The sequence below is a fragment of the Tetrao urogallus genome (assembly GCF_951394365.1).
Source record: "Tetrao urogallus genome assembly, chromosome: 6".
Taxonomy (NCBI): domain Eukaryota; kingdom Metazoa; phylum Chordata; class Aves; order Galliformes; family Phasianidae; genus Tetrao; species Tetrao urogallus.
This window is the reverse complement of record NC_136819.1, coordinates 38890329-39034507: the sequence shown is the minus strand read 5'-3', so window position 1 is coordinate 39034507 and position 144179 is coordinate 38890329. Positions and strand designations below refer to the sequence as shown.

The following is a 144179-nucleotide window of genomic DNA, read 5'->3' as shown; positions in this document are numbered from 1 at the left end:
CCCACTCTTTGAGCCTGTCTAGATCTATCTAAATGGCATTACATCCCTCGGCCGTGTTGACCTCACCATACAGTTTGATGTCCTCTGCAAACTTCAGGGTGCACTTGATCCCACTGACAATTTAGTTGTTGAAGATATTAAAGAATGTTTGTCCCAGTACTGACCCCTGAGGGATACTTGTCACTGATTTACATCTGGACATGGAGCCATTGACCACCACTCTCTGGGTACAATCTCACAACCTGTTCCTTATCTGTCAAACAGTCCACACACACACACACACACACACACACACACACACCCCAAAAAAAAAATCCCTATCTTTCTAATTTGGAGAGGTGAATGTTGGGCAGGACAATGTCAAAGGCCTTACTGAAGTCCAGACCGATGTTAACACTGGCTCTTACCTTGTCCATTAAGCACCACTGTAGGAGGTCACTTTGTTGGTCAGGCAAGGCCTGCCTTTAATGAAGCCGCGCTTGTATGTATCTCTTAACTATCCAGATTTCTTGACTTCAGTACAATTGCTTGCTTTCAGCTACCTTAAGCTAAAGTTTGCTATGCTTTTATGTGAGTTTTTAATTTCATCCAACTAGCATCTTACCTAACTTGTCTGCCACTCAGATGAAATTTTAATATGAATTTCAGAGGATGATTACTTTTTGGTAATCTGTGATTAAAATAGCAGAAGTCTACAAAGGAATTTTTCCATAATCAGTGTATCAGAATGAATGAATGAAACAAATTTCAGTTGAAGAGGCGCTAGAACAGCTGAAATCTGATAAGTCTGGCTGACCTCTTTATGACTTTGATGAGAACGTCAGAAACCAATTTTGCTTTTGCAATGATGTTTTGTAACAGGAAAAAAATCAACCATGCTCTACGATTGTTAGCAACTAGAATGTTCATGCTTCTAAGATGTTAAATGACTATAAAATTAATAACTGTTTGTTTGCTTTACCTTTGCTTAATATAAGCGTAAGTCAGTTAGGCAATGGTTTCTCTGCAGAATCACATTGACCTGAGCAATAGAGAACCATGAGTTTGAAAGATCTGTTTCATGTTCTTTGTGTGGTATCTTTTCACTCTCACATGGAAGTGAAAACCTGTAGGAAAAGTACAAGATTCAAAGAAAGAATTCTGGGAACTTATCACTTAAGAGACCTGAGAAATGGATGACTAGAAGCTGCAAAATAAAGCCTGGGATTGTAAGACGGCCAGTGAAATCTCAGTACATTATGAATTAGAACAGTATGACTGTGTGTTTTCTTTTCAGGAAATTATGGTCTCGATTGAGCAAGTAAGGCTTCTCAGACTTTTTGGAGTTACCCTGCACAACTGTCTCTCTACATGTCTGCCTCTCTCCATGGGAGTATTCCTAGAACTCTAGGCTCTGAAATCCCACTTTCCCATGAGATATCCTTGAGTTATTTTATTAAAAACATGCAAAACTTCTTCCTGTAAAGAAAACCTTGAGCTGATAGAATGTAAAAGCTCAGAAAATGTAAAAGCCAGATAAGAAAACACGTATGCATGCATTTACATACATATATATTTAGGAGACAATAATACTACATGATATTTTAAGATAGTTTGGTGATTATGTTGCAACCTGACTTAATTTTGTAACCTTACATTTTACAAATCTGTTGATTTCAGTGAAGGTTCAAATGGAAGACAGCAAATACCATTTTATTGCAGAAACGGAGGCAAGCTGGACTGTTCCTTTTTTGAAATTTTTACTGAATAGTCTTTGAATTCATTTTTGCCTAAAAGGAAGAATATAGTATAAGAGTTTGATTTTACTATTTATGGCTTTTTTTTTTCCCCCCCATATTCCTCCACTTAAGTTTGTTTAAATTAGTAGTAGGCAAATAGCTAGAGGTTTATATATTGCCTGGAAGTACTGAATAGGCAAAATCATATGATAATTTTACTCTCTGACTATTAAAAAGGCAGGGAGGTATAAGAGACAAATCACATAGAATTGATATTTCTCTCTTTCTGGGGAGAGGAAAAAAAAAAAAAGAAGAAAGAAAAAAGCCACTGTGGTTTAATTCTAATATTACCTGTGTTGAATTTATAGCAGGTAAAAGTCAGTGGAGTTACTTCACCATGTACAGTAGCATAAGGTTAGGAAGGAGTCCTGTGTGTTAAAACACTGTGTGTAAGTAAATACACACTTCTGGGTACACTGTATCTCTTTGTCTGTGCATATTCAAGTGCATATATTTCACAGCTCCTGTCTGCATCATTCACTTCCAAAACCAGCATGCATTCATTTTCATAACTTTTTCTTCTACTACAATATTAATGGGACTATCAATGGGAAAGGACAAGAGAAGCATTTTTAATGTTTATCTGACAGTTGCAAATTTCACTTGAGGTTGTTTACTGGGATCTGATTGTTGGCAAAGAGGAGTAGGGAAGGCAGCAAGATGAATGGGATCATGGGAAGAAGAGATGTATTTGTAGGCCCTCTTAGTAACATCTAAGAGTAATAAAAAGTCCTGTCTTATTCCTCCTTTACTAAGGCTTAAGTTTTAAACAGTAAAAAATGAGAGATTGTTTTAATTAACTTCTGTCTAATCCAGGCAGCCTGTTTAAACTGAAACATTTTGCATTTAGGTAGATGAAAATTAGGTGAAGGTCTTTGTGTGTATATGTTCACTAGTTCCTTAATGGGAAAAGATGGTTGGATGTGAGGGAGAGTTTGCAGACTTGCAGATGAACCTGTAATGTGATGTCAACTGCTTTTGACCTTCAGTTCTGGGACTATATGGAGGGGAACTTATTTGTTATGGGAAGAGTTGAAGCTTTTCCCAGTTTTGCTTTGCAGTTTTACAGCCCCTGAGTTTTATAGATCTGGATGTTGTGCCTCCAAGTTTTTCATCACTGCAAACATTTTTCTTTCAACAAGAAAAAAAAAAGAAGAAGAAAGCAACAACCAATGGTCTTGAAGTTCTGCTTCTTTGTCCTTTTAGTTTGTGCTTTAAAATGTTTATCTTTAGGTCTCATTTTTTTCAACCAGAAATGCAGAAAGACTAACTGTTCTTTTTGATGTTTCAGTGAGCGTTTTTTCATAACTGCACAGTGTTACCAGCCGGTCTTTAAGAACAGAATCAAATATTGATAAACTGTAGACTACACAGTGTTGTGTTCAATCTCACCTTGTCTATCACAGGTGGCTGCAGAAATAGAAATGTTTCAAAACTAGGTAGCTAGCTGAGCTATTTGGGAAAATGGGCTGTTCTAACTGAGGAAACAGTTGTAGAAGAGTATGTGACTGTGAGGAGTAGGTTTAATTTTCCATGCAAAATGAAATCCAAAGTAATTGCTATGTAGATTTGAATTGCTAGATACTTACAGTTTTTGAATTCTTCTCTCCCTGTTTTTCTCAATAGGCCTGAGTCTTTTGGTGAATTAAATCTTCATTGATGAATCTTGCCAGGCACAGCTGAGAAGCCTTGATGATGACTTAAACCACTCCTATGAAGCACCGTGGCAGTTCTTTTCTTTTCAAGTGAAAAATAGTAATTTTCCACAGGAAGCAGGTATGTTCCACAGCATTTTAATTATGTAAATGTAACTGATTTGGGGGAAGATGGGAAGAACTTCCAGTTTTCAGTATGTAAAAAAATAATCGTCACGAGAAATGAATTCTTACTGTGTTTTGAAATACCAGAGTAAGGGAACACTAAATCTGGGAAGTGTCATTCATAAAACCCTTGGAACAGAAATCAGGCTGCAAAATGGTGTTCTTAGTTGTAATGGGTGGTTTCTAACATTTGCTACCTAGAGAGAGGCAAAGATATCAGCAGAGACTGAACCTGGTGATTCCACTCACTGTTTATTAATTACCAGCACTCATTTCTATTCAGTGTCAAGTTTGGGTTAATTACAGTAAGGTTGCTTTCAATTGTTAGGTTACTTTCTTTGTTAATTACTGTTGGGTATTCCCTGTTGTCACTGCCCTCAGCCCTGTTTATTTCCTGCAAAATCCAAATTCACACTGAGACTAAGGAAGTGTGGATCTATATTTTATTAAAAAGTCAGTGTAGCAGCCTTGTTGCACACACTTCTATTGTCTAAGGCTTTCTCTGCATTTTTAACCAGAAGAATGTAGGTTGAGAGCATCCCCGTCCACATGTCCCTGCTATGCTACTTCACACAACAGGCAGTGCAGTCTTAGCATACCTCCACGTGCAACTCTTCTCCTACAGAACCTCTGCTGGCTGTCTTCAGAGCAGGAATCTCTGCATACAAGTCCTGTGTTTTCATTTAATACTATTTGGGTAGTATCATCTCATTTACTGACCAACTGACTGATGGAGCCAAAACCTACAGATTGGCCATTGGACCCCAGTTTTTCAAAGTGTGACAGCCTTAGCAAGCTACCATCATAAAAGTAGCATCAGCAAGCCCTTTATGTCTTGTAAGCAACTTGTCTACCTTCTTACTTCTAGATCATTGCATCTATCTAAACTGAATCCTCTTAGATGGATTTAATGTGTCCTTTTGTCATTAATATGGCCATGCTGCACATAAGACAGCCTCGTATATTGGGCTAACCATTAAATTTAAAGCCCAGAACTTACGTGTTTAAAAACACCTGCCAGGGAAATAAAATGATCAGTATTTAGAAAAAGCAAGCATCCTGTATCACAGTTGTGAGACACGAAAGGAAGGAACTATAAGGGAAGATTCACTACACTCCTATTTTCAGAAATTCTAAATAAATGTAAATTATTGTCACCAGTGAGTTAAGTTGGCAATATTCAGATGTATTCCTCTGATTTGCATGGTTGGGAAAGGAAGAAATTTTGGAGCATAGTAAAGTTTTTCCAGAAACCACAAGCTTCTTTTCCCTGTCTGCTTGGAGAAAATGTAAATGTGTTTCCTGGTGATTGTCCAGATGATAGCCTCGTCGGCATTCCACCAAACGGCCACCTGTCTGCCTGTAATAAATGATGGCTATAAAGTGAAGTGATTGCAGCTGTGATACAGCCAGAGGCATTTGTTTATATTCTTATAATATGTATCAGATTGAATAGAAATTATCACTTACAATTGACAAATGGAGAGTGGAGATAGTTGGTGGGTATGAGAAAGCTCAGCCAGAGCTGGGCCAGCTGCAAACTTTCTTTGGTGAGGGCTGCAGAATGCAGGTGTTGAGCCAGCCAGTGATTAATGGTGTGGCTGGATGCTCACTTGTGTTAATGATCCACATGTCTTTGGATCGCAGCACATGGTCTAGAAAGTTGCTTCTCAGAAAGGAGCCCAGAGAGTAGAATCTGCAATTTTGAGGTTGGCATGTGTAAGTAAGTAAATGGTGGCCAGATTAGAGAAGTATTCCTGAGTATTTCATCAGGAGGAAAGTATTGTTCTGTAGTGTTATCCCTCAGTGTCTAAGTAGTGTACAAAACCAGGACTGCTGAATCTAATCAGAGCATCCCTGACTAGATGCATTATATGTTGTAACAATATACTGTTAATTAAGCAAGGGAAATGTCTGTTCCTTAGACCTCTTTCTGACCATAAGAGTGGCTTATATTACTAGTTTCCTGAATTACTGTGAACGGCTTTTATTTGTCTCTGTGTAGACACAGAACTTTCTTTTCTACACTGAGAATCTGACTATGTCCAAGTAAAAAAAACTTCGGAACTGATCACTGGAAAGATCTGTACACTGCAGATTTGTAAACAAGCTAAATGTTTTAGGTTACCAACAGCATTTATCCCTTTGCTAAGTCTTGAGAGAGAAACTGGAGCTGAAGAAAACTCTCGGACCAAAGATGGAAAAGTAAGACAAGCAATACCATCACTACTCTTGACATAAATTTGAAAGTAGACTGAAAAATCTCTAGAAGCTATGCAGCTGGTAGATGTGGTAATCTAAGTGCCCTGCACAAACTATTTGTCTTTTTAAAAAGTCTACGTGTGAAAAACTGTATCTGTGGGTATCTGTAGTGACATGCCAATTCTTTTTTGTTGTCTGAAGCTAGTTGGAAGTGGAGACACTGAAAGAAATCTAGTAGGAGTGACTAAGGAAGCAAAGTGCAAGCAGCAGGAGTGTTGTAGTTCATATCAGTTCCATCTGTTGAGCGTGTGTCCCATTTTGGTATGAAACAATAAAGGTAGTATCAAAGTCCGCAGATGTTTTGGAGAAGAAAAAATACGGGATATGCAGCAAGCTATAGCATAGAGTTAAACATGCTCTTACCCAATTTTTCCTTTCTGAAAATGTTCCACCAAGAGTGTTTTGTGTCTATAGAATACAGAGTTGATTTGTCTATAGAATATAGAGTTGTCTATAGAATACAGAGCTGATTTGAATGGAAGTTCAAAATGGGCAAGGCCTAACACATACCTTCTGCCAGAAGTGAGAATAGATTCTGTTGTTAGCTGCCTTTTTGCTCATCTTTCTGTTTTCTGAAGTGCTGGCTAGTACCTGGAGAGGCAAGCTATCCTCTAATTTTTTGCAGTCTTGCCCTAAATATGTCTTTTCAGCTTGGTAGAAAACATATGTCCCAAATCTTTGAGAATTTGAACTCCTGCTGATTGGTAAGTTCAGGGAGTGCTGCCACTCAATCCTGTGCAAGGACTTTCAACTTGGAAAGAAGTGTTCTCTTAATTACCTGCTCAGAAACTGAGTTACTATGAGGAAGAGAGTTAAACATGAGTTGGATAATTGAAAACACTAAAAAAAAATAAAACGTCAATTTTATCAATTTCTTCTAATTCATTAGCCCCAGTGGTGGCTGTTATGTTTGGTTTCCTTGTCAGCAGAAGAAGCCATTGGATGAACTCATTTTTCTTGTGCTGCTAACATCTAAAAAGCAAATGATGCTTTGTCTGACTTCCATGGGATGACAAACTGTTCTGTCTGCAGATCCACTGGCTTTGGCTTACTTTCTTGTCTTACATTTCATTCCACATCATGCATTTGTGCAGTGAGAAAGCTTCTTGCCAGAGATCTGGCTTAGAACATGCTATTCTGCTCACTGATGCCTGGTCTTGCTAGGACAGACAGTTCCTTACAAAAGTTCATAAATCATAAATGCACGATGTGATCAGTACAGCTCTCCTGTATTGAAATTTCAACAAACAGCTTGCCCAAGCAAGTAGGAGGTTGAGCTGGGTGCATATATGCACTGCAAGTCCTGCTGTGTCTATCGGTACATTGCTTTCAGGTGTTTTGTGACCAGATGCTGGCACTCTAAATCTCTAGAACAGTAGTTTAGATGTGTTTCTGTTTGTGAAGCATTGTTCAACAGTAGGAAATGATTTTTATCCCTTTGTTCAGAATGATGTGTTTGCTTTAGCTTTAATGTCACAGCAGTGGTTTGTATTCCTGGTTCTGCTACTGAGAACTCAATATTGGTCTCGGTTACAGTTTTCAATGGGGCAGTGATGCCTTCTGAAACTATTCCAAAATCTTCAGGCATGTAAACAATGATTTGTGAGGAAAAAAACCTACTAGTCTTAATGAGAAAAGAGTAACTCAAAAATCCCTGTCCTGGTTTCTTATTAGTTTTGCATTTCAGAAAGTTGAATTGTCCATGTAAAGCTTATGAATGCAGAGCTTTGACACTTATTTTTAATCTGAAAGTGCTCTCTGTAAGAAAAAGCTGTTTATTACTGTAGCTTTACCATAACTTCTTTATCTATTACATTCACCAGTTCTTGTCCTCATTTAATCTAAAGGAGCATAGGACCAAGTTCTGAGGGGGGATGTATGGCAGGCTGCATTTATCTGTTAATGTCTGGTACTGGGAAGAGAGGAGGTACTTGTAACTTTGCTTAGTGCCTAAATGCCACTTTATGTGGTATCATAAATAAAGTCTAGTTGGCAGGTCCTGATGCCTATAAAAACAAACAAACAAACAAACACCCCCAAAAACACGTAACAAAATGGGAAACCTTTCCTGTTCTTCAGTGAGTCACCTCCTGATGGAACATAAGTGCTCTGAAGCTCACTGCTGTTGCATTTTTCTGACTGGTATTTAATTAATTACATAGTTTCTGCAGTTTCAGTATAGCCATGCTTACTTGCTAAACTCAGTAGCATCTTGTATGTTCTTACTTTGTTCTCTTGTAATTGAAATTGAAAGTATCTAATGTCATGTTCATTTATGATCACTTATTTTCATTCATTTGAGCTAAAGGAGCATTTAATATGAAGTAGAAATAGATAACAGGCAGTGAGAGCATATCTCAACAGTATAGGGTGCTAAATTTATTAAACACTGTGAACTCAAATTAGTAAAGTTTCAGAAGATACTAAAGACCATGAGCTATATTGGTTATGTGGCTGAACCATGGATATTTTTATATGTGCAAAGGATTTCCTTTCCACAGAATCACAGAATTGCAGGAGCTGGAAGGGACCTCGAGATCATCAAATCCAACCCCCCCGCCAAAGCAGGTTCCCTACAATAGGTCACATGGGTAGGCAATCCAAACATGTAATTTCATATGTTCAGAGAAGGCATCTCCACAACCACTCTGAGCAACCTATTGCAGTGCTCCTTCACCCTTAGCATAAAGACATTCTTCCGCATGTTTGTACAGAAGCTCCTACGTTCAAATTTTAGCCCATTACTCGAGAAGAGCCCTCATCCATTTGCCTCTTCCCTTCCTCCCTTTAGATATTTATAGACATTGATCAGATCCGCTTTGTCTATTTTTTTTCCCCAGGCTGAACAGACCCAGGTTACTAAGCTTTTTCTAGTACTGGAAATGCTCCAGGCCTTTATTAATAATCTTAGTGGCCCTCCACTGAACTCCTTCTAGGAGATCCCTGTCTTTTTTGTACTGGGGAGCCCAGAACTGGACGCAGTAGTCTAAATGTGGCTATGTAGTTATTCCTGCCCAAAGTACAAGGACTGGCTGCACCCCTAAACCTCTGCAAAAAGAGTGCATTGGTTTGGGGGAAGGTGTTTTTAATTTTCATTTAGTTCTCACTGCTCTGGTCTGCTAGTAATAGGGAATAAACTATAGTAGCCCCTCTACACACAGTCTGTTGTGCCCTTTATGGTAACTGGCAAATGAGCTCCGTGTTGTTACTGTATCTTCTCTTCTTTTGAGAAGAAGGAGGAAGGGAGTGCAGTGACGGAGGCCGGAGGAGCTGAGCATGGTTCCTCTGCATGCTTCCTGGAGGAAAGTGTCTCACCTCTGCTTTTGATTGGTGAAACTTGCAGTTCTTATCCTCTTTTTTGTCACGACAGAATCCATTGGATCTATAGCAGTCTGAAGCAACTGTAAAAATTTGAACAAAAATCTGTGTAGTGTGGTGTCCTGTTAGATAATAGCTCTATTGCACGCTTCTGGGAAGAACATCAGAACATCAGTGTTTGGTTCTTGAAATGTGTGCGGAAGTGTACCAAAATACCTATCGACAGCACTTCTCCTTCTTTCCCCAAAGACCCTGCGTAGATGTGATGGCAGTTCCCTCCAGAGTATATCAGTGCTGCCACTGCTCTGGATTGCTGGATAGGTATGAGAGATGTAACTTCTCTGGATGTGTCCTATGACAGTACAACTCAACATACCTGTGCATAGTCATGCTCTGGAGCTGACTAGTGACAGTGATAATTACTTTCCCTGTAGGTTTCTGCTAAGGAACCACTATGTGCTTTATATGGGTCAGTGAATTAAGTGTCCAATGTGACATCAGTTTCTTTCATTATACTAGTTCTAAGAGGATGAAGGAAACTAAGCATTGTGATGGGAAGTGAAAACAACTAGTTGGAGCTACATACAGACCAATCAGCTTTGTCCACTAAGCAGAAGTGAAATTTGCTAAGAGATTGATAGATTTTGGATCCTGACTTGCAACTGCCAGCTCACACCATTAGGCAGTGCTTGCTTTTCTCTTTGCCTCTTTCCTCTTCACTTTAGTTCTTTCTTATGCCATCTGAACCAATTCCAAGAAGAGAGAGATAAGAACACAGTAACTTGGGGTAAGAATCTTTCCTCTGCACTCTCACTCCCCACTCCCATTCCTGTCCATACAAGATTGATAATGAAACCAATACCTTTCACCAGCGTAATTTTCATATTTAATGAGCGTGACTCAAAAACTATTACATTAATTAGTCAAATCCCACAAATCGTTAATGGTGCACGCGGTAATTAATATTGTATTCAATTAAAAGCTGACCTGTTTCAGGTGCCTTCCCCTGGTTTGGGGGGCTCTTTGAAGATAGCGTATGTTTCAGTGCCTGAGGCCAAGACTTTTATTTTGTTCCAGTGGTGGGCAAGGAGATATTCTTTTCTGTTTTGTTTTTGGTTGTTTTTTTTTCCCACCATGAACATATGCTGGTTTCTCCCCCCGCCTCCATCTCCAAACGTGCTGCTATCACTATACAGACAACCTGCTTGCTGTGATTTATGGGCTAGTGCAGTGCGGGGCTCACAGACTGGAAAATTTCCAGTTTACACAAGAATTCACTGAAAAATGATCTTGGTTAATTTATTTCTTTCATTAACAAGTTCGAACTGTGAGATACTCTGAAACCCACTACCCTCCCCTTCACAAACCCTGAGAAGCTCAAAAGGCCCTTGTTCAGCTTCCAGAGGGCCCCAATTCACTCCTTTATTAGCTGCGGGCAAAAAGTGTATGACTGAAACTTATTTCTGAAGTTTCTTTATACAATTTGTTTCTTTGTTTGTTTGTTACTTACGTGAAGGGGAAGGATGGAGGCCCTAGATCCTAATGTTAGTATTTCTGGCCTGTTTTAGTGGTCTTGTTGCTTTATCCTGCTGAAGCCTGTGGTTTTGCTGCTCACTGGGTCTGCGAGAGCAGGGTGCAGTCCTTGAACTAAGCCTTGTTTTAGATGCTCCCTCCTATTCAGCTGTGGTTCACTGGCTGCTTAAGATCCACAGAGCGTATCCAGTTCTTTCCTGTTCTGTTTCCTCCTGTTCAGTGGAAGGTGATGAGTTGCATGTAGGTCTGGTCCTGACGCTCCTGTGCGCTGCTGATTCGGGCACCACTGGGTACAGTGACCTTGCTACTGGGAGTTGTTACCTCTCATCCAGAGCTATTAACAACTCAGTTTTGCATTTCCTTTCCTTCCAACAGTTATGTCTGTTTTCAAGTGCTCCACAATGTGTCTGTTCCATGCTGCATGGGTTGGAATATGCTTCAGAGACCTTGTTGTAACTCCCTCCTGTTTTCCTATGTTCTGCCATGCAAGGAACCAATACTGAATATAGCCTGAAATCTTCTCACTAATGTTGGAAAAAGAGAAGTTATTATCACTCCTTTGTCTCACAACAATTATCGTTAGATGCTTGTTAAAACAGTAATCATGGTGAAATCATCCTGTGTGCTTCTGAGCAGTATTGTATCTGCTGATACAATTGTATCTGCTGAATATTGTATCTGAAAATCAAAGGATTTTCCACCATAATGTTGACTCTTTAAACTACTCTCTGTGATTCTGTATCCATAATGTACTATTTTCCCCTACTGATAGATATGTATACATATATATATATATGTTACATATATACATATATATATGTTACATATATATATATACACACATATATACATATATATATATATATATATATACATATATATATGTAACAGGAGGAAAAATATGCTCATGTCCTGAAAATATGCTAATGCTACAAAGAGTTTTTGAATAAGAAACACAAGAATTTTAACTGAGATTTTTTTTCCTGAGCTAGGTCATTTTTTTAAGGAAATAAGAAAGGCTTTGAAGCCAAATAGCATAGATACTTTCTAAATACCTGTTATTCACCTGTAAATCAATAGAATGTTCTGAGGAGAAGTTTTATTTGGTGACATTAAAAGCTTTTATGGCAAATCCAGTAACAGTATCCACATATTGATGCCTATTCGTTACTCCAGCTAAAATGTTCCTCTATTTATGTAGTATTTAACAAATTTATGATGTGTTTAAGTGGACCTCAAAAAAAAAATAAAAATCTTTCTAGTGAATGTTTGGCTCCTGTATAGTGACAGTGAGCCTCCTGATGGTGGGATTGCTTCTTGCAGTTGCCATGTGTGGTGCTCTTGCAAGCATTTTGAGGAATCTCTACACTACGCTACTCTGCACTACAAGTTAAAAACTAGTTAGTGTGGGTAATGCAGCCATGCAGTGCTTGTCTCTTGTTTTTTTTTTTTTGTTTTGTTCTGTTTTGTTTTCAGTAAAACAATTGTTTGTTTTCAGGAAAACAATTTGTTCAACAATTTTCAGGAACTGTTACTGTATTAAATATCTAGAAATTGCCAACTGAATGAAGTTATCCCTCTGCGTATTTTTCTATTGGAAGGGTAGGTATCAAGTTGCTAGAATGGAGATCACTGTGCAAATGAAGGAGTGACTAGAAGTGCTGATATTAAATCTTGTTTTAAGCTTCTGAGCCCCTACTCCTCTGTTTTCACTGGGAGTCTGAAAACTTTAATGAGACCCAGCAGGAGTCAGTGGGCTGGGCATGTTCTGCCTTCCTGGCTGCGCACTGCAGGTCACTGCTGTGGCTGGCACTGCACGGCAGTGAGCACCCTGTGCCTGGGTGAGTGCTGACAAACGTGATCTCCCACAGGAGCATGGTGAGCATCCCGTGATCCTGAGGTAGCAAGGGTCAGGCAAAATTTACTTGCACGTTATTCTTTCTTATTCCTGCCATTGCTCTTAACTATGCAAACTGAGAGTAGACTGTTCAAAAAGACAAGGGAGAAACTGACTCTAGGTCTTTTGTAGAAAGCTGCTTGAACTCACTGATTGGTTTAAAATAGTATAGGCCATATTCTTGTGCAATTTTTTTTTATTTTTATTTTTTTTGCAAGTACCTTGACAAGCATATTGCTATATACAAGCACAGTCCTCTGAGAAGTTGTAGAAATAAATGCTGTGCATATTCAAGCAAGAGGGAAAGAAAGAGCATACCTGCTAACTCCTGACTACCTCTTTAACGTAACATGGGCAGTTCTTAGACAGCTAGTTGGGTTGCTAGTTGTGCCCTCTGTTCTTTTAAGAGCAGTTTGGAGTTTGCTGGCAAAACAAGTGAGCACTTCCCACATGTTTACATTATGTAATGCTATGATAATCTTAGTCATATAGACTAAAATGATTTGTGTTGACAAGGTAAGCAGATTTTGACTTGAACTGATGACTTACCTTGCTTCTTTCCATTACTGTCCTGAACCATGTGGTTAAGAAAACCAAGTGGATTTCCTGTTATTTTCAGGAGCTGGAGTTGTCCCCAGAGAAACTGGTGATGTTCACTAAGAAAAGTCAGAGCAGAGCAAAGTAGAGTGCAAACTGAGACTGAGTTCCTTTCTTTTCTCCAGGGACTAAAGTTAATCGGGTTGCATGTGGAATCCTCTTGGTGCATAGCTATGCAGTCACTGAGTATCTGGCAGTTGTTTTTCTCCCATCATTAGGAAATTTATTGTGCTTAAGTAAAGAAAAGTCTGATTTGCTGGGGGAATATACATGAAAATGTGCAAACTTCTTAATAGGAAAACCAGAACAATTCTCTAACTCTTGGCTACTGTAGTTAAGTAGTCTCAATCTAAATTATTTAGGTGAACTCAAATTCTTTTGATTGTGTTATGTTGAGTATGCAAGACAAGGCAGCTAAACCATGAGAAGAAACCTTGGCATGATTATTGCTTGATAAACTTTGGATGAAAGAAGAGAAAGGGTCCTTTATATTTGAACTTCTTATCCTTCTAAGGTAGAAAGAAATAAAAGTATAAGTTGGGAAATGTATCTTATGCCTCTGATTCATAGGACAGTTCCACTCCTTTAACATAATGTGCAAATGACAACAAATTCAAGTGAAAGCAATTGACTATCTCCTGAGAGTACAAAAATACGTGATTCAGCTCTTCGGCCTGGAAAAATCATACTTCTAGGTCAGAAGTCATTAGAGTAGTACATCTCTCTCTATATATTTTTTCTTTCTCTTTAGTTTGTCAAAATACTGCCTGTTGAGAATGTGATTTTGCTGAGGAACTCATTTGGAGGCTAGATGAAAACAATCTGGATACATATACATTTTATTGTTTAGAATCTTTATCAATTAGTAAACCACAAGGGAACGAGGTTGATATGTCTATAAAAAGGAGAAGGAATGAAAAACATCACCCTGGGATATGGTACATTCTGCAGCAATTATCCGTTTCACCTGTTCGCAAATACAACGCTATTCTTAGCACTCTATCACAGGTTCCTTCCAGAGGCTCCAACCACATACAACTAATATACAGTTCTTAGTTTTCAGACCTCATCCTTTGGAAAGGCAGCTGCATTTTAAAAATGGTTCAGATTTGAATTTTTCAATTCTAGCTTTTTCCTTAACTCAATTTGCTTTGATGTTCCTTTTCATATGAATTTTTCTTTTAAATAGATCCTGTATCTTGTTCTTACATCTGTTGAATTCTAGCCAGCATGATACTGCTAATTTGTGCCCTTTTCAGACAAGTCTTTCAGAAACCTGTGTTTCCTCAATGCTTCTAGGGAAGATGGCTTCTTCCCTGGCATGATAATATCATGCTGAGTACATTGTTGATCTTCTGGGGGAATTTCTTTGGCATAATCAGTGCTGTAAACCTGCCTCTAATGAGTCTATACTGACAGACACAAATACAGGTATGGCTGCTGAAATCTGGTCCTTCACAACTACAAGGAGACTGACTGAGATCATAATGTTCCTGTTACTAGTTAACTATTTCCATCAGAGCAACACTACACTTGAAGAACTTAAGGCAACAGGTTGCTAGTACTATCTTTCTGTGCAGGCTCCAGCCATTTGTTCCCTGGCCGCTTATAAAGCACAGTTCATTTTATCTGAGTCTTCTTCATTGTTTCTGTGTGTTATAGCCCTTTGCCTGTTGTCTACTAAATCTTCTAGTCTTGAGCCCAGAGATCTTTCATTCACATTTATTTTTCTTTCCAAAGGCTAAATGAGTATCTCCTTGGCTAATGTCCAATTTGTAGCTGCCCAGAAGCCTCTTGATTTGAGAGGCAATAGAGTACTTGTTTTATTTCATTTCTAGTGTATCTTACTTCTAATCTTGTGTACAGGGACATTGTCTTGACTTTAAATCAAGTCGCCAGCAGTCCAAGTTCTGGCCTGATGGAAGATGCCTGAATTCACTCTACCTGTGAACGTTCATGTACGCCATCGTAACATTTACATCTAAAGTTATCTTTCCATTTTTCTTCCAGTTGAAGCTCCTTTCCTATCATTCTGTTGCACTTCTATTATACCCTGGAGCAGCTTCTGTTATTTCATTATGTACTTCTCTGGGACAGAAGCACAATTCCTCTTCTGCTTGGTATTAAAGTCACCTGTTTGGGACTGAGCCACAGTTGTCAAGAAGAGACTGGTAGCTGTGGTCCAAAGCACATGTGGTTCTGTGTGTTCAAACAAACATTTTTCTTGTTTACAAAGAAGGTCCATAAAGCTTTTTCTTAAATACAGCCAGGACAAATGAAAAATGGGATTTTCTGTCCTGATAAGACAGCTAATGTCAAACCAGATCAAATCTCTCATCTTCCTCCTGAAGCTCTCTCAGTTTGCTTCATGATTACTTTCAGCTTCTGCTGCATATGTCTCCACCAATTCATGCTGTTACTGTTGTGTTTCATTCCTCTAGGAGACCAAAACAAGAAACTCAGATTTGAAAGATTGTTTGTTACCCATTGTCTTGGATGGAACATCTAGAGGTGACAAATGCGGCAGCGTCTAGGACTAGACTTGTAAACAGATGTTTCAGCAGCCTCAAGCACAGTATGATGTTTAACTATCTTTAACTATCTAAGAACTGTTTTGATACCATAAAGATGACAATTTTCGTGTGACCCCCATTTAATCCATAACAGTTGCATTAAAGAGCCAAACACTTCGCTTTCTGAATGTGAATATCTTTCAGAAAGCAGAAAACACCTGTTCTTTTCCATTCACATGGAGTTACTATTCATGCATAAGGCAGGCAGTTGTGAACTCTGAGTATGTGTCTCTGTGTATATATGTGTGTGTGTGTGTGTGTGTGTGTGTGTCTCCATTCCTAGTACAGGAAGAAAATCCAACAATATTTCACCCAAATGAGAAATGTTATTCTGCAGATTAAAGCCATGCAGGGCCTGGTTTTGTCTTTATTTATGCCTTTCTATTTCCTTCTCTGCTGACATGGGTGCACATGCCGGGAAGCACTGAAGGACATAATTGGCGTTGTGAAAAATTATTGGGAAGCCAGAACGTTCCCTTGCAGTGATCCCCCCCTTCTCTTTCCCATCTGTCACCATCTAATGTGACAAAGTTTTTATCGGGCATTGAGGCAGAGGAGATTAAAAGTAAATACTGCAATCAGGAAGCAGCTGGGGGGAAAATGTAACACATTTCACACTAAGCTGAACAGCTCATCAACTTAGCCTTGTATATCTACGGCGGATGAGAGGGAGGGAGGGAGGGCTGCAGGGGGATGGTGTAGCGCAACATGCTTCTCCGCACTGGGAGGCTGAAGAGGATCATGTGTTTTCTTATACAGATAGGATTCATGCTTTCTGACGCTTGCTTTGGGGAAAAAAAAAAAAAGAAACAAAAAAACAAAAAACCAATCAGGAGCACAGTAGTTTTCCACTTGGTCTTGTAACAAACTCATGTAAAATACTGTTTCCTCATGCCCTGATTTACATTTTTTAGTTCTCCCTTTATGCTTTAGTGTTTCTCCTACGTAGTGCCATACCTGCATGTAGCTCTGGCTCCTGTTGCACAATCTTTGGGAAACGTTTGTTGGCTAAATGGAAGCCATTGTGTACAGACAGATACAATGATGTTGTAGGCTTGTGAAGCTGAATACTGCAATCTTTGGATCACACTGTGCTAACCATTGTTATATTTTGTGTAAACTGATCTGCTTGGAAAGACCAGAAAACTTGAAAATTTTATTTTATTCAAGCCATGTTGCTTTATTTTATTTTTGTGCATAAAAGTTAAGGTATTTGAGCACTACCTGTTACTACTCTTCTAAAGCTTTTAAAAGTCAGTGCTTTCATTTGCAAAATGTTGGCTGTATCTTCTTATCTTTTGACAACAGTCATATGATGTGAGCTCAGTGCTGGTGATCAAAGTGTAGGCTGATGCTTGTGGGTGGCTGTCAGAATACTCTCTTTATCCTTGGGATAGATAAAGCTATGCAAGTTGATATAGGCTTCCTTGGTATCCCTGCCTTTCTGAGTGTGACTTCTACAGAAGGAATGGATTCTCCTAGACTGGGAAGGATCTCAGTCTCTAGCATTTGTTTAATCTTTGACTCTTCTGCTGAGTGCCAGTAAAAGTTCAATATATGTTAGTTATGCTGGCATTTCAATGTGAAATAAGAGGCTATTTTGCCAGGAAATGGACTCTGACCCTGTTGCCTTAACTATGTAATTTGATAGGATTTCCTTAATTTAGAATTACTTCATGGCTTTCTTATTACTTGTTCCTCAATGTTGATGAGGTGTCCTGTGGTTGTTAGCAAGTTGTCAAAGAATAAAAAATTAAAAAATCTTTTCAACTACTTGCTGAATAATAAGATCAGACGATGTCTCTTTGCATGAAATTAACTTATTTTTCTGCTCCTGTTTTCAAGGGTGCCCTCAGTAGGCCTATGTAGTTTGCCTCATGTTGCTCATTGGTACCCTACTCTGGTTGTGTCACTCTGGGGTCATCCAGTTAGAAGAGCTTAGTCCGATTGTATAATCCATGGCTAAGATTGTGTTCTGTCTTAAGGCAGTAACTATGGAATGATTCTTTGGCTTCTCTAAAGTTTCCAAATAGCAGATTGTAAGAATTTCTTGCTATTTTATCAGTGCACCTGTTTGTTTTCTATATTTCTGTATTTCCTTATAGAAAGTTGGCTTTGATCTCATCATTCTTTGTTGATTACTAAATCCACCAAACAGGACAATTATGGAAGTCCATGCTTTCTAAACATTTGATTGGTAGAGAGAGTGGAATCTTTAACTTCTGGTGTTAACTCAAATAAATAAATCCTGCCATTGGACTGCCAGCAATGCATGTTTTGACTGTATTGAAGTATTGATGCTCTTGGCTAAGGAACTGTTTCCGTTGTATGGAAGGAGTGAGATAAGGATTTAAAATATGATGAGGAGTCATTACTATACTTTTCCTGATATCCCTGCATTATCAAAAATAGGCACGTTATTGAGATTCGTTTTTCAGTAGCTCATATGAGCTACTTTTTAGTGTTTGACAGCTAAATTCTGATGATGTTCTCTGCAAAAAGCGAGTACCTGCCCTCATTATGGTGATACTTATTTGCTGTCCTGCTGATAAAGTTCCATGCTTTACCTCAGGTCTGTGGGCCTTGATCTGGTCCTCTGTGTCACTGTTTCTCCAAATGTGAAGGCCATTTTTATCTTACAGGCTAGAACTAGGAGTGTCACCCTTATTCTCACTGCACTCCTAGTTACATCAAAACCAGAAGGAGGACCGTGAGCCATGATGTCATGCAGAACATAAGACACGAGAGGAATTAAGTGAGGAAGGAGGTTGGGTAAAGGCCCAGATGGGCAGAGGAGTGTGCAGGAGAGGATTGATTGGGCTGGGACTTGAAAACCTTCAGAGATTAAGATTCCACAGTTTCTCTGGATAACACGTTCCATTGTTGAGTTATGGTGAAAATGTTTTTCCGCGTATTCAGTTAGAACTTTCCTTCTTGCAGGAGATGGCCATGGTATGTCATCCTTCTCACTCAAACTGAACAGAGAAGTCAAGTGGGTAATGTTTCTCAAAACATCAGTGTAGAGCATCATGCTATGGTTAAATATCTGGTTGTTATTATTACCATTCTTTTAAGTCTAGTTGAAGCCCATGCAGCCTATCTTGGTGGCTTCTAGTACTTAACTTATTGCAGCTTTCTCCTTAATAGTGTGTGGGGTTGTTGTTTGATTCTTTGTTGGTTGGTTTGTTTGTTTTTCAAACAAGAAGGAACTGCCTTTTAAACAGCTACTGCCTCAGGGTGCAATCACATGCAGGTAGGCACAGACCTTGGAGATGACCTCTGCAAGGAATGTTTTGCTGCAGGAAGCCCTGCTAGTAGCACAGAAAGTTGTGCTTTCAAAGGACTAGGCAGATGGTTTGCTGCTAAATATTCTGCTTTTTGGGTAAGACATAAAACTGAGGTTCTGAACGCTTGCATATTTTTGTAAGTGCTTCCTGACTCTCTCCTAGGTGTATTATAAAGAGTGCTTGTGCTTTGTTTGGGCAATACCAAGTACCATGATGAAGTGCAAGTAACTCAATGGGATTTATACGAGCTTATGAAGCGGAGAATAAACCCCATAGTTTGCACAGTAAATCAATTTGTAAAGCGCTTTGGGATCTTTCTGGATGAAAGGCGCTATATAAATGTAAGCCATGACCATTCATCATTATTGAATATGAAATAGAGATATACACTCTATCAAGCTAGCAGCAATAGGCTTGGGCTCATGATTGCTCACAGGGCCCAATCAATCATCAGATCACGACATAATGCAGCTAGAATAAAAAAAAAAAAAGGAAAACTTACAGCAAATCATTCCAAGCAATGCAATTAATGGGCATCCAGTATAAATACTGATCTCAGTCAGGGAGCCTGGGCTTTTCCTGAGCAGTAGAGTTGATTCCAGAGCCATACAGTGTGAAAGAGAGAATTACCAATCCAGTATTAGCAGGGGAAAGTTTCTCACCAGCAGTATGCTGTACAGACATTCACTGGAGTTAGACTAAAAAGACTTTCTGACTATGGTTTTCAGAATTGCTTTACCTTCCTTTCCTTCCCTGCCCTTCCATTTGGGAAGTGACATAGAAAAATGTTGGTTTTTTTTTGTAGAAAATGTTAGACTCTGTTCTACATCAGGTCACAGAGATGCTGTACACTTTTACTAAGCTGTAGCCCAGGCATTTAGCCTTGATTGTTATCTGTAGCATCTATGGTTTCTGCAATACAGTGTGCACCAAAAACAGTGTTCATAGGAAGTGAGAATTGGGACCAGGCTGCCTTGCATGCCAGTGTATAATCTAATTTATGTTGCTTATCCTTGGAGAGACTGACTGCCATAATGTGCTTATTTTATGCCAATTAGGATGAATGAAATGTAGGCTGCTCTAGTACTTGGCTTGAAGAGCCATGCAAATTGAGAGCTTTCTGCACTCAGGCAAGAGCTCTTTCTGTCCATATGATTGCCTAATGAGAGAGGGCAGTACCTGGTCTGAACTTCCTCTCCTTCCTACTTCAACTGTGCTGATGTGACTGTCTCTCAAATGCTGTAGTGCTACAGGATATGATATTCTACTCTCATTTTCTGTTTTTATCACAGCAAGATTGAAAATTAATAAAATTTAAAGGAGGGGAGTAAACACTGGAATAAGAAAGCAGGGAAGTGGATCAACAATCTCATTACATAAGACCTGTTTTATCACAGGTCAGTTTAGGAAAAATAGGTAACCCCCTTCTACTCTTCTGTGTGATGACCATGTGACAGTCTGCACATTACACACAGTCTATAATGCCTGTGTTGCTGCCTGCAGTTATCTTAATCCCCAGCACAGAGGCATAGCTTGACATGTTACGACGATATGACACGGTAGGATGAGAGATAACTGTCTCAACTTGTGCCATGGGTGGTTCAGGTTGAGTATTAGGAAAAATTTCTTCTCCAAGAGTGGTCAGGTATTGAACCAGGCTGCCTAGGGAAGTGGTGGAGTCACTGTTCCTGGAGGTGTTCAAGAAACATGTAGGTGTGCCACGGAAAGACGTGGTTTAGTGGCCATAGTGATGGTGGGTTGACAGTTGAAGTAGATGATCCTAGAGGTCTGTTCCATCCTTAATTATTCTCTTATTCCATGTTCTGGAATCACTAGGTAGAGCAGGTCCAGTCTCAGGTACCTTTCTGTGCCAGAGGTGCTGCTATAGCGATTCAATTGAGAGATGAAGGATTCTGAGTGATGAACCCACAGTTCTTACAGAACCTTTGCACAAGACCTGCTGGCAGTTATCAGTGCAGCTGTTTTAACTCGTACTTTGCTGTAGCTTTATAATGATGTGTGTACAAATAGCAACTGGAACTCTGCTACTGCTTGGCCTTGTTGTCAAAGTGGGATAAAGAAATCAATGATATGAAAGATCAGAGATATGAAAGATCAGAGAAGTTACTGAAATTAGCTGCAGTCTTGCTCTATAGAGTGTGTTGCTTGGGAAGGAGCTTGGGTTGTAAAGAAATTGCCATGGTAGCAAGAAGTAACGAGAAAGTGGATCTCTAGCTCACTTGCTCTCAGGGATTCATATCCCAAGCACTTGGAAATGGGAAGGTTGTTTCTGTTTCTTCCATTTTACTCCATTTGGGTGCAGATCTTGGTCTCCCCACTTCTGAGGTTAATAGAGTGCAGGCTAACAGAAAACTCTTGCAAACACTGAATTGTGTCATGATCATTGAATGAGCCGCATATACTGAGCAAGTCATTCACATTTCCCGTCAAAGTTAATTAATTGGAAATTACTCAGTATAGTTCATATCTCAGTACCTCTCTGAGAACCCATAATGCATACAACTTCTGATGCTAGAGACTATAAATATAGTAAAAGTATGTTTTCTCTGAATTTTTCCTAGATTTTCTTCAGAGTGAGTATTTCTTGCAAGGCATGATTTCAGCCACAGCTTGATCTTTTGTATTTGAAAGAGGTTCACTTTATAATAACCCTTTGTCATAGAATCAAAGAATCATTTAAGTTGGAAGGGATATTTAAAGGTCATGTAGACCAACTGCCCTGCAAAGAGCAGGGATGTCTGTAGCTAGAGCCTCATCCAGCCTGATCTGACACTTATATCAGACAGTGTATTTTCAAGCTCTTTTCTAGGTTGCCATACCACAAACCTTTAGCATGTACCTCAAATCCATGCACATGCACATCTACATAGATCTGTGAACTATTATTTCCGACTTTGAAGTTCTTACCTTTGCAACATAACATTGCAACTGTATTGTTTCTTCTAGCAGCAATTGATATCCTTTCAGTCAGGCTTTTAATAGCTTCTTGATTCATTAATTAGTTAATGTAGCTAATTTTGTAGCTTTTTGATTAATTGGTTAATCAAGTAATGTTTTTTTGCAGTACTAATACATGTAAAGTGTGGTCTAAGTACTAAGCAATAGTATATTATTGTTTTTGTTTTAATGCTATCCCAATTCACCAGATCCTATCAAACAGTTTATTCAGGCTGAATATGTTAGCATTAGACCTGCTGTGGAGTTCTTCTGGCTTGCATGAATGGATGTTATTTATATATAAGTTAAGGACAAACAAAATGGATACCTAGACTAGGTTGCCAAGTGAATTTCTATGGTTGGTAGATGTTTCTTCAGCTCAGAATATACCTGGAAAGCTGTATGCTGGTGGCAGTGCAGCATCACTGTCTGACTGGCTATTAAATATGGCAGCAGTAGTATAGCTTAGTGGACAGAGTTTCTACCAACTTCATATTTTCCCACTCAGTACAGTTCCGATGATATCACTGAGTTTGCATTATAAAATTTTGTGAATGTGTTCACATTCTTCACAAAATCACATCTCACTAGAAGTCACAGGGAAGGAAGGTGGTAAAGATACTTGCTAACTCTGAAGTCAAGGAAAAGAAGAGTCTTAGGCCAGGCAGATTACTAGAAGCTGGAATAGACAGTCTAGTCTATTTATAGGTTAATGATTAAAAAGGGAAGAATTACTGTAGCAGTGGATTCCATAGTATTAAAAGAATGTGAACTAACACCCAGGACAAAGGCAGGAAGTAAGAGGAGATGACCCAAGCTGTGCTGTGTTTTATAGTATAATCCAGAGAGGTGTTTTGGGTCACTATGATCAGATCTCTGGATGCATTAGGCCAGTGCCCCAAGGACACCCATTCTTTCTGCTCTCCTAATCCTCTTTCAGTATGTACTCTAGGCCATTGCCAGAGATAATATTCTAACATTGATTGTAGCCTTGTCTGACGTAGCTATAGCATTGGTCAAAATGGATCTTGTTTTAGGAGGCTATAGTGCTTCCAGTAGAGGAGAGAATGTAGCATACTTTCAGAGTGAGAACAGTTGTTCTGCGTTTCTCTGGGATAAAGTTTATTTTCTTCACACTAGCTGATATGGCTTTAGCGTGAAAATAGTGTTGATAACATACCTGTGTTTTAGTTGTTGCAGAGCAGTGCTTACACTAAGTTAAGGTCTTTTCTGCCTCTTGCACTGCCCTGCCAGGAAGGAGATTGGGATCGCATAAGCTGGGAGGGAACATGGCCACGACAGCTGACCTAAACTGGCCAAAGAATAGCATTCCATACCATATGGCATCACATTGAGCAACAAAACTAAGGTTGACTGGCTGGGCATTGGTTGGCTGATGGTGAGCAATTGCATTGTGTGTCTTTTTATTATTATTAACATTATAATCATCTTTCTAATTAAACTGCCCTTTCCTCAATGGACAAGTTCTTACCCTTTTACTGTTTTCAGTTCTTTCCCCACCCCACCTTAGGGGGTAGTAAGCAAAAAGCCTTGTGGTGCTGAGCTGCCTGCTGAGTAGTTTAAAATAAAATTAAGTGGAACAGGTATTTTATTTAAAGCCTAACAGCTGTAAAATCTCATCAAAACCACTGACAGGAAATGTACTGTGAGTTAAAAAGTAAATAGTGCCAGAAATCAAATGAGTCAGTATAAAATCTGATGACACTGGGGAGGAGTGTATAAACCAGGAGGATGGTTAGATTCAGGACAAAGATTTTACATTTGTTCCTGGGGCACTGCTAGCAGATGTTCAGGGCATGCTGGTGGAGGAGCTTAGTTTGGTGAAACCATAATGTGTTCCTTAATCAGTTTTCTCCTCAGTGCTCCCTTTTGTAGTCCGCTCTCCTGAGACCTGTACTGTTTTCTGCTGTGGCACGTTGTATTTCTGTAACAATAAAGTTATTGGTCATAACTCAAGACCTTTTCCGTTTATGGCATAACTTTCCCAACATCAATAACAGAGATGGCTTAATGCCCACTTAGGCATATTCCTTGCACACGCCCCGAATGATGCCTGAAACAAAGTTGCACACAATTGCACTAGTAGACTGTGTGGATTTCTCCAGGATCCCGTCCACCCCTGGACTTTCGGAACTTAATTCCATGACACCCTCTTGTCCTTTTCCAGAAGACTGTAAGGAGTGTTGGTGGGGACTATTCTTGGTGTACTAGGAACTTTCAGTTTGGTTGTGTGCAGGAGAGGTAGATATACCCCCCATCCCTTGCCTTCTGCTGTGTCCCTCTGAGATTTTTTTTCTTTTGCCAGTATGTCCAATGGAAAATCATAATTATAGACAGGAAAATCACAATTATAGACATGAACACCAGGACTACATGAATATCTCAGAACATTCTACTTTAACCCATCTTCCCTGGACTCTTCATGGTTGTGAATGATTTTGAATTTGTTTTTGTTTCACTTATCAAATTCATCTGACTTCTTTTAAAAGATTTTTTTTTCCTGTCATGTCACATTTGGGCAGAATTAGGGTTTATACATACAGTAACATTTAGCACAGCTGAACAAATTACTCTGTGTCTACTGAGCTGTGCTAACAGAGTTGTGTGCACAACTAGCCTGCAAGAGGCATGGGGTAATTCCATTTAATGCTGTCTTCTCCTAGGTTAAGTCAAATGACCTTGCATTTATCACATGCCAGGAGCATGCATATGTTCAATTACCAAGCTAAGATTATATGCCATGACTTCTTAAGCCTCAGTAACTTAATCCTCTATCTGAGCCCTTAAGGCTGTTTGTAGACCTTGAATAGGTGTCTTCCCTAGGTATATTTATTAAGCCAGACTGCAATGATAATCAGAGCAGCATATCGTGCTCTCTGGAAAGCTGTGAAGAGCTTGCAGCTCTCATTCCCTTGCTAGAAAACTGCTTTGGAAACCTGAGACTATGTTTTCCCATTTATTGGAAAAGGGGAAACATAACCCCCATTTTCAAGAAGGGAAAGAAAGAAGATCCAGGGAACTACAGGCTAGTCAGTCTCACCTCTGTGCTTGGCACAATCATGGAGCAGATCCTCCCGAAGGCCCTACCAAAGCACACAGAAAATATAGATGAGGTGATTGGTGGTAACCAATGTGGCTTCACCAAGGGTGAGTCATGCCTGATAAAATGGGTGGCCTTTCATGATGGATTTACTGTGTTAGTGGAAAAAGGAAGAGCGACTGATGTCATCTACCTGGACTTGTGCAGAGCATTTGACACTGTTTTGCATGACATCCTGGTCACTAAACTGGAGAAAAATAGATTTGATGGATGGATCACTTGCTGAGTCAGGAATTGGCTAAATGGTCATTCAGAGAGTTACAATCAATAGCTCAGTGTCCTAGAGGAGACCAATGACAAGTGGCACTCCTAAGGGATCAGTGCTGGGGCTGGTATTATTTAACATCTTTGTAGGCCATGTGAACAGTGGAATTGAGTGCAACCTCAGCAAGTTTGCAGATGATATCAAGCTAAGTGATGCTGTTGACACGCTGGAGGGAAGAGAGGACATCCAGGGGGACCTGAACAGGCTTGAGAGGTGGGCCCATGCCAACCTCATGAAGTTCAACAAGGCCAAGTGCAAGGTCCTGCTCCTGGGTCAGGGCAATCCCAAGCATGGATACAGGTTGGGCAGGGAATGGCTTGAGAGCAGCCTTGAGGAGAAAGATTTGAGGGTATTGATGGATGGAAGACTCAATATGAGCCAGCAGTGTGTGCTTACAGCCCAGAAGGCCAACTGTATCCTGGATTGCATCGCAAGAAGTGTTACCAGCAAGTCAAGGGAGGTGATTCTGCCCCTTTACTCTTGTGAGACTCCACCTGGATGGAGTCTCCACGCATTGTGTCCAGTTCTGGGGACCCCAACACAAGAAGGACATGAAGATGTTGGAGCAGGTCTAGAGGAGGGCCACAAAGATTATCAGAGGTCAGGAGTACCTCCAGTCCCCTATGAGGACAGAATGAGAGAGGCTCTTCAGCCTGGAGCAGGGAAGGCTCCTGGGGGACCTTATAGTGGCCTTCCAGTAACTGAAGAGGCCTACAGAAAAGCTGGGGAGGGACTTTTTAAGGGTACATAACAACAGGACAAGGGAAAATGGTTTTAAACTGGAAGAGGGTAGATTTAGACTAGGTATTAGGAAGAAATTCTTTGCTGTGAGGGTGGTGAGACACTGGAATGGGTTGCTCAGCAAGGTTGTGAATGCCCCCTCCCTGGAAGCATTCAAGGCCAGTCTGGATGGGACTTTGAGCAACCAGGTCTAGAAGAAGATGTCCCTGCCTATAGCAGGTGGGTAAGGACTACATGATCTTAAATGTCCCTTCCAACCCAAACCATTCTATGATTCTGTGTGAGAAGAGTCATTGCCCAAAAGAGGATGTAATTCCCTTTTGAGAGCATGAACTGTCTCCTTATGCATAACCTTCTGAGTAGCCTCTGCTAGTGCAACAGTCTCAATTTCAGGGTGAACAGAGCTTTTGACTTAGGTCTGTCTGATTGCTGTAATAATCACACAGGTCACTTTTAAACAGTTTACTTGCAAATGCATCCTGCTTTCCTTAGATACTTAAAATGTCACAGATTTTTAATTACCAGGAAAATTTTAAAATAGAGTTGTATGTGGTGGGTTTTTTTTTCCAAGGCTATAAAGCCTCCTACTGAAACTACATTTTTGAAGGATTCGTTCAGTCATTCAAAATAATTATTGTTATTTGTTTTCCCACTGATGCTGAACTTTGAAACTGTATTTAACACAAAGGTGATAATCACAACTTTGGATTTTAACAAAACGCTCAGAGAAGGAGGTGTATACTGAGATAGTTTGCATCAATTTGACTAACTTTTAAGTTGTTTTTATGTATGTATACAAGACATCAGATATTATAAGGTGAATTGTAGATCTAGTCCAAAAAAGTGGACAAACATCCAAGAGTACTAAGTTTTCTTACATTCCAACTGACCGCTAAGTAATCATCAGTGGTAGTGCAGAATTGCTTGATCTTTGCTTTCAGATGCTCACTGAGACCAGAGAACTGTGAGGATGTAGTCCATCCAGGTAGGACATGAAACAAGTCCTTTCAGATGACTGCTTACCAGCAGGTGGCACAGTTTAAGGAGGTGCTGTGTTTCATGTCTTTCTTGCTAATCCTATGGAAGCTAGGAATGAAAGGAAGAACAAACGAAAAAGAGACTAGGACTGTAAATAGGCTTCATGCATGAGCTATGCAGATTCCTGGCTGAACCACACTGTAAATGATAAAATAACTTATTCTCATGTTAACACCTCTACAACTTGCTAAGCAGAATCTGTAAGAATCTCTGATCTTGCTAGCTGCTTCTTTTTAGTGCTTCTGTAGTGCTACACACAACAACTGTAATCATCCTCATTAAGGAAATATCTGTATGGAGACTGCAGGTCCCCCCGTGTAATGGGGAGGTCCTGTCAAATAGAGGTCCTTTGACTAGAGGGATTTATTGTCTCTGGGAATAGGACCACTGTATGGAAGAGGAAGATGTCAGAGTTTACTCCACTTGTGTGAATTAAGAGCATATTTTGAGCTCCCAGCAAATCACTCTCAAGCAAAGTTTGGGTGACCTCAGTCTGTATTGTGGAAATCTCTTCCATCTCCTGCTTAATACTAGAGATGGCTCTGGCTTATCTGGTTCCCTTTGTGGAGACAGAAGAACCTGTGCAGTGTGTGTGCATGTATGTGTGTGTCTGGCTGCCTGTCATTACAGCACTAATGGAAATACTGCACGGATCACAACTCTCAATTAGCTCCTTGGGAGATTGCTGTGACAGCCCGTTACTGAACAGCAAGGCCTGAAGGAATGAATTAATTTGTAGTACACTGCAGTTAGAGTCACAGTGTTAGCAATGGAATGAGACAGCAATAGACCTTTATTAGGCTTAGGCTGTGTGATGCAAGAGATTGCTACCTGGGGGACATTTTTCTTTTTTCTCTACCAGAACCCCCCAGGGTTAGGAAGAATCTTGGACCACGAGTGAATGAGTTTAGAGCTCTTAGTTTGGTTGGTGGAGTCTCTGTCTGCCTGAGGCTATTTGGCAGACAGTGGTGGGATTTCATTCAACACAGACAAGGGCATGCTGCTATCCTGGCTTGGAGCCAGGCCAGAGCCAGTAAGTAAGTGGTATTCAGGAAAAGTAAAGCTATCTTTCTGTCTGTCTCTAAACAACATCTCTCTTCCTTATTTCCTGAGATAAGTGTGTATCGCAGAGAGTATCCAAGAGCAGCTATGCCAAAGGATGCTAGTATCCTGTCTTTGCAGAGCTACAGTTGCACACATGCTGAGAGGAGCTGCTTAGTGAGGCCCAAGCATGCAGAAGGTTATAAGAAGTAAATAAGCAAAGTGTTATAGGAAAATCAGAGATCTTCACAGACAGCCTGAAGTTTCCAGAGCTTCTGCCTGCAAATAGCACTGTACCCTTAAGTACCATACCAGGGCCCACCAATACAACTTCAGGTTCTCACCCTTTTTCTGCTCTGATGTTCAAAGATCTAACATCCGTAAAGCTGAATACAAAGGAAAGTCTTTTACTTTCTCAAATGTACAATCACATTTTATTAAAACTTGTTTTTAACATATTTTTTGAGGCAGATTCTTAGTGTGCAGAATGGATTTATCTGAGTGGGACGCCAGCCCTTCTCTTCCTTTGAGGAAGGTCAGCCACCTAGTGAGATGCAAAATAAAGCCATGGAGTTTTTGGGCATGCTGCTTACTTCAGCTGATATAGATTTGCCCTCCAGAACTGTGTGACATGCAGAGTTGAGAAGGAGTAAGACGAAAGCAGATAAATTTTCTCAGAGCAATCTTTGCAGGAGATAGGAAACAAGAAAGGAAAGTTTTCTATAGAGTTTTAGTGAAATCTTTTTCTGGTAGGCTGAGGAAGATGTTAAGGATCACTTAGGAACAAATGCAAACCCTGAGAGGCACATGCCCTCTGTTTATTTACTAAAATGGTCACTGGGAGCAGCATCAGCAGAGCCTTTTTCTGCTATTCTTTTTATGCATGAGAGAGATTTTTTATTTTCAAGAAAATCTTGAGAGTCATTGATTCCACATTCCCTGCATTGTGAACCAACAAATGGGGCAGAGTACATTACCTACCTCAAAAGTAAGCAGGAAATCAAACCCCTCAGCACTGGTGTCTTCATAACTTGCAAATGTTTGCAAAAAGGGTTTGCAACTGCAGTAGTGCTCCTGCTTTGGTGTGCTCCTGCATTGGATGATACTTCATATCGGAGTGCAAACAAAACCCGTTGTCCTAACAGTTATTTTTCGCACTCTCTGCCTCTTGATCTTCATGTCTGCTCCTTGTCAGAACTGCCTTTTTATCTCCCAGAATTGCACATTCTGACCAGCAAGTGGTGCTCCCCCCTTCCTTCCTACCACTTCATTCTTTGTGCAGAACTAAATGCTTTCATTCATTGCCGTTGCTTTCAGGTATGTCTCACCCAGACAGTGCGTCATACTTTGAATTAGTGTACTGATACAATAATGGCATTTCTAATGATGTATTCTTAATGATAAAACTTCCTGACATAGTCTAGTTATCTGTACTGAAGATTTTATGTACTGCTACGAAAGTCCATTAATAGATCTCTCTCATGCAAACCCAGAAGAGATGAGCACCAACTGTTTTTTCATGCATTATGTTGAATGTGCAGAGGTGAACATTCATATTGCTGACATGGCTATAAAGAGACTAGAAATCTTTGGAAAAGGAGGCTTTGGGATACAGCATTTATTGGATCCACACATCCCAGTATTATATTTTTACAAATAAAAGAAATACATTTATTTGCAGGGGTATTGAATTTGCCTGGGATATGGGATGAGACTTCGCCACTGGCGCCTAACAGCCAGATTCTTTTCAGTAACATACATCCAATATGAGGTCACCATTTGGATTTTTATACTCTTGATTGTTAATGTGATGTCATTTGTTTGGTTTTGCCTGGATATGAAATGCTGGTATTCTAGCTCAGTATGAGCATTGAATTTGTTCTTCCAGGTGAAAACGATGACACTGGGACCAAGGCAGATGTAGATCATTTCTTCTGTCTTGTTCTTAAGTAATGGGATAGTTTTTGGAGACAAAGTGGCAAAGAACTACCCAAATAATTTTATTACAGAGAAAGATTAAAATATAGAAGAAGAACAAGGGGAAGAAATGAACCAAAAAAGAGAGGTAAAGAAAATAGGAATATAGAAAGAGAGGAAAATTGATAAATAAAAAAAAGGGAAGTGACTAAAGCAAGAGAAGAGAGAGGGAGATTCTCCTGATTAGAATTCATGAACTCCGTTCTTACATTAAGTCTATATATGACACCTGGCCTTTAATGTGAAGCTGCCTACGAGCATTAAAAATTAAAAGCAGAAGGTAGGATCCATCCATCTCAGGCAGCGCTGCTCCCCTCCTATCTGAGCTCTGCACAAAGCTATTACACATTGATAAATTATTTTGGGTAATAGCTGAGATATTACATTGTTTCTGAGTGAAGGTAAAATCTCTCCATGACATGAGCATTTATCAGGAGCGCATTTCATCCTATTTATTATGGCCGAGACGAGATCGCAGGCTGCGGGCAGAGCTGGCACGTCGTGCTGATCCCCTCCCCCATCGCCTCCCTTCCCTCTGTCACTTAGATGATGGGATATTGATGGAACTCATGACAAGTTAATTATTAACTAAAGATATGCAGTTCACCTTTGCCAGGGGAGGGGGCATAGAATAGAGCAACGATAGTTCTTAAAAAAATAAATGTATCCATTGTATCTTAGGATTCTTCTTTCCACCTTCGTCTCCCTTCTACCTGTGGTTTTCTACAGTGTCTCAGACTAATCAGATAGGTTATTTGAATTCTGGTATGGTTTAGAAGGCCCACTGAAATGGAAGAACCTCTAAGAACTTTAGATCTTGTTCAAAAAAGTTTCCACTGAAGTTCTTCTCCATTGGCGTGGCATTGAAGATAAATGGGGAGAAATTTTCACTGTCTACAGAGCAATAAAGATTTCTCTAACAATTGAGAGAACTAGAAAGCAGAGATAAGGAATTTTGATTCTGTCCAAAAAATAAATGCTTTTTTTCATTGTAAAGTAAAGATATCCTGACAAGCTCTCAATATATCAGCTGTTCCTTTCCACGGAGTATGGAATAGCACAGTATGTGTCACTGGAGTCTAGCTGGCTTTCAGGACAGAGACTAAAAGGGTGTAGCAACAAAGGTAGCGCTTGCTTGCTCGTCTGAGCTCCTAGAGTAAAGAGGAAGTGTTTGCCAGCACATAAGGGACTGTTATATTTACATCCTGATAGTCTTGGTCACCGAGGGAGATAGGTACTAAATGTGGACCTTTGGGTTAGATTATCAGATGCACTGAGGTATTTTAAATGATAGTTGCTCAGTTGATTTGCCATGGATCAAGTAGTCCTTTAGTCTGCACTATATACCTTACAGTAACGCACCCGGCTGCTACTACCTCTTGACCAGGCACTGTAAGTTATTGTCCCAGATGAAATGGTGTTACATTCATGATGCAGAGAAAATAGCTGATAGTCACACTAGGAAGTTTCCCGCTGACAGTCTCAGCAGGAAGGCTGAAGTGCAAAAGACCCTCAGACATGAATCCTGCAGTCTTTTTGACTTGGATGGAGCTAAGACAATAAGGCAGTTAGATGCCAGAGGTAACTAGTGCACCATTTTATGCTAGGCTACTGCTGATTTGTCCATAAGTACTCTTAGCATTGTGGTAGTCAGGTGGTTCTAGAAGAATGGGACAGAGACTGTAAGACACAATGACAATGGGCATTTAGAAAATAATTACAAGTGAGAATATTATAGTCTAACAAAGGAATCATTCCCTCCACATGGCCTATAGCAAGCTGTCGTGTAAAAATGTGTGTGCTCGTTTTTCAAAACCCAAGCTGCTCAGGATGCAAGTGTGAAACTCCATGTGTGCCCAATTTCATGCAGATTGGATTTGAGCTATACGGCTGATTTAGGTCCTATCTACCTTACTTCTGTGAAAAAAATGTACAAGTTTATTGCACTAGGGTTGTAGCCCATTACTTTTGAAATTTTCCATAAAATGAAGCTTCTGTGTTTATCTTTCCTGCGTTTTCAAGTGCCATATCTTAAATGCCAAATCTGTCAAATGGGATCCAAGAGTAAATACAATGGGCCTTTTCTGGCATTTGAAGAAAAATAAAGTTTTTTTTCCTAGTTGTCCTCATATGGGTTGTTGTAAAGGATCTAAAGTTGATGTCTGGTGTTTCTGCAACGAACTGACCTCCCAGAGAAACTTTTAATATGCCATCTTTATGCTTTTCAACTTGAAGTATTCCAAAGCTTGTGAAAGCTGCTGGATAGATAGCTCTCATTCTTTGATATAAAACAGAAGCTACTGTGCATCAGTACCTAGCAAAGCAGGGAAAAATAAGAGTACTGTTCTTTGAAATCTCTGTCCTCTTGGACTAATGTCCTGTGCTGTTTCAGGAACAGACATTTTGTTTCACTTTTTTTTTTCTTCTTTAATTATGTGATCCCACAATTCCACTTCTAAGGTAATGCCGAGAAATCCCCTTTGTAATTATTATTATTATTTATTTATTTAAATAGCTTTGAGAAATCTTTCTCTAAAAATATAGATTTCTACTTCTTTGCCTCAAAGTTGAAGTGCAATTGAAAAACAAAGCAAAACAAAACCAAAAACAAAACAAAACAAAACAAAACATAAAAGGTTTGGATTCTCAGGTGTAACTCTTGCTGTCTGAGATTGTACCAGGTGCTCCTGCATCAGAATTGCTGGGTATAAAAGCAAAACTTTCATAGTCTTTGTTTGCTTCGTGCGTTTTGGTTTTCTAAAATCTCTGAAAATCTAGCTGCTTGCTATTAAAGGCATGAGGAGAAATGGGACTGGGGTTCCATGTACGGATAAAGTGAGCATTGTCTGAAACATGGTGGGTAGATTAGCTGTGTGAACTCCAAGTAAGAAACTGTCCATCATTGCAGTAAGGCTAATCTCCCTGTCCTTGTCCGTTCGTAGTGATCAGTTTGCCCTTTACTTAATATAATAAAATATATAATAAAAATGTATTAACAACTTTGAACCACCCTTATCCCCTTTCCAAAACCCCTTGGGATCCCTTCAAGGTTAGAGGATGTGCAGTATATGCACCTCAAAGAAATTGTATGTTCATTATCTTTACCCTTTTATGGTACAACTTGTCCTTGCCGGTTGCATCCCTTGCAGCTTCTTTTTACTCCAGGTCTTGGTCTGCAGCCTCTGCCTGCACAATGTAGCTGTGTAGACATCACTGATGAAATACTAATGGTAGCAATACCTGGCAGTCCCGCTTGTCTTCCAAAGATATCTTTCTGGTGAGTTTTGTGAGAATCAGATCAGGCTATGTATTTGTAAGTGTGTGTTCAGGAGGCCTGGACTCTTAGACTGACTTCTTCAAGGCAGAACCTCCATCATTGTTTCCAAGCAACCTGCCCACCTGCTAGTTTGGATAGCGGCAATGTTCATAGGTGTTTTTTTCTGATTTTTGATTTTACCTTGACTTTTCTCCTAAACACCTTATAACTCAATCTGCAATTACTTATTCAAAGAACACATCTCACAGTAACATAGATAATAGCGTGATTTTAGCCCTATTGGGTTGTTCATGTAAACTGTCAGTTCTATAGCAGTTTAAATAAGAGCTGTGGAGATGGAACTGCTCTCCTTGAATGTGGAGATCATTATGTTTAAAGAATTAGCATTGAAAGGTCATAAGGAAGAAGGTTTGTACTAAGAGACAGTCATATGAATATGTTTTGCTGAGATGCATTTTCTTATTTGGAAATGTACTTATCTATAATACTTATCTTTTCTGGCACAAAGATGATGATATGTTATGCTACCTGCTGGCTATCTAAATATAAGACATCCCCTAGCTAAGTTAACACTAGCTCTACTAGAATTAGCTCACTTTTGAATGTGTTCAGTGTGTTTTATCTGAAGTGCACTTAAATGTATTCAAGTTGGCAGAGCAGGATGTGTCCCAGGGTAGGCAGTGGAAACAGATCCAGGTAGACAACACTTGTCAGAAAACGGCTCCTTCAGAAGACCTAGAATTGAATGTGCTGTTTAACCAATGTTATGGACTGTCATGCGTGATAGTGTGTGCACTGAGCATAAAGACACGGGGCAGGCAGTGCTGCCCCATATGGCAAGTCATATGCTGTAGTGATGTGTCAGAGCTGATGTCCTTTGCAAGTCTGATACTTTGTCTTTTGCTGTGACTGACACAAAATGCATTGGGAAGGTGAAAGGACTTCAGGCAAGGGACAGTTAAGGAATGGTTGGCTGGATTGTGGTGCCTCGTCTGCTGAGCCTGCACATGTATAAATGGGCGTCTTATGTAGGGGCTGAGTTGTGGACAGGCACACCATCATAGGTTTAGATACCTCTGTCTGTGCATCAGCTTGATCTTTTTCAATTGAGACAAGTTCCTGGCATTAATAACAGTAGAGGTGAAAATTGCACCTGATAGCTATTTGTGTGTAGTAAAATTACTTTGTCATTTACAAATTTCAGTGAATAACCTCTTGTTCTTTTTATGACCTAGTTCTAGAGTAAAGGCAATAATAAGCTAGCTCCTGACTTGTCCGTTATTGTATGCTATAGTTGAGTATTCTCAGCATTATACTCTTCATGTCTTTCCTACAGGAAAAGGTAGCAGAACCCTTGTAGATCTCTCTCCTCTGGTACCCTTTCTACTTTGTCTTTTGTCTTCCATAAACTGACTGGCAGAAGCACTTCCTCCTTCAAAATCTCTTCTTGTAATCCACTTCAGTATGTTAATGCTTTTAGGAAAATAACTGATTCTGGTGTCAATAAGAAACTTGATATTTATTACTATTTGTTTGTCTTACCATTAATTCTTGAAAGTATTTTAGTTTAAGTCATCCAGTCGTTCTTAATGGGCTCTGTATGCCAACTTCTTTCTGCCACTTGTTTAAGTCTTACCTGTTGTGTCTCACCTAAGAGAGTAGGAGTGGTTTGAAAGGTACCATGAAATAAATTATTCCCAGTAATTGCCTGTGTGCCAGATCCACTACTGCTTTCCAAAGGTGTGCTAAGTACACACATACTGAAAGCCATGGCATACCACTGTGGATGATGCGTATTCATGCAAGCATCCGACACATACGCACACATGCATCATAGCATAATTTGAGGACCATGTTCCATATGCTCCCAGGTCAACCTTGAGGAAGAGTTTAGGCTGCTGAGAGAAACACACTGCAACTTAAAGAGTTAACCCTACAGTAATTGGAAGGCAGGGGGGAACAGTGTAATGGAAGGGTGAAGAGTTTCCATAAACCCATTGCTTCAGCTCAGAAAACCTGCTAAGGGGCAGTGGTCAGAGAGAAACAGAAGGAGAGAGAGAGATATCAAGTGTAGTAATCAGAATGAAAAATGGAGCTCCAGTTACTTTAAACAAGAGCTAATTTATCACGAGAACGAGTGGATAAGTAGCTGAGTTTCAGGCGTTCAGTAAGTTCCCTGTTCTGCTCCAAAAATTATTCCACCCCTGTCTCCATGCTCCCATAAATCATCCCCTTCTTCACTTCTGCTCCGATTACCAATTACTCCTGCCTACGACACGCTTTTCCCTGCCCGACACAATCTGATGGGGCCCTGCCTTTTAATTTTACAAATGCTTTTTCCTTCTTGCTTCTCAGCTCCCTGTTCCTACTCCTCCCCTTGCCAGTTTCTTTCTGTATCTTTGTTTTCCCTTTCCTTCCTCATCTTTTTTTTTTTTTTTCTTTTTAATTTGAAGAAATGGAGGGCAGTAATGTTTTCTGGCACCTCCCTCTGTGAGGTTGACAGAATTGAAGGAGAGGAACAGAAATTAATTATTTTCCCCAATCTGAACCCTCTTTGAATCTGTGGGTCTTCTCCCTAAGTACATGACAAATTCTGGATTCAGTACAGCTGTATCAAAGGTGAAAGACTTGTTCTTGAAAGGATGAGTTGCTCTTTGTTGAGTTTGAAAGGAAATATATTTTTCTTTTTTTCCCTTTTTCTTTACATAGAGCTTTTTATGGACTAGAGATATTATGTGAGCTGCACAGCTGTAGGCAGGAGAACTTTAATTTCCATTGCAGTGTGTTATTTTTCTGCATATACTTCACCAATGTTAATATTTACATTACAGCAGTTCCCAGCTAGGTGTCTGCAGATACGGAGGCACTGACCTGGGCCCCAAATGTGATAATTTAAACCAGGTCTACACAAGAAATTTTTGTTAACTTCAGTGATTCCATACATGAAATCATCTTAAACCAAACTTGTACTAATAAGCAAATGTCAGTTTCAGGAGAATGAGTTGAATTTATTGTTATATCTTTTTAACACAAAAAAAACCCTCTGATATTTCTTATGTATGGCAGCGCAAGTCTGGTGTGCTATTTTAGATGCTGGATGGGTCTGTACGTGCATTGCATACCTAAAAGTCCTAGAAACAAATTTCAAACATCAAAGAACTGGTATGCAATAAAGCATTATTTTGCTCAAATATATTGTTTCACAACATAAATTATTGCTTACTGCATGTTTGTACCAGCTATATTTGGAGTATTTGAAGCCAACATATGTCATATTTATCAGTTTGGCATGGAGGCAACAGATTTGTTTGATTCAGGAAGGTCATTTTTGGAGGCTTCATTAACTGATGTTCAAGTAGCTTATGATTCATGAGAACTAACTTATATAAAACTTAAAAAAACTTATAAAGCCCTAAGTTGGAAGTCACCACAAGCAAAGAGAAATGCTAAAGCATTTAACCTGATATGCACAGACCTGTTATTTTCATCGTTGAGGTATTCTACCAAATTGCCATGAAGCTTACTGAATCCACAAAGTCAAAATTCCCTTGCTCTGCTGAGAACAGGACAGGTGAAGTGACAGCTCTGTGTGGTGTGCTGCAGAGAAAACGTCTGTCCAGGACTGATTTTTGTGCAGGATAATAGATGGAGTAGATGGATTATCAAGTGATAAATCACACAGAGAAATTGGCTGTTGCCAGAACCCATGAGTGAGAAGATAGCTGGCATGCTCTGCAGTAGGTATAGCCATCTCCGTCTAAGAGGCAGTAGCCATTATGTATTCACAGAAATACAAAACTAGTTGATTTTACAATGCAGCTTCTTGAAATAAGGTGTTTGCAGCAAAACATGATTGGGAAAGGTAACACGTAAATTCATGTGTATCTTTCTGGGGGAAAGAGCAGGGGAAATCTTCTTTGTTCTTATTTTTCCTCTTTGGTCTTATTTTCTCGCTTTATTCTCATTCTTTAGAACCCTTAGTGGTAATTTCTGACCAGGAAGAATCACAAGCATCTTTCAGTAAGGACGTAGTTAGAGAAGCTAACTGAACATGGCACAGCCATTCCACGTGGTTCATATGCACTCCCTCTGCCCTACCAGGTAAAGAATGGTTGCTGGCATTAACTGTGTAACTCTGTAATCAGTAATGTTGCTCCACATCACCCTGATGACCAATGATACTGTGAGCCCATTTTTGCAGGAGTATAGTACATGAACACGTAAGCATTGTCCCATCAAAGTTTTGTATATAATCTCCAAAAGTAACTTGAGACTTCTTTAGTACTTGTAACTGGACGCTGCTTTTTAATAATGCAAAGCATTTGACTGAACCTTATCAAAGTTGTCCATTACCCATGGGATTAGCCCCTGAATTGTTTCATGTCTAACATGGTAACTGAGATTCACCCTCTTAGGGTTAGCATCTAATACACCACTGGGGTGGTGGTCACCTTTAGGTAAAGATTCTTGACTCCTGAGCTGTATGTTTTGAACATAATTTTAAAACTGTGGTTGGATGGTAGATTAATCTTCCAGCTCCCTCCTCCTGAGGACCTGGTATATATTGAACACTGAAATGACAGATCCACAACTTTGCTCTGCTGTCTCATTTCTTGAAAATCCCTATGTGAGTGATGTAATGTTCAGAGTTTTCCCTAGAAATCCCTTCACAGCAGTTTTAATATAGAGAAAGAAGCAGTGACCTCAGATTGCCTTGAATCTTTTTTGAAAGTTATGTTTTAGATGTTCTGACAGTTCCACTGTTTCATGGCAGTGTACATTTTGACAAAGAAAGGACTTTAAAGGAATTTTTTCATCACTTTCAGGACTTGACTGCCAAAAATTACCTTTTCCACAGAGTAGCTTATGTTTTTCTGGGCGAACACCAGTGTGGTATCATAGAAAAAAGTAAACATGCATGCTCCAAGAAGAAGCAGGCAATTATGTTGAGTAGCCTGAAAGCTGCGTAGTCAGGTAAGGATACACAGTAGAGAGACTTATGGGCTTGCCAGCCTTGCCTCCCATCCCATCTCACCCTCTTTTAAATCTGTTAGTTAGTTGCCCATAGGCTACATGCCCAGGGCTCAACACATACAAAATGAGAAGCAAGATCTCTCTGTGTTCTCTGTACTACCTCCTAGTCTTCTGTGTGATGCTATCCATCCATCTTCTCTCCACTTTAAAATAATACTGACTCTGATAGCTTGGAGCAAGAGCAAATTGAAGAGCTTCAATGGTAGAAAACCATTGTATTTGGAGCGGAATGATTTTTTTGACACCCATACTGAATGTGGCAAAGGGATATACCTGAGGTTTTTGTTGCAGAGCAAATGTGGAAGGAGCAATTGCTGTCAACCCTTTTCTTTGCTGCCTGTTCTCAGTACTGTCACCTTGCTTGAGAAGGCATTTTTTCAGGAGTCAGGAGAGAAGACTTGTCCCTTCTGTCCCAGTTGAGTGATACCATAACAGGGCAAAGAACTGCCTGTTCATTCCATAGGTGGACCTTGCTTGGACAACTGGATGTTTGCAGTACAATCACTGTGAGAAAGGATCCTTATCCTATCAAGAGGTCTCTGGGCTGCACTAATGTTACCTGTCACATCCAGTGTGTCTTGAAAACAAATATCTGTGAGGAAGGTTATCACAGAGCTATTTAACCCATCCCCTTATGTGTCCATTGCATCAAGATACCAATTAGGCCATGCTGCTTGCTTGTGTAAACCTCACTTAAAAAAGAAAGGAGCTGACAGGATTTAGGTGCTCTGGGAAAGAAGGAAATGGCTGCATTTCAGAATGGCTGCCTGCAGAATTCCCTGGTGCCAATTTTAGATGTGTTGTTTTTCCCTGACACTAACATTAGTGAAAAGGAAACGGACTTAATTTTTGAAGAGTCTAAAGCATTGAGCACTCATCTGTTGTATTTAGTCTCTATTTGCCAATTACTAATTCGCTGACATTTAGTTTGCCAAATAGTGCTGCATGCTTTATCTGAGGTAAATTTATTCAAAGGAACACATTTGACTCCCCACTGAAGAGAAAATGGAGTTTATGTATGTTACAAGTATGTGACATGCATGGTCCCTTCATGCATGCAGCAAAACATCTGATTACAAACAGCTTAGACAGGAAAGCAAGGTACAGAGAGATATATGAATTTTGGAGGTAATAGTTTCTATTTTATTAATTTTTTTTCACTTAGCATTCACTGGAAGTTTGCTCTCATTTCTTACTTCTGTGACATGACATAGGTTTAACACCAACCTTTCTAGAGTCTTAGAGTAACAGCGTTCAGCTCTGCTCTGAGAAGTGTTCAGTCAACTTTTTATTAGTAGGAAGGGCTAGGATGTCTCAGATCATGGAAGGGGGAAAGAAGGAAAATACATTTTTAAAGACTATCTTTGAAAATGTTAGAACCTTCTTGCTACCAGTTATATTAAGTTAGCCTTACTGACTCTGAAATTTAAAAAAAAAAGAAGCATGTGATCTTCTACTTTAGTTCCATTGAGGTAGCAGAACCACAAAGAAGGATACGGGATGCTGTTCCTCCACTGACAACCAAATGGGTTTTTTAAGCTGACTTCTTGGAACACACAGGGAGGCAAGAGAATAGTTGTGTTGTGCCTGTAGCATTAGTTGGGGCTAGACAGGATTTAAACAGCAGAGCCTTTCTTAGTAACAGGGTACAAGAAATTAGAACACGGCATAATTTTCTGGAGCCTGGGTGAGTTTGTATTCATAACAGGTGATGGCAGCCTTCTAAAATCTGAGCGCGCTAGAGCTGGAGTCATTAGGCTTTGAGTACTCATAGTTTCCCAGAAAGTTTTAGCAATCATTTCATGTATGGAAGCACAATAGAAACAGATAAGCGTTTACATTGCAGTTTGTACATATACACATACAGGCTTCAATGGCCAAATGTTTTCAACAGAAACAATTCATTTTGTTTATCAGAGCCCAGCTGCACTGACCTTAAGGGGTCCATCTCTTCTGCAGGAAAAGACTCCAGGGTTCATCAGAATAGGCTTTCAGCTTCAGCTTGGAAATTATCTTGAGCCTGTGTAGCTTCCAGGGGAAGTTACTGGTGTTTCCAGGTGCTCAGTACCACTCTGAACTGGAGCTTAGATTTTGGACTAGCCTGGCTCTATTTATGTGCTTATTAATGAGGATATCCTGGGAGGGGTTTCTTCATTTTTCATATGGATGCATCTGGGTTTTTAAAATAAGATGCATCGTATAAATTAACTCATAAATCTTTATTGTGGTCACTTCAAATGCACTCTGTGATTCACAGTACAAAAATGCGATGCTTTGGTTTACCTAGACGCTGCCTAATTCAGCTTGTTTTCTTGAGTCTTTCCTGCTGTGCTAGGGCATTTCTCAGGTCACCTACCAAGGTACATTTATGTTGTTACTAAATACCTCCATCCTTAAGTGATGGAAATCTATCTTCTTTAATTCCAGGCACTGGTATCACTGGAGAAATGCTTTTTCATAGTAGTTCAAAAATGGAAGAGGTGAAATTGAAAAAGAGGGAGGAGTACAGAGAGCCTGGTTATGCTGCTAAGACTCCATATAATGAGTAAGAAATTATAAAACTGTAATAAGGAGACTACTACCATTATCGCCATTTCTCCCCCAGAGAAGGGGACAGAATTACCTGTGTGCCATAAACCATTAGCAGGCAGTAGGGATTTTTCTCTAGCTTGTACATTAGTTTTTTTTCCTAAAGAAAAAGGATCTGTACAGGAAATGGGATAAAAAGCCATGTGGTAGTTAGCTTTGAAAACTGGATAGAGTTTGTTTATCTTCAACTCAGAAAAACATTTAATAAGGTGTGTTATGGTGATCAGTGGGAAGAATCACGAGGGTGACTGAAGTGGGGACAGCAGCAGGCAGTACTGAAAGAAGGCTTTTCCAGGTCTGATTTGTCTTAACCATTAATGACATTGGCCAAATGATCAGTATGGTGCTGCTGGAAAAACTGAAGCTGGGACAAATTTTAGCTGTTGAGACGCTTCCACTGGACAGAGGAACTACTGTGCAATTGCCCAAGAGCATGTTACAACTACTCTTGAAATGGCACACACAAATCCAGTCACCAGAATCCCAAAAGGACAGGCAGGATCTGGAACAGAGCACTGAAAGGTACTAAGGTGACCAGTGATATGGGAAGTCTTTTTTACAAGATTTAAGAGCTTGGTAGTTCAGTCAGGCAAAATGAGGGAAGAGGGTCTATGATATCTGTTTATAAATACATCAAGCCATGAAACCCTCAAGAGAGAGAACAGCTATTTAAGTTTAAGGATAATGTTGGCACAAGAACAAATGGGTATAAGCTATCTGAGAATAAATTAATCTGGAAATTAAATGAAGGTTTCTAAGCATCAGAGAAGTGAGATTCTGGAACATCCTTCTGAGTGAAAATAAATAGGATGAGGTTTAAGATGGAACATGGTCTTTCATGAAAGAGCTCCTGTGCTAGTAGCAGGAAGAAATGGGACTGTATGACCAAGAACTCTCTTTCAATCTGTGCATCCGCCCTGCCCTCACCCTAGGCCAAACCCCTTCTCTTTTTCAATACTCTGAGCTCCACCTGCTCCTGCTCTGAAAGCATCATGGACCCCTTATCAGAATTCTGCATTGCAATAGATTGTTTTTAATCCTTCCCATATCTCCCTTATTTTTTTCCTTGCCAAGCTTGCTGGGCTGTAATGTTTCTCTTCATGTAATCCATCACAGACACAATGTCGCTTGTGCAAATTAAAATGCACCTCAGAATAATAAAAAAGGGCCTTTTTTTTTCCTTCCTTCCCAGCAGCAGTTCCTCAAAACAAACCATTTGTCTCTGGGCAGGAATTCAAGAATGTTAACCCTGTATGTGCTCCTGTAGGGTACACAGCACCTCCTGTAGGAACAACACTTGCTAGAGACGTGCAGTGCTGCAGGCTGCCTTGCGTTGGGGGCCTTGCATATAGCTGGAATTGTAACCCAGTTCTTTGCTCATTGGCATATTGATGATAAGGTTCAGTGCAATAAGATAAAGATCCTCAGTGTCTGAACAAAGAGACACAACCCATGAAAGCTACATAAACTGTGGTGCTCCACAGAACTCAGACAAATGGTCTAAGCTGAGCATTGTATGTTGGGATCTTTAGAAGGAGTCATTGAGAACCAACTGAGTGATAGAAAGGTCACTAGGCTATGCCACACTGCTGCATGCTTCTGGAGGCTGTCATTGGCCTGGGTGGGCACTGCTAACTTGTGACTTAGAAACAAAGTTACAATAGCTCCTTTCCCAATGAATTCCATCCCAGCTGAGGCAGTGCATGTAAAAGGTTAAATGAAGGGCAGGATTTTATTTCTTGCTTCTTTCATTTGGAGGGACGGTGTGAACTTTTCCTCAGTGGCATATAAATTCTATGAAGTTAAATATGCATTTTGAAAACTCATTTCATATGACGAGAAAGGTCCAAGACTGGACTAAGAGGTAGGCAGGTGCTAGAGGATCTCAATGTTTGGCCATAGAGAGGTCCCAGTGGGTTACCTCTTCCTCCAGCATGAACAGTATCTAATTCTCCAAGTCCTTTCTTGCATCCCCTTCTCCAGTTCAGGTGTTTGCTAAGCTTATCAGTGTGAGCTAATGTCAGCATTAGGGCAGTGAGACTTTGATGGCTTTCCAAATCAGGCATGAGGCTTGAATCACCCACTTTGACTTGAGGAGGAAGCATGTCCATGGGTGGAGGCAAGAACAGGCTATGCAGGATGTATAGAAGTCAACTAGCGCGTGAAGAAAGAGAGGGCCAAATCAATCAAGAATTTCAAAACTTCAGGTTTCTGGCAGAGGAGGTTTCTTCAGTCTTCTTAATGCCTATTTGGAATAACTAGTCAGGCGTGGCTAGAAAAATAATTATGTAACCAACAGTATGGAAATACAGAGGTGTGCTGAAGAGACTCTTCTGTTTGGATGTCCCCAGTTTTGCCCTCACTAATTCAAGGGACTTCAGCTGTTGTACCATGCTGTAAAAGTTGGGTAGGTGAGTGGAAGTCACTCTTTAGAGCGTGAATTCTACTGCTGTAATTTGCTTTGTGTTAGCAGCAAGGCTGCTCTATTCTTGATTTCCTTTGGAGCCCCCAGACAAATGGCATAGAACCCTGGGAGACTGTTCCTTTTCAATTTACTTTTTTTCCTGTTCGTCCTGCTGTGAGTCTTGCTGTTTCCAAGCTTCACCCTTATCATCTGAAAAGAATAATTCTGAGTTGGATCTCTGCACATCATTCTTGGTGCCAAAGAAATAGTGCTGCCTTTTTTTCAGTGTCACTGTCTTCCTTTATCTTTTTCTCATAATGCAAATCTTCTCATAATTCAAAGACCCACCAATTTGCTGGCAAACTTTCTGTTTCCAGCAGATGTAAGAAGATTCCTTGAAGTTTCATTTCCAAACAAAACAAGGCAAGTGATCACACTACATTTCTGTGAGTGTCTATCGTTTTTCACTCATTTCCCATATTGTGGGTTAATCTGTTTTTGCATCTGCTATTTCAAATGACTTAACTGAAAGAGATTCAGAATTCTTAAATATACGAGGTCCCAGTAAGTTCCTTGGACAGACTTTTCAGTATGTGTGCTAGGTTCAATTTCTTCATCCCTTTTTAAAGAAACAGTAGATAGTCCTTTAGAAGGGGTGCATGAGTGTCTTATTTGCGGGAAAACTCTCACTGAAGTTCACATATTTTTATATGGAGCACAGTAAATTCAGCACACAGCAGTCAGTTGGAAGGTAGGATTCATTCACTGTACTGCTCACGAAGCTACTTGTAACAAGTTCAGTGAATGACTTCTGGATTCTATGGCCATGCTTACTTCTACCAGGACTGTTAATTGTATGTTCCTTTCTATTGCATTCTCCCAGACTGAAGTTGCAGTTTTTGTTGCATTTTGTCACATGATATATCTGGTTCCTATCTGTCTCCAAAGGATTTCTCCTCAGAATAGTCACACTTCTTCCATTTGCTGATGTTCTTGAGCATAAGGTGTCATCAGCAAAGCAGTTCATATTGCTTAAGTTTCTGTGTCTCTGGACACTTGTGAAAGGAAAGCAGCCAGCAGTCCTCAGAGCCACCAGCTGAAGATAAGGCCAAGCTAGTATTGCAGGGCCTTCTTGCTTTTCCTGAGGCCTAACAGAATTGTCTTCAATTAGATGAGGCAGATGTCTAGTTCATGGGCAGTCTAGTGGCATGTAGACGGGTTGATGAAAGTCTTAGCTCATCTTGATCAAGACCATCTGCAAAACAAGAAGGTTGTAAACAGTACAGAGATTGGAGACTCATGAAAGCCTCTGAATCCTTGCTGTATTTGGCTCTGGAAGGTCACTCTCCTTACAGTGTCTCAGTTTTCCCACTTGCAGTCTAAGAACAGTGACAGCTACCTGCATCTCTTGCCATTAGTGGAGGAAGACGAGATGTGGATGTCAGGGAAAGAACTGCTAAGTATTTTACTGTTCTGTTAAAGGAAAGTGAGTTTAGCAGGAGTGACTCTCCAGCACCACCTAATACTGGGAGAAATGATCTATCAGACTGCTAGTGCTTGAAAGTCCAACTTGCCTACATGTGTGTAGTCCCTAAGTATGATTTTTTTTCTGTTTGACTCTGTGTGAGAATAGGGCAGAGGAGTTGGTCTGTTGACTCAGAGCAGTAGTAACCTGATAGTTGTGTGCTTCCCTGGAAAACAGCCATAACCCCTGTGCCCACTTCTTGTTATGTCCTGGCTTCATTGCTCTGACAGCATGAAAGATGTTTGGTTTTGTTCCTAAAGCTGCTGTCATTTATCATCCTCTTGTAAAGCCAGAATCCACTGCTCACCTGCCCTCCATCTGTCCCAGGTTTTCTGCTCCCCTCATTTTCCAGAATTTTTGTATTCCAGAAATAAACCACTGAGTATTAGGGAAGCATTAACATCCTTTCTGCTCCATGAAAATATTGCTGTGACCAATGGTGATGGTCTTACCAGTTTTTAGCCCTTGGAGGCTATGGAGGAGCAGCTCCAGTCACAGAATAGAGCTCTGATAGTAAGAAATAGACCTGAATAGTAAGAAACAAACCTGAAATAGTTGATAATTCCACAGAGATGGTATCTGGTCATGAATTGGGAAACTTATGTAGTTGGTGCCGGCAGAAGATTTTCAGCATTCAAATGCTAGAGAAGGAGATTCTATCATTCTATGATTCTATGAGAGGGATACAGTGTGCAAACTCCCCATTCGTCAGGCAGTATAAGTCTCTTAAAACTGCCTGGGCTGTAGCGTGCCTGGATGTATGCAAGAACTGTGGAATATGTGGGAATAGAACATGACTGAAAGATTATCCAGCCTTATTCTGTATTGTATCTATGACCCAAAATGATCCACAAGCAGCTCTCTAAGTTCAGATCAGTGGTATATCAGTTTTTATGGACAAGCTGAAATAACTTAGAGACAAGCAGAAACTTCTGTTGGGACTGGAGATGATGGGATAAGGAAAATAAACTTAGCATTCATTCACCTTGTCTGCTCTAGCAATGATTTCAGATAGTAACAACCTGAAGCCAGCAAAAATTGTAGTTTGGAGCTGGATGTATGCAGCATACTAACTGCCATTTGTGGCACAAACATGAACTGTGCCTAAGGGATTTTTCTTCTGCCCTGCTTCAGCAGTAATGATGAGTCTCATCTCTTGAAGCCTGGAAACATGGCACTGTGTTTCTAGAAATATTGTGTAGGCCTTGTATGGGATTCCTTGGAGAGACAGCTTGTAATGTTAAGACTGCTTACAAAAGGGCCAGCTTTGGTCTTGCTAAGTTCAGAAGGATTTTGATAGGTACTGGACTCCATACAGAAGCCTGTTTTGGCATGATATCTTACAGTAAGCAGAACGATCTCACTCCACAGGCAAGAATTTTCCTATGCATCTGTTGGAGCTGTCAGCATTTGACTCTTACTGTCCTTATTTATAGAGCAATATCGGTGTTCTGAGCACTTCACAGATACATAAAAGAGAAGATTTCCTCTCTCCAAGGAGCTGACAGTAACTCAGATGTACAGGAGTCATGGGACAATAATTCAGGTTCTGACGAGGGCAGAAGTCTTTGCAATGTGTGAAGAGGGAAGCTTGTTAGCAACCATTTGGTGCAGGAAGCAGGTGTGGGTAATGGGGCCAAGGCAACGATGAGAGGAGCTAAGAGAAAGTGACAAGGTAGCAGGTTAAGGGTTGAGGAAGAGAAGGGATGTGTAGGCAGTAAGGCTGCTCTCAGTGGGCTCAAAAGCAGTTTAGCTTGCAGTGCCCAATTCTTTTTCTGCTCCCTATAGTGAGAAAATAGAGAACATCTGCACCCTCCCTACTTCACCTACTTCTCTGTCTGCTTACAAAGGGAGGGAATGATGCTAATGACTATCATTAGCAGTACTTACAGTTCATTTGTCAGGAAGCACCAAGGGCTGCATTTGCCAGAGAAATTCCTTGTAGCTGGATCTATTTGCTCAGGTCAAGGCCTTGCTTTCAGCGTTTGGAAATCCTCAGCTTCTGAAGATCGGGCAGCTTAGCACTGGGCCTTGCTGTCGTGTGCCTTGCAGAGCTGGCGCAGGAGCTGTGCGGTCTTTTTACCTTGATGGCTCTCAGGGCCTGTTTGTAAATGTGTCTGTCTTCTCCTCCAAGCAAATCCTTGCAATATTTCTTTTCATAACTCCAGTTTCCATAGTCTGGGTGCAGAATTCAGTTTATAGGTGGATCTAAGCTTAGCAACAGGTCTGCTTTTCTTACATACCTTTTATGTGTCCATGTGCCCTCTGTGAAGGGAGCTAGAGACTGCAAGTCAGCAGTGTCTCCTGTACAAGTCAGCGTAAGTTGTCTGTGCTGACTGTTGACCTCCCTCTTTTTTTTTTTTTTTTTTCTTTTTTTTTTTTTCTGGTCTGTGGCCATAGGCAGTGATCGCAAGAGAGAAAGACATCACTGTCCCCCCCTTCCTCACCTTTCACTTTGTGCCTTGGTCAGACTAAGCACTCCTGCTGCCTTTTATTAATCTTCTCCTGGGACAGTGTTATCAGCAGCCCATCAGCGTTCAACATGCCCTCAGTCACTGGCGTTAACTCGATTAGGGTAGCGACGAATGACTTACAGAGAAGCTCTTCTTCACAGGCAGTATTTGCATACAGTGATTGATGCTGATGCGTTCTCTAAACACATCCACATTTTGCATTTTAAACAAAGCAATTGCTGTGGAACCGTCTCCTGTCACTCAGTGGGATTTCCAGTGCCAACATAGGGCATACCTTCTATTTCATGAAATGGCCTTACTCTTGCCCCAAGGGGAGTTTCAGATGGGATGAAGGGAAGGTCACTGACTCCACCTTACGTTGAGAGGGGAAGAAATGAAAGCCTCTTGTATGTCTTGGCTTGTGAAGTTGCTTGTGGACAGTTTGGTGCTTTGTGGCAGTGTTGCAGTCAATGGGCTTTCCATCAGGAAGGTCAGGTTTACACCCAGGCTAGCACTTGGGCAGTACTGCATAGATGTAGGTGTATATATACACATAAATACACCTTCCTTGACCAATTGTCAAAAGAAGCAAAGATGCCACTTTCTTCCAATTTCTCCTGAGGATTTTACTGATAGACACATCCAAATGAACTTTTGAATTGGCATGGTGTCCTGAGCCATGTCTACTGAGGAGTGGGTGAGCTGAACTTATGCTTGAAGGAAAGGCAAAAGGAACAAAGTGACTCTATCTGTGGTGAATAGGGTTGGTATGTAACAAGGGAATGCAGCTTGCTTTGCGAAGATCACTGGTTGTTTTTTTTTTTATTTTTATTTTAAATGCGGTTTCCTCCCTTTCAAAGCAAAAGGGAATTTGCCAAGAAAGTAACATATTTTGAACAGCTGCAAAGACTTACCTGGGATTTAGGCTGCAGAGTTCCTTGAGGCCTGCACTCACTCTTCCTATTTGTCTGTGGAGGGCAGGGATGACTGTGGAGGAAGGATGATAAAAGCCACTTATACTGCTCATACAGAGGTCTCAAAAAGAGCATCTCACAGAGGCTGCCAGTGCTCTTTGGTCTGCAGGTGCTCCTGGTTTGCCCCTGGTTAGGGCTCATCACTTTCAACAAAACTCATAGAGATCTGCTGGTGCTCCAGTGAGATCTGGAATTGCTTAGAGGAAATACTTATTTCACTCATTCTGTCATTAATTTCTCATCTTGTGCTTATCTCAGAGGTCTTGCAAAGAGCTGCTCGTTGCCCATTTTGAGTCTGAAAACTTCCTAGTTTTACAAAGCTAGGCACTTCATTTGTGGGCACAGACTGCCTGCTCCATAGAATGTGGGAGCTCTATGGAGAAGATAGCCTTTCATCTCATGCCACACCATATTAGTTTTACGAATGTGACAAGTTCAGCTTTGCACAAATAATATATTGCCCACGTCTTGCTCTATTTGGTATTGTATTCAGATGGTCTGAGTGCTCAGTGATGTGGCCTAGGAGAAATGACTGCAAATTTCTTTGTTGTTTGAGTGACAGCTTGCTTCCAGAGGTAATTAGAGCTGTTTGGTGCTTTGGTGCTCCCATCCCCTTGCGGATTTGTAAGGCATTAGGTGTGTGGCAACTCAGAGGGAAGCATAGAGATGCTCCAGTTCCTGGGTCATAAACGCCACAAAATTTATAAATCCTAATATCCACTTGGACTTGAGACTGCAGTGGAAAAGAAGCACTGTAATGACCTTTCAAGGGGTCTTTTAATTTTCAGAAATCCAAATAGGAAAATTTAGACCTAAGGAGTCTGAGTAAAAGTGAGTTGTATTGCCATTATGTGGATGCATGGGAGTTAATAACTACTCAGAAAAATTCTGGAGCTCTGATTTTTTAGCTGGAAAAGAAAACAAAGTCATGATAGTTATGAAAGTTGTTAAGTTAGAATGTTAAACAAAATTCATTCTAGGAACAGAAAGAGCAGCACAGTCAGTCATCTTGAGGGCAAAGGTGAGGAACAAAGTGATTTGAGTGTTTTCCATGGTTAGTGGTTGCTTCTCTCCTTGTTGGCCAGGACCTTGTTGGCCTCCTGTTCGTGTACCGTGCTCTCACTGATGCAAAGCATGTCTGTCATGGTTTCCTGCCAGCCAGATAACGAAGTGATAAAGCCAGCTACGCCAACTAGTTAGGTAGCAAGCTGTGTCATGTTTTCTCTTCTCTCTCCTATTTCTCTCACTTTTTTCTCCTTGGAAGCTCAAAATATGTGTGAGCACGAAGGCAGCAGCCTTCCTAGTCATGAGAAGTCTCCCAGCAGAAACAAGCACGTACCTATGGTGTGGACTGGCAAGGAAATAATGTTATGGCCAGGCCTGTCCCTTCTCATTGAGAGGTGCTACAAACTACAATGGGACTACAAAGAGAGAAGACTAACAAGGAAGAAATGATTTTTCAGAGCACAGAGTTCCTGGGACACTGCTGAATGCTCTTTTTGTGTTATAATTCAGACCTTTCCTCTCCTTGTCATTTCAGAGGTATGGTGTGTTTCTGACTTGCTGGGTAGCCACCTACCTGATGGATGCTCGTGAAAGAGCTTATCTCACTTCTCAGTTGTGGCAGAGATGTCAGCAGGACATTTTCCTGAATTGTGGCCTTCCAGTACTTAATGGGAGCATATAGACAGGAGGGAGAATGACTGTTTACGAGGGTGGATAGTGATAGGGGTGACAAGGGGGAATGGTCTTAAACTGAGACAGGAGAGGTTTAGGTTAGATATTAGGAAGAAGTTTTTCACACGGAGGGTGATGATGCACTGGAACAAGTTCCCAAGGAGGTTGTGGATGCCCCATCCCTGGAGGCATTCAAGGCCAGGCTGGATGTGGCTCTGTGCAGTAGTTGGTGAGCCTGCACATAGCAGGGGGGTTGAAGCTAGATGATCATTGTGGTCCTTTTCAACCCAGGCCATTCCATGATTCTATGACACCATCTCTGCTCACCTTATGCATTACTGTCCCAGCCCATGCTAGCCCTTCTCTCTTCATATATCACCAATGAAGTGCAACTACCTGTAGACACAGCAGCCCAGTTTCTGTTGCAGTTTGGTTTTGACTCACTTCATCTTTGAGAGGAGCAGTGTTTATGTGTTGGGCGAACAATTTCTGCTGTGGAGAGTGGAGGGCCAGGCTCAGTGAAAAGGGCATTTAGTGCTGTGGCCCATGTGAGGATAAAAGCCACCAGCAGAGCAGAAAACCTTGCACCAAAGAGGTGACAGCACTTGTGCTCAGATGGTATTTCACTGGCAGCTTGTGGTAATTTATTTATTCCTTGCATTTGGATAAGTAACACATGCAGCAGTCAGGCTACGCAGGTATCCTGTGCTATCTTAATGTATAAGAATATCAGGAAAACTGATAGAATAAACTTAGGAGCACACTCCAGGTCACACAGCAATGACAAACTCCAGAATGCATCATTAACACCACTTTTTGTGGGCATGATCTGTGAGAAAAGCAAGACAAGACATAAAAGGATTCTCAAATCCTAGTCCAAGCTGATTCAAGTTGAGTATCTTAATATTTTGAGAAGTCCCAGGCAACACTGCTCTGATGTTTCAGCCACTTTTCAGGATAAACCTTTTTGTAAGCAGCATGCCTTGGGGAATAAGAGATGCTTTGTGTGCAGAGCAGCCATGGATGGGAAGGAAGGCCCCAGCCTGAGGAGCTGGCACAGCCATGGGTGCAGGAATGAGAGCTGTGCTGGGCAGTGGGCTGATCCAGCCTCAGCCACTCAGTGTGCACTCAGATAGGAAGCTTCCACTCCTCTCCAGCAGCTTTACCCTGCTTGCAGCACAGGCTTTGCAGCTTAGCAGAGACCTGCAGAAAAGAGGTCACATCTGCCTTTCCATTACTTAAATATTATATAAGATTTTCTTTGTTAAAATAATCACCTGATAATTTCTGTAAAACTGAAACATCTTATTTGCCTACCTGCTGAGATTTTCTTTATCCCCTGCTCTTTGTTATAGCTGACAAGTACATGGGACACCAAGTAGTCCAAGCACTTTATTTTTTGTTTGAAAAGGCTGAGTGGTCTCTTTGCTTAAAAAAAAAAAAAAAAAAGTTGAGGAACACAGTTGGGAAGTCCTGGTTCTGTCCTTTCCTTTTGACTGCTCATTTTAAACATATTCAGAAGGTGTTTGTGATTTATTTGTAAAATGCTTTCGCTTTCTGTGATCACTGAATGTGAACACAGTGGTGTTTCTGTAATTGCTGTAACTCAATTCAGGTTAATAACTACTTTGCCAAATGAACACAGCATCATAGGAGCACTGCCTTTTTAGTCTAGCACTGACAACACACATTAGCAGGTGGTGCCCCGCTGCATGGCTCTGCTACCTTATGCAGGCAGGATTTGGAGGCCCTCTTGGACTGAGCAGTGGAGCCCTAGGGAAGCAGGGTATTTCACTGACCAGGAAGATTTGACACAGTCTCTCCCATTAACTGCGCCTGTTACAGAAGTTGCTGTGATCCTGTCTGACTGGGCTGTGTCTGAGGCCTGTACTTTTTTCCTACCTGCACAGGAAGCTTGAGAAGGACAGGAAAGAATGAGCCCTGTCTCAAGTGTCAGTATCACTGTTGTTTTGCAGATGCCCTTCTCTAACCATCCTCTAGAGACAGGGTGTCACTTCTGATAAATTGTATTCTTCTCAAGACTGGAATGCTAGCACGTTTTAGCAGAGCCTTACCAATGGGTCCTGTTAAGCTGGGTGACCCCCCCCTCCAGATGGAAGTGGTCCAGAACAGCTTGGTGCGGTCAGCTGGCACAGGAAGCTGAATAGACACTGACATCCTTCCCGCTCACTTGAGCAGTGTGTCAGGAAGAGGGCAGAAGGAGAGAGGCTGTCTGAGGAGTGAACAAACCAAACCATACCAAACATGAGCAGTAAGTGCTCAATCATGAGCAGCCAGAAAGTTGTGCTGGAAAGAATAAATACACGGAAGCAGCAGTAACAGTGCAAGATTTTCTGCAGCCACAAGTGCTCAAAGCTGAGGATAGCACTCAGAAAAGAGGATGCCTATGCTAATACAGTCCCCGTGAGCATCATTCCCTTAAGATGCTGCTGAAAGGTTATGGTTGGATGAAAAAAGCAGCGGGGGAAATAAGTGATAATCCCAGGCTTGGTTACAGGGGTTCATTAGATACAGCACTGTCTGGTGAAATTGTACTTCTTTCTTAATCCTTTCCAAAGGATTTGTTGACTTATAGTAACATTAACCACTGGCAAAAAGGTATATACAAGGGTTTGGTTCAAAAGTGTGTGAATTTAATAATGTAAATGGTAATGGAAAATTACTTGCACAAATGACTGCTTTCAATGTTGCAACAGAAAAGAATTTACAATACTAGAAATGTAATTATTGAAGGTGATTAAAATTTTGGCTTCAGTTAGATTATATTCCTTCCAAATCCAACACTCTTCACTCCAGAGAGATTCTTCATAACTTACATATTGCACTTGACTTAATTGGCATATGGAGTAAAAACATGATTTATCTGCTTTGTTCTAACCCATCTATTAAATGAAGCCTTGTTTTGTGTTTGACTCTTGCAGGTTTAGGTAAAGTGCTTTTAGTTTGCTCTGTCATGGCTTTTCCTTATCTGATCACTGTTCTGCTTTTTATTATTCAATGATTGCAGTTATGCGGGGGCCATGTCATAAAGCATATTGAAAGTGTAATGCCACTTGAAATCCGAGAACAAAATGTATGGTTATTTCATTCACCAAAGTAATTCACTCGATGCTGAGCCTCTTGATGGCACACTCGGTGTGTTCGTTTCAGAAAAGCAGTAGTCAGGTATTTGTGAACTTACTAATAAAGCTGGGATTTCTAAACAGAAATCAAGTTTTATAGTGCAATAGGAAGGAATGAATTTTTAAAAGATCTATTATTTGATGCATCAAGGAATGCACTAAAGATCTTCTCTTTTAAAATCCATTTCTCCTGTGACGAAAGGATTAGATCAGATAAAGGCTGAGGTGTCTTCATTTGAGATGGAGGAAAAAAGGCCACACCCACCTTGTTGTGGTTAGGAAAGTAGGGTTTGCATAGGCTGATCTTGTGTGTGAGATGTTTTGAAAGTAAATGTGAACTTCAGCAGGGCTGTGAATGAAAATATAGCTAAGAGATGTGGTGAGTGAATGTTTGTGTGTGGATAGATACAAGAAGAGAGCTTTGTATGTCTCTCAGATGGGGACAGTGTTTGTACTTTAAAGCATCTCACCCAAGGCAGAAGTTTGCCTTTCTCAATATCCCATTTTTCTAATTTAATTCGTGCAGTGTGTACTCAGTGAAGGGGGAAGGCTGGCAGCTGTCCTTCATCCCTGAAAAGAAATGACAGTGGGTGAAACTGGGAGAGATTTAGATGAGTGTGAATGGTAGGGAAAAGTGAGTATGGGACTGTTCCTTGTGCTTTCTAATGCAAGCTGTAAGGGCATGAAATAAGAATAGCTGATGGCATGTCCACAGCAGGCAAAGAAGCTGTTTCTTTTAGCAGTGATCCACAGAACTCTTCGCTGCTGCAGAGGCTGAATGCTTTTATCACCTCGAAAAGTGGGTGGACAAATCCATGTAAGAAAAGCCAGCAGGGGTGGTTAAACGCAGAGACTTCATCTCTATCTTCAGGAGCTTTTGTAAATGGCCAGGAGCTATAGTTTTATACCTCAGTGCCCTATTTTTGTTCTCTGGTCATCTGCTGCTGGCCGTTTTTGGCAAGAGGGACCTGGCCCTGTGATTTCAGCTAGAACAGCTGCTTCTGTACGCAGTGTGTCCTGTCCAGAGACCGTTTGCTGAAGACTTCCAACCTGTGTCAGCATGCAGCCGGTTAGATTTTGGAAGGGCTCAGTGAAGCACTGAACTCTTCAGCAGTCAGGGATGTGTCAGTGGTGGCTGTTGTCTGTCTCCGTTGTTCTTACAAATGGTGCTTTGAGCATCTGGCCAGTTCTGGTCTTTCTTGTGACCTCACTCCTGCTTGTCATTATTTGGATACTGCTACTCCCAGAGCTGAAGCTCTTTCTAGCCTTACCTAAGCCCTATGGAACAAAGCCCACAGAAGGCCGTAACCATGCTGGTCCTCTCAAAGCTGATTAGCACTTGTGTAAAGAGACTTTCTGGCTGCAGTTCTTTTGGCTCTGAGTCATTGTTTTTGGCTTGCCTAGCCAGCGATGTTTTGAACCAGAGCTGCTGTGTTTTGCTGGGCTATCTAAACTCAGTGCTCGTTTGTGACTTACCATCCTCTGTCTTGTCCAGCCCCCAGCACACTGCTCAGTTTCTCCTCCTGTTCCCCAGACAGAGATGGTCAAGCTTTTCCACGGTGTCATTCAAGTTGATAGCAATGGCTTTGTAAAGAAACAGGCTCAAAGCACAAACTCTGCCACTTTTTGTCACTGGAAAGTTGAATGCTGAAGTTTTCTGTACCTAATATTTGCTCTCATTAACTGTTTGATACGTTAGCTGGAAGGAGGAAGACACTGGTTGTCTTCATTTTATTTTGGGTGCAGGCAGTCACAAACAACTACCTCAAACTGTTTTAACATTTGGAGCTGAAGAACATATTCCAGCAGTTAAACGTGCCTCTAACTTGAGAGACAGAGAAATGTGTTTAAAGAACATGGTTTAAAGAAACGTTCTTCCCTCCCTGCTTTTTGACACAGAAGTGAGATTGCCCTCTGCAACACCTGACCACCAGATCAGTGACTTCAGCACTTGTACCCACTTCATCAGCACTGGGCAGCTGCTGCAATGCTTGCAACACTCTTGATGTCACTGTTGGGTTTAAGCCAATGATGTATTTTATGATTAGAGATTTTGTTTTTCACTGGAACAACTTCAAGGCTTTTTCATCACTAGCTCATGTTTATTCCTTGCACCAGTGGAGAGAAAATGAGTGAGTGGCAGAGACCAATCTGTGCCAGATACTGACGACAGTGTCTGTTTTACCAGCCCTCAGCCATGCTGATCTCAAAAAATGTCAAAAGTTTACTGGGGATTTTTTCTCTGGATAGAGGAAAACACCAAAATGAGGGCACTTAAATAAGAGGTTGGACTTTTCTCCCTTCCCTTCTGTAGCATGCACAAATGAGGCCTTCCCCCACCCCAGCCCCTTCAGTGGGTCTCTGTGCATCCTGAGAGACAGAACAGAGCATTTTCTAAATACAATAAACATTACTCTGTCATGATTAGTTTTTACATTTCTGTGTTTTATTTCTTGTTTTGTTTGAAATGACCTGTACCACAAGAATACAATTTATTTATTTCACAGGTTTTTCTTTCTCTCTTTTTTTAAGGAGCAGATAATAGTTAAGTAGATACTGTTTATTTCACTGTCTATAACTCCCTGCATCAATCTCACAGCCTCTGTCTCTTTAGCTTCCCTCTATAAGCCAGCCACAAGAGCATACAATCGGCCATACAATTGATTATAGCTTGTGGATACAAAGTGGAAGTACTTTTTCTCAGCTCCAATTGGTAATAAAAGCTCAACAAGTTACATTCTAGGGTCTTCCTCAATGATTTTCCCCTCTAATAGCTGCTTATATGTTTCTGGTGAATTTGTTAATTGTTTAAAAAAAAAGATGACAGCTGACAAAGAGAAAAATAATGCCCCCTTAGTGCAAACAGTACTGTGAGGTTCTGATTGTTGCAGGGGACTTTCCTGTAACTTCACAGTTTTGCAGCGAGATGTAATGCCCGAGTTTCCCCAGAAACCTCATTTTTTGTGTAGTGTTTTACCCTTTCCTTTAATTGATCCCCATGAAATTAATTTTGCAATACAGGCCAGAGACTGCTGTTCCCAGAGAAGAATGTGCCCAAAACAGAAGAACTGGTCACTTGGGAAGATCTGCCTTTTCGCAGTGGCTCACAGGTGCATGGTTTCTGTTATCTGCACATGCATATCAGGGGCTAGAGCTGCTTTTACCATACTAGCTGCATGTCAGCTTCATGCTTATTCACTGTCACCGACACACTTACCTCTACAGTTTAGCTTTTCTTTTCTTTAAGTCACAGAAATTGAGGCCCAAACTCTGTCATCTTTTGCCTCATGCAAAAGGACAGCTGTATGGAGCTGACTCTGTTAGCCCCATATTACAAATGAATGGCATAAGAAACACGGACCAGAACCCACCTCCCAGTTTATGCCTGAATTCCACATCTCCAGACCTCTTTGTAAGAGCCTATGAGAATCCAAAGACCTAAGCAGTTGCTGAAGCCTCATTTCCCATGTCAAACTTTACTGAGGGGACTACACTAAGATGTCACCCTTTTCTGCAAGCCTGACCTGCTGTGTAGCTGGACATGCTCCTCTTTTGTGGCAGCATGCTGGTACTAGTGAGGCACAGCAGATCAGAGAAACTGGAAAGGGATGAGATGCACGTGAAGCCTGCACTTGTCTGAAAGGCCAAGAGACCTGCCCTGCTTCCCAACTAAAGATGGTATATAAGCCTTTTAAGGGTTAAATCTAGGCAGGTGTTTCTGGCCCCATTCTTGGGAAACAGTTTGCATCCCTGGTATAGAGAGATAAATACATGCTAATTATTGCCTGGTTCAGTTCCCATCCTGTTTCAGAAGCAAACCAGCAGAATTTCCAGGCCTACTACCTTCAAGCAATGAGGGGATATCCAGTTGGGCTCCAAGATTATGCAGCTGTAATGGAGAAAGAAAGTCCAGGAAAAAAATGAATTTAGTATCTTCATATTGTTCTGCCAACGCAGCCGTTGCCTCCATACTCTAAATAGACAGCAGTCGCTGTTAGCTAGAAGGTAACTCAGCAGCCCTCCTTTACAATCATGTTTTCTAGGTTATTTTCCCCTCTGTTCTGAAAAGCAAGCCCAAATTCAAATTCAACAAAGCTGGAGGAGTCTTTTCACACTCACAGAATGGTTGAGGTCCTCTGGTCCAACCCCCCTGCTCAAGCAGGGTTACTTAGAGAAGATTTCCCTGGAACTTTTTTTAAATGACCTTCCCAGCCAGGGCCCAGCAGAGTAAGACTTGCTTCTTAGGAACTTTTCAGCCCACTTTGGGACAGCTGTGAGGCAGGCTGGAACACAGTGTGCTGCAGCTGAGTGGGACTCAGCAGAGAAGCAACCGTGGTCAAGTGAGTCCTGCTTAGAGACAACAGCACAGCACAGCAAGTGTGTGAGAATATTCATGCCACAGCCAGAAAGAGTTGCCAGGTTGCAACACGCTGCAAACTGGCTCTAGTGAAGGCTTGCATTTCAGTTTGGTCCCTCTCATTCACAGATAGATACAGAGATTGTAAGCGCAACCAAAAGCTATCGTTTTTCTCCCCAGCTCTCTCTGGGAGGGTGAAGGTGAAAAGAAGCACAGGTATCTGTTCAAGCACAAGGCCACTGTGTAATTGCTGCTGCTTTGAGTGTGGAAACAATCCCAGCTCCCGTGTGCCTTCTGACTCCTGGGTCTTTGCTGGCTTACTAATGTGCCTGAAGCAGGACTGAATTCCTTTATGTAGTGAGTACAGAATGGGTGAGTAGCTATGACTGTATAGTGTTGGGAGAACTCAGAGGAGATGGAACTGAAGTAACTAAAGGACCAGCAGAGGGCTAGCAACATGAGCTGAGAGCTTAGTAGCAGCGAAATTTCCCCAGTTTCTGAGCTAGCCTGAGCTTTGCACTGAGATACATGTTCAGTTCCAGTAGAAAACAAGCACCCGGTACCTCCCTGATCACACTCCACAGTTTGGAAGGCTTCCTGTGCAGGTCACACCACTGGGTTATCCAGGAACGTAAGCCTAGGTTGAGAAGAGGCAGCAGAGGCAGTGGTGTCTCAAATACAGATCAGAGGCTTCTCCTCAGCTCTGTTGTCATGCCACTCACTACCAAACAGACAATACATTCTCTCACCAGCTCAGGCTGGCTCAGATCAAAGTGTCCAAAAAAATAAAATCTCACAGAATGCCAAGCTAGTTTTTTCAAGCCACCCAAAATCCCCTCTGAATACTGAGAATGCAGCAGTTGTGATTTAGCCAGCTGAGCTAAACTAAGGCTCAGACACAGTAGAAACCTAGTGACATGAGTAAACAAACGTTCCACCACTTCTTCTCTGACCACCTTGAGGTCAGATATATCTCGTCCATCAGTGAGAGAACCTCTTACCAGGTCCAGGGATAATCCATGCTACCTTTTTTGCTCTGTTGAGGATAATGGGATGAGGCAGGGGAAGACAGTAGTTGGGATATTGGATCTGGGGGTTCCACGCCAACCTCTAAGCTTATTTGCCTAGGCTGCCACAAAAAAAGGAAAAAAAAAAAAAACAACGAAGAAAAAAAAAAAGCAGTCTCTTGGGCTCAGGAGCTGTCTCCCCCAAAAAGCAGTTCCTTTGATTTCTAACTAGTATTTGGCAATAAGCCTAAGTCTCTGTGGAGGCAAAGATCTATTACTTGAATGAAGTCTAGGCAAGCCCTGGTTTGGGGTGTGTTTATACTTGGGTGGTAACCATGCAGACAAAGCCTTGTGCTCTCTGCCACAAGGAACGAGTGGGAAATGGCACTCAGCTGCACTGAAGAGGCAGGTTTTATATACTACAGGGCGAAAAGTGCAGAAGAATTGTAGTTAGCACCACATAGGAAAGGATGCAGAGATTATCAAGTCAACCCAGCACAAAAGCTTACACCAGAATCTGTTTTTCTCACTACCTGGGAGACTTGCATTCTCTCAGGGACATACATCCTGCCTCTTCAGGGTCCTGCGGGGATTGCACACGGGAGGGACTAGCCAGGCGTAATGACACGCTGTACAAGGTCGCAGGGTATCGTACACAGTTAGGAGCATCTTTCCCGGTAAGAAGTAGGGCCTGTATGTACAAGTGTTAGCTGGCGCTAGAGGAGCCTGGGAGGCAGCCATTTTGATCAGGAGAGGTCCAATACTGCTCTTCTCCAAAGGAGCATCTGCCCTTTGTTAGAGCCAGAAAGGAGACAAAATGAAGGACCCTGGCTGCTTCCCTTTCTATCTGACCCCTCACACCACAAGCAGATAAAGTTTATATTGACTCTATTCTTCGTCTCTTCCTGCTTCAGTCCCCACTCCCTCTCCAGCACTGGTGGAGGGGGCTGGGGACCAGGCGGCCGGCACAGTGCTGAGAGCAACATCGCTCAGAGGGGCTGAGCCCCAGCGACCGCCTCAACAAGTGCAAGAGCATATTCTGGTATTTCCACAGAGAAAACAAATGAAAAAAAGAGAAACAGGTGACTGATTAAAAGAGTTTTCCCCCTCCTGTACATGAGATTCTGCAGTCACGCCGACAGATAGACATTAAATAATTCTTCCATAATAAATGATTGGAGATAAAAGCCGGCGGCGGCTGCTGCTGCTGTTTGGATTGCTCCGTTGTCTGCATCTTTGTTTCTAGTTTGTTCCCCGGCCATTGTCGGCTGGCACTGGGGCTGTCAGACCTTTGCCTCTAGCATTTCTAGGAAGAGTTTATGCATGGGAACCTTGCCCTGCAGTTTGATGCTGTAGAAGTGCTGCACAGCTTTGGCGGCTGTCTGCCGCAGGAGGGGCAAGGTCAGGAGCAGCTTCCCTGCTCGCCGGGGCTCCTCGTTGCGCTGACTCAGCTCGTAGTCCTGCAGGGCTTCGTGGAGAAGGTCCTGGAGCTTCTGCACCGCATCCATGTCCTCTATGTGCATAGAGTCTGGGGGGAAGGGAGAAGAGAAAGCAAACAGGACATGAGGAAGGAAACAGTTTCCAGTATTTCAGCTAAAGATCCTTTTTTTTTTTTTTTTTTTTTTTTAAATAAATTGTTTTTCTCTTTTGTTTGTAAGGGGAAAAAAATCCAACTTGCTTGCAGGTGCAGGTGCTGAAATTTAGTGTCAGGCCCAGGAGCTGGCCCTAGCAGTGCAGGAACAGTAGAAATGTTACTGGGGTTTGTGACACATTGTACCCTGTGTGCTCACTTTGCTGGTTACTCCAGGCTGCAGGGGGTCAGCCAGGGGTCTTTGTGACTTGCACATTCACTTGCCCTCCATGCTCCTGCGGGGGAGTCACCCTGCAAGGGGCGGCATCTGCTGTGCTGCCGCTTGGGAGCAATCTCATTAAGAATAATTAACACTGCTGTAGCGCTTCATCTGTCTAAACTGCCTAATTGCCATGCAGCTGCTCAGGGTGTCAGCAAGACAGAAAAGCCCCAGCAGGTCACAGTCAGTGTGCCCAGGGGTGTTGCCAGCCCCACCTTTGTGCATATGCCCCTATTTTCAGAGACTGCCAGCAGCTGCTCGAGAGTTTCCCAATTCAGTCCTTCTAGAAATCTGCACCTCCTGCAAAGCCTCTTCCCTTAGGCTGCCAGGCTGCCGGAGAGGCTAACAGAGAGTGCAAGGCTAGCATGGCACCTCGGTGTATCTCTGAGGCAAAGGCAGCCGATAGTGACCCAGTCCTGGGTCAAGCTGAGGCACCGACGATTAACACAGACTGCTAAATCTGTGGGGAAGTCTTGATGGCAGAGGGCACCACAACAGAGGAGAGATGTTAGATTAGAGAAGCTAGCTAAGCACCATGTCGTTGAAGGTTTTCTCCCTTTCATCTTGCTGATAGTTGCTTCTGCCTCACAATCCTGACAGAGTTCTACACTGTTGCCTTGTCTTCATTGGTCAGAGACTTTTAATCAATATTGAATGCACTGGTGAAGATTCCTATTTTGGCCATGGGGCAATGAATCTAGAAGCAGAAGCAAAGGGATGCTAGAATAAACATACAGTTGCACCTGTCTGCCACTCTAGCTGGGCTCTGCAGTGTAACAGTGTCTTGCTCAGCCTACATGCATCCAACGCAAATGTGAGGACTTGTTTCCCAAGTCTGACAGCAATAGAGGAGGAGGAAGGCTGGATGAAATGCCAGAATCTCTCCAGAAATACATATAATCTCTATGGAGAGCTCAACACAAATTGGAGACTGTGAATTTCATAAAATACATGTACAGTAGATGCTATTTATGATGTATGATTCATAAAGTATTACAACAGCCAAGAAAATAATATGTCTAACAAGGAAGCTGTTTAAAAAGATGTTTAAAAGGAATGCACTAATTAGGGCATATCAAAGGGTTGTACTTCCAAGATGCATATTGGGAAAAAATCATTATTGCTGTATTTGCTTTTTGTAGCCAAGAGACCAGGCAATGAAGCCCAGAAAAGGGCTGGTGGGTCATCATAGTGACTTGAGCTTGCCCCAGAGGTTGATTCTGAAGGAAGAGAGAGAAAGAAACGGAGAGAGGGAGGAAGGGAGAGATGGAGAAACAGCCTGGCAAATTCTCCCAGAAGCAGGTGGTGCCTCTGGAGAATTTTCATACACCATTAGGAGAAGCATTTCCTTACAAATTGCAGAGGTGATTTTGGAGGATAGAAGCATCAAGAAGTGGAACTCAGAGAGAAATATGCTCCACACTTCCTACTTTATGTGTGTCCTTCTGGCTGGGGGCACGAGGGAAGAAGCAAGAGCTCCTGTCAGAGCTTACAGAGTCCAGTAGGTGCTGGAGGCACAGTAAAGTCATGCTTCAGGCCAGGGGTTGCTGCTGCTTCTGCTGTGCAGTAGACAATGCTCAAGCTGTGCCCTTATGCTACCAGGCCTCTGTAAGGTGAGGAGACCCTAACAGCACTAAATAGCCAGGCATATAGATGGAGACAAATTGGGGAAATAAAGATCCAAGGCCTGTCTTTCTTCTTCTCCCACTCTTTGCTGAAAGATGCTCAAAATCAGCAGCTGACTGCAAAATATAAAATAACACTGCAGGATTAATTTCCTTTCAAGCCATCAACGAGCTGGTGTCAATGGCATTGATAAACTGTTAATTACAAAATCAATAGCTATGAATTTTTACAGCTGTCAGAGCACTGAGGTGCTCTGGAGGCAGCCTGGTCATGTTCCTAAGGGTCAGCAGGCCTACATATGAGGCTTCGTGTTAGAAGCCTTTTTCTCCAGCACGGCTGACATGGAACATAGAGCAGGTATGAGAATGGACACACACACACACACCAAAAAAAAAAAAAAAGAGAGAAATAAGAGTTGGTCAGTCTGGGACGTCTTCAGCTGAACATGTGCTGTATGCTAACCTGGAGAGCTCTTTGATGCACAGCATCATCAATTTGTATTCTTGAGGCGAAAGGAGCTAGAAATGCTTAACATGGGAATGCTGTCTCTAAACTGTAACAGGTGACATTTACAGCACACCTACTCTGTCAAAAAATGGTTGACGTTGCATTGTTTGACCTTGCTTGCTGCTTTGGGGCATTAAGAATTAATTTCTCTGCTCTCTGAAAAGTACTCAGTAAAGACAGATTTTGGTTGGTGCCAGTCCCACCAGAGGAGTCCTTGGTGCATTTCAGTGATGATTAGATATCAGATAGAGTTCGGGCAAGGCAGTTCTTTCAAAGCAACACTGCACCTACTGTCACCTTCCCTTCTAGCGAACAGCGAGTGAGCTGCCACTTCTGTTTCCATTCACTTTAATTATTAGAAACAAAGGCTCAACGTGCACCGAGCTGCATGGAAGAGTGGAAACTCCCTAGAAACTGGATTGCGTGAGAAATTACAAAACAGAAAGAGGGGAAAATCAGAAATTTATCTTTATGGAAGGCAAGGAGAAAAGACAGGTTCCAGCAACACAGGTGTTAATCTAAACGCTCAGCTTTAAACCTTGCCTCTGACCCACAGAGCTAATGGCTGGCCCAGAGACAGTCTGCATTCCTGCTGTTCTTGGAGTCAGCTGTGCATACATGTAAGTACATGAAGGTTCTGCAGGTTCATTCCATGTCGAAAATATACTAAGAATAATAACATGTATTAATACAATGCAAAGGTTGAATGTGAAGGTTATGTTAGAAGAATACAGCTTGCCCTATCTAGTTTCCTTGTGTGTGTGTACGTACATGTACTTTCACATATTTCAGTAAGACTAACAAAGCAAGATTTTTGTGGCTTATGCTGCTACCTGACTGTACCTAGAACAAATCAGTGCAGTTAGAGTGGCTTTTCCCATTCATGTGGGGCCTATGTTTCCTGACTTCTACCTTGGTTTCTTTGCTCCACAGTGCTAAAAGAAGAACTCTGAAGCATTGGTTGTTCTGCTCAGTGTTTTTCTACTACTGCAGACTATTCCATAAGGCTTACATGGGGCTTAGTCCTGACAGCACAGTGACAGTATCAGTAGAGTGCTTCTTTTGCACCATGAAGAACTTGAGAGCATCAAGGCTCAGGTCCTACAACAAGTCCACTCAAACATGGGTCAGACAAATGTCCCAGTGTGGTTCTTCTGTCACCCTGTCACTACACTGCCTTAACTCTTCAGCCTCTCTGAGATGCCCTTCTCCTTGTTTAATCCCATGACCTTCTTGGTAGACAGGAGGCAGGTTTTTTAACAAGAGTTGATTGCATAGCCAAAAACCACCATCCCACAATATAGAGAAAGGGTAGCCTTGGCCATCTGCCCATCCTGGTTCAGTGGCAAAGTAAAGGCAGCAATTAGAGGTAAAAAAGCAGTGTATGAGAAATTGAAAAAGGGAAGTAGATAGCAATTCATATGAATCAAAAGTTATGAAGTGTAGAAAATCGATAAGCGAAGTGAAGGACATTGGAAGAAAATCCATGGCTGGAAGGGCTAAGGGCCATAAAGAAGAGTTTTATAAATATTTAAGAAATAGAAGAAAAATGACCATTTGTAGGGGGACTCTTTTATGTTGTAGATGATTAAACTATTAATAGAATGAGGAAGTGAGTATTTCTGTCCTGCATTTAGAATAAGAAGTGTTATGTACCTGTCTTATATGAAGATGGTGAGACGCCTTACTCAGTTGTTTCCACAAGAAGGTATCAGACATCTGTTAGGGACAGACTTCAGAGGAATCAGTAGACCTTGATACCTTGGCTTTTAGAATTTTAAAATTGCTGACAAAGGCCCACCTAGGGCAGGTAAATAATTGCTAAGGGTAGGTATTTTTGAGAAATTCGAGATGGCTGGAAAAGTTCTAATGAAGCATATACTTTCCCTGTTTGATAACTGCCACTGATGTGAACCAGAGTAAAATAAAGGAAGAAGAAACAGTTCAATTAAAACTTAAGAGGTGGTATTACAACTACTGCCGGTCTGCACAATACTTTGGAATGGAGGTCTTGTCAAACAAACCCGATTTCATTCTCTGATGAGATTACAAGTTTAGTTGATAAAGTTAACTGCATAGATATAATAGACTTAGTCTTTTATATGGCACTTGGCTTAGCACCACAGGACATTCTCATTAAAAAATTAGCACCATGCAATATCAATAAAGCACACTTTCAATTGATTAGTTACTGGCCAGATGACAGATTTCAAAGTAGCTATCAGTGGTGAATCATCCCTGGAGGAAGAGATTTCTGGTGGAAATCCGCAGGGATCAGTAAAACAACAGATGCTACCCAACGTTTTTATCAATTATCTGTAAGTGATTTGGTTCTTTCTTTAACTTCTTTCTTTCCAATTGCTGCTGCTAAGATGTGTGGATGACAAAGCAGAACAGAAAGGTATGAAACAGTGAGGATAGAGTAGCCTCACAGAGCATTCTGGATCACTTGCTTGTACTTGAAGTAACACCTATAGCCCAGGAATGCAACTATGATATAGGAACTCTATCATGTCAAGCTGTCAGGTGCAAAAGGACCTGGGATCATAGGACACAGCTCAGAAAAGCACTATCTGCAGGCTGACTGAACTCAGGCAAACTGTCACTTGGGATACGGTACCTTTCTTTTCTTTCTGAATTGAGAGAATGATCAATTTTTAGAGACAACAACAGGTGTGGATTTCCCCATATTTAAGGCCTTCAGCTTCATACTGAGTGCCTTTCTGGAAAGTGCCTTTAGCTGAACACAGATACTGGACTCACTGATGGCCTGCAAGGGTGAACTGCGTAACCTACACACTGCAGTTTGGCAAGATCAGATGTGAGACAGTGAGACTCAAGGTATGTAGAGGGAGCCCTCGTCACACAATAGCTTCAGCAGTTTCCCTTCGGAAGGAACTCCTGAGCAAATATATGTCTGGTACAACATCAGTACAGCACACACAACCTTGTGCCTCCCATGGGCACAGGCTTCCAGCCTGCTGGCCTGAGGGCTGTGAACCTCCCCTCACTGAGGTAGAGGCTGAGGGCCCTCATCTCTCTCATCCTCTCCCAGAAAGAAACAAAACAGGCAACATCCAGCTTCTGCCAGCACATCTTATCCTCTACCATTCAGACGGGGGGTGGGAGGGGGGGAATTCAGTGTCAGTGGTCACTAAACACCTACAGCAGCAGACCAAGCATCCTTAACCCCACAGGATGGTTGTTTTTTGTTTGTTTGTTGTTTGTTTTTTTGTGGGATCTAAAACTAAGATTAGAATTTCCCTATTTGCTATAACTGCCCAATGCTACTTGAGTGGATGCAGGCTTGGCTTGCATCCCTTTATCTAAACTCATGGCACAAGGCCTTTCTTTTAGTGCTAGAATTCAGCCCACCTCTGGCAGGTCCCATTCCCCAGTTCAGGGCCAGTTTGCAAATTGAGGCCATAGTAGCAGCAGGCCATGCTTCTCTCTCCTCACCAGCTTAGGGAGTCTCCACCTCCCTCATCTCTTGCGAGTAACAGAGAAATGCAGGGATGCTGCACGACACGGGCAAAGCACAGACTCAAGCACTGGGCCCTAAGCTCCTCCCAAGCCAGATAACAGCATGCGCAATGACTCTGATCACCAGGCTGCCTGGGCCAGGGCTGTACCTGAATTGGCGAGGGCCAGAGCTTTAAGCGTGACAAACTCTTCCTTTTCCACCTTGAGCTTCTTGTAGCGGCGCACCAGTTGTAGGATGGCCAGGTAGAGCTCGAGCAGCCCCGTCAGACGAGAGTGTTCTTCATCCATGATGTAGTCCTCAGCATAGACGAGCTTGTCCTCATATGGCAGGGAGCGGTACACAATGCCCAGGATGAGGATTTCCATCCAGGCGCTCTGCAGGAGGCTCATCTGGTCCCCGAGGGAGAGATTGGAGAACCCTGATGGGGCAAAAGACAACCAGGGTCAAAAGGGTGTGCAGCAAAGAATCCCAGAGCCTGGGCTTCCTAATTTCCCTGCGGTCCACACAAAGCACTCTCCCCCTGCAACTCTCAAAAAATGCTTACTGAAGTGGCCCCTGTTTCTGTGGCACAGAACACACAGAATATGGCAACCTTAACGATAATCTCTTTTCACTGATTTCTACTTCTACAGCAGCAACTGTTTTGCACCACAACTTCCTGTTCACTGCACCTTTACAATTTTGTATAGCAGCCCATTTAGTCTCCCCAGCTGAATCAAAGAGCAGAGAGCTCCAGAAAGCAGAAAAGATTGTTTCTGATGGAATAGGAAGAAATAACACATGCATACTGCAATCTCTCATTTCAGACAACCTAAGAGAAGGTCCTGCCATAACAGAATGCTAAAATGTCAAAAGCTGAATGTGTCTGTGAAAAAATCCTCTTCTATTCATCAGTATTCCCTGAGCTCCACACCATCAGCATTCTGCCCCTCACAGCCAACCTTACCCAGTACACAAACACCTCTGTGGTGCTATACAAACAATTTCTTGCCAGGCCCTGTAGCGACAGAACAGTGAAGCAGATCATCCTCCCCAAACAAAAAAAGAGCAGTCAAAGTCACATTCATAGACAGCATCAGAGTCCTGTTGGCTCTGGTGGAGAAGTGGAGAGGCTGAAACACAGAGGTACTGTCTATCTGAAGAGAAAGGGAAAAGCAAGCGCATAGAAAAGAAAGCTATATCCGTTATGTCCTCAGTATCAATCCCAGAAAGCCAGATCATGAAAGAAAGATCCTAGGAGACAGGCACTGTATGACAGCCATTGCAGACAGAGACGTCAAGTACAGTGAGTTGGTCCTGTCTTGGCAGCTCCTGTCCACCACTGACAGGCAGGAATTGTGATTTTTGGCAGTTCCTTGTGTCTAAAGGTTCTCCAGGCAGTGGGAGAATGGGGCAGTCTGACACTCTCAGCTGGGAGGGCTGCGCTGCACCAGCCTCCCCTGCCAGTCTTCACTCCACATGCTTATTCAGCCTTGGGGTTCACTCTCCTCAAGAGGCATGGGAACTCATTAGCCTCTGTCCGCAGGAGCCTGCCAGTCCCACTAACTGAGTGTTAGGCCCAGCGGGATGCTTCCATCCCACAGCTCTCCCTGCTCACTTTCCTTGGATCCATGTCAAGGCCTAGGTAGCCAGGCGCCATGATGATCATTTGATTTCTCTTGTTATCAAGTTGGCAATTAACAAAAGAGCTGATGATTGCTATATTGACTGACTGTGGGTCTTCTTTTTCTATCTGCGCTATCTCAGCTGGGGAAGAGATGGCAGAAGGGTGGGTTAGTGGTATTTATTTATCACTACGCCATGTTTTGTGTTTGTGTTGCCAGGGGAAGCAAAGGGTGATAATGGCCTGGCAGCCCTTGGACATCCAATTTCCCTTATCAGGCCACTGAATAGAAAAGAGGCCCCAGGCCACATTAATTAACAGATACCAATCAGCTGTCACATGTTGTGTGTGCAAGGTCTGAGGGGAGCAGTGGGTGGGAGGAAAGAATCAATAAACCACTGGGGAGGAGTGCCAGAAGGAACAGCTAAAGAGTCCAGGCTGCTGGGGAGAAAAGCTGCAAAAATCCAGCTCCATGACTGTGAGATTGATTCCTGTACAGCACAGCCCACGTAGCCCTATGCCTGATGAAAGCCATCCCTTGCTGAAGATGCAGGGATGCTTTTCTCCTTTTTCTCTTTAGTCTCCTGCTCCTTAACTCCTATTAAAGAGCAGCCAGTACACTGCTTTTTTGCTGCTCCTGAATGCAGCCATCCCAAGTCCAAGAGCAGGCTGAGGCAGCTCACAGGCTTGGTCCTGTCTCCCCAGGTCTCCTTGCTACTCAGGAGCCTCATAGGATTAGCCATGAGGCAGAGGAAGCTGTGCACAGGCACTGGCACAGTCTCTGGTGCCTGGAATTTCTCCTCTGCAGCCAGCTTTCAGCCTTTCATTCACCTTTCTCCTAGCTCTGCCCATGGAGAGCAGCCCCACATTTTGGCTGCTGCCTTAAGTCCAGTTTGTGGGTAAATCCTGTGGCCTTTCTGCACTGCCGTTATTAATCTGGGTTGCAAATGGGGTTATGCTGTTGGCTCAATGCAGTCTGTCAACAAAATTTGTTAAAGATTGAGAAACAGTTATGTAGTATGGTGAGAGGATCCAAGACAGACATAGCTCACACATTTCTGTTACAGAATGAAGTGCAAAATCTTGATATAATCCTAGCAGTAGCCTGTACACTCAGCACCTCTATGAATCACTCTTTCCCAGAGGTCGTTATGGCAGGTAAAGAATTGCAAAGCAGAGGCCATTCTTTACCTATGCCAAAGGAGACAGAAGAGCCAGCTGCAATTGCCCTGCCCACCCAGCAGAGTCCTCTGCCAGTCTCCTGTGGTGAGCATGAAGGCAGGAGCTGCAGTGCCAGTTCTGGATTTGAAATGCGTAACAGAATTGGGACCCTCCACTGTTTCCACAAGTAGAATGCAAGGGCTGGGGGACTGTGATGTATGATATTGCACTCTGCACAGACAAGAGACAACATCAGACAGATCAGACAACATAGGGTTTCCCATATATGAAAGTTGGGATCTGGAGTGTTAAATGCTAATTTCATTTGGCCAACATCAGAGGCTCACTGTTACAGGTTTGTAACACTGGAGAACATCCAGTTGTGAAATTCAAGTGCGTCACCAGATCATAGCTCACAGGAATTGCTAGCAATCCAGCCTTGTGCATTCCTGAGTTGTTTGATAGCACAGCATCCAGAAAGTGCCCTTACTAATCTGTTTCTTGCTGCAGGCCTTATTCTGAAAGGTGCTGACTACTCCACCGGCAGCGGGAGGCTCCAAAGAAGTATCTCAGGATTGCATAGGCTCCGTGATCAGCACAGAGCTGCATGAGCATTTCCCTCCTTCCCAGGTGCGGGTAGAGAAAAGCTGCTTTATTTGCAATAGCTGATGTGACATGCTTTTTTTTTAATCATTATTTTTGTGGCTTATTTTTCCCCCTCAGCGATACGGCAGTGAGAGCTCCCAGAATTTAAAATAAAAAAAAAAAAAAGTCACATAATTTGTGGCAAGTGGAGTTCATAATCTGTTAATTTATTATCATTTCTGTCATTCTGGAGGGCCATTAGCAGAGGTAATAAAGGGAGATGTAATTATAGGATCTGAGGCCACTCCAGACACAGCTGCTGTCACTCCACTTGCCATATTTCATTCCATGCTAGTACTATCGTCTTCCTAGCGAGAGCAGCACAACAGCTACCCTGGGAGAGCCTTCGCCGTCACCTCTTGAGAGAAGTCCTGTCTCCCTGCATCAAGGCATGCAGAAATGGTAGATGTTCAAAGACAATTAGCACAAGGGGAGGGGCCTCACTCAGAAGGGTACAACTCCACACTGAGTCTGGTTTTTGCGCTAATAGCTAATAAGACTGCTGAGCTAAAGATATTTGCTGAACACCATTAAATCATGCTTTCCTGTTATCATAGGACTGTAGCTTTGATTTTATTTGCTAGCAGCATGAGGCAGAAGGTTGCACCAACATCTGGGATCCTGAAGGGTTGGTAAGACTAATACCACACAACTCTTTATTAATTCCACTGTGAAAACAAGGCAGACATGATGTGACTTCTGTTCCTTTCTCCATGCTGACTATGTCCAAGAGTTTATGCACACAGGAAGCAAAGTCCTGGTATTCTAAAAATCTCTGGAAGGCAGAAATACAGGGCATGTATAATCCAGACTCCTGGCAGTCTCCTGGCCCTGCCCTGTTCTGCCCCCTTGCTGCCTAATGCAGTATGTTTTGTACATGTTTTTTTGTTCCCTTTCTATGAACTTTTACCGCTCCCTTGTGTAACAGTCCCTGAGCTCTCTCTTGTATACACAGTCCTGTTATGATACTGCTGCTTCGAACTGCATGAGGCTGATGGCTGATGTTTATCATGCTGCAAAATCTTTGATGGGAAAGAGAAAGCTGAGGTGATGACAGGTTTGTCCTGCCTTTCACAATGGAGTGGAAGATCCCTTTTTGTAGTGCAGGAGCCATCTCATTACTACACACCTGTTCTGGGATAATCACCATACCAAACGGAAAAACCCTGTAACAACTCAGAACTAAGCATCCCACACTGCAAGCAAGGGAACTAAAGCAGGACACCCTGTGCAAATAGGAGTAGACAAGGTTAGCAGAACAGACAGCAGCACCTTACTGGACAGTCAAGCAGATAATTGCTTTGTATGAAAACCACTCCTATTAATGCCCTAAGTTCTGGGTTAGTAGAACAATCCAGGCTGAGTTCCCTAATCACCACTGTAACCCCATTTGTGATGAATCAGCCCCAGAAGGATTCCAGTGCTACTGATGGATGTAATACTTGCAGATCCTGCAGATCTCATGTAAGAAGGGCACCACTGAGATTAACCTCTACTCAGAAACACTGTCCTCAGAAAGTTTATCCAGACTTTATAGTCCCACCACATAACACTCTGTATTTCATACAGCCTAGGAATTCACTAACCCTTGAGTCACAGGAGAAATACTCCCACTGAGAAAAGAAGAGCAGCCACCAAAAAGCCACAAGAGGAGTGACAAAGAGAAGCAGTATACATAAAAGAAATAGGTTTGAATGAGTTTGCTCACTCATGCTAAGATGCCTCACAAAACAAGGAAGAACTTAAAGCCACAAAGCTAAGCAACATAACACAAGTCTATGCAGCGGAAGATGCAGACAACGGGCAAGTACTGGTTAAATCCTGTGATTCTGTGGTTGACCTCAGATATTCTCCCAACAAGGCAGGGTGGAAGGCAGGAGAAAGTAATACTGAGCTGTTCATAGTGAGCATCTGTTTGAAGTAGTCCTCTGGAAAGCAGCCATGTAAACCTCAAGGACATTCTCCAAATTCCCTATCCAATCTTCCCCACATCCAAATCCAATCTATTTTTTTGGAGAGGGTGTTTGTGAAGGAACAACAGAGGAGGAAGGAGCATTTTCCCTGCTTAGTCTGAACCTATGTCCCAGAACCTTCTTGAGGATCATGTCTGCTCCTTCAGCCTGGGTCCATCCTACTGCACATGAGATGCTGTAGCTCTCTCACTGAGTTGCACAAGCACACTCAGTTGGGCACTGAGATACTGGATACTGAAGGCAGTGAGCCTTCAGAGGCCAGTCACATTGCCAATACATTGTCCTCATTATTTTTCAGCACAGAGGACCAGAGATTGGCTGACAACAGTGAGTATGTCCTCCATTTCAAGGGGACTTGCTCTGTAATGAATCCAGTAAGATAAAAGCTTTCCTAAGTCTGCACAAGAATGCCCACTACAGACAGAGTAGGCACCTGCCTTGCCATTAGCAATGAAGTCCAGTCACTATCATAACATTTGTTTCATCCATAAACACAACAGACCTAGGCCATAGTGATGTAGTCCAAGATCATTACAAGTCCACCATCCCAAGGGCTGTGCCCCAAGTGCTTTCTTTGTGCCACTCAATGCAGATGTCACTGGGACTTTGTTGTAGCACCTCAAAGCCTACTGCATAATTCAGGGCGCACACACACACACACAGTGAACTCATGCACCTGCACCAGGGGTTATACTGGAGTTTGTTTCCAATGAAGGCCTGCCACAAGCAGTTTTCTGTATCAGTAATTTCCACCCATCACTATATGTAAAAATCCTACTTGAAGACAAACTGATAAGCACAGTGATAAATAATAGCTCCCTTTGCTGTTCACACTTCAGCCCTGTAATTTCCCATTTACCTGGGATGTGCTTCGCCCAGCCAATGATCACCACCAATTCCCTGTCTGCCAGGTCACAGAGGGTTGTCAGGGCTTTGATGTCACTCTCCGGCATGGTTGGATCAGGCATGGCATAAATCTTCTCTGGCTCTGCCACCAGCAAGTGGGAGACGATCTTAGTCACTGCACATTTCAAAGGAGAAGTTGTTGTTTTACCTCTCGTGACATAAGGTGTCATAACAGCCCTCTCTAGAAGGGCCTTCCTGCAGAATACATGGCTATAGAGGCTGTGGGACCTCAGAAGTTGTATAGGTCACAAGAAGACAATACACCGCAACCTCATATGCTGTAGTGATCTGTCTATGCCAAACCAGCTCCATACAGGGATGACAAAAGCAGTAAGCTACTGTAAGGCTGTCAATCACTATTTCAGGTAGATCCAACAGGGATAGGAGGAAGCATGAATAATCAGTTGATAGGACCTGGAAAAGTTTCGGGAATTATTGGCCATATGGAAGAGAGGAATCAGCACAGGACCAATTTTGTCAGGGTAGCTTGGATGGCACAAAAATTCAACAAAATCACTAAATGAACTTTTATGATCTCCTAGGAAATTTCTGGTCTATATTCTAGATACAATAAATATTGCACCCAGGCTATACCTTAGATGTAGCAAGTATACTGATGCACTGTGATCACAAGAAAAAGTGCTGGTGACTGATGGGAACCAGAATTGATAACTGCTCCATTGAACATTGTGAGACCAACTAAAGGGAACACAGTGGTTGCTCAGAGGACCACAATCCAAAGACTGATACATACGTGGCTTTTTAGCTGGGGGAGGGATCTGTAAGCTCAAATAAGTGCTACTCTCAGAATCCAGTCTTCTCTTGTATTTCTGGCGGCCTCCACGGACTCGATCCAGACGAACACCTGCAGTTAAAACAGGATATATTCACATGATTCCTTATAGCCTCCATCTTGATATTCAGATGTAAAATTCTGCCGAGATGTTCTCCACACTCTCCCAATCAATCATTTGAGATCTCAACTGAACTCAGAGATCCCAATAATAATAGCTAAGCTACCTCTAGCTCTCATACTACTGCTGGGAGCTTTATTTTCTTTCAAGACATTAATGAAGACAAAAATTAACCCATTTAAACTCTTGAATCACCGCTAATGTGATGGACAAATGAAAAGTCTCAGAGCTCAATGTCCTCTGGATGATGATCTTGCTTTTAAAAATAAAGCCTTAAATGTCAATCAAACCTGTAGTTATAAAGATAAGGTTTTAGATTGTTGTTAAAATTGAGGAGTTAAATGTTCTGTTACCTCTCACTGCTTATGTTTGAAAAAAGTGATCTATAGCAAATAGATTATGAACCATGAATTCAACAGAAATGTTTCAGGTTTGATCAAGTAAGGAGCCATAATAAAAGTAGAACTGAAATAAATAGAAACAACCTCTCCTACAATATAGCAGCAATAAATCTGAAGCAGGGACACACTGAAGAATTTGCTGTAGCTCTTTGAAAATACAGAGAACCAAACTGCAAAGATTACAGTGAAAACAGTTCCCAGTGACTGACCCCACACAAAAAAACTACAGCAGCATCAATAAACAACTGAACAGGAACTACCACTGAACTTCTGTTATCTTGAACTGCATTGGGACAAGACACGGAATTAAAAACTAATCATGAAAAAAGCCACAGATATCTGACCAATTGTCAGGTACTTCTGGCAGCCATATTGCTGCTGGCAATTAGTTCCTGAGAAACTGGGGCAGCTCAATCCTGCTGGAGGAAACAGCTATTGCAAAAAAAATCTCTCATGATAAAAGTAGGGGCAATCAAGTAGAATAAATCTTTGAACCTACACAATACAAGCGTATAAACACTGATGAGTTTATCTAGTCTGATCACAGGAACCAATTATGTGATACACTTACTAATCACACTGAGCCATTAATATTTTGCAATCAATTTACTGCGTAAACACAAACATCTAAAAGCAAACACTGCAAACCAGTGCTTTTTGAACAACTTGTACATCTGAAAAACCTGCAGCCTGCTGACATATATTCAACCCCAGAAGGAGACACATCTGTCACACTGTATGTCTCAAGCCAGTGCCCCATTTGCTTACTGGGTCATGGAAAAAGGAAAGCTTGCAATGTGCTCACATTGATCCCTCTGACACCATGTGAAATTATTACTTGCCACAACACCTCAATCCTGATACCACAGCCAGAGCACCCAAATCAGATCAACTGACAAACAAGCACCAGCAGCCTTGCAACAGCAAAAAGAACCACTGCCAGCCAGGCCAAAGGCACTTAGCTACACAGCAGTACTGCCAGGATTTCCAGCAGGAGCAATGCCACGTGCAGGTGTATTGCCTTTAAGCCTCGGTGTGCAGGGGCATGCTGTTGGTAGAACTACGTAGCTGCTTCCTTTTAAGAGACCAGCTGCTGCCATTAAGCAGAGGAAGCAGGAAGATGGGAGGCCTGGAGTTCTTGAGACCAAAGGAACTGCTGCTGCAGGAGTGTGCTCTGGGAGGAGGACAGGCATTGGAAGATGGACAGAATGACGTGAAATAGAAAGCGTGAATTCAGATCAAACCTTTCCTTCCCCTGCACTCTCTATTTCTGACACTGTATAGAGAGCTTACTGATGTCCCTAAGAGTAAGTACTACTTTTCTCCTCCATTACACAGCAGATTTTCTGAAAATGTTGCCCACTGCTTCTTTTATCTCTGTTCCCTGCAGCAGGTAGCCTGTGGGCAAAATCCTGGGAGCCCTAATAGGTTCCAGTGAGTGATTTTTAGAAAGGGCAGACGGGGAATCCCAAACCTAAGTTCATCCTGGGAGATCCTGGAGGAACAGCACTAATAAAGTCCTGGATGAAGTAGGATGCTGTCACTTCTGCCTGTGATTCTTTCCTTCTGTACGTGCTCCCTGGTTTCATAAGAAAGAAGACCCCTACGCTACTATGCTCTGCTGAATGACTGACACCTACATACAGCCAGGAGAAAATGGGAGAGACAGATTTCAGGAAGTACCAGGAAACCAAGTAACCAGCTGTGAAAATTTAAAGGGTTGGGAATAATTCTGTTTGAAGGTTATGGAGGAATCCGAAAAAGGTTACAGGACTTCACTCCTGCATCACAGCTTCCTAGGACACTCACAGAAGAAAGGTCACAGGAAGGCCCATTCCCTCATGCCAATAGGATGGATTATAGGCAGGATTTCACTGGAATGGGGGACACCATTCTCAGACCAGTAGAAACCAGCAAACAGCTCTCCACAATGCTTTTACTGTGCACTTTGCTAAGCAGTACAGAAGGACGACTGGGAGAGTTGGGAGAAAATGGGGGAAGGAGCTTTCTGTTCCTCTTCCCAAGGAGAAACATGCATCTCCAGTGCCCAGCAGAGGGATGGCTGCACAGGTTGCAGCAGTATTAAGGACCCTCAATCAGATTATAAGGACACAAACGACTTAAGTGCATTAAAAAAAAGATAAGAGAGACGCAGGGAGATTTACCGTCCATCCCTCCTTCCCTCACTATGCAGATAGAGGTCTGTTCGCCCAAGGTCTTTAGCTTGTTTATTTTGAACAAACCTTCGTCCTCTTGTTGTTCCTGCATGAAACTCCTTGAGGCAAATGCTTTCAATCAGCATTTGCAGAGCCACTACCCTACCCTGTCATCAGCAGCTCCAGCTGTTCAGGGCAACAGCAAACAAAGGCATCTCAAGCTGAGTCCCTGACTGTGACAGTCCAGAAGTGAGCACTGTGGCAAAAGCCCTTTCCTAAAGAGCTGACAGCGTAAGGGGTCATAGTTAGATGGCAGGAAAGGGCATGGCCAAAATTCAAGATCTAATACTAAGCAGCAGTGGCTTGTTAATGTCTGCTGCTCTGCTCTGGTTTGCTCACTGATTGATTTTAAGATAGGGAGGGCGGTTACAATGCAGCTCTGCTGGAGGATACCTAAGGGGTACCTAAATGGGGTGGGGAGTTGTAGTGCATGAGCTCAGAGCAAAAAAGAAAGTATCAAGTGGAGAAGAAACAGAGCAGGATGTAAACTGAATGAATGAAAGTGAGAGGGCAGAAGAGAGATGAGAGGGGCAGGGCCGGAGCAAGGCTGAGTGCTTTGTACACTGTAATCCCAAGTGCAGAGTTCACACCAAGCCTGCAGCCACCTGCACTTTAACTGCAAAGTGCAGCAGTCACTTCTGAGATACAGCTGGTCAGAAGGCTCTTACATAGGGTTTGATACCACAGCCTGACCAGACAACACCAAGAGAAAGCAGCTGACTTCCAGCTCCTGCACAGAGTGATTTTTCACATGTATCACATCTGTCCAGCTCCCAGGAAACAAAGCACTCATCTTACAAAGCCATCACCATGACTGGCACTCTTGGACCCCCCCCCTTCTTGACACAGTGTCAGCAAAGATGGTCAGCTAGAGCAAACAGGATGGGAGGATTCACATTTACGATGTGAGGTGCTACAGTACAGAGCAAGGTTGGGGAAGTATCACTCTGTGCTGACCTACCTTTCTGGAAACTGCTTCTTCAGAAATGAAGGCTGTATGTGCTGAAACATCCCCTCTCCTCCCGTTCAGTGCTGCCAGGAAGTGCCGTTTGTTGAATTTTGTTACCTTTTGAGTCACTCTGCACAGCAGCCCAGGTGCCAAGCTTCCCAGAGTTGCACTGAGTCCCCACTCACCAGCAGCATGCTTTCAGCTCCCCAGTATCAAGCAAGGAGAGGGGCAAGTCCGGGGCTTGTGCAGAACTTGCCGGCTCAGCATCCTGCCCGGGGCAGGACTGTCAGTTTTCGAAGTGTCCTGTGGGTGCCACTCGTGTTCCAAGTGCTGGTGCGGAGAGGTCTGTGCCAGCACCAAGCCTCTGCAGTGGGAGAGCTGATCCGCTGATCTGTTCAAGCTCCCTGCATTTCTGTGACATGCCCCTCAGAGAGATGTCTGCCCAACAACTTTGGGATCAGATGTCCCCATGCTGACTTGATAACATCAGGCTTCGGGTGTTTTTTTTTTTTTTTTTCTTAATGGAAGTAAAATAATTCCATCTTTTTTTAAAAGCTGGACCTAGGCCCAGTCTGTCGGAAGTAAAAATAGCCGAGTATGCAGAGGCGACAGCATACGGAGTCAGGTTTAGTTTCTCTTTTATTTTCTGGGGACTAAAAATAATCTTAAAAGCTCTGTGAAGCTAAGCTCAGGCCATTGGGAAATGCAGTCTAGGCCCAATATCAGCTGTCGTGTCAAATTACTAGCCTCACCTCACTTTCCATCGAGTCCTATCACATGCTCATGAATTGACAGGAACAGAAAGATCCATCTTGCCAAAAGAGCTAACAGAGAAGCCAAGCTACAGGGTTTATGCATGGGATAATTTGTGTCTAGACCAAGAAGGGCACAATTGAAGGGAAGAGAGGACAAGTGCTTGCTAGGGAGCAGCATCTCCAGGACTGCTTTTGCCCAGCTCACTCTATAAACCAGCCGGATCCTGTGCTTACTGCCCACCTATACCTTGAGGTACAGTCTGCATCAGTGCAACCTAGCTGCTCTCCCGAGGTCTGAACTGAGGTGTTGCTCCACAGGTGACAGAGGTACCCCTGTCCCCAGGAGCTGCATTCTAAAGCACGGGGACTGGCAATGCCCAAGAAAGCTGGCAAACATAGGCTGAGACCAAAGAAAAAAGAAGGAGAAAAGTACTGTACACAAGGCATTCCTTCTCCTTTTTTGCTCAGAACATCAGGAGAGACTAGGGGATGTGGAAGTGGGAGGAGTGAGCTGGGAGGACACCTATCAAGGAAACAGTGTAGCTATGACCTTAAAAGTTAGGGGTGCCCAGATGGGGTAAGAAACAGACTATGGAGAAAAGTGCTTAGTGAGAAGGTGGAAAGGCTGGAGCCTGACTAGGTTTTCTTTTGTCACTTCCATCTTTTGTAGATTCCATCACAGGAAGAGAAGAAGTCCTGTTTATATCATAATCCCTCTCCTGTGTTACAAGGACCTATAGAGAGATGGATCTGATCCCTCCTCTGGTATTTTCAGGGATGCATTAGTTGAGTAGAAAAGTTGCTTTCCTGCTTGTCTAGCTAAACAGTCCTTGAACTGCAAGGGACAGGTTAGCCCAGCAACAACTGGTGATATACTTGGTTCCAGAGCCTGTCACATGCTCTGGAGCACTGACACAAACTGTCACACGCATATAAGCTACATGTCCCTGGTGGTTGGTCCAAAGCATATAGGATCTGATGTAATTCAAAAGCTTTTGAACCCTTTTCCTCCTCAGCTGCCAGCTCTGCTGAGGTGTCTCTGCATCCCTGGCCTGTCCCTCAAAGGTACAGCTTCCTTCCCATGCTGAGTCCCTAGTCACACTGGAAAACCAGGAATCAAGAAAGGCTTCAGGGGCAGAAGGGAATAAAGAATACCTCGGTACATTCTTCAGCATTCTGTAGTGCTCCCCACGCCCACACCCTCACCTTCTGTTCATGGCCCATACAAATGCTTGGACTGTTTCCCCTCATGGACCTCTAACCAGTCTGAAGAAGGACAAAAGGCATACTGACTTTTATCACCCACAAAAGCAATACTCACACAGCAGCGGGCTGAGGGGCACTGCGAAAGAAGACACAGGCATGTGTCTGCCAGGAAAAGACCATGGATGACTTTCACAGAAGGACCTAAGAGGTGACAAAGCCACAGTGCCACCAACTTTCCAAGAGATAATACTCATCTGAATCCCCAAAAGGGTGCTTTGCTGCCTAGAGAAACCTACAGCCCCGGGTGTGTTTCCACTTACCTTACTTTAGACTTTGACAGCTTTCTTCTGTGTATCTGGGCTCCTCTGAGAAGCAACAGAGAGAAGCAGGCATATCTGCATTCACATCACCCTCCAGACACTTATGTGAGGAGATGTGATGAACCTCAGAAATGCCCTGAAGGGTCAAACCAATGCTTTTTCTAGCTCAATTTTCTATTTCACACTGAGAACATCTGTGAGAAGACTGTTAAATGTTTAGATAGAGGACACAAGCCTTTTGGAGCAGGCAAGGGAGCATGAGCATGGACTGACGAACAAAACTCTAGATTTATGACACAACGGAGAGGCGCCGCCAGCACATGGAGAGAGGCCCACTCGTGACAAAGCTCTGCAGAGGTGAGGGAGCTCCTTGGGCCCAAGAACACAGCGTGCTGCCACTTCAGCCAGCTCTCCCAGCACAGCTGGGACTTAAAATGTCTCCTAAAATTCCCACCTCAGCAGTGGTGTTTGCACCACTAAGAACTGGTGCCCACTGACACTCGTTGAATGTACGTGCCTTAAGTTACAGCAGAGGAGTGGGACAAGCATCCAGGCCCAACCTACTCCTGCTCAGCTCAGGGGATCTTACCCACAGATTTATTGCATGATGACTGGCATCTAAAAATCCTTGGACAGTTGCAGTTTTTATCAGCTTCCTCTTTTTGAATGTGCTATAAGAGCACTAAGCACAGCTTCTAGTGATAGAATACACTCACAAACCTTTGTAGAGGCAATCCCTCTCTGAATTTGCACTGAAGTACATAAAAAAATCTGGACTTCATGTTTGATAGAACAGAGGTTCAGTTACATATAACAAGAACCTACGGACTCATCTGGGCAGATTAATGGTTCAAAATGAATGGAGAAAACCAACCTTGACAGATTGATAATCCACTGGATGTGGCAGAAGGTGTTGCAAGGGTCCATGATGCACCAGTCTGGTGTTCAGAAAACAGATACCAAGTGCTATCGTTCCAGTGTACACTCACTGATGGTCCATCCACTAGAAGCCTCAGTTTTGGAGTTTTACCAGCATCCTACCAAAGGCTGCATATGTTCTATGTTGTGCTACCACCCAGCCCAATTCTAGCCATACTATAAATGCTCAATTCATGTCTTTGAAAATGGCTGGGTGTAGAAAATACAAACATCAAGATGCCACTCACTGCATCTGGAAATCCTATGTCAAAGGACAGAGAAATTGGTTGCCCGTCTGTTTTTAAACACAAGGGTATTTTAGAGTAAGAAAAATAAATTTTCTCTTTTTTTTTTTTTCATCTGGATGCCTCCAGTAGTGATATTTCTGGCACCGGCTGGAGGCAGAATACTTTATAAATACAGAGCCATTAAATCCCATGCAGCAGCAACCTGATCGGGGCTGCCTTTTAATTTCCTGACATGAGCTGGCCACTAACCCAATTACCCAGAATCCCCGGAGGAGCCCTCATCCTTCCCAGGAAGCACAAAGCAAAAACCCAAGCATATTGCAGGGATGTCAGCTGAGCTTTCACTGGAATCAAATGTCTTTTCGAGAACACATGGTTTGGAAGCAGGGATGGGGGCAGGAGGGAGCGGTTGCTGGAAACGCTTTGCTTCATTGAGAGATTCTGACACTTCAAAAGAGAAATGAAACATCCTCCATTTGGTTATGTTGCTGAAAGAAGGTCCACTGTTGATTCAGTTATCTGGATTTTAGTGAACAATGAAGGCAAAGTTATGAGGTAGAAGTATTTTGAGATTGCCAGTGCCAGGAATCCCTTGTTTAGTTACTGGACAGTGGCACCCAATTTATAAGATCACAGAGCCAGGCCAACTCAGGAGTGACAGGTTTGTTTCTTTGGACAGCATTTGTAACAGCCACTGGCTGCATCTGGTAAGGGAAAGAGCAGAGTTAGGATAGTTCTACTGGCTGCAGTAGGCAGGGTATTGCCAAAGGCTCTACAGACAGGTGAAAAAGGGGAACAGCTAATGGGAAGATGAGCAGGGTGAATTCTGTGGCTCTTCTCTCTTCACTTCTCATTCATATTTCAGTCCTTGGCCCTGTAGTGTCAGTATCCACACATTCTAGTGATGAGTACATCACAAATCAGATTAGACAGATAACAGTTCGGGAGCTTGGGGGATTTGTAACAAGGAATTTGGATGTCCTGTTGAATTTTAACATGTTCTCTAGTCTTACTTATTGAAGTGCATTAGTATGACAAGGAGCAAAGCTTGGGAAATGAATGGTTGTACCTGGGATTACTACATCACAGCAGATACACTTCTGGGAAGAAACAGAGTCATGTAGCTGAAGTAAGTCATCCACCTTTCTTCGCTAATTGCCTAAACTTTCTCTTGCTGTTAAAGAGCCACCCTTTTCTGCATCCAGATCCAGACTTCTTTCCCCTACCTTTCTTAGGCATGTAGACTTCACCCTTACCACATAAGTAAAAACTGCTGGGTGACCCTCAGAGCAAGGAGGCCAGGCCAGAGGAGAATTTGCCTTCAAAGACATTCCGAGGGGGGCATCTTGAACATAGCAGTTTTCCTATCTGGGAATTCTTATAAGAAATGCATCTGGGAAACTTTGGATGTAAATATTTTCTGAAATAAGGTGCACCTCATCTGCCACAGGATACATCCCCAGGGCCCTTTCAGTCTTTGCTCTCTTTCTTGGAAGCCCCACAGGCCATCCTCAATGGCTAGGCATCCTTACAGGTAACATTTCTGTTTGCAGACAGATTTTGCAGAACAGGAAGGTATGCACTTCGGCTGGACAAAGCTGTAGAGAAGCCCCATTCATCTCTGCCTGCAGATACCTCAGCCAGGCCACAATCAACAGAGCACAGGCTTTCTAGGGACATAACTTCTCTACAGGGACTCTTGGATTGGGGTACGCTGGAATCACAAACTCCAAATCCAGCAGCCTCCTGTCCAGGTCTCTGAATGAGGGGGCAATTAGAGCTCTCTGAAGGCACAATCCAGATGGAAGGGAAAGTGAGAGACGGACAGCTAGACAGGCCAACACATCTGATTCTGTTGGGCTCCGCAGGCATTGCTTTCTGCCAGTCACTCTCCCCAGTGAGTCTCGCCTGCCCTGCAGCGTCACGCCTGGAGAACCTGAGACAGCAAAGCTCTGGTGTCTGTGCGGTTCCCTCGCTGCATTGAATTGATCGGAGATCTCTTAAAGAAAGTGGCCTGGATATCTGAGACACCTATTGATCGCCCCATCGGCTCTCTTCCTGCCCTGATCCTCATTCACTTGGCATTGCCCGAACAACCTGCACCTCTGTGTTAGGGACAGTCTCCCGGGTCTTAAAGGGACACGGTTGGCTGTTCAGCTCCCTGCAGTCCCTTGGAAAAGAAAGAACGTGCCTGGTGACCCTCATGTGCATTTCCAAGGGGATTCTGCTTCTGCAGAATCAAATTGAGCATTCAGGAGTAAAGTAGAGGCTTGAAGTCATTGCTACCTGCTTTTTGACATCTTTAAATACTGGTTTCCCCTGCTTGAAAAATAGGCCCGCACCACATGCTCAGTGAGCAGACAGAGGCGTGTATATCACGTGTAAGGACAATAACCAGAAGAATCTTTCCTGTCTTACTGAGAAGAAATCACAAAGCACTGAACTAGGCACGAATAGAATATCATATTTTTCTTCTTCAGAGGAAGGCAGTTTCATTTCCCAGAAATGTCTCGCAGTAAGTTACCAGATCGGTACCAAAGATCTCAAAGAGAGATGCAGAAAGAGACAAGCTGGCTTCAAGATCTCTCATTTAGCCATAAGATCACTTTTCTCCAAACTCTGGGCAATCAAACAGGAGAAGGAACCTGGCTTAGCAGCCTTCTGCCATGGATGGACCCAAGGAAGAAGAGAGATATAAACCAAAGCAAGGAAAAACAGGAAATACTGAAAGGAAAAATAGCATGCAGCCTGAAGATGAAAACATCCTAATGAGCACATGGGGACTGCAGGATAGGTTCTCTGGGAAAGCCAAAACAGCAGGGATTTCAAAAACCAGTCAAACTACTAGAAATGTGTAACAGGGAACACTGTTGCCCTGGTGGATAAAGCGATGGATGAGCTAACAGAATGACAGATCAGAGATGTAAAAAACCAACGAACCTTTTCTAATCCAAAATCTCTTGTCAATTCTGCATTTCTGAGTAAGTCAAACAATTATGGATTTGTTCTTTCCTGGAACTCCTGGCCCTGTGGAGATCAAAGACTGTGAAGCCATTTTTTATCCCTTTTTGGATTTTGCTTTTAAAGATGTGTATTGATTAAATTCTGTATACTAATAACTTTGCGCTTCACATAAAGTTAACTAATCAGTGCTTATAACCTTTTTGCAAAGCAGTCTGACCCTTATTTCTCAGCTGGTAAAGATGAGCAAAAGAGAGAGAAAAGAAGAAGCAGCGTTTCCTACATCAGCTGACCACTCAGCATTAGGATAAAGAATTCCTGTTAGATTGCTAAAATAGGCTCTTCTCCTTCCCTTGATATTGTCAAGTGTTCGTACATCCCATTGCTATCAATAAATCTAAATGCTGTATATTCCACAGCTCTAAATATTATGGGAAGGATCACAGATACACTAACATCAATAGCAAACCACCCTTCCCTAGTGGTTTAATGATGCCAAATCAATCCCTATATGAATAACCAAAGACACTTCAGCACAAAAGCAGCCTTAAAGAGTCAAATTTCAGTTTACAATGATTTGTATCCCACAGGGTTCAGGAGGTCAGACACAGCATGGTGTGAATGAAACTCTACTGTTTGTCAGCCTGTCTCTGGTCTGGTAGGAGTTAACTGTTTTCACGCAACTTGGTGGCTAAGCCACAGTTCAGACCCTGCTCTGGACTGTATTACACTCCTAGAACTGGGAGCAGAGGTTGCCCTGGCTGCAGTCAAGCCGGCACAGGCTCCTGCTGCTCAGAGCTGCCAAGCTCTGAGAGGCTCAACTGCTTGGATGAAGGGCAGTACAGACACAGGCAGCCAGCAAGCCAGGACCCGTGCTGCTGCTCTGCAGAGTGACTGGAGCCACATCATCATATTTTTATGGTTGTTTTACAAGATTAATGTGAGCAGGCTCTCTCATAACCAATGTGCTCTTCCACTAAAGGCAACATCACTATCATGGACTGGTATGCGAGTGAGGGGATATAATGCTCCCCAGAATGACCACACACAGGAAAGCTGCTTTAAAGGAGTTTCTCTAAATCCCAAAGCAGATGTCTCCCTCCCAGCAGAAGATCAAGACCTTCCCAACTCGATAACCTGCCGGGGAGGGATAGACTACACAAGACTGCATCTCCTTCCCTTGGTACCTGGTGTGCTCCAGCAGGAAGATATTTAACCACAGAAGCTGCACATCCATCAAAGAACAGGACAGAGTTTAACGTCTAATCTACATTTTTAACAATACAGGCTGCCATCAACTTGCCTCTCAAGAAATGAGAGAGCACCAGTGCAAAGCAATACAGGTTCAAGTGACATCGTGCAATTCATCACTGGCTGCTAAAATGGTATGATCTGGAAGCACGCTGCATGCTGGCATCTTGGCTCCAGCACACTGGCCTTGTGCAGACCACAGCTAGCTGTTGTTCCTTTTAGACAAACGGAGGGCACTGTTCTCTGTCAGGTACAGCAGTTCAGAGGGTTGCAAGTAGCTCTCCTCCTTCCTACCCCTCCTCCTCTCGGTTCCTCTCCCTGAGGGACCCAAAGGGAACAAAGCTTTAAAGCCAATCCATAAGAATGTGTTTAATCGCCACTGAATTCCCTGTGGTTCACCTTGAATGGACAAGGATTGGGGAGGCAGGGGGGAAGGGAGGAAAAGCAGCACAAGAAAAGCTGAACATTGCTTAGAGAACGCCGAACAGATCAATAAGCTGAACAGGTTGAGCATGCAGGGCAGGCGACCCACAGCTCCCAGACAAACCTGTGCTCCTCAACATCTTCAGAAAGTCTCCTGAGTGGAAACATGGGCAGACCTTCAAGCACACTGTGCCATAGCTTTGCATTAACTCCATCCTTCCCTTACTAAGCCCAGCCAACCCAGTCATAATCAAGCAAGAACCTTTCCTTCTCAATACTAGAAAATGACCTGGAGGGAAAGAGAACAATACCGTCCAGCCTGGCGTTCTTTCAGGAAGGAAATGGTTTGGCACAGCCTGTTTCCAGTTATCTGTTGAATTTGCTATCACGCTGAAAGTAATATCCTAGCATTACTGTGCTGACTAGAACCACCCTCCTCTCTGGATTGTCTTCTTGGTAACAGCCCATCCTGACTCTTCTAAAAATCCTGTATAGAGATACTTTGGAAAAACCAGAGAGCACAAGTGTATATTTGCACTAGGGAATTCTACAAGGCCTGGATTTCCAGGTCAGGACAGACAGCAACTGCATCTTACCTTCTTTCAGCATCCCCACTTTGAGGCATTTCATGAAGCGACAGGCTTGACAGGACTTGCGCCTCCGTTTTGTGATCTCACATTCATTGGTGGCTGGGCAGCTGTATTCAATATTCCCTGCAATCAAACACAGATATGGTCACTCAGGAGCCATATTCTCCTCACTGACCCAGAAGTAGGCTGAAGTGCCCAAGTATTTCCATAACCATTGGTCTCTATGTTTGCTCAGTCATTTGCTCACACACACAGACCACAGCTGGCTTGTGATGGATGGCTCTTTGAGAACCCAGCACTACTTACTGGAGCTCATTTCAGAAAAAAAGCAACACTGCTGTTTGTACTGGGAGAAACCTGCCCATCCAAGGGGCTGACTCAAAGCTGGGCTTTCAGGCACACAGTATTTTCAAAGCACATCATCACTTCTTATGCTGCGTCACTTACTACCTGTTCCCTGAAGCCCTGAGAGCTAGAGCAAATCTCACTCCACATCTACCAGGTGGATGTCACCTGTCTTCTTTGTCTTGCTTTGGGTACCACAGAGCTAGGAGGTGGGATTTCCTCCTTTGCTTCCTCCTGTCAGTGACATCCTGCAGGTAGCAGGGAAGCAGTTGTTGAGAAAAATGGGTAAGATGTAAAATGCAACCTATCTATGCAAATCTTTTCAGTTTTACTTTAGTAGTCCTTATCATTTCTTTGTAGAGAAGATCATTTCTTTCCTTATGCCCTTTCATTTATGATCACAACATCACCTCCAAGACAAAACAGGAAAAGAGGCACCCCAAATTTGTTTCTGCTCATTTTGTATTTTATAATAAGCCAAGCACATAACTGAAACATGGAAGCAGGGGTCTGATATGAGGATGGAGTGGATAGTACACTGAACGACATGTAAAGCAGCAATTATTTAGCCCTAGAAGATAACAAACAGAATTTTTGTTCTTTGAAGACAAAGAAAATTTGTCTTCATCCTGACATTCACTGTGAAGATGCTTCTGAAGAGGACTATTCAGTTTTTGCTGTGGAGCAGGACCAGAAACCTGGCATCAACAGTGATAATGTATTGCTAGGCAGTCTGGCTACTAGGTAAAACAGGCAGCTCCAAAAGGGATTTCTAAAATCTACAATTAGTTCAGAAGGATGGAAAGGTTGCTTTGGTGGTTCAGAGCAGGAAACTGAGAGCCAAGAGTTCACTCACAGCTGTAGGAAAGAGCACATGTGAGAGCAGAGAGGGGACACAGCCTGGACTTTGTATGCCTCCAGATTAGAAGGGAAGCTCCCAGTTCAGTAACGCCAGGACAGGACACTTGATTTTTGTTCCTAGATATGCAATGGATTTCTAGTTCTTGTTCAAGACCATTCTTTTCTCAGCATATATGCATACAGTTTCTAGGGGTGATAACTAGATCTTGGGACTAACTAAGCAGTCAGAGAATCCACTGACAATCAGAGCTAAAAGAGAGACAGATTCAAAAGGAGGAAAGCACCATTTTATTTATTTCATTATGCTCGGCCCTTGCTGGGTGAAACCTCAGAAGCATACAGCCCCTAGAAGTACAGACATTATCTGCCTGCTAGTTACAAACCTGCCCTCTATCTTGTCACAAGACCTGCAACTTGACTTTAAGCTCCAGGCCATCCACCTCATTCCTCACCATTGTTCCTTCATGCCCAAAATGCAGCTTGTCCACACACACACAAAAAAAACATTGCACAAGTTGCTTCCATTCAGACCGTATTTGGTCATTGAGCAGCACCTGAATTTCAATAGCTAGCAGTGTACCAAGATTCTCAGAGAGCTGGAAATTGAGATTCAGGTATGATCTCAGGGTAATAAACTCCTGCTCTAGACACAGAGCTCCACTGCCTTACAGATTTCTGAATACAGAGACCTGATCTCTACTTGCTGTGCCCAGCACAGGAAGGAATAGAGCAGGAACAAACCTGGAATAAAACTCCACCATAATCTCACTTTTGAAGGTCTTGCCTTAGTTTCAATATTCACCTTGCATACCAAAACCAGCACCGGGGTTTTGGAGAGCAAAATATTTCATTTTTTATGGTTTCAAGGCCCAAAATTCACCTCCTAAGACAGAGACACCCAAGGGGGCACAGAGCCCTAACAGCAGCAGAAGGCAATGACAGCCCTTTCCAGAAGTTCAAGGTCCCCCTACAATGAGTCAGGCAGATCCTTCAACTTCTTCATGCCTTCCCCTGACAAAGTACTGGCAATGGTCTATGTAGCCTAGATCACAACTCAACTGTGAAAGTGCCAGAGTAAGTACTGGGTATCATATGTACCATATAGGGACTTATAATTTGAATATGCAGCTTTCAAAGGCATTCTGTACTGGGATCACAACTGTTAAAGCATCAGAAGGGAGTGGCCACTGGGCCAGCTCCCCTCCCCATATGGCAACACAGCGGCCAACATGCGGTGCTGCAGCCATAGGGTTTATGGGTATGTAAAAGTGAGAAAAATACACCTACCACCAGTGGGACGTCCCTTTCAGCGTGTCTTATTGCCTTCACATTGAACGCAGGTTTGCATGTTCTTACATATACCCCGATCCCAGTCTCAAGGAAGAAAGCACCAGCAACCATGTCCTGCAGCCCGCTCTACTGGGTAAATGCTAGAGGTAAAAGCTCTCTCCACACAAAAACTGCCATTAGGAGATACAAGACAGTGCTGCCAAGCTAAACAGACTTTTTTATCAAGCCCCAAATGCACCCTGTACTGGATGGACTGAAAGCTACAGCTGGGGGCAATATCCAAGTGTTTGCAGGCTGTCACCAGGGAAGGCACTATCAGCATTACCCAGGCAGAATTCATCCAAGAAAAACTCGTCTCCAAAGCTTCGTAACAAAGTTCTCTGACTTTTTTCATTGTTTGTTCTCTCAATTTCTTTTATGGGTCCTGGGGCCGGCTGCCAGCACAGCGAGCTGCTCGCAGCTCCTGTAATTTCTGTAAGTGCCCTATGATAAAGTGATGAGATTAACTCATCGGAATTCCAGCAGCCTCACAGCGGCTGGTGGTCACACCATCAGCCTGGCTGCTGGCGCTTAGAGAGTGCTCCCTCTTTGCTACAGCAGCTGGGGTGCAGAAGGGCCTCTGTGCACACAAGAGTTCAGACAGACAAGTCCTTATACGAGTATAAATTTGTGGCACGTATTGTATTGTGAATTGTAGATTATGTGACCTAGAAAGAAATGCAAGAAAATGGGATAATCTAGTAGACAAGGCCTTGCTTTGAACAGTCATTTATTAGAAAAGCTTTCCTTGATTTAGGTAATATTTACATTTGATCCAAAAAACCTGCTAGGACCTCACCGATGCCACCACACAAGGCTGACCTAAAAAACAGCTTCAAAAAAACCAAGTGGCTGGTGACCAGATCAAAGTCTGGATTTGTTCTGAGCTTTCCTCTTGGAGGTCAAATCACTTCCTCTCTGTGTCCTGGTATTCCCATCATCAAAATTGGGTGAGCTACCAAACCTGTCTCCTGGGGGGATCGTGAGTCTTGATTCATTAGGGTCTAACTGCACTTTATAGCCTTTAGATGAGAGATGCTAAGGAACAGCCAAGGACTATTGAAGTGACAGGTCATGTATTTTTATGCTGGAGAACTGTAAAATTACCCTATTTTCTGCAAAATAGAGACCTTTGACTGTTAAACAGTTTGGAACAAAATATTCAGTGAACACATAATTGGAATACCTGAAAATTGGAGTCTCCTAGATGACACGTCCTCTCTGGAAGGGGAGGATCTGGGAAGGGGGAGAACGACTCCCGGAGGTTGGGGAATGTGGTAACTTGTCACACAGCTCCTGCTCATGTTATGGACTTGGTTCCTCAAGGGAGATGAGCTCAGAATTGGTATAGCACTCAAAGCACAAGCTGCTCACCCCACTTAGTCAGATCCTGCCTATTCCACCACATACAAGAAAGGAAACTTAGGGACAATCAAACAGAAATAACCAGGAAAGTCTTCAGAGATGAAGCCTTTTCAACTTCTGCTTTCTGAAACAAACAAGCAAACAACTGAACCTCTTCTTTCCTTCTGGTTTCTTCTGCATTCCTCTTCACCATTCTTTCCCTATCCTCTTCCTTGCATGCTCCATCCTGCTACTGCTGCATACCCGTCTCTCCCGCCCTCTGTTTCCTTAGTCAAGCTTCCCCTGAATTCCAGTGAAAAGCCTACATTTCAACCTATTTGCTATTAAATGCCAAGTTTTGTTTGTTCAGGATAAAAAGTTTTCTTTCACCCCTATGATTTGATGCAACACACTGCAGTTATGACCAGCAGCATGGTTCCACAGTGCTGGTCCTGTGGTGCCAGAGGGCTGGGAGAAACTCACAGGGAAATCCGTCTTGCAGCCTTCTCAGCTCATGCATTTGTTGCCTTTTATCCTTTTTCTCTTTCTTTTTTTTTTTTTTTTCCTTCAAGGACTGCTTTCAGAATATTGTAGGTTTAGGGGAGTTCTATCAAGCACAGAGCATCGTGCCTTGCAAACTTTTGTCCAGAATCTGTTTGGTTTTGTTTTTTCTTTTTTCTCCAATTCCAAAGGCAAGTGATCATTTGGTGTCCCACTGAAAAAAGACCTAAAAACTGCAAAATGGCCCATGGTGAATGACCAGCAGTGTCTCTGCTCTCAGTGGGCACCAGTCCAATCTCTTCTACAGCAGGACAAGGGAACACTGACAGGAAGCATGCAGGGGATTCTCTGTTACCTTCCCCTCAAATTAGCTGAGACATCATAATCTGAGTCCTGGTGTGAGGACAGGTACTTTGTGAAAATCAGAGGAAAATCTCTATGAGAGCAAATAGGGGTCTCTCCAGGTGTAGTACCAGCACTGTTTGCCTTCTCTGCTCCATGCAAAAGGACTTGGACATTTTTGCAGTGTTGGTCAAGTCACCCTCTTGCCTGCATGTGGCTGCAGGACTTGAGCCCTGGGCAGCACACAGCTTTCTCTCAGCCTGACGTAGTTTCTTGCAGACAGGTTTCTGACACGGAAGTATTTACCTATTGAAGTTTTGGATAACAGATCCTTTGAACAAAGCAATCTCTACGGATGCACTGAGGCAAAAATAAAATGCAAAACTAACAAGGTTGAATTGGACTGCAGATGATTTTCTGACTTCAAGTACTAGAGCTATGATAATAAATAGCAGTCGGGCACTAGATCCTGGAAATACTGCGCTTTTTCTAGCCATGCTACAAAAGTTTTTGGAAGTCTAAGACACTGTGTTTTTGCTGCGAGTTCCCATCTGAGAAATATGAGAAGGACAGAGGGACAGGACAGAGCTGACTGCCACAGCCACTACTGCAGGTCACAAACCTCCCTCCTGCATCTCACAGGTTCTTTGCTGCACTTGTGGAAGACTTTTGCGCTCAGGAAGATGTGCAGACTCTCTCAGCTGCTCTTACCTTCCCAGCAGCCATGCTGATCACTATAAATACAATCAGGAGGCCCTAAAAGACCACAGATTTTGTTTCAAGCCTGTTATAAATTCACATAAATCTTCTGAGTTGCATTATCCACATTTTAAGCCCCTTAGTGGTGTAAGGGCATCCAGGCACAGCAGCTGTGTAGTGATGTTCACAGAGTTTGAAGTTTGCAAGACTCAAGCGGAGAATCCATGGATGCAAATGCTTTGCCTGATAAACACCCTGGCCATTCAGAAGATGATGTTAAAGATGCCTCTTCTCTCTCTCTCTCCAATGCCCCAGTTCTCCTCAACATGAATTCTTGTAAGTCCTGTTGTTTCGCCTTATGGGTATGAGTTCCAAGCACACAACAGACTGACTCACAAAGAACAGAGAGGGAAATCTTAATTCAGGTTTATTTTGCTGACTTTAAGATTTTATATTAATGGTCATTTTAGAAATAGCCTTAATTTTCACTATTTGAAAATGAAAAATAGATGAAGGGCAGTAATAATCATGAATATGTTGAATAATAAGGGCAGCCATATGGTTTAGTAGCACTGTTCTTAGTTTAATGCTCAGAGAAGTAAAACTGTTTACCAGTTAGAACTGAAAAACAAAAGCTAATGACAATTATTTGATTGATTTATAATGTTCTATCTGCTGAGCAAACTACTACAAGAATGAATAGTCAGATTATGAATAAGTATCCATAGCATTTGTCTTAAATTTGGATGAGAGAATTATGTAGGATTTCTATGGAATATGAATTTTAAAAGTTTTTAATTCAGAAATAATCAAACCATTACCTTTCTTGTAACAGACCCATTTCATTTCATTTAACTAGTATGAAATTTTGCTTTCAAATCAGACCTGTCTTAAGCAACAACAGTAGCACATTTCAAGATGCCCAGAGAAGCTGTGGATGCCCCATCCTCAGAGGTGCTCAGGATGAGGCTGGATGGGGCCCTGGGCAACTTCGATCTGGTGGGTGGCAGCCCTACCCATGGCAGGGAGGTTGGAACTAAATGATCTTTAAGGTGCCTTTAACCTAAGCCATTCTATGATTCTATGATTTTACGACCAGAGATACCCAACCACATCCCTGCTGGCTTTCAGCCCATCTCCTTCCTATTAGTCAAAAAGCAGTGGACTTCATGATGTTGAGGACAGCCTGGACTCACCTGGCTGAAAGGAAGAGTAAGTGGCAGAGCTGCCAGGCTCTGCCATACTTTAATTAAAAAAAAAAACAAAAAACAAACTTTACCTCAAAAAGCCCTTTTAACTCAAAAAAAAAAGTCTGCAAATTGGGTGTAATACAGCTGAAGAAAGAGTACCTTTTGGAAATGTTTTTGCCTGTCCCTTGTTTGTTATACTTGAGCTCTTTCCCATGTATACACAGGGTTGAGTGGATACAGCATCACTACAGCACAGCCCTAGGAATTTTACATTTTCCTGAGTCAACCAAAATGTGCAATCCTATTGCCTACCCAATCTCCCTAGACTCAGCCTTCAGTTCCACAGCTAGAACCATTCACACTTGGCACAGCACACTGGGCTCTCCCACTACTGGGAACTGAAGCATTTTGGTACCTCGGTTACTAACACAAGCTGATGACAGGGTGAGAGAAATCTTCACTTACTCCTTCCCCCGATCTGTTACGTGTTAACAGGCAATCAATTAGGGAACCACAGGGAGAATATGGCTGTGCTGGGCAGGAGGGCTTGGAGAGAAGCAGTCTCCTTTCCTAGGATGAAATCAGCTGACGTAATACTAAGGCTGATTACAGGTTCTAGTTACTGTTGCTCTGGATCATTTTCAACTTCTCAAAACTTCCTAGATTTCTTTTTCCTCTCCCCAGGTTAAGCCTATATTCTGCTCTGCCACGAAGAAGTTCTTGTATTGCTCCCATGAGGAGTTAGTTTTTCATCATCTTCCTGCATAAAAAGCCCGTAAGGGCTTTGCTTCAGAGTAATACCCTTTCCCTCCTTTAGTACCCAAACGTGCCAAAAAGAAACACAGGGAATGGGTCCAAGTGCTGGAGAAGGAACAGAGTCTGTGCTGACAGTCAGAAGTGCGACTAAAAGTCCAATCACAGGAGATTCAGCAATGATAAATCACAGAAATTCTGCCAGGGTATAGGCCAATACTCAAGGGATAGACACCCTTTCCACATGGCATAATGAAAAAGGAAGACTCAGTGGGGCAATACAGAATGATCATCTCCATAGTAGTATAGTGGCAAGGAGATACACCTGGAATCTTAAAAAAATTAAATGAAAAATAGTCAGTTCTGTAGAGATCCGTGCTAATCTGCACTCTGTATTGCTCTGTTCATTCCAGAATTGAACATTCCTAGTGATGGAGTATTAATTAAGTACGACTGGCCCAGTCAATGAACAAAAAAAAAAAAAAAAAGAAAAAAAGAAAAAAAGAAAAAAAGAAAAAAAGAAAAAAAGAAAAAAAGAAAAAAAGAAAAAAAGAAAAAAAGAAAAAAAGAAAAAAAGAAAAAAAGAAAAAAAGAAAAAAAGAAAAAAAGAAAAAAAGAAAAAAAGAAAAAAAGAAAAAAAGAGTGCTTTCCCCACAAGTGGACTTACTTCATTTCACAGAAGCCAAGAGAGTGTTGGTGTGGTGGGCTGACATCAGCCAGCTACCAACACAATGGCTTGCTCTCTAGTCAACCCACTAGTATGCTTTCTATTGCAAAGTGAATTCTTCTGCCCTTTTTTTCAGTTAGAGAGTGTAAGAAGCAGAGAGAGTATCTGTGTGTTCAGGCATGTTTGCTCATACATAGTCTGCTTGTGTAAGTACAACCAAGCATCTGAAGGTATCAGAGCCTGCCCGTATGCACTTCTACTATCAGCTATATTGTTGGACCTGTACACATACACATCTGCAGCATGCCTCTGGCACTCAGGACACAGGCATATACCATATATGTGAACTGTATTCACAAGATCAGTGAGCTGCAATTTGTCTGCTTATACACGCACTGAGGTTATCAGTCATCTAAGGAATTTCTGATCATTGGTTAAGACTGACAAAAATTGGTACACTGTACCTTGAATAGTCCTCTTGAAGAAGGCTTTGCATGCCTCACAGGAAGCCACACCGTAATGGTACCCAGAAGCAATGTCCCCGCACACCAGGCACAGCCGCTTGGGGATGGCATTAAGCATGTACTCGCACTTGGTGGGTGAATCCTCCATGATGGCACTGGCGCAGTCATCGTATCGCTTACGGCAGGACCCACCACCAATCCCTGTGCCATTGAACATGGGTGGTGAGTCCAGGCCGTTGGGGTGGCCACCCATGGCAATGCCGTAACCACCGCTAGCGTCAGAGGAGCCACTTGGGCTGTGGTGGCTGATGGCGTCGATGCCAGATGATGGGCTGGAGGGCTCGGTTTTGATGAAGGACCCACAGCTGGAGGAGAGATGCCGCTCCTCCGTGGCCATTCTGCCAAGCAGCCTGCAAAGAGAGAGCAAAGATGTTCAGCAGCCTCCTGGCTAAATGCAGCTCCAGAGTAGTCAAAGGAGAGCTCTCCTTTCCCACCTCAGTCCAATTCCAGTTGCCTCAGGCAGTCCAACACCACACAGGTGCTTCTCCTCAGGGATACAACACAAATCACTAAGAACCATTGCCTACTTCCCACCAAATCACACAGAGAAAGTCTAGGCCATTCATGTAAATCACAATTTCAGGCTGTTCACAGGCTAGCGCTTGGAAGGGGCATCAGTGCTGATGAGACAGAAGCTACCCGGAGCAGACAAACCCTTGGAAAGCAGAAAAAAGTGAGCCTATCTGTGGCTGGCCAAATGAAAAAAATTCTCAATTAGTTCAGGATTCCCTGCCCTGGCTCTAAGCCGAATACACAAGCACACTCTGCAAGAAGGATCTATTCAGAATGGATTTTCTTTTGTAATACAGAAGCTCTGTGTTATTTTCATGTTGGATTCACTGCTCCTCTTCATTAACATCACTAAAATGGGAGCTCAGAAACTGAAAGAAACTGATCTGATCAAAAGCGTCATCCAGCTTAATCTTAAATATTAATCTTCCTTTTGTTTACTCTCAAATTTCCACTTTTTATAGAGTCATATGCTCTAAAGTATATGCAGGGATGGCATCTTTACCAAATTTGAAAGCTTTTATTATTATTAACTGCAGTCAAAGGTAATCTTGTTGTTCATCTGAAAGTTCAGTCTTTTTTTAGAACACTGCTAATTCTGATGATATCATATGGAAATGAGCTGCAGGATTACTCGTTTAGTCTATGAACAAATAAAAAAACCCAATCACCTCTATTGTGCGTGCTGTATTTGCAGCCGCCCAGATTCCCTGGACATCTCCAAATTCTCTGTCTCCTGTCCTGTACTTTTCCTATGTTCTCCTAATTCAGACTTTCATTATCCATATCATTGCTCTTCATGCATTCACACAGAAGTTTTGCAAACCTCAGATCTGTTTCATCATCCATCTCTGAATTTCATCTACTTTGGCTATTTCTGTTCAGTCCAGAAGAATTCAACAAGGCAACTCCTCAGTAGTATGAAACTGGCACTATTCCACCACTTCTCCAGCTGATGGTCTGGATAGCAGTCAAGACAAAGGTATCCCATCAATTACCTAGCGACATTTCCATATTTTCAATGTTATTTTCAGCCCATCACTTATATAACTCCTTAAATTATTTGCTTGTTTTCCCCTCCCATAAAATTAGTTATCAGTTCTTTAACAGACCATATCAGCAAGTTACTTACTAAGACTCTCAGATCTTTTCAAGAGTTGCTACAGTTAATTTAGAATCCATTAAGATCTATGAAAAATCAAATTAATGCCTTCTGGAACACAACGCTGCAATGGTCAGCAGTGCACTTCAGCTTCCACTGTGCTGTCCACGCACCTAGCGTTGGTACAATCCTCTGGGGTTCTTCAGTCTTTCTTGATAATGTACTGTCATCTGCAGAGTCTCACTGCTCGCCCACTTTGAAGATCATTAATGCATGAATCAAACACCTCAACACAGAACTTTTTGGGCTGTCCATGTTAACCCTTCCCATCCTGAGAATTGACCTCCACTTCTTCTCTGGATAGGGTATGCCTACTCTTTGTTTTCTGTCTCAGACACTTTTAAATTGATAATAGTATTAACCTGAGAGGTCAGATTTTCTCTCCAGCAAGATAATTTGTCAACAGTTTTTAAGAAAACCTAAAAATATGCGATCAAGTGATTTTCCTGATGACGTGTCCAAAGAATTTTAATTGCCTGGAGATGCTTGAATTTCTTCTTGGAAGGTCCACTGGTTTAAAGTTACCACACCATGGTCATGTGGGTAATTTCCATTTCTATTTCAGTTTCAACCTATTTACCTGGTATTTATGGCAACGCCTCCTGCCAAGAGGTCTGACCCATCAGGTGACAGGACAAAACATTTTGTGACACAGCAACACTGACGTGGATACATTACACACATCATTTCTGTGTGTCTACTGATATGAATGTACATGTCTGATACACAACAGCTTTACAGTTCTACATCCTTATGATCTCATTTGACCCAAGTATCTCTTGATTTTCCTTTCTCTGTTTCATTGTCAGCATTTGACCTCATCTCCCATCTCCAGGAATCGATCATACAGGTCCATTATTTGGCAAGATGGTTGACCTTGAGACTATGGGCAGGCATCTCACGTTCCTGGGCTGCTTTGCCTGGTGTTACTTGAGAGGGATCAAGAGTTTAGTCCCACTCAGAGACAGTGTGATGAGCTGATGAATCCCCATGCTTTTCCCAGAAAAGCAGAAAGCAAAGCAAAAAGCTGCTGTGCCGGCCAGATTCTGGAACCTTTCTCTACCTGAGGGGTGCATATGTAATAAAAACCTGAAGATTACCAGGCATAGAAACATGAGATTAGGATCAAAGCAAAACCACCATAAAAAAGACTTTTCTGCACTGAGGAACTCCACAGAAAAAGGAGCTGAAGTTGCATGTTAAGGGCAGACAGAGGACAGCACTATGAAAAAGGCATGACAAGGAGGTAAACTGAACTGTCAGATTCAGTCAGGTAAGTTCAAATCCCAGCTTCTGTCTCTTAAAAAGCCCAGAATCCACTGACTGGGAAGAAATGAAGGAGCAAAAAACAAGATTCTGAATTGTATTAGAAAAGATACTGAAAACTGGGAGTAGAAGGACTTCAGAGAATTAAGGTTAAACAGAGGTGACAGAAGTCTTCTGTGTCTGTGCTTATATCTACTCCAAGTACGGCATATTCATTTCACGTTCTTCATGTTAGCCATGTATAAAACAGACTCAGCCTGGTACACCTCCTCATCTTAATGGCACCCTTTACAAATCCAAAGTCAAGCCCGAATATGGAAAACAGAGCTACTACTGCTATGGCTGGTTGTCGGAGCATGAGGCTGTTCACTTTTTCAGATTTGGAAGTATTTTTGGAAGTCCTGTCTACTGTATTAGTAAATGTAATCACTATTTGCAAGACTAGATGCCACAGTGGAGTTTACCTAGGAACACTGCCCTCCCAGGCCATCATAAATCAGGGAATCACAAAAAGGACGGGACAGTTGTTCGCAAACACTTCTCAGAACTGCTGTCATAGCTCCAGATCTTACTGTGTAAAAAAAATCTTAGTTCTGAACTGACAGACTTGAAGGCTAGCACCATTTTGTCACCAGCAAGTTATGGGAAGCTGGATGTGCCTCAAACAGACTCAGTGAGGTGTTTCTGTCCACTAGGAAAAAATAACAGGAAAAAAAAAGGTTAGATCAGTGTCCTAGGTCCAACTCACTTCTCAACTCACAGCCTCAGTTATGGAAGCTGCCATACAGTGACTGTCTGGTGGTCAATCAAATATAGCAACAAAACCCTACATCCTTACAGTCAAGGATGCTCCTTTTCCTTTCAGTGAGACAGTAACACATAGCAAGTTCTGGTTAGGTTTGAACAAGTGCTTTACATACAAAAGCCCTTAGCACCAAGACAGACCAAAAACCAGAGCTAGGGTGTATCCACTCATTCCAGAGGTTGGGTTTTTCTTTCGCGTCCTCCGGTACAACTTGCATAGTTGACTAATGGGCAGTAGACACTGAGTTAAGCCTCTCCATCTCTGACTTTTTACAAGTCCCACAGAGATCCCATTGTGATTTTTAAGCAGACTCAGTATGTCCCCTGGCAAGAAAAAAAATGTACTGAACTTCAAGAACAGTTAAACATTTTTTTTGCAAAGAGTTCAAAGTGATGAACAGCCATTTTGCTCAGCTCTGGTTACCTTAATAGGAAAGTGAAAGGAGAGAGACTTGATCCAACTCTCCTTTGCGCTGGCACAGGAAACTCCGTTACTATTTCTGTGCCCATGTAACAAGCTTAGAGGTTCTAAACATTTCATTCTTTTCACCTTTCCTCATCATAGGTCATTCCCTCTAATCCCTTTAGCATCTTTGTGGCCTTTCTCTGGACTCATTCCAGCTTACTTGGGTCTTGCAGCAAGGTGCCCCGAGTCGCACACTGCAATGATGCCACAGCAGTTCAGGGGAGAGACCCTCCAGAAAGTGCACAGTCAGGCAGACTTACAGGCCAGCCATGTGTAGCTTCACTAGCCATTAGCATGCACACCAGCTCACATCATTGCATACCCACTGTCTCACTAGTTCTCAGAACTTAAGCTGCTTTGCCATCTTGCTGTGCACAATATGAAATTCAGATTCTTCCTGTTCTAAAGTAGATCTCATATCACCTTTAAAGCACACACCACTAATTTTCACTTGTTTTATCAAAGCCAAGGTCTTTCAATAATGCTCATTTTTTCAGCCTAGATTTTTTTTTTTTAAACACTGATTTGTTTCTAATATCTTTCAGTTGTGTCAACTGTAAATTTAAGAACTAATCTCTTACATTTTGCTTCAGGTCACTAATGAATACTTAAAGCCAAAGCAGCACCCTTTTGGACACCACCTTTGCAGAAGGATAAAGAATGTCTATAACCCTTCTGTTTATACTCTGTCAGCTAATCCATGATTCATTTCACAGGATTTATATCAAAACCAATTTGATCTAATTTCCCTAATAAGATCTTACACAGCTTTGTGTCAAAAGCTCATGCGCAGCCCACAGACAGTCTATCCACTGCTTTCTTTTTGCCCACTAATTATCTAATTGTATCAAGAAAGGTTATTGTCTGACTACTCTCGTTTCATAAACCCACTGCTGTTTATCACTGATGATGTTGTTAGCCTTTGTGTGCACACTGCTGTCAGACAAGTATGCTCTGATCTCAGTGATCTTGAATGTAAATATGCAGGTTTAGACAAAGTCAGGATTGTGCTTTAGGTGCTCCCATGCCTTTAGTGTTATCTCTTTTGAGCAGTGATGTTGATTTGATATTAGAAATTTCTCCAATTTTTCTCTATCCTTTCACCCTTTGCTACTTCTCTATAAAGGTCATTACACATTTTCTGAGGTTTTTTTTTTCTTTTGCCACAAATAGTCATTTGTAGCTATAACCATCTTATTATCCCAGTTCTAGATAAGAAAAGGACATCAGTATGTTCTAGCTACAAGCCTTTACATGCCTTAAGAGACAAACCCAGAGGTGGGTCACAGCTACTTTCAAGAGAGCTAGAACAGTACCTGTCGCTGTTACAGAAGGTAGCTTTCTCCTACCAATAGGATTCTCTATCAGCTAACATATCCCAAATTCGGTAACTTAATTCCATCTGCACAGCTCCAAGTGCCAATGCAAAACCAAGTGTCTGACCCTGCATGTTCTCCATGCAGCGCTCCCTACTCCGAATAGGAGCTAGGGAAGTTTAGAAGTGTTACTGCTGATGTTCTCTAGTGGATGATCTCAGTACATTATCTTCAACAAGAAAAGCAAGGTTATCTCAGTGCTATACATGTTTCTTGAAGGAAGGTAGGGATGAGCATCAGAAGTTCTGCCATGTAGGCCAGTCCTTCCGCCAGGATTTTCTGATTAAATCACATAGCCACCAACACAGCATGCTGGAGATTTCCAACATTAAAAATGAAGTTGTCATTAAAACATATCTGAAATACATCTGTGTAGTTAGTATGAACATGGGTAATGAGTGAGCAAATGAACACTCTCTCATAAATTCCTCAGAACAAAACCTTTTTTTCCCCAGGTACAAGGAACAATGCAAAGGTCAGAAATGGGCTTTTGTGGTGGTTCTCACAGATGGACATAGACTCCAGACAGAATTCTATTCTGAAAAGTCCTGTGATCCACCATAAATTGAAGAGCCCTGCAGGCAACATGCTGGTATGGCTTGCAACTTCCAGATGTTCTATGGCTGTGCTTCTGGTTCTCTACATTAGTCCTGAAGGTCACAAATGGGGAGGCTTCACAGTGAAATCAAGCTTTGCTGAAAAAAAAACTGAGAAGGCTGCCACTATAAATCTGTTCACTTTACTTCCCAACCTGTGACAAAACCATGCTTTGGATTGCACTGACATTTTTAGACCAGCCATGGAACTTTAAAGACTCTTTAATAAGAAGAAGCACCAACAATTAAACAGTTTAAAAAATCCAACCTTTCCATGGTTACAGGCCTATTTTTACTATCAGTATTCTAATAATACCCAGGTGACAAACTTACACTGCTTGTGAAAATGAGATGTGCATATCATGCCATGATGCCATTGGGGCAAGACAGACTTTGCATCCTCTGTGGGCCATACGAGAGAGCTTCACAACTCATAGCTGGCTGACAAGCACTAGATCAGCTTCTCAAACACTTGCCACAACCTCAAGAACAAGCCAAATTCTGTCAGGTGGCTTTTTTTAGATACAGAAGCAAATAATGTTTTCCAAATGGCAGGCTAGACATGACAGCTGCAATAACAACCTGAGTAATTATAGGGTGCAGGCACAAAGCGTTCATAACACAGGGCCAAGTGGCTCCCACCTGCGGGCTCCACTTGCACCATAGACACTCATGCATGGCCCTGGCTCTTGACCTCCCATGTACTGTTGGGGGCAAGGCCTGTCCTGCCCTGTTGCTCCATTTGAACCTCAAATGAGAGGAACATCATCATCTAGAGACACTGCCTCATCCTGCCTGACAGATCTTTTCCATGCAATGGTCTGAGAATAATGGGATCTGCTAATGTGTCACTTCTGTGCAGTAAGTAATTGTGGATAACTCAGCCCTAATCACCGTGGTTCAGGAAGCTGTTGTGGGAATATTCTGTCACACAGGAACATATTCTGCACCCAGGGCAAACTTTAGTTCTCTCTGGAGGCAAAAGCCTGGGTACTGCGTGGGTGACAGGCTTAAATACCAAGTTGGGTGCCAGATCATAAGCAGAAATTGCCAAGGTATCAGTAGCTAGGTTTTAGAAGGTTTTACTTAAATCATAGCTTTTTGCTTTGCTATAAAGGATAAGACAGTCATAAGCTCAAATCAACCTAAATATTTTTCTCTGGAGTGCAAATATGATTTCTAAGGGTTCTGTCGTGCTTGCTAGCAGGAGCTCCCTTTGGCTTGCATAGGCTATGTTGCTATTCTGCAAAGTACAGCAAGACCCAGAGACACTCTCTGCAAAGCATTCATCGCTAGTATAGACACATAATAAATACTACCTGCTTGCCTTCAGAACACAAATCATAGCAAAACACTGATGAGTTTGCTCGAGTGGATGGCACTTCTACTCCACAGCATGAACACCAACCTGGACAGTCAGGTTGTAACAAGGTGCTATTGTCAGCATTTTTTTTTTTAAATAAATGCAATACACCGTTCTAACTCTAATTGCAATCTTTTCTGTTGCTTCTGGCTCTACTGGGCATCTGGACCTGGCTTATTCTGTACAAATGCATCACACTTGGCTTGCCTTTTAAACTTACTTTGAAGAGAGAGATGGACTTTTGAATTTGCTTTGTAATTTGAGGAGGTCAGGCAAAGAATTTTTGAGTCAGGAGGCTGAAGCATCTAGAAAGTAAATATGACAGGTAGCCAAGAAAATGCTAGAGCTCTTCAGCTGCAAGAGTCAACCAAAAGACCTGTCTCCAGTGTCAGCCCTGAGATGAACTGCATTATATGAGATCTCCTGAAGTGGGTTGTGGCATGAGAGTTCCGTCATGTAGACTGGAAGAAAAGATTCCTTGCACAGGAGTGGGCAAAGGAGTTCCAAGCTGGGTTCTTCTGCTAGATAAGGAGATGCAGGACAGCAAGTGCACATACTCTGGCTCTTATACAAATAGTATTTGCTTGTCTAATGCCCAGAAGACATTTTTATCCCTTTGACCCATAGTATAACCGGAGCACAGTTACGTATCAGTAGATTTGCTCCAGTCCAAGTTAGCTTGCACTGATGAAAGCTACCACAGCAAACTTGTCTAGAGGCTGCTTAAGAAATACAAAGCTTTCTTATGGGCAGAAGATATTATAGATTTCCTGCTAGCCTTCATCCCTTTTCTCCTTGTAATTTCTCTTCACACTTAAGACAACACTCTTGTTAGTTAATGGTAAGAAGTATTACACAGATGAAGTGACAATTAATCTGGAGGTGTGACATACATTATCAGTTTGCTCTCTTATTAACACATTGCCTTTTGAAGCTACCTTGCCCTACGGCGTACTAATGGCTGTTCCTTTAGAATGAATTGTTTTAGCACTTGAGCTAATGCTTCTACTTACACTTACCATTGATACCACTATGAAACAAGGATCAGGATCCACTTGCCATTCACTGTTTATCTAAATTCTACCGTCACCCTTTCCCCCCCCCTGCAGTCACTGTATATTTTACACCTCCTGTCTGTCTATATCTTCTTCCTCTATTATTTCCACATTTGGAAGATTGCTCACACCAGTTCAACATTTTTGCTTGCGTATGGTGAATCTAGATACAGTAATCCCTGTTGAAATGCTCAGATGGACCTTCATTTATTCTTGAATGTTTCTTTATACCTTGTCTATCTAGGGCACTTCTAATCTATATCTCTCTTAGTACCTTCGGTGTCCTTCAGACAGTAGTGAATGATACTCATACAACAACATATTCAGTAGAGCACTTCAAACACTCATACGTCAGAATTTTGCTTTCACCTTTTCAGCTGAGCAAGGAAAGGAAAACCTCCAGAAGAGTCATTCATGTCACATTCATTTTTGCATCCTGGCCTGATCCATCGTCTCATCTCACACAGACCTTTTTTTTCCACTCGCTACCATCTTAGCATTTCTGACAGAAAACTGCCACCAGGGCAAATTCCTCAGCCTGCACTTCCTTGTATTTGAAGATAACCACTGAAGGCACTCCTCTCTTCAGCCTTGCTTACAATGCATGATGTAAAATAGAAGAAAAAAAATGTGAAGACACAGAAGTACTGTTTAATTCCAGCAAGTGTTTTGGAAAGGATTTAAGATGGGAGCTACCTACCTATCAAGGACATCATCCTGGAAGGAAATATGAAGAAAGACTACATTATGAAGAAAGAACTAATATTTCTTCCGAATACTAATTTACTGAAAGGGTATCCAAAGTTTATTCAGACAAAATCTGAACTTGAATGTTCTCCAGTCCGGAGGCATTCAGGAGTTCTCTGACTTTGAGTGATTGCCATTTTTTTTTGAATTTTTCTTACATCTCACACTGAAAGCTGCAGCAGGACTCTGCCTTTTTCTCCCATCCCTGCCAAGACAGTCCAGAGAGGACAGATGGGCTTTGCCTAGGTTCCACCTGTAGCTCTTGGAGAAATCTATAATTAAGTAGCTCATCATTAGAAACATTACTCAAAACTAGATGGATCCTGAAAAAACTTATTAAAATTACTTTTGCATACATTAGAGCATGTAAAATAACAATGGACAATTACTGCTTTTCAAATTGAACTTTTTTTTTTTTCTTCTTTTTTTTCTTTTTTTTTAAATCCCTGCCTTTTCTGGGAGTATTTCTAAGACAATATAGAAACAAAGCAAGGTAACAGTGTCAGAGCAAACACTGAATCTGGCACAGGGAAGCTGTCCCAGAACCATTAAAAGAGTGGAAATGGGAGTGGTAGTATGGTGGGGAAGGAGAAGAGAGCTGTGCATGGGCAGGGGCAGGCAAGAGACCCGTGCTACAAACTGGAGCCTTGATGCGGCACAGAACAGAGAAAGGGATTACAGTGGAGAGCCCACCGTGGCTAACAGAAACCACAGGTTTGGGAGGTGCTTCTGCACACCTTAAACTACTGTAACATACAGGATTATCACTACCCACCTATTTAAGATACCCCCAAGGTTCACTTTTGCTGAGTCTTTAAAACCTCATCACTGGTAGGCATTCAGCATATTTTCTACAATTGTAGACTCATAGAATCACAAGGTTGGAAACGATCTGCAAGATCATCTAGTCCAACCGTCCTCCCACAACCTACCACAAGCACTAAACCATCTCTTGTAGCTCCTCATCCAGATGCCTCTTGAACACTGCCAGGGATGGCAACTTCACCACCTCCCTGGGCAGCCACTCCAGTGCCTGACCACCCTCTGAGAGAAAAAGTTCTTCCTTACGTCTAACCTAAACCTCCTCTGGTACAACTTGTGGTCATTTCCTCAGGTCCTGTTTGTTGCCTAGGAGAAGAGGCCCTCATCATCACAACCTCCTTTCAGGAAGTTGTAGAGTGCAATAAGGTCTCCTCTAAGCCTCCTCTTCTCCAGACAAACACTTTAAGTAGCTAGTTGTAGCTGACCCAAATTCCAACCTTGAGCCCTAATGACTTGTTTTAAATCCACCTCATTCATCCATCGTTCAGACTGTCCCCATTTCCTTCCAGTTCGCTTGACCCTTAGACCCCATGATGTCCTGCTTACCTGCCATAACAAGAGACGAGAAGACCACCAAAGGCAACAAACCCCTCTGCAGACAAAAATTTGTGTAATGGAACAAGGACATGCTTCATTTCCCCATCACTCTGGCTTATATTGCACATTCTTTTATCTTGAAGCCAAAAAAAACATCCACCCAAAACAAATTCTGCACTTAAATTCCCTACATTTTCCTCACAAATTAACAACGCCAAGTGTACAACTAAATGTTGTTTAAAAAAAATAATCAAGCATTCCTTTCTATTATGATGAATAAATCTCCTCATCCTAGGAAATTTTCACTTTTCCTTGTTCGTATTTTGGAATGTGAAAGAAAAAAAAAAGCAAGCTGTGAGATCTTCAACCTCAGTTTTACCTCCCGGTCCCATTCTTTACAGTGTCCTTACTAATGGGCAAACAGAAGCCAAGACACACACGATAACACAGGCAGATGGACAGCAAGGCACCTACAAAGATTTACAGCTGCTTCTGCACTTTCACACACTACTTTTCTGAGATAGCCTTCATTCAATAGGGAACCTGTGTATGCAAGTTATACATACATACAAATTTATCACACAAATATATACAACCCCACTCCTCACTTTCAGACATCCCTTCTTTCCTCATTATGTGGATGCACCTAGGTACCATTCCAGTAGATTCACTACAGAAGCCAAACTATGATCTCATATTTTCAGATAATCACAGTGAGTGTTCTGATCTTTACAGGAAATACAGTGCAATAATGCAAAAGATTTTTTAAAAAAATACAAAAAAAAAAAAATCAAATTACAATACATAAATTAATAAAAACAAGAAGAAAAAAAGAAAAAAAAAAATCACTGCCTAACAGGGCTACACCACCTGCAGCTTGCACTGTGACCATGGCTCTGTGTCTACCAGAGCACAAGAGGAAAAAGCCCGTGCATGATTTTAGATGTCTGCACTCTGTCTCCTTTAGTATTTGAGCACTCTTTGTTCTCTGTCCAGAGGTCTGGAGCCCTTTGCAGACACATCTCAGAGGGGGCTGCCCTCTTCAAGGAAGGGATGGAAAAATAAGCAAGTTTCAGCAACCCCCAGCCCGGGGTGACCCAGCCCACCCTGCCCACACGTCCTCCCTGCTGTGCTTGTTCCGTTTGCCCTTGGAATGCTATCACTTATTATCACGCTGACTTCTCCAGATGGGGCATTTTGGCTATTGATCTGATAAATAAACAGCCTGCTCGCTCGATCAAAATGTTATTTTGCATTTCAATTACTGTTCACTAATGCAACCTTCATCCCGCCAAGAGCGCTGCTGGCAATGACACTCGACCTGGCACAGGCGTTTGCAAGCAAATTCGGCAGCGCCTGCTGCAAGCACCTAACGGGATTACCAACCTCCATTAGACTCGTAGATGGAGAAGGAGATGGACGGGCAGTACAGGGCTGAGAGGGGAACAGATGCATTCAGAATAGAAGGTGTGAGAAACCTGGACAAGAGGTGGGGAATAGGCAGAAGCAGAAATCCATTTACAACAGAGCTTTGCCAAATATTTTGATGGTGGGAGGTCGCAAAAGCTAACTACATCCCCTCCAGCCACATCCCCTGACAGTTCATAGCAGATAGACTGAGCTCACTGTGTGTGAGCCATGCAAGAGTTCAGAGCAATGGGAAATGGAAATCAATGTCTGGTGATGAGCCAGCAGTAAGCACTGCAAACCCATCAGAGCAAACAGGGCCATTTTTGAAGCAGGTTCTGCAGCCTAGGCCCACTCACATTCAGCTGGATGAGGGATGCAGTGTGAAAACCTGAAGGGAAGAAACTCTGTAAGTCCTTGATGTTTCCTCCAGTAGAGCAGGAAGTACCAAAAAGAGTAAGAAAGGGGTACCCAGTTCTGTTGATAAGATATGGATCTTTAGCAGGTGTTGGTCTCTATTGATTCAGCATTCTGTTTATACCAGGGAATACTTTGCCAAATCCCCAAACTGATTTCACTCAAAGCCGACCAGCAATGGGAAACACAGCACAGCAAGTCAGTGAGTGGCCACCAGCAGTGAGGTCAGGCATAGCTGTTTGGTTAAGAGGCTGCTTTTAGTCCTGAGCTCTTCTATTCACATCATGTGCTTCACCAGGTAGCCTTGCTTTAGCTGTTTCAGCAACAGACTCCTACTGTATGATGCAGAACACACCTTGCCCATCGCTATTTTTCCCCCTAAATTTCTAAATGCAATTTAACATGTATCATAAGCTGACCCAGCCATTCAGCATGCAAGGTGTTAAGTCCTGTCAGCAACCATTGTACAGCATATAGGAAGGTGTTGTATTTAGCTCCCAGGTGACAAAGTAATATACATAGTCAAGAAAGTGCATTTATTGTTATTTCAAAAAATCCTTTGACAAAGATCTTTCACCAGAACTTGACTGCCTTCCATTTCATTACCAAACAGCATCCAGACTGAAACTGCCAGTCATCTATGAGTTAAAAATAAACAAACTCACATAACATCCTGACATTATATAAACGTAATGCTAAGTATAACACAATGAATGAAATCAATGTGATGCATAAGGACAGAATCTATAACTCCACATACTCACACTTCATCTGCTTTGTGTACCCAGCTCCCTCTGCCCTTGGCAAACCAGGCATGTCCCCAGCCAACTCTCTCTGGCCAGGTCTGAGTGGATCTCCTTGTTCACATGCTGCTTTGTAGCTCAATCTATTGGAAGAGTCTTATCTAGAAGTAGAGTCGCTGATCTTTTTTGCATCTAGATTACATTTCTACTCAGCAGCAGGCACCGATGCCTCAAACACAGCCCAAGGACCCATACGTATGTTATTGCTCCTAGTTGCTGATTCTTTACTTACAATACAGAACAGTCAGGCATAAGGTACTGAGTACTCATAATGCAGCCAAAAAGTCTCATACTCTAATTCCAATCTCAACACTAATTTTGTAGACTTCAGCAAGTCACTGCAGAACTCCAAGACACTGCTTCGCCAACTGAAAACCACAGATATGGTCCTGACCAACCTCTCAGGAACACCAAGAGCATTAATCAGCAACTATGCTTGAAAGAATGGAGCAAATACATGAGAGTGTTAAATAGGATAATGGACAGATGAGCTTCTATGCTCAAGTGATGGCCTGAGGATGAGGGAAAGGCTGTTGGTGTAGTCTTCCCAGACTTCAGCAAGGCCTTTGACTTTATTTTCCGCCTTATTCTCCTGGAGAAGTTGACAGCCCATGGCCCAGTTACAGTCTTTGCTGGATAAAGAACTGGCTGGATGGTTAGGCTCAGAAACTGGTGGTAAACGAAGTTCAATCCAGCTACTGATAATGACTGGTGTTCCTCAGGGGGCAGTACAGGGTCTTATCCTGCTTGATATCTTTATCGTTGACCTGGACAAGGGGATTGGGTGCATCCTCAGCAAGTTTGCACTCTGCACTGGAAGGAGGTGTCGATCTGCCTGAAGATAGGAAGGCCTTGCTGATGAATCTGAACAGACTGGATCACTGGGCTGAGGCCAAAGGGATGAAGTTCAACAAGACCGAATGCCTGGTCCTGCACTTCGGTCACAACCCCATGCTCCAGACTTGGGGCAGAGTGGCTGGAAGTCTGTGCAGAGGAAACAGACCTGGGAATATTGGTCGTTGCTTTGTTGAACAGGAGCCAGCAGTGTGCCCCAGTGGCCAAGATGGTCAATGGCATCCTGGCTTGTATCAGAAATAGTGCAGTCAGCAGGAGCAGGGAGGTGATCGTCCCCTGTACTCAACTCTGTTGAATACAGTTTTGGGTCCCTCTCTACAAGACGTCGAGGCCCTGGAGTGTGTCCAGGAAAGGGCAAGGAAGCTGATGAGGGAACTGGAGCACAAGTCTTATGAGGAACAACTTAGGGATCTGGGACTGTTTAGTTTCGAAAAGAGGAGGCTCAGGGGAGACATAGCTTTCTACAACTCCCTGAAAGGAGATTGTGGTGAGGTGGGGGTCAGCTTCTTCTCCCAGGTAACAGCAATAAGAAAAGAGGGAATGACCTCAAGTAGTGCCAGCAGATGTTCAGGTTGGATACAAGGAAAAGCTTCCCAGAAGGAGTAGCTAGGCAATGGAACAAGCAGGGCTGCCCAAGGAGGTGGCTGAGTCACTGTTCTTAGAGGTGTACATGACACGTGTAGATGTGGTACTAAGGAACAGTTTAGTGGGCAATATCAGTGGTAGGTGGACAGTCGGACTAGATGATCTTAGAGATCTTTTCCAACCTCAATGATTCTATGATTAGCAGCAGAATTTGAACATCCTTCTTCAGCACTGTAGCCCAGAGCTTAGCTTGTGTAAGAAGTAGTTACAGTTTTCTTGCATGCAAGCTAGCCAGAGAGGAATTGGATTCACAAATCTGTATTATACAGATCAATTCTGACCTCCTCTTGCATCTGACTGCCCTTTATACCGAATCCCCTGTGACGCAGTCTACACAATAACCTTATCTCTAATACTGCCTAATCCTATCTCCAGCTCCCTGGGTGCTATTTCACACACCAACCGTCTCCTGACCACACCACCATACAACCCATTTTTATGTTTTCCTGCACAGCTAAACTTTACTAGAAGTTTTTCGTCAAGAACTTACTGTGTTAAAAAAAAGATGTTCTATTTTCGTACAGAAAAATGTCCCATTTTGTTCTGTACTGTAAGATTTCCAAAACAAGCATAAACAAAGTAAGATGCTTAGTTTTGCTTTGTTCCTAGTACTTTGTTTACTCTTTTGTGCACTGCCTTGTGTTCTTTGACTGGCCAAACATGCACTGTTTGAAGAACATACTGTAAAAAAAAAGTGGTGAGTTTTCTCAAAATAAACTTCAACAGATTTTCTACTCAGCTTACAATTTCATGTTGCAGCCAGATTTAGGATGAAAAAAGATTGGCACTCCTTGCATCCTGCACACAGCCCTCTGCTTGCTCTTCACTGAGCAGGTCTATTTTCTCTGTACTTAATCAAAAGCACATATGTTCAAATGTACATAGAGATGTTTTGGTACACTTCTTACCTTGTCCTCTTCAGTGAGGCAGCCTACTGAAACAAATACTGGCAAATGAACTACATCTGAATGATCCAAGAAGTTGGAACTCTACATAAAAGTTCTGGAATTCAAGACTATGGCGGAAGCTGTGACATCAACTCGTGTAAAACAGTCATTCTCTATTACTCAGCCTTATTACATGGTAGGGATTAACCATGTGTCAAGGAGCATCACACAGCCAAAAATCAACCCCTCTGTTTTGAAAGCTGAGTGCGACTGGAGAAATCCCACTCTGCTTTTCCATTTGGTGCCTTTTAAGCTTTACCCCATTCTTTCTGCATCACAATGAAATGACTGCTGGCATGTGATCAGAAACTCAGAAATCCTGGCTCCCTATCAACTTACAAAAATTGACCTGGACATTTTATCCACTTTGATGAGAGCATGAATGAAACTTCTTTCTCATTCACTCATGAGGAATGCTGCTGCTTAGCACCAGCACAAGTACTTCACTTTACAACCCACTGAGGAAAAATTGTTGAAATTAGTATAAATATCCTACCTGCTATCTGAATCCTATCCAGCATTTTGTAGTGACAGTCAAAATAAATGACAGGTGGTTGGAATAAGATCCTATCTCTCTAAGTCTTGATCCAACTGCCACTGAAATTAAATAGGTTTTTTTGTTGATCTGAACAGGAGTTGAACTTCAGGATCAGAAGAGTTATCTGAATGTTGAACACTGCAGCTATCCCACGCCCTCCATTGAACTTCAGGACTTCTAATGTAAAACCACAACTTCTACAAGAACACTTTTACTTCAAATATTCCTCGTTTCTCTCTGTTGGGAAAGATAAGTTGCTTTGCTTATTTGAAATAAAAGTGTGTTTGATAACCAAGATCCTATTCCTAAACCATGGTGCATAGTGAATCTGTCCACACACCTCTACCATCTGGTGCTGTGCTGAGCAGGAGATTGATCTAAGCATCCCTTAAAAACCACACTGCTGTCAGCTGTAACAGGCTTGTCCACCCCGTGCAATTCACTCCAGAGAGCAACAACAGGCTCCCTTCAAAGGTCTATCACTGATCAATCTAACAGAAACTCATAGATTAGCAAATAAACAGCCCAAGCTCTAGGAACCTCTGACAATTATTCTGTGTGGAAAGAAGAGGTCTGTGTTGAAGCAATTTTCCAACTTTCTACTTTCCCACCCAACAAAGAACATCATTCTAAGAACAAGATGAATTGAAGGAATCCAAGCTACAAATCAAACAGCTACAAGTAGCAAAACCATCTCCAGAGAGAATTCCAGTCCGTGGAGTTAACAGCAGCTACTTAGTAGGAAAAGCACTGCTGATCCCAGATACACCTGAACCACCTGTTCTGGTGCACTGAGGTACCAGTTGCAGTGCTACTTGGCATTAACAGCAACCTGGTACAGAATAGGCTGGATCAGCAAAGGAGCCACATAAACTGGATTGCAGTGCTAAGAGAGGCTATTCCTGACCGTGTACAAAGCCAGCGCAAACATCACAGAATCACAGAACGGCCAGGGTTGGAAGGGACCTCAAGGATCATGAATCTCCAACCCCCCTGCCACAGGCAGGGCCACCAACATCCTCATTTAATACCAGACCAGACTGCCCAGGGCCCCATCCAATCTGGCCTTGAACACCTCCAGGGACGGGGCATCCACAACCTCTCTGGGCAGCTGCTCCAGCACCTCACCACTCTCTGTAAAGAACTTAATGTGAATATCAGTGTTCGTTTTTCTACATTTTCTGTCAATAATTTAGCTGCTTAAGTTCCTGACAAATCTGTAAACTCTTTAAAGTTTCTCTGTCCCAGCAGAACTGCTGGATGGATTTTCAGACCATGAGTGGTTGAGAGCAAGTCTTTTGATATGGACATTCCAAATACTAAAAGGAAACTGTCAGATTTGGTACAGCAAAAGTCTCACACAACAACAACACGAGATCCCTTAGAAGGTGACTCATGGCCTATAACCCTGCTGGAAGAATCCACAACCAGTTGGACTTGGGACAAGATTGTAAATATGAAGCATGCTTCCTGCAAACCTATACTCATTTTGGAAGACTAAAACACATAATCAAGTTGTACTGCCCACCTTCAACCCTAACATGGAAAACTTAGTTGTTTTGCAAAAGCACTGACTTGTAAACCAGACATATCACCCAAACCTCGTGAACTTCTTTCAGTCCAGATAGATTAATATTGGTCAAAACTCATTAAAAAACATTGTCTTGCCCTCTAGCAACAAAGTACATACAAAAAGCACTCTGCTTTGCAACCTTCCACTTCACATAGCACTTGGAAAAGTCAAGTCTGGAGCAGCAGCAGAGGGAGAAGAGGGTTATGGATTCCAGTGTATACTGTCAGAGCACTGTTTATTCTAATCAATCAACTGAAAAAGTAGCAGCTGAGAGTAATTATTAATAATCAAGTAAAATTGGATTATTTCTCTGCACTGCAGTGTTGTCTGGATTGAGAGGCTGGTGTAGAAAAAGTTCATCAGAGCAAGCTACTGCAGTAAAATTGCTGACCTCAGCAGATCATCAGAGAAGGTGGAAAAGGGAACCTCAACTAAGCGTATGGGCAGTGCAACCTGCTCTGCGTGAGGTATAACAAAAACAATTATTGGAAGGCAGCTGAGTCTAGACAGTCAAATCATCATATAGCCAGCTGTATATCCAAGTGACAGTAGTAAGACCTACTGCCAAAGCTTTTCAGTTCTGAGGGATTTGTTCTTTGTGACTCTTCATTTCTGAAAGCAGTCAGCTCCCCATTCCAGACACACTGCCTGTAAGGATGGGGTCTGGATCTTGTGTGAATGTTGTGTGAATATGGTTTGCCCTCTGTGCAGCTGTGGTCTTGATTGATCTTATTCTCAAGCAATGGAATGGAAACATTGCATTATACAATGCATGCAATGTACATGCAATATGATTAAATACACATCAGAAAGGAATACTATACCAAACACTCTGCAATATACTCACGTCCCGAGATTTGATGTTTGCATAAAACAACCATGATGTGGCACCGCACAGAGATATTCTTACCCACAAACACAAATACTGAACTATGACTAAATAACTCGCACTTTTACTGCAAAAACAATGGCTCAGCAACTTCATTAACTAACTTGTAGACAAAATTATATTAGCCATTTGTGTCCATGAGTGCCTTATTCACACAATTACACACGTATCTTTTAAGTGCTTTGCAAACAAAATGTAGGAGCCTTCATTTGAAAATTTAACTCAGACTCAGTATTAACAGTCACACTGGGAATAAACCAGAATAAACCTTCCCTTGCAGTAAACGGAATTGTATCAACACACAAAATTTAGGCTGCAAGCCCTAAACTCCCAGTAAGAAGAATACTGCCCAGTTACATAGGGAATACACTGCTGCTACTGAAGGAAGCAGAACTTGGAGTTCTTAGGCATCTGTGTGTGAAAGACCTCAGCCAAACAATTGAATTACCACAGCAAACATTTTCTAACAACTTACTAATTACATTTTCAAATTAAATATTTACTTCTATCATGATTATTTCTATATCATCAGCAGAGTCTGTTATTTCCCCATTAACTTCAGCAATTTCTTAAATGAAAATAATCCTTTACTTAAAGGGTGCAGGACAGAATCTTGAGAATTTCAGTTTCCTCAGAACTTCTGGATGATACAGAATGCTACACAACCTCCCAACACATCTTACAGGAACAAAGGATATGATGAGCAAAAACTTTTTCTCATTACCTGCAGCAAAACACTGCTTTCAATGTCCCACTGCAAACATCAGGTACGATAGTCTAGTTATTTCTAACATTTATATATTTTTTCTCCATTTCAGGAAGTGAAGAGAGAAGAGAAACATAGTTTAATGTTTTTCTTTGTTAGATCAGTCTAGAAAAGTTTTGATAGCGTGGATCATCTACCAGAATAGAAGCACGAACTGCAGTGTTAGTGTCTGCTTTAGACATCAGCGCACACAGCAGCAGGTAGGAACAGAATGGGAAGAAACACCGCTGGCTAGTCAGCACTCTGGGTTCTCTGCTTGCGTGGGAAAAAAGGGTTTAGTCCTCCTTGAGGTTCACTTTGCTCTCTCCAGTTTGTGCAAGACAGAAATCAATCAATGGCACTCTCTCTTCTCCTTCACTTCCTGGGAACCACTGCAGGAATATCGTGCCCAGGATCTTGTTTAAATCCACGACTCTTCTCTGTCAAGTCAATTCCTCCCATCCTCCCTCAAGCCCCCCCCCCCAAAACATCCCCTCCCCCTCTCCCTGAAAATGGGTCTTCTGAGCTCGTTTTGCTAATGTATTCTCAAACCAAATTAGGGGCCCTGACTCTCGGTGAAGTTCGTGAGTTAGTTGCCGCGATGCACTGAATTAAAGATACCATCTTGGACTCAAATCAGATTAGAGCCCACACACACACATGCAAAAGCCCACTTTCTAATCAATTTTATAAAGGGCCTTCAGCAGAGATACACTAATGGTATTGAGCTAAGATCTTTAAACTAAGTCTGCAAGAAGTCTGCAGAGATAAAATGCACACTGTATTAAAGAGAAAGCTCTTCACTGTGCCCTTCCCACTGGGAACCCAGTGCACTCTGGAAGAACATCTCAAAACACTAAGCAGCTCTCCTGAACCCAAGACGTTCCCTCCCACTTCCTCCATTTTTTTTTTCCTCCTGCAGACCTTTAAGTCCTTTCTTTCACTTACTGTGAAGATGCAACAGAAGGTTCCTGCACAGTGGGCAGAGGACATGCGAACTATGACGCCCTGGTATGTGCAGGAATCAGACACAATGAAAACATGCAGGTCTTTTTAGACCATTGCCATAAATCTATAGTCAGTGGGTGAGTGATCACCCACTCAGGTTCAATCAGACTTCCGACTTCAATGCAGCTGCCTGCAATCACGTACAAGATGCGAGGCACTGCCATGCTGGTTGGTGCATGTAAACGGGATGCCACAGCAGCCGCCTGCTGAGAGTCACTGTATGGCAAGGAGCTCCCCCTCCCCTTATAGCAGTAGCTGTGCACACCCAGTTTCTTCACATCCTCCTGTCCTCATGTATCTCTGGTTAGCAGTAGAAAGTCTCATGTGCGGCATCACGTTTAGCTCTCTGAAGCCAACTCAGGGAATTGAAGACAGAGAAGAAAAGCAAACTGTTTTTGCAAAGTGTTCTGTGTCAAACCAGGAAGCAATTTTTTGCTCTTCTTCGATAGTTTCAATAAAAGCACCTCAAAATATTTCACACACTACGAAGTCACATCTTAGGATCCAGCATCAGTCTTTGTAGCTACTCACTTTCTAAGATGCTGCTTCTAAGAAAAGGATGAGCAAACACGCTAAGGTAGCAGAAAACCTGTGTCTTAACAACAATCCCATCAAAAATAGAAATTCCTCTTCAGTTATGAGGAAAAGATGCTTCTAAGATTCTTAAAAGTTCTCATATGCTGAAGATTTTCTTCATTTCTGAAATCCTACCTAGCTAATTGAATTGTGATATTCTGCATACACAGCAGAAATTCCCCTTAAAATATTGACAGAAATACATGAAACACAAAATACATTTCTCTGACTAGCTAACATACACACTAGCCTAACAACGCACTGGAATGGACCACCTGAACTTTCAGAGGACCAGCCTTGAAAAAAGTGAGCCTTCCTTGCGGTTTTTGGACAGGTGACAGCTCCTAGAGCTGGGCAGGACACCAGTGTCCTCCTGCAGCAGAGAAAACCCCAATAGCAACAATTTTGCAAGATCTTGAGCTCTGCCACACTATTAGCACAGAACAGTTTCTCAGAGTTCAGATAGGCTCTGCTCTCCCTGAGACAGCTTCAGGCCTCACACTGCTGTGGAGTTTTATAATGTTCATGTGCTGAGGACGATGCCAGTTTCCAATGCAATTAACCTTTACAGCCTAATGAAATGGCTCTATTGGCTATGGTGGCAGGAAGGAGCCCCTTGACACTGGCAGGCTCCTGAGGATGGGTTATCAAGGTTGCAGAGCATCACTGCTCCATTTCTATCCACAGGCTGCAGCTAATCAATGCCAGACCTGAAAGGAGCAGGCAATGCCAGTCTCAGCACCACATTCCAACACCACATCGATCTCTGGGAGGAGAGGGGACTTGTGTCTGTGCCCACTGATCTGCTGTGTCACAGGCAGAGTTCTTCCAGGAATGTACTTGGCAGCATAAGCACCCAGCTGGGAGAAAGGGGAAAATTCCTCAGGTGGGAAAGAGTTACCTCATATATGATACCATGGCAGCAAACTGTCCCATGACTTAGCAGATCTAGGATGAAGCTTAGGGCTTTTGTGCTTGTTGATTTACCCTCCTTAGCTGAAGTACGATAGGTACATCAATACTCTCAGGGCTGGATGACAACTGCTGTACCCCAAGGGCTGAATTTTCTTTCCTCCCATGAAACAAAACCACAGTCTGTGTATAAAGAGGCCTTCCATCATGCAAGACTAACAGCTTCCTTCCTTGTCCATCTTTGTTGCTCTTCTTTCAATAAAGCTTGCTTTTGCTTTCTGGCATTTTCCAAATACTAGATACATCTTTCAAACATAGATCTGGCTGAAACTTGAAAAAATCCCAGAATCAACTGTTCTGTTCCACTCTGAGAAAGATATCCAAGACTCCGCTTCACATCCTACCTGAAACTTTTGTTCATTTTCATAAACTTGCTCAGTGAAAAATAAAGAAAGGGAAGAAGAGCTACCAACAGGCCCGGCTCAGGAGCTTTGAGGTATTTTCTACAGGCACCTCCCTCTAAGAGATTTTCTTAGAGTGTTTCTTAGGGTGTTTAGTCCCATCTTTCTAGGACTGAGTAAAGGCTGTTGAATGACATCCTGTCACAACCAACTTAGGTGCTGGTGGTGGCAGGAGATAAACTTGAGTCATAGCTTTGCCCCAGTTACTGATCAGGGAAGTAATTAACTCATCACTACTGCCTTTCTTCAAGTTACAGGCTCCCAAGAATAGCAGAGACACATAGCATTCACATTGGTAGAATTCAAAAGCCTCAACTTGTCCAGTCTGTGGCAGACCAAGGGAGAGGCCTGGCTGAGCAGAGGGCAGAAATGAACCTTCAAGCAGAGAAAAAAGGCACGTAACAAAGTCCTGGGAAGCCCCGGGTTTCAGTAAAGAGTCAGAGCCAGAAAGGTAGGAAAAACTGGGAGATGGGGTAAGAAGAAAAAAACACCACCAAAACTCTTTAGACTCCAAAAGACAGTAGAAAAGGAAAACAAAAAACATGTTCTTATAACTGTAAATCAAAGGCAATCTGGATCAGTTTGCAGAAGATCTGTGTCAAAAGGAGACTTTCAACAGGTAAGCAGGAGAAGCAAGAAAAACATTGTGTCCTTTGTCTTTGGAACAGAGTATGAATAGATGCAGGGCATGGACAACACAATATAGATGCTGCCAGGGCAAAAAGGTCTCCAAAATTCATGCTTACGCGTGAGTGCAATACACAGGGACCTGCTCTCAAAGGAGGATATTTTCCAGAACTGCAGAATGTGCTTATCTCCGTATCTGAGTGTTAAAACAGGACCGCACACACAGTATATGTTTATATACGTACAAATACAGGAGCCTACTTGTAAAGAGGTAAAGGCTTCTTTGCCATTCAGCTGCAAATGAGCAGGAATGTTCCCATCTTTCTCTGATCTATGTCAAGGTAGAACAGGTACACTTGCGCTGCACTTAAGATTTCATCTAGACTATAGAGATTGAAATTAAAGGACTTGGTATGCAGCACCCGTCTCCAAGAATTTCTTTCCACTAAAGCAAAAGTAGAGAACAATCTGATTTGTGCGACTGTGATAGGGCTGGCTTTATTATTAAATGCATTACTGTCATTTAAAAAGTATTTCATAGACCCAAAGCGTTTGTCTCATTAAAGTACCTTCTCATAAGAACTTGGATTCCAGAGAGAGATTGAAGAAAGAAGATATTTCAATCCACAATTTACCAGTAGGGGAGAGAATCAGAGACTTAAGTCTTTGCTCAGATCACCTAAGGAACTTATAGAAGACCTGGGAACTGAGCTTTGATCCTGATCCCAGATTTATAGCATTCAACTTCATTATGAAACAGAAGTTAGGAGAACAGCAGAATCAGAAGAGTTACTTTGCATGCTTCCAAGAGCACAAGGTATATTTAATTTATTGGTAGGGACAGAATACCACAGAAAATGAAATAGCTTTTTATTAAAAACCAACAACAATAACCACCACTCATCACAAAACCTTTAAAATTTGCTCCAAAACTCATGCTAAAAGTACATCTAAAGAGTTTTCAGGATTTTTTTTGTTCCTTTGTGAAATGTTTGCTTATATTTATTTCCGTTTATCTTAAGAAAAAAATCATTTTCACTGAGAAATGAAAACTATGCAAGGACAACTCATTTCAGCACAGCTAGAAAAAAAATCATTTTCCTCAAGTTTTACTCTTTCCTTGAGGAAAAAAAAAAAAAAAAAAAAAAAAAAGCACCCTAGAGAGAATTCCCTCCTGCTGGGAACACGGACCAGATAGCAAAATGTAGCTCTCGAGCAGAAACATCCTCCTAAGTGCCTGTAACAGGAAGTAAACAGGGAAGGGACCCTATCTTTCAGGCCAGAAAGTATCAACTCTGCACTCTGTGAGCAGAGCAGCTAGGTTTGGGGAGTCTGTGCTGCCATCTTCAGGGATGCTTGCTTTTTTCCATGACCCAAAATCGCAGACGAAGGCAAACAAAAAAGAAGGAATTTCAACATAAGGACAGATAACAAGGAGATGGCAGCTCCACTCTTTTCCCTCCAAGATTGCTGGGTGCCTTGTGGAGAATCATGGAAATTAAAACTGGGAGAGCCATATAAATATTGCCTAGTCCACACATTGCCAGGCTGCAGTAAAGCTAATAATTGGTGCCTAGACCTGTCCGATTTCTCTCTATTCTTCTAATCCAGAATAGGATCGGGTGATTATTCGGTGTATCTCAACAGCAGACGCTCAGTTGATGCTTAATAACCATCTTCTTTACAAAGCAATTTCAAAAAGAAAGAGAGACCCTGACCCCTTCCCACTGGGCTGAATTAAAATGAAACAGTTAATTGTGTGCCCACAGGGTACTCAAAGTCCTGTTTTGTGAGAATATATCACAGGTATTCAGAAATTTCACGTACGTGTTATTCTTCCTCAGACTAAACAGCTAGATTTGAGAGGCTGTGGGGATACATGCTGCATAACAGCAAAGGTAAATTGAAGACGACAAATCAGAATCTCCTTGTTTCTGACCCAGAAGTCAAATGTGTATCTCAAATCATTCTAAAGTGCCTTTTGATATGTGCAACTCTTTTTTTTTTTTTTTTTTAAAAAGGACAACCCATCCTACAGAGCTGTGAACTCTGTCATTTCCCTGAGTTTTTACCTTGTCACAAGTATTTCACTTTTTTTTTTTTTTTTTCCAAAATTGCTTCACAGACACAGTGCCTTTGTACATCACATATTGCACAACAAAATTCAACTTATCAATGCTGTGTTTTTAGGTTGAAAATCACGTGTCTGTTCCCCAGCTTTGCTGGTCATAACTCTGAATGAGTGCAAGCCATGCTGTTCAGATCTCCATTGCCCTCTGGCCTCACTGTCCCCCAGTAAATATGATTGCTCCATCTTCTCAACACATCTACATGACAGAATAAAAAATAATGTTTTTATTCAAATTAAGCACCAACTATAAGCTCCTACACAGGTCAGTATAATGGCTGAAGGTTAGAGATATAAAACTGCACTATCCTGTTTTATTAACAACCTATTCTTGCTTAAAGCTTTTGGCTTTGTATTTTATTTCACCCAGGATACTGTTATTACCTCACAAAATTGAAGACTTCCTAAAAATGACTTAGGTCATTTTAAAAAAAATGATGATTTACAGTGAGTTAGAAGCAAGCTGTAGCACTTTTCAACCACAAGAACTTAAACTGCTACTCAAAATAGCACGTACAGTAAGGGACTGTTCCACTCATACGTCTCTGAGACCTAATGCTTACAGCCCAGGCCCAAGAACTGAAAGGACCGCTATGTCTTGTTGAGACTGTAACAGAAAATAAGTAATAATGTAAATTTCTGAATTGAAAGTTAATCAGAACTCAAGCATCCACCCAATAACCAATACTGCAGTGCACTGCCATTCCACAAGATTTAACAGACAGCCTCTCCTCAGATCATGCTAGCCCTTTTGTGATCCATCACATGCAACACATTGCCAGCCTGGTCCATCTGTTTTGAGCACCTTTCCAACATGCACCTGCCTTCCTCCATGCCATCCCTCACTTCACAATGGACTGGTTGATGCTGCCTCACAGCAAGCACCCACAACACTACAAGACCTGCACCACTAGAAGCACTGACAGAGAGCAGCTCACTAATGATGGGTGACATGCACAATGAAGGACTCACACTGTCATTTCAAAATCTTATAAAAACATAAATGCACTCACAGTCAATAAGATTGGGCAGATCACTTTTCTTTTCCCAGTCCTGGCTTGCAGCTGGACTGGGGGAAGAACGGAACTAGCTAAGCCTTTATTCACTTGGCTTTCTGATCTGATTTTTAGTGCCTCCTCACTGCTTTCCCGACTCGCGCCAGGCCTCAGGGCAGTGTCACCTCTCAGCACACCTCCACCTCTCTCTCTCATACTGCAGGCAGCATGCCACGGCCCAGTCCTGGGAAGAGGCATTCCTGATATTGTCTGTGGGGAAGCTGCAAAGCTGCTGCTCTGCAACTCCAAGTCTGAACACAGTTAGGGAGGAGTGCAGCACGCTGGGTTTGTGGGGATGCACACAGACACAGGGCCAGATCCAGAGGGGACAGCAGCAGCTGGTGCCAGCCACTGCAGAGTAGCACGAGCAGAGCAGCATGAGCAGAGGCAGCTTACCCGAGCAGTGCTTCAGTTGGTGCAGTAATATCAGATACTCACACTTTCATGAGTGCTCAGTTCACACAAAAATGTTTTTTTTTTTAAACCCACCACAGGCGATTAAGCTGTGATCTAGATTAATTAGCTGCCATATTTCATGTTTAAAACCAGAATTGGCCTGCGCTGACACTGAGGAAACTTATAATTTTTTCACTCATACCTGATGGCCTCTGGTTTTTCACGCTGCCTGGAGGCAAAGGGCTGCTGGGCCAGGCTGTACTGCGCCCACTGCCAGCAGCCGTTCTGCCGCACTCCTGGGGTGGGTGAGGGTGGGGAACCAGAGATCTCCTGATGGAAGTACTGACCCTGCTGTAACCCACGTGCCCCAAGCAGCATTGTTTCAGTGTTAAAAACAAAAGGTTGATGAACTGTATAATTTATTTTTATCACTGTTAATTTTTCTCAGTGCTGCTTGTTGGTAACTCCTGGAAGCTAATAGGTCCCTTCGGCCACATATTTACTCCATCACCGCATCTGAAGGCTAAAGCTGTGTCCTTGCCATTCTGAGGGATAAGGGATTGTGACAACGCACATCAAGGAAAGGACATGTCTCACAGAGGTATAGCATTTCTGCGTGGAAACAGGGTTCACCTTCTGCCTCCTATTTCTTGTGAAGGTCTTTCACTTTGCACCTTTAAATCCTTAAATGAAGAGGAAACAAGCAACAATTCTGTTTACACAACATCAGAGGTTAGCTTTACGAAAACTAAGTTGAGTTGCTAGACTCTCCTCTTCAGCCCCTATTTTGCTTCCCGTCCATTAAAATTGTAACAAATACTGTTCAGTCTACCTCTCCAAAGCACCGTTTAACAAGGAGGCAACAGGTAGTGCCCGGTAATCCTGCAACACAGCACTGAGACTTGAAACCAGCAACAGTCTGTGGAATGCGCCAGAAAATCCTTACAAATCAGCTGCCGTCCTCAGCTTCCTCCTTTTCCAGCTCATTGAATGCGAGTTGCTTTTTCTCCCAGGGTTATTCCATAATATTTCTGTCACACTGAAAAGTACAGCTGAGCTATTCCTTCTTTCACACTAAGTCAGTGTTGCTCTAATTCACACCCAAGGCTGCACAGGTCTCCCACTCCACCCTGCCATGCTGCACTGTTCCTGCCTTCTCCGCTCCTTGGAGCAGAAGAGACGCACAGGCCTCCTACCAGCTACTGATGTGCATCTTCCTTCTATAGTTGCAGGGATGCTAAACACACTGTAATAAATCTCCTCATCCCATGGGAACAGTTCACTTTCCTCAGGCCCCATGACATTACACACAGTAGCTCTTTCCAATGTCAAAAGCACCATTTCAAAGCTGCTCTGCCTTCTGAAAGATCCCGCTGCCCTACTTCTCTTCTCCAGCCTGTGCAGTTTACCCCTCGCACCACCCAGCTTCCAGGTTCTCCACAGTAGGTGCAGGCAACAGGCTCTGCTCTCAGCCAGCAACAGAGGACACTGAAGGGCTGTCAGGCGGGAGGAACCCTGTGTGCTGGCATGGGCAGTCTTTACATGTGTGCCTCCTCCTCGCCTCACAAGGACATTGCCGACACTTTCCCTGTGTGGCAGAGAGACAAAGCAAGAGAGTCTGCAAATTTGAAGGAAAGTCCAAGTCAAATGGTCACACAGTGCCTGTAGAATTAAAAAGGTGAGAGAGAAACACAGCAGCAGTTTCACAAGGTTTGACCCCAATTTTTAGGCAAATCCTCGTTCAATTTTAGCAAAGCAAACCTATGCATATGCTAGAAAATTTTTTCTGTCATCATGTCATCTCCCTTTCCCTTAAAGCTGTTGTATCCAAATTCCAGCTTTCTGCAGGAAGAAATGGTTTTGTATTTTCAGTGCACATTCAGTAATTTAAATGAGAAAAGTGGTCAGAAATAGATTTTTCCTACTATGCATCAGAAAGAAGCCTTAGTCAAGGCAAGACAGACACAGTGACTGCTGTCCTGGGCTTTATGTTCACCATCACTCTGTCACAGTGAGAGCTCAATCTTCATGACCCAGATGTTATCCTTGCTTTTCTCTCCTCCAGCTCACCATCTGCAGTCCAACACAGCTCACAGTGGAAGGATACTGTTTACAACCCAAAACGCTCAAGATCATTCTGCACCATCAACTTCCCTTCAGATCTCCTGCCTAGAACAGCAGGACACTGCCCGGCGTTGCTTTACACATTTCCTAGCAGCATCAGGGGTTAAACAATACTACAGAATCACATGGTGTTAAATTTATATTTCCAACCCATAGTTGAATAACAGGGATATTTTGCTTAAGGCACAGTTTGTTACATTTGCCTTTTTTTTTTTTTTCCCCTCAATTTTCTCCACTGTTATAAAGATGTAAATGCTGTTGAGTTTGATGGCATTTACATATATATTTTTGAAAAGATCTTGAAACCACATTCAGGTCTGCACACCTGTCTTGTTCTGGTCTCCTTTTTCCTTCGCACAGGCCTTCTTCTTCCATAGTTTTCATCTTCACAAATCTGGCAAAGGATATTCTCATCTAGAGCTCTCTGAAATTCTCCACATGCTGGAATGCTTCTTTGGAGACCTGCTTTACTCTTCTCTGCTGTGTTTTTATCCCAGTAATATTCTTTGCAACTTCAGCAAGTTCACACTTCACCTCCTCTCACACCTCATTTGGCATTTTGTCCTCTGTGCATTTTAGCAATGCATCAAACTGCTCCCCAATTACCACTATGTAGCCTTCCCCAACATATTCCAAATTATTCCCAAAGGGCTGAAAGAATAATTTCATGCATTGGAAGCACGAAACTTGAACTCTGAAGGAAGTAGCCAGTGATCTGAGGCACTAGCAGCACCTGGCAGAGTTTTAGATGAGGAAAATGACTCCCCATACAAAGATTTAGGATTTTATTGTTTACTTTCCCCTTCAATACAATCTCTTATATCAGTTCCAGGTATATCTTCCCCCACTGTGATGTTGAGTTGAATGGCCTAATATTAGTGTTGTGTCAGTTTTACACTTCCATATGCCACCTGATTTTGACAGTTACTTGTCATTTACTCAGGTATAAATGACAGCCAATTCAGATCCAAAGCACCTTAGAAGACAGTTTTAAAAGTAAGTTCCCAAACATGCTTGGAGCTTGTAGATGGCTTCTTCATCTTGTGGCTTTTGCTTGTCTTGTTTCCCATATAAATTCTTAACACCAGCCTCTTCCTTCAACAACACTGACAACATTTCATGGTTGTTAGTTGCTTTCAGATGATGAAATAACCTGATGTAAATTACTTATTGCTGTGAGTCAAAGAGAACACATGAGCACAGTAGTTGCTCCAGGAAGGCAGCAAGTACCAACTGTATCATTATAGGCAGAAGGTTTTTTATCTTTGTAGAAGTTATTTTAACCCGATTTCCTCCTCCAAGATTTTTCTCTATGATATCAAAGGGTTTTTTGGATGGCTCAGTAGTCCACATCATGAAAAGTGGCAAACCTTTATCCTAACTCTCACACTGGTGATGTATCAAAGATACAGCGAGACCACTCCAATGTCACTGTACCAGAAGAAACAAGAGACATTGAGGACTGGGGCCAGGGGTCAAAACAAGATAATCAAAAAATGAATGGATTGCTCTCTGTTAAATCTGCACTTAATTGTTGCTCACTGATATTCATTTACTCTGTTAAGAATAGAATCATATTAAGCCACCTACTAGTAATGAAAAGATAAAGAGACTATTTCAAACAAGTATGCTGATATTAATAATATATAATGCAGACAAGGTATATTCTAGACTCAATGAGAAATTAGCTACATAAATTCCTGTATCTCCTGATGAGACAGAATTGATGCTCTCAGTGAAGTGGTTATGAATTTCAAGCCAATGTACCACCTGTGGATTCTTAACTCAGGCTGCAGTAGCCCCACAATTCAGGTCCTAATGACCTAATTACTCTCCCAGTTGCCCATCACCTACACAAGATACGTCACAATACTCCATCCATGAACTAAGTAGGGAATACTTCTCTTTCATACAATTAATCTAAAATGTCTAGATGTCACCTTAATATGGACAGACTGGCATACTGGATACTTTAATACACCAGAAAATAGTTTGATAGGCTCAAGTATGAAGAAAATCATGAGATTGCTTATCTTATTTAGGAAACAAGCATCAAAAGAAACAAACACATCAAAAGGAGTAAGCACATCAGAGATGCACTCAAAGATGGTAACGTATTTCTCAAAGGGACTAAGATGGGAAGCTACACTTTTTCTCTCCTAATCAAGCTTCTTTACAATGAGATCACTCCTTGGCAGACATGGTGACAACTTCCAAACATTGTATTAGCAGGATGAGGAACAGAGTTTGCAGGACACGACCTGTGATGGATGTCACAAAGTCTCCTCAGAGGCTTCAAAAAATCCATGAAGATGGCAACGCTCTCCTAACGCGGCAATAAGAGCACTGCCAAGGTGCCCAGGAGAAACCCAGGTGTACTTTTCAGAGGACAAAATAATCTGAATGCTTCTAAAGAGCCAGGCTGTGAAAGGAAAGGTGTGATGGCTGGTCCCGGGCAGCTCCGCAGCCCCCAAGCAGCAATGTGCAGTAGTGTTGGGTAGGGCCCTGCACATGGCTGCTGAGCTCTGTCAGTTCCCACCTGCACTGCAACCACAGGCAAGTGCAGGTAAAGACTCTAGCCACCCTCCAGTGAGGGAAGCCAAAGTGTTCTCCTTTCACAAGACAGTTCTATCTATGCCGCCTTGGTTTATACCCAAATTGAACAGGCAAGTCACCTGCAGGCTGCATATCAGTGTTGTTAACCTCCCAAGAATCTCATGTTCACATGCTTTCCCAGAACAGTTCAAAGACAGATGCTGAGGCTCTTTAGTGTGACATCAAACTCCTCTTACAGGAGGTGAAATTGCCACTTCAAGATGTTTTTCCCACCAAGGCTCTGTGTAGTCCTAGGAAGTTCTTCTGGAGCAGGTATTTGAAAGAATTCATCCAGGTCTCCTCTCACCCACTGGCCTCTTCCTTCTCAACCCAGATATCCCATTTTCTTGATGAAACCCATATCAGGCTCAAGCACTGTTGTTGAAACAAGCCACCTGTGTCCACTGGCTTCCCTTAATCTCTAACATCAGATTCAGAAACTGAATTTCTTTTTAATTTTCATCTTTTTAATCTTCATCCCTCTGCTTCCTCACATAGGTGTTGCACAGCAGATTTCTCCAAGAACAGGGTGACATTTAGCATCAGAAAATTTTGGCTGCAAATTTTTCGTCCGTCTCAAGGGAATAATGGGTTTTCCTGTGCCCTTTTGGTGCCAGTTACCTGCTTTCAGCACAGAACAGCCTGATGTCTGTACTGAATGTCGTGCCACGGTCAGCTAACCAGCAGAGGCAAGCTGAAACTCCGTGGAATTTGGTGCCTTCCTTGAAAGTGCCAGCAATAGGAAAGCATCACAAACCATGTACAGTATTTACCTGGTCCCTTTTCTATCTACAGATTTCTGAATCAAATAAATTATAATTTATCTCTGAGCGGGAGTCAAGAACTTATAATAGACACCAACTGCCCAGCCTCTTTTAATCCATCCAGTATTAGACCTGTTATTCATCGGTATAACAATCCTATTTGCAAATCAGCTACCTTTATCAGATAACCAACAGGAGCTAGTACAATCTCTATTAGTCCAACAGTATCAGCACCAAGATATATAACTGCTTCTGTACAAAAGCCCTTCTTCTAATCCTTCTTAAACTCAACAAGACTGATTGGCTTTTATTATTCATGAATTAATTTTTAACTCTTGCTCCAACAGGAGAATTGAATATATAACATTTTGCAGACACTGAAGCAAAGAAACAGTAAGCTAAAAAAGCAGGCCATCCAAAAGCAGGTATTTTTTTCTTCTTTCAACAAACAGGAAGGGGGAGAAGCCGCATCTTTTTTTCCTCTAAACACCTGGGCAAAAATTCTAAGAAATATGAGCATATTAAAAGTGCACAAATTCTGCACACCCATGTATTGCATGAGCTTTTGGTTTTCTTTCATAAATAAAAATGGCTATGGAATTGAATTGGTTGATAGTTTAGAAAATAAGTCCATATTAGAATGTGAACTCAAGTGGGGAAATTTCTACAGAGATGTTCCGTAGTATTAACTGATTAGTTAGGGCTTACAGTTTCGTCTGCAACGACAGTTCCCCAGCTATAACTGCTAGGAAAAAAAGCAACTGCTCTGTTCTAATCTAAAGAATACAACCAAAGGAATAAAAAGAGAACAATCAGAAACATTGTAGAAAAAAAAACACAAAGCACATCCCATCATCAAACAATTTCTGAAGCAAGGGATTCCATAAGGGAAACCTACATTGTGTCCTGCAAAAACAAAAACGCATTGAAAAAAGAAAAAAGTTTCCAAAATAACCAAAAATTGAACAAACAAACAAAATTCCAAACACCTGACTTTTCTGGTTCTGCCACAGGAGCCCAGCTTATAGCTTGCAAACCGTTTTTAAAATTCCTCTATGGCATTTTATTTGAAAAAAATCTCTGCTGATCTTTGAAAATCACAGATTCCAAGATATATCGGTTTATAAACAGAACATCCTTTGCCAGTTTGATAGCACCTAACCCTAAATACTTGCTAGTTATTATATCTATTAAGTTGTAACAAAAGCACCAAATATTTTTTTCAGGTATGTATGGCATACTTGAACAGCATTCTGCTTTTATAGGACACCTTCCATGCATGGCTATCAAAAGATTTACAAACTTTAATTAACCAATACTCAGGATGACCTTGTGATGAAGACAGATACAGCTATCCTTAATTTTTATGCATTTACACACACTCGCACACTCGCACACAAACACATGCAGAAAGACGTGCGTACGTGAGACTCAGCACGGATAACTACTCAAGTGAAACAACACGTAGAATGAACATGCTATATAAGTTATATATTTCATCTTTTTATTTTTCCTGTTAACTTACAGTGTGCACATTTATTTAAAAGTAAACATGGACACATATAGCCTGATATACATATGTCCATGCACTTACAGATCTCTGCACACAAGACAACTGCTTCTGTCACAGCTGGGCTCATTCTAGACTCCACAGTGTGCTTGGTGCCACAACTACGTAACTCATGTCAATTATTCTGCAGGAGACGCGTTTGGCATCACCTATGTAAAGTAATACATACACACATACAAACACATCAATACACTTAACCATCATTTTCAAAAGGTCACATTTGCTACAATCTATTACAGCCAAAAAAAGCCTCAAGAAGCGAAGTTAACAACCTTCACAAAGCCCAGGCACTGCGAAACAAGTGCCCACGTTGGGATTTCCCTGGCTGTCAACCGTGCCAGCTGCTGTGCCCGCTCCCTGCCCCAGTCCCTGGGCACACTGCACTGCTTCTGCACAGCACATCTTGCAAGTTGCTGCTTGGAGGCTGGGTGCATGGAGAGCCCTGCTCCATCCAGATACCTCTGCACCGCCATCAATCTGATGTCAAAAACTGTGTCAGGCAATAGGCACCAAGGCTTTCACTTTTGCAGGAGAATGTTTTCAGCTTCTCCCTGCACCATTACCCCTCCAGTTGACAAAAATGACCTAAAAACCTCTATCAACAGAAATATAACAACTAAAAGAAATGGAATCAAACTCAGAGGCAAAATGTAGAAGCAGAACCCTGCATGCCTGAAAAAGGGCTGTGGAAGAACAGAATTTGTATTCCAAATAATTAAATATCTCTTACTCCTTCCTCTGCAGCACTTTCTGAACTGTTTAAAACCAGGTGGCATTTGCATGCCATCAGTGGTCCAGAAACAAATCAAACTAAAAACACCGCAACTCCTCAAAACTACTCTATAAGTCAATGATTGATTTAAAAAATAAAAAGCAAAGGATAAAGGAAATGTATACATTAAAATGTACATAGGTTAATTCTGTTCTGGGCACCAAAAAGAATTTGAAATCAAGTCTCTGAGATCAGTAACACTCTACGTTCTCCATTGCTATGCTGACAAATCTGTGAAAATCTCATTGAAATAGGTCTTAGGTATTTTTTTTTTAATAGCCGGGAAACAAACAGCATTGCTGAGAATGAGAAAGTTGTCAGACTAACCGAATAAAAACAAAAACTACACATAAGACTTCATAAAAATAAAATCTGTCAAGCAATAATTATGTAGTAATTTTCTATTTTTTTTAATATGCAAAATTACGTAAACCTCAGTGAGAAATCTGGTTTGCGATTGCTCGTGTCAGCATGTTTTTTTTTCAAATGTACCAGTGGCAACATGGAAAATCATATTTCTGCATTATTTTCACCCAAGTGCTTGCACATTCCAAAAACAATCATCTCCATATGCAAAATCATAACAGGAGAATTGAACATTTTTTTTTTAAAGCTGTTCTTTTGACCTTTCTCTTGAGTGAAAGGACAGCGAGACAATACACTCACCAGCATTGTTCACAATGACGGCTCCATCACCGGAGATTGAGGGCCGTTATTACTAAAAGGAACTTTAAAGTGCCAGGAGAAAAAGGGGAAAAATTAGAAAATAACACTTCTAAATATGCCATACCTACAAGGAGACTTCCAGGAGAGCAGACACCGAGCAACAAGAAATTGTCAGGTAAAAACAGCTGCAGTAAAACACAGACAGTTAATTCAAAACAAAAGGTGCTATGATGAGAAATTGTCTCTTGCTATGCAGCATGCTCTAAGCTGGAGGTCCCGGACACACTTCAGTCTTCTACAATATGGGCTTTTCTAATTCAAGAAAAATATATGACCCCTAAATACACGGTAAATCCAACATCATCTCCAGGAACGGAAAAGGAAAATCTGGACTGAAGCAAAGGGTTCTCATCAGTTTCTCATACTCTACCGAGAACAAATTAGAACATACTTCATTTTCCTTCTAAGCTTTCAACAGGATGCAGGATTTGTGAGATGTCCTTACAGCCATGGCAAAAATTGTATGAAAATGGCTACCTGTGTCTACACTACATCTCTTTCCTTTCACATGCACAACAACACAGGAATAAATAAAACCGTGTCCAAAACCAGGACAGTCCTATTATCACCACTGTATTGTAATTTAAGTCCCATCTTGAAAAAGAAAAAGAAATGAGGTGACATTTGCCTGAAGAGAAAAAAAAAAAAAAAAAAAAAAAAAAAAGAGTCCTCTTTTCTTCACATACATACAAGTTTGTGATTTTATGAATGGATTCTGCATTGTTCGCTAAATCCTCACAGGGCAGGAATATTCACTGTACGACGACTAAAGTCAGCCGAAGCGTGAACTAGGCGCAGATTTGCTGGGATCCCACAAAATGAACAGGATTTCTCATCCATTTTTTCCTCTCCCATTCAGAAAGGGAGTGCAAGAAAATTCCAGCTCAGCAGGGACACAGAGCCATCGCAGGTTGTGTGATAACAGCTTGCCACCTGCTTTTCGCAAGTTGTCTTTGCGAAGTGCAAGGGGCACTGAATAGTAACATTGCCTGTGGTGATAGGAGTGCACTGAACAGCTCAATATGCAAAAGCACTTACTGGTACACAGTGCTCTTCACAAAGGACATTGCAGAATGCTTTCCAGTCTGTCAGAAGTGCTAGGACAGGAAATATTAGTGAGTGTGCTGCAGGAGGAACGTAAGCACTTGCCATCACAGTAAAATAAGGTATTAGTAAATGTAGGTACAAAGCTGCTCACAGCAAAAAAATAAGGGACAAAAAGACTCCTACCAAACAGCAAACTTAGCTGCAGTCGGATTAAAAGGAGCACTTCTTTGCAAGACCAGCAAGGGTTAACAGCGGCACACAAGCTCCCGTCCAGTCAAGATAGGGTCAAATGATGTGCAGTGAAAGTTTCAAGTCCTCAATCCCCCAGAGCTTGTTTGCTAATTACATTTGCAATTACAAACATGACAAATATATTATTATACAGTGCGTTCCACCTTGAGCGGGCACGTTCTCCTCCTGGGCAGCCACAGCCAGCAGCCACACTCACGAGCACAGGCAGAATCAAAGCACACCACGCTCCAGCTGCAAGGCACGTTCTGTGGGCATCGCTACTGCTTCGAGGGGACAGGACAAGGCTGGGGAGAGGCAGGGCAGCAAGGATGAAACAGATGCAGAGTACGTTACAATAGTGTAATTCCTAAATAGTAAAACTTATCAGATCGATAGCTATTAGTAATAAATAATACTAAATTCTGTTCCTGATGACAGGCACCAAGCACTCTGCACATGTAAGCTGCGTAGGGATGACTACATTCAGAACTCAAACGCGGTCAATACTGGGATAGCAGAATGAAAAAAAAAGGTTTTCGCCTCTCCAGCAGGGTCACCAAAAAAAAGCACTGCTAACATTGCCTCTGTTAAGTCCATTCACTAAACAACCAACCACCTGATTTGAGGTTTCTGCTGAAGCTCTGATCCTGCTATTTGCCCCCCCAGTTTCTATAGCAGCATTACCTAGAAAGCTCAATGCTGGGGGCTGGACAGATGCTACATTTCCTTCCTCTCAGTGCATAAACTAAAAATTCTGTAAAGTTAATAGCAGGAGATCCATGGATTAAAAAAACAGGTGTTACTGGGAAGAATTTCCCAGCCTCCACAGCCTGCAGCAGAGCTACTGCTTTGAAACACTGGCTGCTACGAACCTTGATTCCCAATCCAAGAAGCAGGAATTAGAAGGAAAAGCTGGATATAGGATTTTGGCTTTTATATCCAAGCTGTGCCAGCATCTGTTTCTACTTTTACTATTTCTTCCTCTATTTAAAATTCTCTTTGCTATTTCAAACTCCGAGGCAATTCTACTGTGCTCCTAACAGAAACTGTGAAGTCCACTGGTCTCAGGCTGAAGTATTTTCCCTTCTCCCTTCTTCAAGCCCGTAAAAGCACTCGTGTCCTTGGAGCCCTGGCAAATTTGGGAAATGGACGCACTGACACAATGCACAGAACTTCTTACTGAGCTAAAATTATTGGGAAAATACAGGATATTTCAAATGACAAGGAATTCTGAGCAGTGGTAATAGAGCTGAAGCGGGGCTGGGGAACAGCAGCAAAAAGGGCACCGAGGATACAGCAGTGATCCCCTGGAAAGGGAGAAAACGGGATGTGAAATCTCTGTCACAGCAACTTTCTCTGAAGCAATCTCTCCAAAGTCTTTCCCCTCTCAGGCTAAATGCAATATTTATTGATTACTTCAAATCAATACAATGAAAAAAATCCTACTTTTTAAAATATATTGATCTTTCCATATTTCTCAATAATTGATAATGATTAGACCATCTTTACTTTCACAAGTGGAATTGGAAAAGGAGGGAAAAGTTAATACAAATGTCATAAAGGTACCAATTTCCTCATCAGCCTCGTGCTCAATACGCACAGTACACCAACACCCTATTCTGCAGTGGGAGTTTAGTCAGGAACCCAGCAACCAGGCTGCTTCCCTTACAGAGGTTTTTCAGTTTATTCCATCAATAAAGCACACAACTCCCTCCCCACGTTCCCCAGTTAACAACTCCTCCCTGCCCCAGACTGTCAGAGACAGTCAGACCAGACCGCTGCATTCAGCTTCTCTGACTCAGATTTCCTCCCATTCACGGAATACAGACATTTCCAGTAACCTCTCAAATTAAGTCACATTTCCTCAGTCTGTGCATTAGAGTCAGTGACAACAACTTTGTCAATTCTTTGTTACAGGATCCAGAATTTGCCGTTTCACTGACTTAAAATTCCAATGTTATACCTTTCCGTCTCTCTATCAAACGTACCAGATATTCCTTTCAACTTTTCCTTTCTGCCCATAAAATAATTTTCATTTTTATCAGATCAGTGACTCATGTGTCTTTCTTGTACATCAGAGGAAACAGTGTAAGAGACATAGCATCTGGCAGCACGCCCTTATTTGCCAATGATTTTTATTTTCCCTTCATTATGGTTACTTGGTCAGTTTCTGACTGTCATGGAGAATATTAATTAGAAACGGAGATGGCAATTTTGCAGTCCTGTCAGTATTTCTTGTGGCAGCTATTGCTGGACAGAAAAAATTCTCTGGGACATGGAAGTTGATACATAAAAGTAAAGCTGCCCCCTTTGAAACAGCCTTACGTTTGCACATGAGCGATACGCAATACCGATACTCAGTGTGATCGTACCTATGTACGTGCATACAACTCCATATAAATATTTATATATGCACACACATGTTCGTGTGAACATAATCACCTATTTTGTCTGTCTGGATGCTGTTCCCAGTGCTTGTAAGCGCGCTCCCTTCGCGCTGTACTGCAGACAGACATTGTCATACAGTGTAACTATTCTCACCATACGCCTCACCTGAGAGACGAACCGCAGGTACAAATCACTGCCTTTGTCAGCTTCCCAACTGGAAGTCACGCAAAAAGTTGTCCCTCGGAGCTGCATCATCGACCCCAGGAATAATTCTCCCAAAGGTCAGTACCAAAAGGTAGAAAGCGGTCACCAAAGAGCAGACTCCTGTACAAGAAACCAAGCACGTACACTGCCGTAGGATGCACAGGGTCAAAAACAGAGGGTCAGTATCAGGAATCAGTATTTCCTTACTCTCACTGCAAGACCCCGTGCTGAGGGAAAGCACTCAGCCCACCAAATGGAACATCCCCGGTTCCCGATGCCATCGCTCAGACCTGCACACACAGACAGAGGAAAGGGAACTTCCAATGCTTCAGAAAGACGAATCCAAAACCTCAAGAGTGTGATGAGGGATAATGAATTCCTTTCCCTTGTTCATTTTTGTTTGCTTTTGAGTGCATTACAAATATTAAGCTCCCCTTAAACTCCAAGGTGAACAGAGTCACCTTTCCTCTCCTTTGCCTTGTTTCTCTCCATAGTTGCAAGGTGAAATACAGTTTCCAGGTAACTGTATGGATCCCCTATTGAGTGACTACAGCTCCTTCTCCAGCCACATTCAATCCTTCTTTCCATTTTCTCCTATAGTTTAACAAGCAACTAACAAGAAGAGGCAGCCTGTGATATTTAAAAATTCACTCTTAAATTAAGGTTTAATTTGATGACAAATGCTGCCCACATAATTTAAAGCATTTTTTTTTTTTTAAAGGAAAATAACTATGAAAATATTTTTCAGTGATTAACAGTCAGGAAGAAGACTCACTCACAACAAAAAGGACGATATGCTCACACAACCGGCTACTATCACAAGCACAACCACAATACCTGTATTTACCCAATATGTTCATAAATGTGTTACAATGGGGGAAGAAGCAGATCAAGAAGCATATATTGGGTCAACTCTTATCCTCAGCTACAAAACGCAAGCCAAAATCTAACCCTAACAACACAAGAACGTAAACCCAAGCAATAGCAGACACACTGCACACACGTCAATTTTTCCATGGTTTAGGGCTTCTCACACCTTTTCCTTCTCTCACCAACTCTTCCCAGACTCAGCCATAATTCCCCACTTCATCACTGCACTCTTCTAATTAAACAAAATAAAATGGATTGAAATATTTAAAATGGTATTTCTTGGTCTCCCTCCCCCAACCTCATCAGTGTTAGGATGGCAGCTGGCTGGCACACACAGCCACATCAAGCACTCCTCTCAACTGAGAGCACTACAACAAATTCTCATGGCAAAGAGCAGATCTGCCCACTGCAAAGCCATGGGAGCTCAGCTGCACTTCCCCAGGGCCACCTCCACCTGCCTGCTGTATGGCCAAAGGGTTGGGAACACAGTAGGGCACTGTTCCTGAGCTGGGAGCTGCCCGAAAGCCCCTGGTGATACAGCACAGGGACAGCAATCCAACATGCAGATCCCTTCCCACTGCTTTCGTACTGTTGGAGTTTCTTTTCTTAATTCCAAAACTGGAACAAATAAAAAGTTAAGAGACACTATAGCAAGTGATAATGATATACCTTTTGACTGTGGCATTTTCTTCTGTTGTTTTGGTGTTTGTTTGTTTGGTTTTTAATGAAGGTAAATGCACTTTGTGCTTTTGGCTTTATGTTAAAAGACTCCCATAAGCACACAGAATACATTTCCCTCAAGAAACTGTTCATTTTTAATTCAGGATGGAGCAGCCACAAGTGAAGCAGTAGAGAAAAGAAAATCACACAGGTCAGACTATTAATTTCTATCAACAATTTTAAGTCACATTTTAATGAAACGCTGAAAGCGGGGGATTAAAATAGGGAGAAAGGAGCATAAGAACAGACAATATCAGCAAGCAAGACAGATGGATAAAGGACAGCTGTAATGAGGAAAGAGAGGTCAATATCATTGAGGGTTTTGGTTGGTTTTAAGTGTTTTAATTTTACTAAATAGAATGCGTTCTTAAAACAAACACAATGAAACCGGCAAATGACCTCGCTCCTAGCCCCTACCCCCTCCGGATGACACCACAGAACCTGTGTAGGTGACACACAGATTAACATGAAAACACAAAAGGGGATTCCGCTCGTGGAGATTTATCTGAGGGGAGAAACGCACATGCAACTGAATGACTCCAGTGAGCTGGATGCAGACGCTGAGAAAATTTTGCCTTGTTTCCTAACTTCCCCAAAAGGATCAAACCAAACTTAACACGTTAACGCGGCTCTAAACGCAGCGTTACCGGGTACCGCTCCGCGCAGGATACAAAGAGCAGCGGCAGGTGCTGAGGTAGCTGCCAGCGGTCCCGGCTCGGGATGCTGCGGCCAGCCCTGCCGCTCCGCTCCTCTCCTGGCAGGCACCCCGCAGAGCGAGCTGTGAGAAACTCCTTTTCCGATGGGGATTTCGGGTCAAAATACGAGATTTGTTACAACAATAATAACAACAACAAAAAATCGCAATAGTATTTTAGCGAATCCACTTTCTGTAATTTTATGCATATCTCCTTATAGACGCTTAAGAATCCACGTAATAAAAATCCTAGCACCGACGGGAAGTACAACTGTGCAGACTGGAGTGCCAGTGCTCAGCGTCAGCCCGTTCCTAGGAGATGAAGCGTTAGAGGGAGAAGTTACGAGGAAATAAAGCGTCGGCCCCGCGCACCGACTCCCGGCGCTCCCCCGCGGCACCCGCCCGCTCCTATCCCCGCGGCGAGGCAGAGGCGCGCCAGGTCACGGCCCCGTCCCGTCCCACCGGCAGCGCTGCCGGTCCCCGCCCGCCCGCGGCTCGCCCGGTCCCGGCGCGGCACAACGCGGCGCACTCACTGGTTGTGGTAGCCGAGCGGGTCAGAGATGCACAGCTCGGAAATGTCCATCAGTCCACTTTGAGCATTCCCGGTTGGAGAAAAAATAAAATAAAATTAAAAAAATTTAAAAAAGAGAAATAAAAGAAAGAAAGAAGGGAAACAACAAGAGGACAACTCGGGCGCCGGGCGTGGAGCCGCGGAAGGGAGCCGGCCGAGCCCGGCGGCAGGGCAGAGGCGGACGGGCCGGGCCGGCAGCTCCGCTGCGCTCCGTTCCGCTCCGCGCCCGGACTCTGGCAGCGGCGGGAGGCGGGCGGCACGCAGGACCCAGCCACGGGGGATTTCGCCGCCCCGAGCCCCGCTGTAGCTTTAACACCGGGAGATGGATGGAGACGGACGAGCGGCGATTGGCTCCCGCGCGGGGGCCGGGCTTGGAGCGCGGCTGGGGGAGGCACGGCCGGGGGGGACCCGCTCCGGCCTCACGGGCGCAGCGCTCCCGGGGGCGGCCCCGGGACGCGCGATGACAGCCCGCCGTCCGGTCCCGGCAGGGAAAGCAGCGCAGCGGGCGGCACGCGCGGCCCGCATCTCTCGCACCTTCACCCGGCGGCCGCAGAGTTTAGGGTTAGGGGAAACCCCGCGGAGCGGAGCCCCGTGAGCAGTTCCTCCCACGGGCGCGCAGCCGGCGGGCAGCAGCGCACACGGCTCCGCACGCACAGGCCGAGGCTCGCTGCCGCAGCCCCGCGCGGCCCCGCATCCTCAGCACACGCAGGCAGACGAGCGCCCGATCCCGGTTTCAAAGCAGCACCGTTCAGATGTCGCTTCAGCGCAGCCTGAGAGCGTGCCGGAATAAACCCTGGCACTGAGACCAGAATCGGACGTTCGGGATAAAAGCACGTATTGTCAGGCATACGCCTGCAGGTACGGACCCCTCAGAAACGTTACAATCAAAACCAACACAAAACAATCCTCATGAAAGACCTTTCTAAGCTCTGCATATACACCAGCTGCCCTGTCACAAGGCTTTCCGCTATCCTCACGTTTTCACACCCATGCAACCTCACTGCCTTCCTACGGCAGCAGAGCAGTTCCCAGCTGAAGAATCCTCTCTGTACGAGCACACAAGCCTCAGCCACACGCCCAGAGCCTTGTCCTGGAAGCCTGACTCACGTGGAGGTACCCTGCAGGGTCTCTTTGGTCACTGCCACCAGCCCTTTGACTCCCAAAGGGCACAGATGCAAACCTCCGATGCCCCTCTCTTACACCTCTACTTCGTGCTTAGGTGTCTGATGCTCAAATATACTAAAATAACCTTCATTGACAAACAAGAGAGGCCCTTTTAAAACGGAAATAAATACAACTGAGCAAAACTTCACTCTCCTATGTCAGGCAAATGAGAAGTTGGAGCATTAAGGATACTCCTTAATACAAGGCACAGAATCTATTTTGAGGCAAAAGCGTAGCAGCAGGAGAAGCAATGATCCTTAAGAACTTTCCAGATGGGAGGGGCTATACAGCAAAAGAGGGAAACTGTTTATTGCCATGTTTACAGCTAAATCACTACGTTGTAAGAAAGTTTTAGGCTAAGCATCTCGGGAGAAACTTGAAGCAGACTATATTCAGAAAAAGAGGAATAGTCAAATTCACAAACACCTTCTTTGCTAAAGGCAGCACAACTTTCTCAACAAATTTTCTAACAGAGATCGTAAGCACTATGGAACATGCAACAAAAACACCATATAAACTCATGGCAGGTCCTGCTGCATCCCCTGACTGTGCAGGGACAAGCTGCAGGATTCTGATCAATTTCCCTTAATACAGGACACATGAAGAAGCCACTGAAAACCTTAGTTTAGAAAACAGAAGACAACAGAGACTTGTCCACACTTTTAAAAGTAAAGCCGAATCTGCTTACCTGAATGTTGCAGGTGACACAAAGTTCAGAATATACATTTCTCCTGGATGCAGAGTTAAAGGAAATGGAATTGTGTGCACAAACACTTCTGTACTCCTAAGTGACACATCAGCACAGTGAAAACTCTAAGATGCTTTGATTGCCAGTAAGTCTGAAGATGGGCTTGGGGGTAACTGGAGCAGTGCCCAGTATTGCGAGGAAGGGATCTCAGCAACCACACTGAAGAACCTGAACGCAACCAGAGATGAGGAGGAGGAAACAAGCACCAGTGCATTCCCTGCAGGGGTCTGAGCTCAGAGGGACTTACTGATGATCTGGGTGCTGCTTGAAGAGGATTCCTGATGTAGCAAGAGACGCTGGAGGAGGCACACGGGGTCAGGGCAGGGTTCAAGAGCAGCCAGTGTGTTTGCAGTGAGCTGACTCGGACTGAAAACTATTTTATATGGAAAGATGCTCACTGTCTGCACACTGACTGTGCAGAATTCGTTCAGCTGTAGGCTCTCAGTGAACAGGAGAGCAGAGTGGGCATGGCCTGGCAGGCAGGTATTAATCTCCCAATACCTGATGTTTTATTCTTTCACTTTAAGATTTAACCAGGCTGAGGCAAGGCAAGCAGGAAACCATGTGATCGCCCGGCTCAAGGTCCATGGGGCCAAATTAGCTGATATCAGCAGTACAATGGTGGGTTTGTACTCTGGAAATGGGCTGCTGCTGAAAGAACTGCCTGGGTAAGGTGGGTATTTACAAAGTGGTGCAGAAATGTAACATTGATTCCTCCTAATCCAGTGCAAGTGAACAAATGGAGCTTCCCCCACCTCAAAAGGGGCTGAGCAGAACCCTTCTTTCCTCTGAAGGCTATAAAGGAACAACTTCCACTGTCTGGGCCTGATCTGTAAGCTTGAATTCCCCAAGGAATGGGACGAGAGTTCTGAAGGCTGATCTGAGAATTTCAGGAGGCCCCATCTTCCTCTGCACACCATTCTCACTGAGCTCTTCTCATAGCTTTAGCCCAACTCTCTTCCCTCCAAAGATTAAAGGAAATACTGATCTTGAGATGGCCTTCCTTCCAACATACGTGTTGTAAATATGTGCCAGAACAAGTTTAGAAAGACTAACATTTGGCTGTCAGATCCAAAAGCCACAGTCTAAGTAGAACCGCACACACAACAAAGCAAAGCTAGCTTGTCCTGTGAGCACAGCCCTTGTTGGCCTGCCTGAATCAGGCCTTTCAAATACTGCTCTCCCTCCAGGGGGGCAGGAACACTCTAGCCCGCTTGATTTGCAGCCTCTGAACAGAGCACAACTCAGGTAAATGCTACCTGTTGAGTTGATCATCATAAGGCAGCCTTTGGATTTTGAGGTCCCCAGTTCTTCTCTTGCCTGACCCCAATGCAGAGCAATGACTTTCCATGAGTTAACTTAGAAGAGAGCACAGTTAGAGTGCAGATGGCGTCCCACCAGTACCGCTTCTTTGAGGTATGCAATCTCCCCTTCCACAAAAAGATGTCTTTCATACTTTTTGCTGGCTCTTCCAAGAGATGTTGGGTTAAGAATTTATTGAGAAACTTTCCCCCATTCTTTAATGACTAAGGAATTTTCAATGGATTAACTTCTTACTTTTTAAAAACTTTTATCATGAAATAAAGATCAGCTTTCCAGGAAGATGACTGATTGACTGACAGAAATTTCATTTGGACTAATATAGGAGCAACCTGCAAATCTTGCCAAACAAACCTGATTTCACTTGGTGATAAGGTTAGTTTTCTGTGAATAAGGAAAATACAGCAGAAGATAATATCTAGTTACTTTGGGGGGGTTGGTGTTTTTTGGTTGTTTTTTTTTTTTTTTTTCCCTTTTATGAAGCCCTACTATTGTATTCTCATAAGGAAGTGAATGAGGTGCTGCACAGGGCAAAAACCATACCTACTTCGGAGAACTAAGCTGAGCTTGCGTACATGCAGTCCTGCCTTGTTCAGTTTCTCTTTACCCAGAAGACCAGCGGCTTTTCCCAGACCCCATCTCATTTAAAGGAACAACAGTTACACAGGATTCATTGGGATGAATTTAGAAGACAACCCTTTCACACTATAGAGGTGAACAGCACAGCTTAAGTCCCTGCGTTGCATGCCCTCAACCCTCTACTTTGTAAAACTTGTAACAATGAAGAGAACCTTAGGTTCTCTGAGCATAGGTCCCTAATCACCAGTGGGCATTCGCTACTCTCACATACATCCCCTTGCTTCCCCCATCCCAGATGAGGACTCTATCCACGAGGACAAGACAGACTTCTCTATGTGGGGGCTCTGTTCTACCTTCCCTCACTACATTTAAACAAAACAGTTCGCTGTCACCAAAGACAATTTGTCATTCTTTACTGAACTCCATATTGATTTTTTGTTTTCCCCAAAACTTTCCTTATGGCTTTATGAACAATATGCTCTACCTAGAAGACATCACCACCATCACTGCTAAAGCTCAACATCTATTTAAACAGGAAATAGTCTTCATTTAAATAACTGCTCATCTGAACACCCTTAGACATGCTTCGAGCATTATCTAATCTCCGAAACATTTCTTATAATTCTCAACCTATAGACTGTCAAATCATATCATGAAGAAGCTGACATGCCCAAGATGAAACTGAGCAAGTCTGTAGCACAGTGTAAGTCTGCATATGTGTCTTAACCCTTACTGTCCTGCTTTGCTTCAGAATTATCTGTCCCAGAGATGTGACCTTTCATTAGGTTCCAGTTTTTTCAATTCTGAATTTGGATGTAGCAGTATTAGGAGCCTTCAGATGATACACAGTCCCTCCGTTGCTAATGAGAAGTTAACCACACCTATTTTCTTCTAATAATCCTTACTTCTGTAGGGTCAGTGTTGATTTTTGTCCTTCCCTACTTGTTGTGTTTCGTACTTTGCAGCATTTATAGCAGGATAAGCTCTGCTTCCAGAGCAGAACACGTTTCTGCTGGCGTCTTAGATGAAAGTGCACAGACATGCAAACAGACAAAGAAAAGCTAGGCAAAGCTGCATTAACTTTCACAGAATTTAAAACAGGGCATCAGAATAAGAGGTACACACTATGTATTTTATCAAATGGGAAAGAATAAAGACAGTGTGAAAAATATATAGTTTTCTAGATTAAGAGCTTGTAGAAAGAAATTTACTTCTTTTTACACGAGGGAGGCAAGAGAGGAAATCTTTTTACTGGGTTTATGCTTTCTTGCGACATTAATTTGCTTAAAATATTTGATATGGACTTCTAACCTTCCTTCTCAGAAACAATGCAATTTATCTACTTTCACATTTTGTCAACCTACTTCTTTGGCCAGAGCTTGGCTAGCTCTTGTTTAACTAAGCAATCAGCAACCTTCCTCAAAAAAGGCGGGTAATTACAAAGGTAGATTGGTCTTGCAGACTTGGATGACCTGTGTCCAAGCTACAAATTTTGACCTGTTGCTGATCTGCATCCCTTGATGTATTTACAGCAACCCTCAGCTGGGCCAACCTCTGGGCCAAGCAGAATATGACCAAGACATTGACAGGAAAGTGGTTTTATTCATATTGACAGCTACACATCATCTACTAGCTATTCCGGGACTCCGTCCAAATTGCAGCAAAGCAAAAATGAACCCTTCTCCATCCATAATTCCCATAGAACAGCAATTAGGCTATTTGCTTCCATACTACCAGGGACATGGAGGGAACCCACATGGCATCCAAAATTTTTGAAACTGCCTCTGCTTAGCCATCACTGACACGAGAAGGGTGGCTTTTCCAGTGTGGTAGTTCATCCTGGCAGATGGGACAAAGCCAAACGGCTTCAACCTTTCAATCTGAATACACTGCCTTAAAGTCTTTTATTAAGAAAGAACAAGGTGGGAGGTCAGGAGGTGCCTGAGAACGCTCTTTCATTCCTCTAACATAGGGAGACTATTCGCTGCTTCTTTCTGCAGTCCTGGCCATCCTAACCACTTCAGGACCCCAGCATTCACCGTACCAGCTTACTTGCTGAACTACTCACAAGAAATAGCTGCCTTGTCAAGATGAAGAGCAGTTACTTACTAGTATGCAGCAAGGAAAGAATTAAAACATGTTCACCTCTGCACTGATAATGCTGAATGTCTCAGCCCAGAAAGAGAGGGGCTTAAAAAGAATGCAAATGTTTCCAAGTTACAGCTGTTAGAAAGCATATCCAACACAGGTTAAGCTGTGGAGATGGAAGATAATTTTCCAAATCTGTGATGGAAACAGGAACTTCAGCATGTGCAAGATAACTTTTCTCAGCAACAGAAATGAAGCAGCTGCAGTGGCCCAAGCTTTCCAGTTTGAATTCTAGAATGTGTCAAAAAAAACAATGGGTATGTGTGCAATTTCCTCTTAGCTGGGTTCTCTGTGAAGGTAACACAGTTCTTCTGGAAAGTCATGCAGGCCAGTTACAAAAGCAAACCAATGAAAAGTTTCCATCAAGAGTATAGAGGATGAAAAGAACAAGGATTAAAGGCTTTCTTTTCCCTGCCAGAATTTCCATCTAGCCTTGGTCATCAGAAGACATTGGCTTCACGTGATCAGCAAGGCTAAATACAGAAGAGCTTAGTGGCAGGAGATCTGTGAGAATTGTTTAACAGCAAGACAAACCTGCAGGTTCCAAGTGACCTTAAGAAGCCTGATGGAAAACAATCTGACCAAAAAAAAAAAAAAAAAAAAAAAAGCAGAGATTATCACATGATCAACCGCCCTTCTGGTCACCTCTAACCCCAGAACACTCCTGTTTCTAACAGTAAGGAGTTGCTGGTTTTGGCTAAAGCCAGGCATGCCAAAGGCCATGTTTAGAGACAGATGTATGAGAAGCACAATAACTACAAGAACCCTCTGCCTTGGATTGGATCAGTTAAGTACACCTCCACTTTGAAGATCTGTTCTGTACTAACTTTTGCGTTTATATATAGAAAATATAGATTTTTCACAACTCCCTCTTGAGTGTATTTATTACTTATACAACATTTCACTTCCTCAACAAACACAAATTGGTAATAATCCATCACACCCTCAGCTCTTATTTCATTAGACTGCTTTGCCAACAAACTGCATCCCAAGCTTAACGTACTTTTAACTTCTGAGTCCCAACACCTCATTCAGATACTTGCAGTGAAGCACATGCTAGGAAATTGCTGCTTTTATCAATAAGCTATTAATATTCAAAAACTGCCTTCAGAGCAGGAATGATCACAGTTACACGTGCTTTTTCCAAACAAGAAATTGAAAAAGCAGCAGAAAACCAATTCCTACCTATACCACATATAACCAAACATCATTTAAGAGTGACAAGGCTACTCAGGACCATATGAACTTGTCTTATTTAGCTATGTGATGTATGCACATGTAAGATCAAGAGAGTAGTCAGTCAAAAAGAGGTGCATGCTGATTACCAGAAAGGTTCTCTACGCAAAGGTAAGGAGAAGCTCTACTTTGCTAAGCAGCCCTGTGAGCTTCAAAAGATAGCACTTGCTCTTGTATGTGGAAATACATGTCCCCAGATGTCTTTGTAAAAGTCCCATTGAGGTGACTTCCAAGTTTCTCAGAGGTCCAGGCACAGAGGATGCAATAAAGCCATCTCCTGATGGACTTGAGCACACGTCAGTGTATTTCAGCCTTCATCCTTTCTGCACTGCCAGCTTTGCCATTCTTGTGGCAGCATTATAGAAAATTACTTCTCAGTATCATTGTTAAGGCAAACTCAAATCTCAGTCCCATGTGGTCTGAGGGTGACTTTGGTGCTACAGCTTCCTAGCAACAGATCCCCTTGGTCTCCACCGTGCTTACAAAGGAAAAACCAGTTTTGGTCTTTCACTCATCTCTTGAGCACTTTTATTGTATTGATCAGGGACTACCAATGCCCACCTCTTTTCTCCTCTGTTGAATGTACCAAGCTTCCATTAAATATTTACAGTCAGCTGAAATCGGTAGAACTTAATCCATCTTTTAGGCCTTGCTTATCAACATGTAGCAATATTTCATAACTCATGTGGCTAGAAACTCAGCAAAAGGTAGGCTTTATGCCAAGGCATAAGTACCAGAGGTTGTTGTTATCAGATTCCTTCTGGGAACCATACAGACTGGGGCCAGCACCCCTCTTTGTTAAACCTGTGGCTGCTTCAGGACAGAGAGAAGGAAGTTAGAAGGAAGATGGTAGGAGACAAAGAAAGTCACTTCCTCAAAAATAGAGATCTGCAAAGTAGCTAATGATGGGGCAC

General features: G+C 42.6%; 1 protein-coding gene across 1 annotated transcript; it reads right to left on the bottom strand.

Moving 5' to 3' along the window:
• Positions 1-59929: 59929 nt before the first annotated feature.
• ESRRB (estrogen related receptor beta) lies at positions 59930-136082 on the bottom strand (the record flags this gene model as incomplete). Its single annotated transcript, XM_079536654.1, has 7 exons — positions 59930-60174; positions 66262-66531; positions 72355-72516; positions 73156-73266; positions 85560-85676; positions 94049-94458; positions 136033-136082. 7 exons carry the CDS (start codon positions 136080-136082, stop codon positions 59930-59932), a joined length of 1365 nt encoding a protein of 454 aa, XP_079392780.1.
• Between the last annotated feature and the right edge of the window lie 8097 nt (positions 136083-144179).